The 144,179-nt window shown below is 38.8% G+C and overlaps 1 pseudogene; it reads left to right on the plus strand.

Moving 5' to 3' along the window:
- The first annotated feature begins 47,159 nt into the window (after window positions 1-47,159).
- LOC136123137 (hsp90 co-chaperone Cdc37-like) lies at window positions 47,160-108,619 on the plus strand (annotated as a pseudogene).
- Window positions 108,620-144,179: the final 35,560 nt, after the last annotated feature.

A 144,179-nucleotide genomic window follows, 5' to 3' on the forward strand; every position in this document is an offset into this window, starting at 1 on the left:
CAAAAGCACATTAGGAAAAAGTACACTGATGTATTTACTGAGTGACCAGAAGTTAATGGGTTTTGAGTAGGGATCTAGGGCAAAATAAACACATGTGGTAAAGGCAGCAATGCAATCAGCTATTCACTTCACCAATTTTGACTCAGTGGGTTCAACATACTTCAAATGTGTCACTAATTATTATGTGTGTGTGAAGCATGTATAATCTCTGATAGTAAAAACAATGAAGACCTCTAGGATTTGAAACAAAGTTGTGTTATCTTAGGCAAATAATTCTCCTTCTGAAAAACAGGTCTTGGCTTGTGATTTGGCGTAATAGAGACTGACCCGCATGAATTGGGTGTTACTTTATCACCACGTACAAGTCCAGCAGCACCACCATCAAGTGGAAATGGCATATCACAGTCTAAAGAACTTTGTGCTATACTGCCGTCCTTTGCTCTTTTGTATTATGGGGGATTCCTGAAGTCAGTTGGCTAAGGGGGAAAATTTTGGAAATAATGGAACTCACCAAAACCCAAATCTCTTTATACATCCTCTGTAAACTATACAGAACAACAAAAAGCAAATAAAACCCACACATGATCCACACCTTTTGCACAACTAGAGAACACTACAGTTTGCAAACTACCCGTAAGTAAAAATAAGTATGGATAACAAATTCCAGAAGTGTTTTATATTATTATTGAGATGTGTTTCACATATAACACTATATTAGTTTCAGGTATATAACATAATGATTCAATATTTGTATATATAAATAAATCTTAACATCCATCACCACACATACTTACAAGTTTGTCTTGTAATGAGAACTTTTAAGATCTATTCTTTTAGCAATTTTCAATGTACAATACAGTATTATTAACTATAGTCACCATGCTGTACATCTCATGACTTATTTTTTCCTTTTTTAAATTTTTTGTTTTTTACATCTTTAAAGGAGTATAATTGCTTTACAGTGTTGTGTTTCTGCTGTACAACAAAGTGAGTCAGCTATATGTATACATATATCCGTGTATCCCCTCCCTCTTGAGACTCCTTCCCACTCTCCCTACCGCTCTAGGTCATCACAAAGCTTTGAGCTGATCCCCCTGTGCTATGCAGCAGCTTCCCACTAGCCATCCATTTTACATTTGGTAGTGTATATATGTCAATGCTCCTCTCTCACTTCGTCTCAGCTTCCCCTTCCCCACGTGTGTCTTCAAGTCCGTTCTCTACGTCTGCGTCTTTATTCCTGTCCTGCCACTAGGTTCATCAGTACCATTGTTTTTAGATTCCACGTATATGTGTTAGCATATGGTATTTGTTTTTCTTTTTCTGACTTACTTCACTCTGTATGACAGACTCTAGGTCCATCCACCTCACTACATATAACTCAATTTTGTTCCTTTTTATGGCTGAATGATATTCCATTGTATATCTGTGGCACATCTTCTTTACCCATTCATCTGTCGATGGGCATTTAAGTTGCTTCCATGTCCTGGCGATTGTAAATAGTGCTGCAGTGAACATTGTGGTACATGTATCTTTTTGAATTATGGTTTTCTCAGGGTTTATGCCCAGCAGTGGCATTGCTGGGTCGTATGGTAGTTCTATTTTTAGTCTTTTACGGAACCTCCATATTGTTCTCCATAGTGGCTGTATCAATTTACATTCCCACCAACAGTGCAGGAGCGTTCCATTTTCTGCACACCCTCTTCAGCATTTATTGTTTCTAGATTAATTGATGATAACCATTCTGACTGGTGTGAGGTGATACCTCATTGTGGTATGATTTGCATTTCTCTAATGATTAGTGATGTTGAGCATCTTTTCATGTGTTGGTTGGAAAACTGTATGTCTTCTTTGGAGAAATGTCTATTGAGGTCTTCTGCCCATTTTTGGATTGAGTTGTTTGTTTTTTTGATATTGAGCTGAATGAACTGCTTGTAAATTTTGGAGATTAATGCTATGTCAGTTGCTTCATTTGCAGATATTTTATACCATTCTGAGGGTTGTCTTTTGGTCTTGTTTATGGTTTCCTTTGCTGTGCAAAAGCTTTGAAGTTTCATTAGGTCCCATTTGTTTATTTTTCTTTTTATTTCCATTTCTCTAGGAGGTGGGTCAAAAAAGGATCTTGCTGTGATATATGTAATAGAGTGTTCTGCCTGTGTTTTCCTCTAAGAGTTTGATAGTGTCTGGCCTTACATTTAGGTCTTTAATCCATTTTGAGTTTATTTTTGTGTATGGTGTTAGGGAGTGTTCCAATTTCATTCTTTTAAATGTAGCTGTCCAGTTTTCCCAGAACCACATATTGAAGAAGCTGTCTTTTCTCCACTGTATATTCTTGCCTCCTTTATCAAAGATAAGGTGACGATATGTGTGTGGGTTTATCTCTGCGCTTTCTATCCTGTTCCATTGATCTATATTTCTGTATTCATGCCAGTACCATACTGTCTTGATTACTGTAAATTTGTAGTACAGTCTGAAGTCACGGAGCCTGATTCCTCCAGCTCCATTTTTCTTTCACAAGATTGCTTTGGCTATTTGGGGTCATTTGTGTTTCCACACAAAGTGTGGATTTTTTGTTCTAGTTCTGTGAAAAATGCCAATGGTAGTTTTGAGAGGGATTGCGTTAAATCTGTAGATTGCTTTGGGTAGTAGAGTCATTTTCACAATGTTTTTTCTTCCAATCTAAGATCATGGTATATCTCTCCATCTACTTGTATCATCTTTAATTTCTTTCATCAGTGTCATAATTTTCTGCATACAGGTCTTTTGTCTCCTTAGGTAGGTTTATTCCTAGATATTTTATTCTTTTTGTTGCAGTGGTAAATGGGAGTGTTTTCTTAATTTCACTTTCAGATGTTTCATCATTAGTGTATAGGAATGCAATAGGTATCTGTGCATTAATTTTGTATCCCGCTACTTTACCAATTCCATTGATTAGCTCTAGTAGTTTTCTGGTAGCATCTTTAGGATTCTCTATGTATAGTATCATGTCATCTGCAAACAGCGACAGCTTTGCTTCCTCGTTTCTGATTTGGATTCCTTTTGTTTTTCTTCTCTGGTTGCTGTGGCTAAAACTTCCACAGCTATGTTGAATAATAGTGGTGAGAGTGGGCAACCTGGTCTTTTTCCTGATCTTAGTGGAAATGGTTTCAGTTTTTCACCATTGAGGATGATGTTGACTGTGGGTTTGTCATATATGGCCTTTATTATGTTGAGGAAAGTTCCCTCTATGCCTACTTTCTGGAGGGTTTTTATCATAACTGGGTGTTGAATTTTGTCAAAAGCTTTCTCTGCATCTATTGAGATGATCATATGGTTTTTTTCCTGCAGTTTGTTAGCATGGTGTATCACATTGATTGATTGGCATATATTGAAGATTCCTTGCATTCCTGGGGTAAACCCCACTTGATCATAGTGTATGATCCTTTTAATGTGCTGTTGGATTCTGTTTGCTAGTATTTTGTTTAGGATTTTTGCATCTGTGTTCATTGGTGATACTGGCCTGTAGTTTTCTTATTTTGGTGACATTTTTGTCTGGTTTTGGTATCAGGGTGATGGTGACCTCATAGAATGAGTTTGGGAATGTTCCTGCCTCTGCTATATTTTGGAAGAGTTTGAGAAGGAAAGGTGTTAGCTCTTCTCTAAATGTTTGATAGAATTCACTTGTGAAGCTATCTGGCTCTGGGCTTTTTTCTGTTGGAAGGTTTTTAATCACAGTTTCAATGTTAGGGCTTCTGATTGGTCTTGCACATTTTCTATTTCTTCCTGGTTCAGTCTTGGAAGGTTGTGCTTTCCTAAGAATTTGTCCATTTCTTCCAGGTTGTCCTTTTTATTGGCATATAGTTGCTTGTAGTAGTGTCTCATGATTCTTTTATTTCTGTGGTGTCAGTTTCTTCTCCTTTTTCATTTCTAATTCTATTGGTTTGAGTCTTCTCCCCATTTTTGCTGATGAGTCTGGCTAATGGTTGTCAATTTTATCTTCTCAAAGAACCAGATTTTATTTTTACTGGTCTTTGCTATTGTTTTCTTCACTTCTTTTTTCATTTGTTTCTAATCTGATCTTTATGGTTTCTTTCCTTCTGCTAACTTTGGGTTTTTGTTCTTGTTGTTGTTCCTCTTCTTCTTTCTCTAATTGCTTTAGGTGTCAGGTTAGGTTGGTTATTGGAGATTTTTCTTGTTTCTTAAGGTAGGATTGTATTGCTATAAACTTCCCTCTTAGAAGTGCTTTTGCTGCATCCCATAGGTTTTGGGTCGTTGTGTTTTCATTGTCATTCGTTTCTAGGTATTTTTTTACTTCCTCTTGGATTTATTCAGTGATCTTTTGGTTGTTTAGTGGTGTATTGTTTAGCCTCCATGTGTTTGTATTTTTTACAGTTTTTTTTTTCCTGTAATTGATATGTAGTCTCAGAGAGTTGTCATCGGAAAAGATGCTTGATGCTAGTTCAATTTTTAAAATTTACTGAGGCTTGATTTGTGACCGAAGAAAAGATCTATCCTGGAGAATGTTCTGTGTGCACTTGAGAAGAAAGTGTATTCTGTTGTTTTTGGATGGAATGTCTATAAATATCAATTAAGTCCATCTGGTCTAATGTGTCATTTAAAGCTTGTGTTTCCTTGTTTATTTTCTGGCTGGATGATCTGTCCATTGGTGTAAATGGGGTGTTAAAGTCCCCTACTATTATTGTGTTGCTGTCAATTTCCCCTTTTATGTCTGTTAGCATCTGCCTTATGTATTAACCTGCTCCTATGTTGGGTGCATAGATATTTACAATTGTTACATCTTGGATTTATCCCTTGATCATTATGTAGTGTCCTTTCTTGTCTCTTGTAATAGTCTTTATTTTAAAGTCTATTTTGTTTGATATGAGTATTGCTACTCCATCTTTCTTTTGATTTCCATTTGCATGGAATATCTTTTTCCATCCCCTCACTTTCAGTCTGTATGTGTCCCTATGTCCCTATGTCTGAAGTGGGTCTCTTGTAGACATCATATATACTGGTCTTGTTTTTGCATCCATTCAGCCAGTCTGTGTCTTTTGGTTGGAGCATTCAATCCATTTACATTTAAGGTAACTATTGATATGTATGTTCCTATTACCATTTTCTTAATTGTTTGGGGTTTGTTTTTGTAGGTCTTTTGTTTCCTGCCTAGAGAAGTTCCTTGAGCATTTGTTGTAAAGCTGGTTTGATGGTGCTGAATTCTCTTAACTTTCGCTTGTCTATAAAGCTTTTGATTTCTCCATCGAATCTGAATGAGATCCTTGCTGGGTAGAGTAATCATGGTTGTAGGTTTTTCCCTTTCATCACTTTAAGTATATCTTGCCTCTCCCTTGTGGCCTGTAGAGTTTCTGTTGAAAGGTCAGTTTATAACCTTGTGGGGATTCCCTTGTATATTATTTGTTGCTTTTCTCTTGCTGCTTTTAATATTTTTTCTTTGTGTTTAATTTTTGTTAGTTTGATTAATACGTGTCTCTGCATGTTTCTCCTTGGATTTATACTGTATGGGACTCTTTGAGCTTCCTGGACTTGACTGACTATTTTCTTTCCCATGTTAGGGGAAGTTTTCAACTATAATCTCTTCAAATATTTTCTCAGACACTTTCATTTTTTTTTATCCTTCTGGGATGCCTATAATTCAAGTATCAGTGTGCTTAATGTTGTCACAGATGTCTCTAATATTGTCCTCCATTCTTCTCATTCTATTTTCTTTATTCTGCTCTGAAGCAGTTATTTCCACCATTCTATCTTTCAGCTCTTTTATCCATTGTTCTGCCTCAGTTATTCTGCTATTGATTCCTTCTAGAGTATTTTTAATTTCAGTTATTGTGTTGTTCATTACTGTTTGTTTGCTCTTTAGTTCTTCTTGGTCCCTGTTAAACGTTTCTTGTATTTTCTCCATTCTATTTCTGAGATTTTGGATCATCTTTACTATCAATACTCTGAATTCTTTTTCAGGTGGTTTGCCTATTTCCTCTTCATTTATTTTGTCTTGTGTTTTTTATCTTGCTCCTTTGCCTGCAAGATATTTCTCTGTCTTCTCATTTTGTCTAATTTACAGTATTTGAGGTCTCCTTTCCCTAGGCTTTGGGGCCATAGTTCCTCTTGCTTCTGTTCTCTGCCCTCGGTGGTGAGGTTTGTCCAGTGGATTGCACAGGCTTCCTGATGGGAAAGACTGGTGCCTGCGTTCTGTTGGGTGGAGCTGAGTCTCCACTCTGCACTCCACTCCATCAGTCTCCACTCTGATGAGCAGGGCCATTTCAGGTGGTGTGTTTTGGGGTGTCTGTGAGCTTAGTATGACTTTATGTAGTCTGTGTGCTGATGGGTTGTTTTGTGTTCCTGTCTTGTCATTTGGTGTGAGGCGTCCAGCACTGGGAGTGGCTGGCAGTTGGGTGGAGTCAGGTCTTGGATTCAGAAAGAGGCCTTTGTGAGAGCTCTCAGTGATTAACCTTCCTTTGGGCTGGGAATTCTCTAGTGGTCTAGCATCTTGGACTCGGTGCTCCCACCCCAGAGCCTCAGGCTCGATTTCCTGTCAAGGAACCAAGACCCCGAGAGTTGCTCATTCCAGCAGTAAAGGGGATTAAAAAAAATGTCTAACAAAACCCCAGACAAATGGTAAAAAGTAAAATCAAACAAACAAAAACAGGAACAAGGAAACATGCACACACACAGAAGAAACAAAAACAGAACCAAATAAAACAAAAATCAAGAAAACAACCAGACAAAGTAAAGAACCCCAGAACAAAATCAAACAATTAAAAAGAAAACTGACAGAAACACAAAGCCGAAAAACAAAACCAAAGCAGAGTGCCAACTGAAGAATGAAGCAAAGAAACAAAACAAACCAACAAAAATGATTTAAAAAGAGAAAGAAAAAGAGAAAGGGGAAAGAAGACAGATCAACAGAAAAGCAATGTAGAAAGAGAAATATAAAAAAAATAAAATAGAAAATATATTAAAGAAAAATAAAAGACAAAACCCTAGAGAAATGGTAAAAACAAAATCAAACAAACAAAAACAGAAACAAGGAAACACACACACACATGCAAAAGAAACAAAAACAGAACAAAATAAAAAACGAGAACAACAAGACAAATTGAAGAACTCAAAAATGATATCACATAATTAGGATCAAAACTAACAAATATACAAAACCTAAAAACAAAACCAAAGCAGTGTGCCAACTGAAGAGTTAAGCAAGGAAACAGAGCAAACCAATAAAAATGATTTAAAAGAATAATAGTAAAATAAAATAAAAAGGGGAAAAACACAGGACAACAGAAGAGCAAAGTAGAAATGGAAATATATATTAAAAAAAGATATAGTAAAGAAAAAGAAAAACAATAAGGAAAAGAACACAGAACAACAGAAAAGCAAAGTAAAAATTGAAAGATATAAAAAAAAAAAAATTTGTTATAAAACACGAAGATCCCAAAAGACTAAAAAAAGACTAAAACAACTACAAACAAACGAAAGAAAGAAAGAAAAACAAAAGCCAGAACGAATGACAGAATGAATCAAAACATAATAAAATTAATAGTAATAATTATGTTTCCCTTGGGGTCTCAGTTGTAAGTGTCCTGGCACATGCTATGAGCCACAGCCCCCCTCCACCTCCCCAAGAGCCCCTCCTCTGCCTCTGGGCTGGTTTCTGGACCTATTGTGGGCATTGTGGGGACCACTCAGACTCTGATCTGGCCCAATTCCTGCATGTGTTTTCCCCCAAAGTCCACAGCTGCCAGAGCTAGACTGTTTTCATTTGTGGGAACACAAATGAGTACATTGTCTACTCAGATATTCCATAGATGCAGGGTATTGTGAGGATTAAATCTGCAGCTTGTACAGCTTATGGAAAGATTTTTGATCTCCTTCCTTAATCGCCCCATCCCTGGGGTTCTGCTTGGTTTTATCCCCACCTCTGCATGTGGTCCACCCACAGGAGTCTGGTCCTGAGGCTGCCTTGGAGCTCTTGGGTCTGCCTCAGTGAGGACTGGGTGCAGAGGTGGTATGACTGCTTGGATTGCAGCAGGCTTGCTGGCACCAAATGCGCAGGGAATCTGGCGGCCAGGGGTGCAAGAGATATGGCCTTAGTGAGGGCCTTTTCTGGTGCCTGACATATGGTGCATGAGGGCCGGCCCTGGGAGGGCATTTTTTTTAATTGCCCTGCAGCCAGCGTGTGAGTGCCAGCCCTGAGGGGGCTTTTTTTTATTGCTTGTCAGCCAGTACACAAGAGCCTGCCCTGAGATGGTTTCTTCTATTGTCTGTCAGCAGGCACCGGCATGTGGAGAAAGAGAGGCTACAATAGTGGTTCCTCCCCCTGCATGTGACTCGGCAATAGTGCCCTGCTTCCATGGCTGTCTGGTCTTCCTCCGTAGGCATTCCTTGCTGCAGGTTTCCTCCCTCTCATCCCCTCAGTCCATCTTCCCACAGCCAACAGCAATTCTTGCTCCGGGCCTGTTCTCCAATCTCCACACTCCAGCTCCCAGCCCCCTTGCACACCTGTGAACACACGTCCCAGTCTGGGGCATGTACAGCCACAGTATGGACCGTCTGTGTATTTCTCACTCTGTCCCGTCTTACATAGATCGGCCACTTAACCCTCTTCCGACAGCCTCAAATGCTTCCCTTCTGTCCCCAGAGAGGGTGTTTCCCCTTCAGAGAGGGGTTTTCCCCAAATTCGGGAATCTCTCCTCTGCTTCAGCTCCCCCACGCCAGGGTTCAGGTCCTGTCCTACTTCCTCTCCTCCTCCTTATCCCTTTTTTTTTTTTTTTGTCCTACCCAGTTATGCAGGGATGTTTATAGTCCTTTCTGGTGTGTAAGGTCTTCTGCTAGTTTTCAGCCAGTGTCCTGTAAGAATTGTTGCATCTATAGATGTACTTCTGATGCATCCGTGGAGAGAGATGACCTCCACGTCCTCCTACTCCTCCACCATCTTAACTCCTCTGACTTATTTATTTTATAGCTGGAATTTTGTATTCGTTTACCCCCTTTGCCCATTTTGCCAACTCCCAGCCCCTTGGATTTGCACTCTGTACCTATGAGTTCAGATTTTTTGTTTTTTGCTCTTAGGTTACACACATGAGATCATATGGTATTTGTCTTTCTCTGTTTAACTTACTTCACTTAGCATAATGCCCTCAATGTCCATCCATGTGGTCACAAATGGCAAAATTTCCTTTTTCATGGCTGAATAACTTTCCATTGTATATGTATACCACATTTCTTGTCCATTCATCTATCGTAGGACACTTAGGGTATTTTTCTGTCTTGGCTTTTTAAATAATGCTACAGTGAACATAGGGTGCAGATATCTTTTTCAGATAGTGATTTTATTTTCTTCAGATAAATACCCAGAAGTGGAATTGCTGGATCATATGGTAGTGCTATTTTTAATTTTTTGAGGAACCTCCATACTGTGTTGCATAGTGGCTGCATCAATCTACACTCCCACCAGCAATGCACAAGTGTTTCCTTTTCTCCACATCCTTACCAACACTTGTTATTTCTTGTCTTTTTGATAATAGCCATTTTAACAGTAATGAGGTGATACTTCATTGTGCTTTTCATTTGTGCTTCCCTGATGATTGGTTATATTAAGCATCGTTTCATGTGCTTGTTGAAAATATGCATGTGTTCCTTGGGAAAAATGGCTATTTTGCCCATTTTTAATTGGATTGTTTCTTTGCAGTTGAGTTTTGTGAGTTCTTTATATATTTTGGATATTAACCACTTATCAGATATATGATTTGCAAATATTTTCTCCCATTTTGTAGGTTGCTTTTTCAGTTTGTTGATGATTTCCTTTGCTGTGCAGATGCTTTTTAGTTTGATGTAATCCCACTGTTTATTTTGCTTTTGTTGCCTTTGCTTTTTAAACAGTTATCACCAAGACTGATATCAAGAAGCTTACTGCCTATAATTCCTTCTAGGGGTTTTAGAGTTTCAGGTCTTACATTCAAGTCTTTAATTCATTTTGATTTAATTTTTTTGTATGGTGTAAGATAGGGTCCAATTTTATTTTTTTGCATGTAGCTCTCCAGTTTTCCCAACAACACTTATTTTTTTTTTTTTTTGTGCGGTATGCGGGCCTCCCACTATTGTGGCCTCTCCTGCTGCGAAGCACTGGCTCCGGACGCGCAGGTCCAGCGGCCATGGCCCACAGGCCCAGCCGCTCTGCGGCACGTGGGATCCTTCCAGACCGGGGCACGAACCCGCATTCCCAGCATCGGCAGGTGGACTCTCAACCACTGTGCCACCAGGGAAGTCCCCCAACAACACTTATTGAAGACACTGTCCTTCCCACATTGTATATTCTTGGCTCTTCTGTTGTAAATTGATTGTCCATATATTTGTGAGTTTATTTCCAGGCTCTCTATTCTGTTCCGTTGGTCTACGTGTCTATTTTATGCCAGTGCCATATTGTTTTGATCATTATAGTTTTGTAATATAGTTTGAAATCAGGAAGCCTGATGCCTCCAGCTTTGTTCTTCCAGTAGAGTTATTTTTTTGAGTTCTTGATGCAAACCTTTGTGGAGGACAAGGGATGTGTTAAGGGGTCTAGAAAACTGTAGAAAAGGAAATGGGAGTAGAAAGCTTAATGTAAGCTAACAGTCCACCTCAACTGTGAAAATAGTGGGGAAAAAGTCCTGGTATATACAAGCAGTCTCTTCTTGGAGAAGAAGGTCAAAAGGTACTGGGACATGCCCTTTGGATTCTGGATAGTGAAGGGGAAAAAATGCAAAAGGTGAAATTCAGGATTCTTCAAGACAAATGAGAACCACAAGAGAAAAGGGAGCATACAACCCCTATCACCCACAAAAGAAATCCATTAAAAAAATTGTACTTTACTACACTGAGAGCAGAGGACATTTTTGAACATGGAACCTTATGAACCATTCCAAATTGCCAAGCCTATCTGGTGAAATGAGTAGACAAAATCAGTCTACTTCTTTACAAAGCCACTATAAAAAGAAGACAGTAATGAGAACACACCTCAACTGATGAAAATTTCCTGAAAAAAAAAAAAAACCCACTAAATAGCAGAAAACAATGACACAATATACTAAACCGAAATATCCTCAAACAAGAATTTGGCAATGTGAGAAAAAACAAAACCAAAAAGCACCTTAGGCACTCGTGAGATATCCCTCTGAGGCTTCTTGAGGAATCTACTAAAGAGCGATCTTTCAACAAAGATATGACTAGGGAAACTTTAGGAAAAGAAATGATGGTGAGCATTTCACTAATTGTAGATCTAAGAATAAAAGGTGGAGCTAAGGGTGGGAATATACATAAATGTTGTTATAACAAAGTAGAAATAATGCAACTAAAAATGGGAGAAGGGAAAGATGAAGGTGGAATAAGCTCTTTGTTTTGTAATTGGTCAGTAGCACTAGGAGGATTCCTTTAATGACTGACAAACCAGATTGTAAAATGTCAAATAAGAAAACAGGGACTAAAAAGCTTTATAAAAGATAGAAGTAAAAAGGTTACCACCAAGGGACTGGCCAAGATAGAAGCTCAACTCCCTGAGCTCAACTCCCCTCATAAGCACACCAAAATCACAACTATTTGCAGGACAACCATAGATGAAAAAGGCAAGAACCTAACAGAAAAGATCTTCTACAACTAAAGACATAAAGAAGGAACCACAATGAGACCAGTAGGCAGGGTGGACTCGTGATATAGTCAAGTCTCATAACCCTGGGTGGGTGACCCAAAAACTAGAGAACAATTATATTGTAGAGGCTCTCCCACAGGAGTGAGAGTTCTGGATCCCACGTCAGGCTTTCCAGACTGGGGATCCAGCACTGAGTAGATGAGCCCTCAGACATTTGGCTTTGAAGGCCAGTGGGGCTTAATTTCAAGAGTTCCACAGGACTGGAGGAAATAGAGACTTCACTCTTAAAGGTGCACACAAAATCTCACATGCTCTGGGACCCAGGTCAAAAGCAATAATTTGATAGGAGGCTGGGCCAGACCTACCTGCTGGTCTTGGAGAGTCTCCAAAAGAGGTGGGGGGTGACTGCAGCTTACTCCAAGGACACAGACATTGACAGCAGCCATTCACAGGAGTTCCTTCTACTGTGTGGATGATGGTGCAGGTGGGTGTCATTGCAGAATCCTCCCTCTAGCTCATTAACTCCATCCAATAGTCTGTAGGCACCAGTGCTGGGACACCTCAGGCCAAGCAACTAACTGGGTGAGGACACAGCCCCACCCATCAGCACACAGGCTGTCTTAAGACCACATGAGCCCACAGCTGCCTCTGGACGTGGCCCTACCAGCCAGAGAGCCCAGGACCTAGCTCCACCCATCAGAGGGCAGACACCAGATACAAGGAAACCAAAAGCTCACAGCAGGTGAGACCCTGCCCTGGGGCCAACTGGGCCCCAGCCCTGCCCACTAGCAGGCCAACACAAGCTTCAGGACACCCTGGACCCTTTACCCAATGGTGTCAGGAATGGTCCCCCAACCAACCAGTGATCTGACACCAGGTCTGGGATTCCTAGGCCCTGGAGCCAGACTCCATGATCCTGTTCTGCCTGCCAGTAGTCCAACACTAATCCTGGGGTCCCCTGGGGTTCTGCAGTCTGCTGCCTTGTGACCCAGCCCCACCAAAAAGCACCTGACAGCTTCTGCACAAAGCAGGGTCTGGCAGTCAACCAGACCAGGGACCAGTCAAGCCTACAAGACTGCCCACATAGTCAGCCTGCCACAGCAGAAAAACCCACTTAGCCCTCATAAGGGAAACTCCTAAAGCATATAGCTTCGGTGACAAGAGGGGAGTGTGCTGCTGGGATGCATAGGATGTCTCCTACAGAAAACCACTTTTCTGGAGTTGGGAAACATAACTAACCTACCAGATACATAAAACTACAAACACCAACTTAGGCAAAATGAGGCAACAGAGGAATATGTTCCAGGTGAAGGAACAAGATAAAACCTCAGAAGAACAACTAAGTGAAGTGGAAATAGGCAATCTACCTGAGTAGAGTTCAGGGTAGTGATCATAAAGATGATCAAAGGACTCATGAGAAGAGTGGATGCACAGAGCAAGAAGTTAGTAGTTTTTAACAAAGAATTAGAAAATATAAAGAACAACCAAACAGAGATGAAGAATACAATTAGTGAAATGAAAAATACTCAAGAAGGAATCAACAGTAGACTAAATGATTATAGAGGAATGGATCAGCAAACTGGAAGACTGAGTAGTGGAAATCACTGATGCTGGACAGAAAAAAAAAGGAAAAAGAATGAGAACAGTTTAAGAGACCTCTGGGACAACATCAAGCTCACTGATATATGCGTTATAGGGGTCCCAGGAGCAGAGAGAGAGAAAGGGCCTGATCAAAAGAAAGAAAGGGCCTGATCAAAATCAAAAGAAAACTGGAGTAGCAATACTTATATCAGACAAAACAGACTTTAAAATAAAGACTGTTACAAGAGACAAAGAAGGATACTACATAATGATCAAGGGGTCAATCCAAGAAGATATAACAATTGCAAATATATATGCACCTAACATAGGAGCACCAAAATACATAAATAAAATATTAACAGATATAAGGGGAGAAACCAACAGTAACACAATAATAGTAGGAGAATTTAACACCCCCACTTAAATCAATGGACAGATCATCCAGAGAGAAAATTAATAAGGAAACACTGACCTTCAATGACATATTAGACTAGATGGACTTGATATTTGTAGAGCATTCCATCTGAAAGCAGCAGAATAAGCATTCTTTTCAAGTGCACATGGAACATTCTCCAGGTGAGATCACATACTGGGCCACAAAACAAGCCTCAGTCAATTTAAGAAAACTGAAATCATATCAAGCATCTTTCTTGACCACAGTACCATGAGGCTAGAAATCAACTATTAAAAAAAAACAACCTGCAAAAAACACAAACATGTGGAGGCTAAACAATATGCTACTAAACAACCAATGGCTCATTGAAGAAATCAAAGAGCAAATCAAAAAATACCTAGAGACAAATGAAACCAAAAACACTATGATCTAAAACCTATGGGATTTATTCTCTATCCCCTTAACCCCTAATATTTCTTCATAGCAGTTATCGCCACCTGACATTTTATTTATTTGTTTGTTCAACTGCCTTTCTGTCCCCATGAAAATGTGAGCTTCATGATAGCATCATTTTTTTCTATTTTGTTCCCTATTTATCTGAAGTATCTAAAATAGTTCCTGGCATATGTTCACTCTCAACATATCTTTTAATGGATTTAATGATTAAATTCACAAAAGTAGGAAACACTGAAAGAAAAAACACAAAAGTGGTCTAAGAAAACCCACACTTGCTTCTATTTCTAACACTTTAGTTCAGATGCTCCTTTGTTATATATATAAATAAATATAAATATAAATTTATAATATATATAAATTTTATAATATATATAAATATGGCCTATATTTTATAATATATATATTTTATAATATATAAATATATACAAATTTTATAATATATATAATATATATAAATATATATAAATATATATAAACGTATTTTATAAATACATATATAAAAATATATTTTATAATATATAATATATAAAATATATATATTATATATTATATATAAATATAATATTATATAAATATAATATATAAAAATATATATAAATGAAGTATAACCTTTAAAAATTGTGAATCACTATATTATATACCTGTAACATATAATATTGTACATCAGCTGTACTTCAATAAAAAAATGTGACTGCCAGAGCACAAATGCAAGCCTTCTACAATATTAAAAGAATCAAAAAAGAAGGAAAAGCTACCTGTAGAGAAAAAAATATATATAACTTAATACACATAGTAATTATATCATAAAATAATAAGGTAGTTGTGAATGGGTCTGCTTCAGATTGCCTCACAAAACAGGTTTCAACTCTATGATCTATATAAGAGATAGACATAAAACAAAGCAATTACAAAGGCAGAATACAAAGGGATGGCAAGTGTATACCAGGCAAATGGAAATAAAAGTACATATGTACAACTCTATTCATTGCAGCACAATTTGTAATCGCAAAATGTGGCAACCAACTTAAATAGTCATAATGAGAAATTGGTTGAATACATTGACACTTCCACACCATGGAGTACTATGCAATTATAAAGAAAGAAAAAATTCTATGAACTGATATGGAGTGATTTCCAGGATCTACTGTAGGTGAAATAAACAAATTATAAGAGAATAACATGTGCTACATTTTGAGGATGATGAAAGAAATGACCCCTATGTGAACCAGTGATTCATATCCACACCTGAATTCACTTTCTGTAAGCATTTCAGCCCCAGCTTCTGCTTAGCCAAGACATGGTGTTACATAAGGTTGGAGAGAATTATACCAAGGTCAAAGCCAAGCCAAGTAATCACCAGCTGTGTCAAGTCCTTAGGCCAAAAAAGGCTGTTATAGATAAAACACAAATTTCAGTTGCTTCATTATTTCAGTAATATAGAGGTCTCATGACTAGCCGGAAAGAGGATCACCAGGGATAATAACCCAGAGATAATTATTTATATTCAATTAAACAAACATTTATGGAACACATCCTGTGTGCTGAATTCTAGAAAGATGCACATGAATATTGTCCCTGACCTGAAGGAAATCACAATATTGTAGGGGAGATAAACATATAAAGAAATAAAATATGACATGGTGTGGCCAGATAATTTTAAGAAGCATCTAGATAGATGTTACTGGAACTGAATTCTAGGGTCATGTAGTAAAAACACAAGGTTAGTCTGGTATCCAGAATCTTAGGAAACTTTATGGGTCTTCTGTTGTCCAATATGTCATAGGTGTAGGTGATAAGGTATTTCAGATCAACATAAAGTTTAAAAAATGTTTATATAGCTGAGTCTCTCCACATTTAAACATTTTTCACAATCACCTTTTATACAATGATACTGACATTCCAAACTAATAGAAGCCATTCTCAGGAAAGATTGGAGCAGTGGGCCTCAAGTCACCTTTCACCTCTAATTTGAGGATCTCATGTATTCAATATGTAGACCCTTTATATTCATTCATTCAGCAGCTATTTATTTTATGCCTACTTTTTCCTGTTGTAATTAGTGTTGGGTTTACAGTAATTACTTGTACATTGTTCCTCTTCTCTTGGAGCTGATATAATTAGGCAGTACTGATCAACCAAATATATAAAAGCCCCCTCTAGGTCAATGCTTCCAGATTACTTGATAACAGAGATATTACTAAGAACCACAAGTGTACACACCGATATTCAGTCCTCAATAAATAAAACAAACATCGGGATGTCATGAAATCCTGGAAAGCACAAATGTTAAGGTAAAACACCTCAGCTCTGATTATGTAACCATGGACAATACAAAAGGGCTCTTCAGAATGTTCTTCAACAATAGGTAATGCTTAAAAGGCAACATTCATAGGCTCCTCAAGGAAAGGGTGGCTTGCCTTTTGCCACTTCTCCAGGATTCAGACAGGGCTTGGCTCACAACAGGCAATAGATTGACAAAAAAATGACTTAAAGAAAACCAACGGTGAAAAAAATTAAAAGAACTATACTTGATGTAAGCAGACAGGGAGGCAGAGACTGCTGGATTTTTTTTAAGAACTCAAACATACTGAATGGCTTGTAACAATGTCCATTTACTATTTTGAAAAAAAAAAATTACAAAACTATATGTAAAGCTCTAAGGATGAGCATACTGTTTGGTCATGATCAGTTGTGAGATACGTTGCAAGTCATTTGTTATTACCAATAAAGTAATGAAGTAAATAGTTCATTTCTTCAAAAAAAAGGCAACATTCAGACAACTTTGGAGAGAGGAATGCAAACCAAATTGTCACCCACTGAAGGCTCTTTGACTTTTGAACTGGTATCTTATGCCAATTTCTCTTGAGTTGCTGCTCTCTGGCCTTTTAAATTCTCTAATACAATCATTGAAACAGTACATAATGATTAATGATCTTGGGTGCCACACAGATAATTCTGGATAATATGCTGTGTGAACTAAGGAAAATTGTTCTCTAAGCAGAGAAGAGGGCACAGTCTTCCAGGGAGAAAAATAATATACACAAAGATGCATTGTGAGGCAGCATTACGTATGTAGAGAATTTCCTGTATTAAATTCCTTTTCACTTGAAATATCTAGAATGGTTTCTATGTCCTGCACTGGCAGGATGGGGAGTATATCTCTTGCTGTCTTTAGTATGGAGCACCCATTTCTACGAAGTTGCTGGTTACCTTAATCACTTAGTATCTGAAATTTTAATTTTGGGGGAGGAGTAAGCTGTCAGATTGAAACCTGCATAGGTCAATGTAGATGAAATGTCAAATATATCTAGGAAAAATGCTTAAAAATTTGGAAAAGAAATATCATTAGATCCTACCTCACATTATTCATTAAAACAAAAAACTCAGTGGATGAACAAATAAAATGGTAAAAGTTGAATACATAAATAGGTTCACTCTGATATGGGAGAATAACCCCAGGCATAAAATGTTCCTCAAATCATCACGGCATCATATAAATCACTCATAAGCTACCTCACCTTTTCAGCCATCTCCTTGGATAGTCCTGCTCTGTAACAATCAGAGAATCCACGGCTATTCTAAGGGCAGAACAGAAGGGGGAAATGTTATACTCTGTGCTTCTTTTTGTTTGAGGTGTATGGGAAGGAGTAAACAAATGAGCACGTCCTCCTCACCCACATTTGTCAAAATTTATGCAAAAGATTGCGCTTCAGTAGCTATTTCCTCCAAACTGCCTTTTCTCAGTTGCTCTTTTCAGGTGGGGTCTACGTTTTCTCCCAACCAAAATAATGACTGTTCCAGATGTATCTTTCTGTAACAGTTTGTGAACTTACCTGAATTTTCCTGCAGGGGGAAACATCCTCCAGTTTATGAGGAAAAAAAATTAAAACCTGTAATAACAGCAAACTGGCTTTAGTAAAGATTGTAAGTTCTTTTTAAAAATAAAAGTTGAAAATGTGTCTGCTTGATTCCTGTTCTATTTTCCTTGGGTGAATGATAATTCTATTCTCATATTTTTTAATAAAAAAAGGACTTTAAAAGAATGTGTGCTATCTTAAATAAATCTTAGCTGACCATATTTATTGCATATACAGTTCTTAGATGGTCCACGTAATCTAAAAGCATACCTGTCCACCTATTCTATTTAGTTTGTTTATGTGCAAAGCTAGAAAAGGCTACCAGGTCACAGGTAAAAGCTAAAGGAACAAGTGAGATATTCAGGAATGAATAGAATGGGGACTGCCACTCCCTCAATTTACTGACAGCCTTTCTTGTGTGAGACACTGTGCTATGTGCTAGGGATACAAAAGTGAAAACAGTCATGTTTTTGAGTTTGAGTTCAACGAGAAAAAACATAACTTTTGGTGCTAACCTTTTGAAGAATTTTTTCAATCTGATTTTTAAGATGTTTGTTTTTCAGGGACATAAATAAGGCATGTTGTTGTCATCTTGCTTTATCTTTTGACCTAGAGAGAAGTTACTTTTACTATCTCCATTTTTCACCCTGTCCTCAACCAGCTAATGGCAGCACCCAGAGGCCTTTGCCAGATCCTCACTTTCTTTGACTTTCCTGCATCATTTGATGCCGTTTCTTAGAAAGCTTTACTTGTATATGATTTGGCAAGTACTTTCACACATATTATTTTCTTTAATCCTCCTTCAAACCCTGTAATGTTAGTGGTGCAATGAAGCTGAGCTACAGTAAAATTAAGTGAATTGATAAGGATCTTTCCTTTCTCCCCAAACCTAAGTGTATAACCAAAAACTTATGTTTATTATCATTATTATTATTTAGATATTCTTTTTCTTTATAATCTCCCTCTAGATATCCTGTGCATATCTAAAATTCAACATACCTATAATCCAATTAACCAGATCTCTTATTTCCTAAGCCAATTACAGTATTCTTTTTCCAGACTTCTTTATTACCGTGGAATTACTTTCATCCTTTAGGTCACTGAGGTTTAAAATACTGATCCCCTTACTCCCATTAGTTACAAAGTCTTCCCTTTGTATTTCCATATGTATCTTGCTTTATTTCTATCCTGCTCACCTGCCACCAACACTCCCTAGAGCCTGAATGAAGATTTTTTTTGTTTGTTTGGACTGTTGCAGTAGCCTTCAAGTCAAGCTCTGTATTAAAGACTTTCTCCTGCTGACAAAGTTTGTCACTATATATTATCAGCACTTGTATTTGTTTGTTGTTTATTTCCTTGAGAACAAGGACCCAATTATGTACAACACTTAGAATAATATATTGAAGTTTCTAAATAACTGTTAATTGAATGAATGTTGGATTGATGATGATGCTGTAATGATCATCCCAGAGCTCACTCTGATTATATCATCCTTGTTGCATGGCTTCCATGGTGCACCCAGGTCTAAACTCCACTGTAACTGTCTTGCTTATACCTGTTTTCCCAATTGTCTTTTACAGGGTTCCTTTGCTTACAAGACAATTAAATTTGTGAAAACAAGCTTGTATAAAAAAAGGATATTTATTTTGGAAGAATACAGGTGTATGCATCTCACAGAATGCAAGGGCATATAATACAATCTGGCCTCATGAGGGATTATAACCAGCAGTAAAGAGCCCATCCAAAATCAAGTACCATCTCTCATTCTCACAGTCCCTAATCTATGCTTTACTTTCATATCTAATTCATTCTTTACCTTCTCTGTGGACTGGCTTTCATTAGTTAATAAATTCAGTAAATTCTTATAGAGTGATACTATATGTGTGCTGGGTATTGTTCTACAGTGTTCTAGATATAGGTAAATGGCAAACATCTCTGCCTTCCTGCAGCTTATGTTCTAGCTGAGGAGAGAGATCATTAACAACAATACAAATGTAGTGCTTGGTAAGTGCTATGAAGGAAAAAGAGATAAGGGAAAGTGACTGATGGCCTTTTTTTGGGGGGGTGAGGAGCCATGGTGATGTGGGATCTTAGTTCCCCCACCAGGGATTGAACGTAGGCCCTGGGCAGTGAAAGTGCAGAGTCCTAACCACTGGACTGCCAGAAAATTCCCCAGATGGGCCATTTTATATAGGGAGGAGAGTGACATCCGAGAAGATAATTGACATTGCAGACACGTGCTGCCCTGACCCCACCCCTCTGCTTCCCCGGCTTGGCCCGGGCCCCCAGGCTCTAACCCTGTGCGCTTCCCACCTCGCCAGGAATCCCTCAACTCCTCCAGCTCATCTTTTGGTCTGTACAACCTCTGGGTCATTATGCCTGTTATCACTTTGGTTTTGTCAGCTAAAAATAGAGGCCCAATGCTCAGCTTTAACAACGGCCTCACGGGTACGGGGAACAGGTCTGCCGTTTCCACACCCCATCCACAATTCCTTAACACATGCTATTAAAAGGTTATCTAATTAATAAATGTTATCTAGAAAAATATAATATATTATATATTAAACACATGATATAAATGTATAATATAAATTCTATCTCTTAAGGCTCAAGTCAGATATCACTTTCTTCAGAAGCCCTTCCTGATTCCAAGTGGAATTGATTGCTCTCTTGTTTTCATTGTGTGCATGTCTGTTTCACTGCTGAACTCTTCCTATTGGTGGTGCAGAGCCTGCTGTGAACACGCCAGACTTCTCCACCGGATTGTAAACAGGAATCACCTTATAAAGCTGTGCGTCTTCCATTGCCGAGCCCAGCCCCTAATGCATAGAAAGTGCTCAAGAGGGATTTGTTAATTTAGCTGGAAAGTGACTCAAATCCCAGGCTGAAGAATGAGGGTAATTAACAGGTAGTCTGGAGAGCAGACTCGGGGTCCCTCTTAGTGCTTCGTGGAGCACTGGCTAACCCGACCATACACTTTGCAGGCCAGTTATTACTGTCTGCATGACTGCCTTTTCCTCCTGGCCTTGATTTTCTCTTTTTATTTTTATCTTATCAGATTGTAATAAATCTATTTTTGGTAAATTTTCTCAACCTTCGTGGGACAAGGTAAAATACAAATAAATTTTGAAAAAATATCTACTTACAATAAGTAATATGCACAACTTTTCTGTTAAATATGTAGCACTGTGAAAAGGCCCATTATGAATGAAAATGGTTGATACTAGATTCTCCACGTTATAGGAATAGGCTCTCAGTGTTTAGAATGGGCCTTGAGACATCTTCAGAAGAAAAGGAAGCCTTCTGTATACGTTTTGAAGTTTGGGAAACTGTGAGGATGGCACTAAGCAGCATTTGGCAGAACCCTTCTTTCGTGTTTATACTGCTTAAGTTTCAGAATATGTCATCCTGAGACCTTTCTTCTTAGATCTGTGGATGGGAAAGAAACCCATGAATCCAATACAGACAAGCGATGAAGGAATTAAACCCAACTGATTTCCATAACAAGTAAAACTAAAGTTAATCTAAGCAAAAGAATAGATATCTAAGGAGGTTCAAGTTCGCATATAAGTTTAGTGATTGTATCGGGCTTCCGTAGGCATAAAAATTTTCATTGAATTGACATTTGATTAACGTGTGTTTCTTTTATACATCTTCTTCAGTTGAATTTTTCTTCAAGAAAGCAGAAGAAATCCTGACAGTTGGTCTGAAATTGCAAACCAACAGCTGTTTTTCACAGATGTGAGTGAAGCTTTAGTTACCTAATGGTAATTAATAATGTCAATTCAAGCAGATGCTTGGCTTCAGAGAAAATCATGCTCTCTCCAGCCCATGTTTGTGCATATGCAATTTCAAAAATCGACTTTACGGTGAGGTTTTTCAGTAAAATCTGCTTTGGTGAACTTCTCACTCTTCAAAACATTTAACTTGTAAATATATAGCTGCACTGTTTCCTTTTACTGAAGGTGTGTATATAAGCAGGTCTCCAAAGCACAGTGTCAAAACTGTGACAATAAAGTCATGAGTGATTATTGTAAACAAATATTTTAAAAGTTTTATTCACATCTGAAAGGGACATACAAGAAAAATTAATCTCATTATTTTAGTCACTTCTTGTTTCAGCCTCAACATGCTATTCAAATTTGTTCAACATATCCATTCCATTGCTTCCAAATGACTTTTGGATTTTTAAAAAATTGCATCCCTTCTCAGTGGATTAATGCCATCACTGAGACTACCTTGAAGGCTGGCTCTGTTTCTGACTCGTCTTGTTGTACAATATATTGTCTGGCTTATGGTAGATGCTCAACAAGTGAATAACTGTGCATCTGAAGAAATTCCTCAGGAATTCCTAAACTTCTTCAGTGCAGGGAACTTATCTCCAATTTCTGAGATGTCACATATCTCAGTACTTATGCCCCACAACTGAATATTATACCCAAGAAACCATATTCCATTTTGAGCTGGAAAGGAAAACCCATTTATGGAAGTCTTCCTACCACATGTGGAAAATTTAGGTGGAAACGAGTCATAGTCAAAGCAGTAAAACACCAAAACTTTTTCAGTACTACAGTAATTTTTACTGTTCCAAGTTCTTTAAAAGGCATTATTTTATTTTGTGTAATTCATATTGCATTATCCTCATCACAATCATGTCAATCAAACAAAAAGTTCAAACGTAGAAGAATCCAGATTTTATGATGAAGACTGAAGTTAATAAATTTGTAGGATGCTTAATAAGAAAAAGAACATAAAATTATATAAGAAAGAATATTTATTTGGAATGAAGAAAGAAATCACAGTAAGTTACAAACTTAAAAAGATGATAAATACCCTAATCATCCACAAAATCCAGAAAAATAATTATATTTTTATAATATAAAATATAGTTTATTACTATCTGATAGTTTATTACTATCTGACACATATCTGTATGACATTTGCCCTATATTTCTGACAGTATAATCTTTGATTGCCTATCCATATGACAACAATTTAATGTAATTTTATAGAAGTATTGGAAAGATAATTCAATCTTTCTTTTAGCCTGTTTGATTATTGTCTTTTATGATGGTAGTTGGGATGTATAAAACATGTGACTTCACACACAGTTGCATTCATGACTTGCAGACTGCTATAGGACTGTGCCCTAAAAACCCAAGAATTCTGACAAATTCTATTTTGCATGATTCTTAACATGAAAAATATTTATGGCTCATTGATAATTATATACATTGGATTATAGAATAAATTCCTAAAATATTACTATATTTTATAGTAACTAAAGCCATTTAAATACAGTTATTCTGGAAATTACACATAAGTTAAACATTAAAGACTTCACATCACATAAAGATATAGAATTTGAGTGACTATTTAACTTTTATACATCTTTCTTCATTCTAAAGAAGTTAAGATAGCCCTTATTTATACAGACAGTCCACTCTTATGAAATACACTTTAAATAGATAAGAAAATGAGGCAAAGGGAAGATAAGGTTATGTGGAAGCCAAATGAGATCAAGCAGTGACTACAAAGAAGGATGATATACTAACAATCTAGGCCTAGGACACTTGAATACTGTATTAGCTGAGCAAGTTACTCAACCCCTCTGAGTCTTTGTTTTCTTATCTGTAAAATGAGGACATTAGTAATATCTACCCATAGAGGATTGAATCACTTATATGTGAGGTCCTTAACACATAATTAGTGCTTCATAGTCTTAGGCAATATTGTTTCTTAGATTATGAACTTCAAATGTTATTAAAGTTTATTATTAGTTACTCCTTAAAATAATGATCAGCAGACAACTGATTTTTTACAGTGTAATTTATTCTTCTCTAATATTTGAGTTTCTTCAGAATAGTAGAACCAGAACAAACTACCACAGTGATAATTTTTCTTTGTGCTGCAGCAATAACTATGTGATATCTTTTTGAAATCAGCTGGAGGATTTGATTTAGTTTGAGGCTGAGTTCTGTCCTATATCAGCAAATACTTTAAAATATACTCTTTAGTGGTTACCTGAATTCATAGCCAAATTTCAGAGACAAGGGAGAAAGTAGAGAGAGACATAGAGGGAAAAATGTGTGTCGGTGTCTGTCTTATTCATTATTGTTATGGAGTCACTGTCTGTCTTACTGGTTATTGTTTCCTAGGACCTCTTACAACGTCTAGTACAAGCAATAGTATAGGCCTGCAATAAATGTTTGTTAAGCTTGCATTTAGTGGTTGAGAATGTAAAACAAGAAAATGCTTGAACAGTTGGCAATCTATTTCCAGCGATCTTTTCCTAGACAGCTGAACACTTTATTACCTTCTAATGGAGATACTGAAATAGGAAATTTCACAATTAATTTTTAAACTCTTATTTTATTGACTGATAATAAAATGTCTTTTCCAAAAGGTGTTTATGCTGAGGGAGTAGATACGATATCACTTGTATGTGGAATCTAAAATATGACACAAATGAACTTATCTATGAAACAGAAACAGACTCACAGACATAGAGAACAGACTTGTGGTTGCAAAGGGGAAGGGGGGTGGGGGAGGGATGAAGTGAAAGTTTGGGGTGAGAAGATGCAAACTATTATATATAGGATGGATAAACAACAAGGTCCTACTGTATAGCACAGGGAGGGGAGCTATATTCAATATCTTGGGATAAACCATAATGGATATAAAAAAGAATGTATATATATGTATAACTGAATCACTTTGCTGTACAGCAGAAATTAACACAACACTGTAAATCAACTACATTTTGATTAAAAAAAAAAGAATAGGTCAAGTTTCTGCCAGTTGCCCTACCACTGTCAATCATCATCTTCATCTGCTGGTTCAAAACTGGATTGCTGGTGTATCTGCCTTCTAGTTTGCAGGAAAGAATAAAGAGCCAAGGTCCTGGAAAGGCAGCTTGTCCATAAAAAGGAGATACCTGGAAGTTCTCCGCCTTCCTTTCCCTCTCTTCCCACTGGCCTACTGAGTCACGTGGCCTCACCCAGCTGCAAAGGAGGTTCAGAACTGTCATCCTTAGCTGGGCAGACATGTAAGAGGGAACAAGGAAGAATAGACTTTGAAGGGATATTTAGTACAGTCTGTCACATTACTTATGGCCATTTTAAGCAGCGATTTTTGTGTTGGAATTCCTCAAAACACTATTACACTTCTTCTCTTCCTTAGGTAGTAAAGCTTTAGTGTGTTCAAAGGAATCTCAAGTGAATGATGACATAGAACAGAGCACCCATGTGAAAGTAGACAGACAGACTGCTATGTAAGAAAGAAAGGAACCATCTCATTTCAACTATGTGTCCAGGGATATCTCTGTTAGAATAGTTTAACAAATTCAGAAATAGGTACCTGGAGATGGTGTCCTGTCATAACAAAAAATGATGATGTGTTGCACACTATGTGTTGTGTAAGTGGCTTGTGATGAGAAAGATATTACAGGTTGGAATGCCCTTGAACATTTGTCATCACATAATAAAACATTTGGTAAAATGGTCTATTTATCTCTTAGCAAACTAGGAATAGAGACAAGGTAGAATTCTTATTTTCCAAAATAACTATAGCTAACATCCCACTTAATGGTGAGACGTTTAGTTCTTTCCCTTCATGATCAAGAAAAGGACAAGCGTGTTCACTATCACCACTTCCACCCAACACTATACTCAAGGTTTCAGTGAGCTCAGTAAGGTGAGAAAAAGAAATTAAAGGTACAAGGATTAGAAGGAAGAAACACAACTGTCATTATTTACAGAAAGTCTTGCAAGAGTTTGCAAAGACAACATACATAAATTAAATTGTACAAAGATACCATTCACAAAAGTGTTAAAAATAGGAAGCATTTTAGAATAAATCCAAAATATGTGGCAGGCTTCTAAGAGTATTTAAATAATTTAAAAATATTTTTTATTGAAAGGATGCTACGTAAATGGAGAGAGATGCACTACATTCACAAATTGGAAGACTAAGCACTATCTGTGCCAATTCATTTAGAGTCAATGGCATTGAAACCCCCAGAGTGCTTTGTGTGTGACTTAGCAAGCTGAGTCTAAAAGGTACACAGTATACAAAAGGCCAAGCTCACCCTGAAGAAGAGCAAGCTGGGAAGATTTGCTCACTCGCTATCAAAACTTATTTTGACAATATAGTAGCTAAGGCATCTTGTATTGGTGTGGAGAGAAACAAGCCAGTGGAATGGACTAGGGAGCCCAGAATCATATCCACACAAGTATGGGTACTTGATATTTGAAAGAGACAGCACTACAGGTCAGGGGAGAAGAAATGTATTATTATTTGTAATAGATCGTGCTGAGAAAATTGTATCCATGTGGAAAAATATGAAACTTGATCCTACTTCATCTCATACACAAAAAACAATTCCAAATGGATTAACTCTTTCCATATGATTCTAAAAGGCATATTTTAAGCATTCAAATATCTCTGAAATCAAAATGTTTTAACAATCAATGACATACCATAGTTTACATAGCAATAGTCTTTCTTTTCGTGTGTTGAAAAAATTGATGGTAGGTCTTATATTTGATGATGACTTAGGTTTGATGAAATATGGCGTAACAGTTTGGGTTTGCTTAGGAAAATAAAAGTCAAAATTCCAAGAATAAAACATTTTAATACAGGAAATTAGAAGCTTCCACAACTAATGGAACGACTAAGGGAGTGAAAAGCAGAGAAGTTGCCATTGCTGATCCTACCAGTCAGTGCTTGAGAGCTCACCTGTAGGCAGCTGTAAATCTCAGGAACCTCCAAGAAGCTACTGACAACTCCCTCAGCTCAGGAAGCCACTCCCAGTGATCTCAGAGACCTAGAGCACCCAAACTGCTTAATTTGAAGATTTGCTTTCCTATGACCCTTTGACACTGTTAGCAAAGTGTTATAAGGAAGTGATATGCTCAGGCTAGTATTTGGTCCTCATTGTGTGTTGTGTGTCTACTGGGAAGTATGTAGATACATATCTAACCTGCTTTCTAGGTTATACATTTTCTGGGCTTGAGGAGCCACACTGGCCAAGATGGAGAAGCTTCTCATCACTCAGGCATCCTGAATTTTGAGCTGGCTGCAGTAAACGGATGGAATTTTGAGTATTTTCCCTTGGGAGAAGGGTGGTGTTTTGTATTGCAGGTAGAATGGTGTGTAGGATACTTGGGTGGACAGAGGGGAAGACTATAGCCAACTGCAAGTTGCCTCTTTCTTCCTGGGTATGTGTCAATCTAGGTAGAGACAATATTTCCCATTCTTCCTTGCAATTAGGTGTGGCCATGTGACTAACCCTGGACCAAGTAGACATGAGGGGTAGTGATGTATTCAACTTACATCTGTTCTCCAACTTAAAGACTAGTCACTTTTCTCAGACTAAGTTCTTTTCCTCTTGCAGGAACTGGAATACAGATGTGCCAGAGGCCTGGCCATGACCATGAAGACAAGGATTATTTCCTTTGGGCATGGCCAAGAACAAGGTGGAGACACGTGTGTCTCAAAATGTCCATGTGGGGTAGAAAGGCCCTGCCAATATTTACTCTATTTCACTAAAGGATTTATTGCTGTTTTCCGCCTGCTGTGTCAGTGTTAATTTACTTTTTAAATCCTTCATAAGAGATGGTGTGGTATGGAGGAGTATATTAATTAGATTTAATCCACATTGGCAGTGGTGAGTTGCCTGAGGAGGGAATATACACCACAGGGGTGGTGCTGTGGCATTTAATCAAAAGGGCCCTGGAGAGAGTTCCTGTGAGCTCTTCAACTACTTTTAGCTCTAATCAACAGTAGTTGCTTTGTTGATTAGCAAAATGAAGGTTAGAAATTAGTTTTTGCTGGTGAAATTAATTGTGTTGAAGACATGTGGATTGGCCAGAAATATAGAGTATAAGAGTCGAGCAGACAAGTAGTCTGTACCCTGTAGTATGGTGCCTACTCTGAATTCTTTTTCAGGTAGACTGCCTATTTCCTCTTTATTTGTTTAGTCTGGTAGTTTTTTTCTTTGCTCCTTCATCTGCTGCATTTTCTCTGTCTTTTCATTTTGTTTAACTTACTGTGTTTGGGGTTTCCTTTTTGCAGGCTGCAGGTTTGTAGTTCCTGTTGTTTTTGGTGTCTGCCCACAGTGGCTAAGTTGGGTTCAGTGGGCTGTGTAAGCTTCTTGGTGGAGCGGACTGGTGCCTGTGTTCTGGTGGGTTGGGCTGGATCTTGTCTTTCTGGTGGGCAGGGCCGCATCTGGTGGTGTGCTTTGGGGTGTCTGTGAACTTAGTATGGTTTTAGGCAGCCTCTCTGCTAGTGGGTGGGGTTTTGTTCCTGTCTTACTAGTAGTTTGGCATGGGGCATCCAGCACTGCACCTGACCATTGGGTGGAGCTGGGTCTTAGTGTTGAGACGGAGATCTCTGGGGAATTTTCGCCAATTGATATTACGTGGGCCATTGTCTCTGGGGGTCCAATGTCCTGTACTCAGCTCTCCCACCTTGGAGGCTCAGGCCTGACACCCCGCTGGAGCACCAAGATCCTGTCAGCCACACAGCTCAAAAGAAAATGAAGAAAAAAAGGAAGAAAAAAAATTTTAATTGAAAAAACAATAAAATCAAAAAGGAAGAGAGCAACAAGACCAATAAACAAATCCACAAATGATAACAAGCACTAAAAACTAAACTAAGATAAACTTAAAAAATCAGAAACAAATCAGTTGCAGACAGCAAACCCCAAGTCTACAGTTGCTCCCAAAGTCCACTGCCTCAATTTTGGGAACATTCATTGTGTATTCAGGTATTCCACAGATGCAGGGTTCATCAAGTTGATTGTGGGGGGATTTAATCCACTATTCCTGAGGCTGCACTGAGATATTTCCCTTTCTCTTCTTTATTCGCATAGCTCCTGGGGTTCAGCTTTGGTTTTGGCCCCGCCTCTGCATGTAGGTCGCCCTCAGGTGTCTGTTCCCTGCCCAGAGAGGAGGAGCTTAAAGCAGTGTCTGATCAGGGCTCTCTTGCTCTCTCAGTCTGGGGAGAGGGAGGAGTACAGTAGTCATAATTGGAATGCGGGGTGAGCCTGCAGTGGCAGAGGCTGGCATGACATTTCAACAGCCTGAGGTGCACTGTGTGTTCTCCTGGGGAAGTTGTCCTTGGATCTTGGGACCCTGGCAGTGGCGTGCTGCACAGGCTCCCAGGGGGTGGGGTGGGTGTAGTGACCTGTGCTTGCGCACAGGATTCTTGGTAGTAGCGACAGCAGTGTTAGCTTTTCATGACCGTCTCTGGTGTCCGAGGTGATAGCCATGGCTTGTGCCTGTCTCTGGAGCTTGCTTAGGCAGTGCTCTGCTTTCTGTGGGCACACAGGGAAGGAATCCCCTCTCCTCATGCACCCTGAAATGATGGCCTCTTGCCTCTTAGGCAGGTCCAGACGTTTTCCCAGACTCCTTCTTGGCTAGCTGTGACACACTAGCCCCATTTAGGCTGTGTTCATGCAGCCAACCCCAGTCCTCTCCCTGGGATCCGACCTCTAAAGCCTGAGCCTCAGCTCCCAGTCCCCACCCACCCCAGCAAGTGAGCAGACAAGCCTCTGAGACTGGTGAGTGCTGGTCAGCACCAATCCTCTGTGCGGGAATCTCTCAGCTTTCCCCTCTGCACCACTGTTGCTGTGCTTTCCTCCATGGCTCTGAAGCTTCCCCCTCACCCCCACACCGTTTCCGCCATTGAAAGGGTTTCCTAGTGTGTGGAAATCTTTCCTCCTTCACAGCTCCCTCCCAGAAGTGCAGGTCCCATCCCTATTCTTTTGGCTCTGTTTTCTCCAAGTATGTGAGGATTTTCTTGTCTTGTGGGGAGTCTGAGGTCTTCTGCCAGCATTCAGTATGTGTTCTGTAGGAGTTGTTCCATACATAGATGTATTTTTGATGTATTTGTGGGGAGGAAGGTGATCTCCACATCTTACTCCTCCACCATCTTGAAGGTCCCCCTAATAATTCATTAATTTTTAACAACTCCAGGACAATATGTATCTGTTTGGCAGTACTATTTACAGACTTTTCTTTTCTGTAGTTATTTAGGTAGATAATCAGAAAACTGAAGTATAGCAATTCATAGGAAGGCTTTTCTGTGGAATTTGTCAGTCTGCATAGATGAAGACATTTCCATTTTTAGCAAGCTTTAGTTACTCAATATATTTCACAGTCTGAATAGCAAAAACAAACAAAAACTCTGTTTTCTGTTGCTTCCATATTTTCTCAGAGGAATTCTTACATCCTAACATATATAGCTATAATGTCAATGTAAATCATTCATTCACTTATCTTTCTATTCATTCTGGCCTGGGAATATAAAAGATGAGTAAGAGAGGGTCCTTGCTCTTAAAGCATTTTGGAATTAGTCTTTGCATTTCAAAACTAATTTGCCCAAGCCATTGGGCAAATACTACTCACAGCATAAATGGGATGGTTGATTTGGGTAAATCCAGAATAGAATTATCCCAATGAGGTACACATTTGAATTCCACTAGAAAGCAGTAAGAACCTACAGAATATTTCCTTAATTTCCAGGTTCATCATACGAGACACCCTGATTATCTGTCTCACTGTAAGCAACTGAAAATACTGGGTGATATATTTTAGAATCATCTTTTCTAGTGCATCAGTGAGCTGGTTACCAAAAGGAATTTGTAAAAGTAAAGACCAACTGAAGCAGGAGTACAGAAAGATATACATTGAAGCTACACAACCTTAAACTTTTGTTTTGATGGGTTTTTTCTTTTTATTAAGGTATAATTGACATGTAAAATTATGTTAGTTTCTGATGTACAACATAATGATTCAATATTTGTATACACTGCAAAATAATCACCACCATAAATGTAGCTACCATTCATCATCATAAAAGTTACATATTTTTTTTCTTGTGATGAGAACTTTTAAGACTTACTCTCTTGACAATGTTTAAACTTTAAAATACAATATTATTGACTATAGTCACCATGCTGTACATTCCATCCACATGACTTATTTATTTTATAACTGGAAGTTTGTACCTCTTGACCTATTGCTCACCTGTTTTGCTCACCCCCAACACCCACCCTTCTGGCAGTCATCATTCTGTTCTATGGGTTTTGTTTTGTTTTATTTGGGTTTTTCATTTGTTTTTTTTTAGAGTCCATGTATAAGAGAAATCATATGGTATTGGTCTTTCTCTGTCTGACTTATTTTACTTCTCACGATACCCTCAAGGTCCATCCGTGTCATCACAAAAGGCAAGATTTTATTCTGTTTTATGGCTGAGTAGTATTCCATTGTGTATATATACCACATCTTCTTTATCCATTGATGTACACTTAGGCTGTTTTCATATCTTCACTATTATAAGAAATGCTGCTGTGAACATAGGAGTGTATATATCATTTCAAGCTTTAGCATTTTCATTTTCTGGATAAATTCCCAGAAGTGGAATTCCTGGATCATTTGGTAGTTCTATTTTTTTGGGGGGTGGGGCACCTCTATGTAGTGGCTCACTAATTTACATTCCCACCAGCAAAGCATGAGGGTTCCTTTTTCTTCACACTTTTGCCAGCACTTGTTATTTGTTGCCTTTTTGAGGATAGCCATTCTGACAGGTGTGAGGTGATATCTTATTGTGGTTTTGATTTGCATTTCCCTGATGATTAGTGATGTTAGCATCTGTTCATGTGCCTGTTGGCCATATGTATGTCTTTGGAAAAATGTCTATTCAGATCCTCTGTACATTTTTTATTAGGATTGTCAGTTTGTTTACTATTGAGTGAATATTAATCCCTTATCAAATATATGATATGCAAATATTTTCTTCCATTCGGTAAGTTGCCTTTTCATTTTTCTGATGGTTTTCTCTGCTGCATAGAGCTTTTTAGTTTGATGTGGTCCCACATGTTTACTTTTGCTTTAGGAGTAAGATCCAAAAAATCATTGCCAAGACCAATGTCAAGGAGCTTGTTCCTTATGTTTTCTTCCAGAAGTTTTATTGTTTCAGGTCTTACACTCAAGTCTTTAATCCATTTTGAGTTAATTTTTGTGTATGGTGTAACATACTAGTCTAATTTCTTTCTTTTGTGTGTGGCTAATTTTCCCAACACCATTTTTTGAAGAGACTGTTTTTTCCCATTGTATATTTTTGGCTCCTTTGTTGTAAATTAATTGACTATGTATTTGTGGATTTATTTCTGGGCTTTCTATTCTGTTTTAATAATCTATGTGTCTGTTTTATGCCAATATCATACAGTTTTATTTATTAGAGCTTTGTAGTATAGTTTGAAATCAGGAAGCATGATGCCTCCAGCTTTGTTCTTCTTTCTCAAGATTGCTTTAGGTATTCAGGGTCTTCTGTGGTTCCATATAAATTTTAGGGTTGTTTGTTCTATTTCTGTGAAAAATGCCGTTGGAATTTCGGCAGGGATTGCATTGAATTATGTACATTGCTTTGGATAATATGGACATTGTAATGATAATAATTATTCCAATCCATGAGCATAGTATATTTTTCCATTTATTAATGTCTTCTTCAATTTCTTTCATCAACGTCTTATAGTTTTCAGTGTACAGATATTTTACCTTCTTGGTTAAACCTATTTGTAGTTATTTTATTCTTTCTAATGCAACTGTAAATGGGGTTGTTCTCTTAATTTCTTTTTCTGTTAGTTCATGGTTAGTGCATAAAAAAATAACAAAATTTTGAATATTGCTTTTATACCCTGCAACTTTACTGAATTCCTTTATTAGTTCTAACAGATTTTTGGTAGAGTCTTTAGGGTTTTCTACATATAAAATCATGTCATCCACAAATAGTGACAGTTTTACTTCTTTCCTCCCAATTTCAATGCTTTTTATTCCTTTTTCTTGTCTGATTGCTGTGGCTAGGATTTCCAGTACTATGTTGAGTAAAAGTGGCAAGAGTGGGCATTCTTGTTTTGTTTCTGTTCTTAGAAAAGCTTTCAGCTTTTCACTGTTGAGTATATTGTTAGCTATGGGCTGGCATACATGACCTTTATTATGTTGAGGTACATTGCCAGTATACCCACTTTGTTGAGAGTTTTTATCATACATGGATGTTGAATTTTGTTAAATGCTTTTCCTGCACCTATTGAGATGATCATATGATTTTCATCCTTCATTTTGTCAATTTAGTGTATCACATTGATTGATTTTTAGATGGTGAACTATCCTTGCATCTGTGAAATAAATCCCACTTGAACATGGTGTATGATCCTTTTAATGAATTGTTCAATTCAATTTGCTAATATTTTGTTTAAGATTTTTTTGCATCTATGTTCATCAGGGGTATCAGCTTGTAATTTTCTTTTTGTGATGACCTTGACTGGTTTTAATATCAGAGTAATGTTGGCCTGGTATAATGAGTTTGAAAGCAGTCCCTCCTCTTTAACTTTTTGGAAGAGTATGAGAGAGGTATTAAATCTTTGAATGTTTGGTAGAATTCACAAGTGAAGCCATCTGGTCTTGGACTCTTGTTTACTGAGAGGTTTTATTACTGATTTAATCTCTTTACTAGTAATCCATCTATTCATATTTTCTATTTCTTCATCAGTCAGTCTTGGAAGGTTGTATTTTTCTGGGAATTTATCCATTTCTTCCAGGTCATCCAATTTGTTGGCATAAATTGTTCATAGTAGTATCTTATGATACTTTGTGGTATTAGTTGTAACTTCTCTTTCATTTCTGATTTTATTTATTTGAATAGTCTTTCTATTTTTCTTGATAAATCTAGCCAAATGTTTGTCAATTTGGAGTATCTTTTCAAAGGAGCAGCTAGTAGTTTTTTCATTCTTTTATATTTTCTTGTTAGTCCCTCTTTTATTTATTTCTGCTCTGACATTTTTAATTTCCTTTTTTCTATTAGCTTTGAGCTTTATTTGTTCTTTATTTTCTAGTTCCTTTAGGTGTAAAGTTAAATTTATTTAATTTGGTATTTTTCTTGATTCTTGAGGTTGGCCTGTATTACTATGAACTTCCCTCTTAGAACTGCTTTTACTGTATCCTTTAATTTTTGGTATGTTGTATCTACATTTTCATTTGTCTCTAGGCATTTTGTGATTTCTCCTTTGATTTTTTTTTAACCCTTAGTTTTTCAGTAACATGTTGTTTAATGTTTACATATTTGTGATATTTCCAGTTTTCTTCTTGTAATTGATTTCTGGTTTTCTACCATTGTGGTTGGAAAAGATGCTTGATATGATTTCATTCTTCTTAAATTGACTGAGATTTGTTTTGTGGCCTAACACATGACCCATTTTGGAGACTTTTCCATGGACACTTGAGAAGAATGTGTATTCCACTACTTGGATGGATGTTCTCTATGTGTTAAGTTTATCTGGTATAACGTGTCATTTAAGGTCAAAGTTTCCTTATTGATATTCCATGTGGATGATCTATCCATTGATGTAAGTGGGGTATTTAAGTCCCATACTATTATTATATTGCTGTCAATTTCTCCCTTTAGGTCTATTAATTTTGCTTTATATATTTAGGTGCTGTTATGTTGGGTGCATAATGTTTACAATTGTTATATATTCTTGCTGGATTTATACCTTTATTATTATGTAATGCTCTTTTTTTCCTTTTGTTACAGTCTTTGTTTTAAAGTCTATTTTGTCTAAGTGGAGCTACCTAGCTTTCTTTTGGTTTCCATTTGCATGGAACATATTTTTCTACCCTTTTACTTTCAGTCTGTGTATTTCTTTATATCTAAATTGAGTCTTTTCTAGGCAGCATGTAGATGGGTCATTTTAATTTTTTTAAATTTACTCAGCCACTCTATTTCTTTTAATTGGAGAATTTAGTCCCTTTACATTTAAAGTCATTATTGATAGGTATGTACTTATTGACATTTTGTTAATTATTTTCTAGTGTTTTATAGTTCCTCTTGGTTCCTTTGTTCTTCTCTTGCTCTCTTCCCTTGTGATTTGATGACTTTCTTTAGTGTTATGCTTAGATTCTTTTCTCTTTTTCTGTTGTGTAATTATTACAAGTTTCTTCCTTGTTGTTACCATGAGGCTCACATGTAACAGGCTATATATAAAACAGTCCATTTTAAGAGGATAGCAACTTACATTTGAACACTTTCTAATACTCTACATTTTTACTCCTCCCCTCATGTTTTATGTTTTTGATGTCACATTTTATATATTTATATTTTGTGTGTACCTTGACAAATTATTGTAGTTATGGTATTTTTCACAACTTTTGCCTTTTAACCTTCAAACTAGCTTTATAAGTGATTAATCTACTACCTTTATGATATATGACTTTACTTAGTGAGGTCTATACTTTCATATTTTTTCTTGTTACTAATTAGTGCCTTTTCTTTTCAGCTTAAAGAAGTCCCTTTAACATTTCTCATAAAGCCGGTTTTAGCAGTGCTGAACTCCTTCAGCTTTGGCTTTGCAAGACATGCAGGAAAAGAAATGCCTTGAGAACAGACTTTAACCAATGGCCAAACAGGAGTTTGTTGATAAGAATTCTAGCTTCCCCACCCTCTGGTGAGACAACTCTGAGGTAGGTTTTATCCATTTTCCAGAGGTCTCCCACAACAGTAACCTGCTCCTGAATGCATCTTGTACTGGCTTCCTCCTTTATCAGTCTCACTTCCTAGTGCTTCTTGCATAGCCTCATGTAAAGTACTTCTTCCAGGTGTTCCTGTGGGGAATACTAAGACGTATTTAAATGGCTCCCTGCAGCTATTTTTCATAAAAGCCATATTTTTGCCATTCATTTGGTTGCCTTGACATCTGGATTTTAAATCTGAAAATATAAATTCAACCAGCCATACTGATTTTTAATTAAGTGTCAGTAAGGAAGTCATAAAATCAATGGACAAAGAAAAACTCCATATGGTCAAAATATCCCTTAAAAAGTCATTTTGGACTCTAGTTCAGTGTTTTTCAGTTAAAAAATTCTCTCTCTCCGATCTTGATGGTCTAGACTGAATGTGGCCATGTTCTGTGCCATGGTGTGGGGTGGTTGGGTGAGCAGATGGGGATGGTGTATAACTCTGCCAGAAAGCCACCTCTCTAGGCTCTGTCTATGTAACTAGAGATCAGCTCACCATTTCTGAGTGAGTCTTCTACCAACTTCCTGTTGGACCAGACTGCTGCTTCTTTGGGCAGACAACAGAGGTAGTAATTGTATATGTGTGTAGTGAAAACGAGGTATAAAAATACCTGTCTTTAAACAAACATTAGCTTCCCATTCAGTGAGGAGTATTGCTCATTCCACAAGAGGCCTGGAGGGGCCTGGGACTGAGGGAGGGCAGGGAACATGTCCTGTTTTCTGCTCAGCCTGGTGCACATCCTCACTGAGCATATTGGCAAGCTAATGGCCCACACTTTTGTACTTTCTCATTTGGCTGAATTGTACCTGTTGAACTTAGAACATTAAATATGTCCAAGCTGTAATTCCATCATACTTGAGTTCTCTGAGCTTCATTTTCCTTGCCTCTATAATGGAAATAACAGTCTCAATTTGTCTTGTGAAGTTTTGGGGGAGACTCAGATAATATGTGAAAGCCCTTTGTGAAGTACACTGTTCTATACAAAGGTAAGGATTTATTTTTATTAAGGCTGAGTAAATCATTATAGACTTAATATTCATTTGGTTGCTCATTTAAGGTTGCTGCCTATCTGTGGATGGTGACGGAATTCTCAAACTACATCCTCATACTATTTGGCAGCCTATGGAGGCTATATCAATCAAACACATGTTCCTATTTTATTTTTGCACCATTGTGTTCCAGGTCCTGTGTAGGAAGGAGCTTCATATGGGAACGCTGGCCTTAGAGTTAGGAGATCTCTGTTGATAATAACCGACTGATTTTGGCAGCACTGAAACATTTTGTGCTTCAGTTTTATCATTTGTAAAACAAGCCAAATAACTTTACAGGATGATCTCTAACATCCCTAAAACTTCAAGTTCACAAGTCAAAACAAATATTTCTCAAAGTGTGGTCTAAAGGCAAATCAGCTTCATTGGAACTTTCCAGAGAGTTTGTGAATCAGTCTCCCAGGTTGGGGGTCCCAGTATTTGCATTTTTATTAAGTATGGAAAAAGAATATTTCAAGCCCTATATTTTTAACTTCAGCTTTGACTATAAAATGTAATTGGAGCCAGCCTTAATGAGCCATTTAATCAGAAAACTTGTAAGGTATGTGCATATTCTTGACACTGGTTCTTTGGAAGGCAAAACCATGGCTAGCTATTATCTTGTTAGATGGATATGGAAAAGATCAGCGAATTTTTACATACCGGTTACTATAAAAGTATACTTCTTCTATATCATATCATAATAAAATGGATATTTTCTCTATAAACCTTTGTGAAAAAGGGCTAATAGTCTTTCTTTAATACGTTCATGGGCTATTGGCATGTCACCTTGGAAGTAAAAGTTCAAAAAAAAAAAATACAATGCATACAAACTAAAAATTTATCCCAAAGAACAAAATCCCTTCATTTGCCAAAAACCCACTGGCCCTGTCCTTACTGTCCCCTGCCTCCATCTCAGTGAATCATCGTCCTTTCTTCTCATCAATTGTTTTCCAGAGACAATTTCTGTTTTCTGCTCCCAGATCAACCTACACTTGAACTCATCTCTCACATTTGCCTCTCCTCATTGTAGTGATGATCAGGGAGAGAGGAAGATGCATTTTCAGTTGCTCTGTCAATTGGAACAACTGTAAACGAGTCCTGTTGGTCACCAGTGCTCCACTCTCTGGCACTGCTTTTTTCTGTGAAGTATTGAGCGGGTGAATTCTGATCACATTTGTCTAGAACAAGAAGCAAGGGCATCACAAAGGGCATCACAGGCCCAGATCTGATGTTCCAATCAACCTCTAATCATCTCCAAGCCTCACTTTCCATCCCTGATCTTTTAGTTAAGTTTGAATTCTCTATTTTCAACTACCTATTGAAAACCATTTTTGTGGGAGAAAATAGTATTTGTTCACTTAAGCTATAGACCATGTATGTGTAGGAAATATGGTTTTACCCAATGAACTTGACTTAACTAACTCACCATCTCTGGCCTTATTGACCTAGTTAGATAGCCTCTTTTGTATATATGTGGTTTGACTTCATATGTTAGTTGGAATGACTCAAGATCCTTGAGAAATTATTAAACTTGATGATGAAAATTAATTCTGAAATACATGTGAGTATAAATATATCATTGATTCATTGATTCAACCAACATTTATTTAATTTTCAGTATATTTTAAGTCCTATAGTAAGTACTGGTGATACAAGACTAATGCTATTTTGACCTTTAGTATGTAAATCATATTAAGATCCTCTTTCCTACTTTTCTGGAGAAAGAGAGAAGTGTTATAAAAAGCAAGAAGGAGTAAATTAAGGTAAATTAAAAGACTGAGTATTCACTGATACTAATGATCAGTGAAATTTCCTTTTCAGGAATCTAACAAAATTAACATTCTTCTTCTCAATGTTAGCCTGGGACATCTATGTGAGGAAGTAAGTATGAGGAAGAAATTAGTTGTTTGTTTATCTCTAAAGAAGTTCCACTAGTGGCTTTGGGCAGGATATTAACAAAAAATAATGAGGGTATTTGCCAAATATCTGTAAGAAGGTAGTACAAATTTTTGGAAAAGAACTACAAATCATATTATCTCCAGGGTGCCAGGATCATTTATCCACCTACTTACTCTATATCTCCACTTAGCTATTTAATAGCTCACTAAAACTTAGAATATTCAGAGTGGAATTCTTGATTTTCCTCATCCTCAAATTTGCTGCTTCTCAGTAAGTGACACCACCATTCAATCAGTTGTTAGGCCCAAACCCCCTACATGTATCCCACACACAGAATCATAAATATTCCAAATCTGATTACTCCTCAGCATGCCCATTATTTCTACCCAAATCCAAGCCAGCATCTGAGTATAGCTTCCTAATTGCTTCTATTCCTACTTTTCCCTCAATCTATTCTCTCTCCATACAACATTCAAAGTACTCTTTTAAAACAGTATGTAGATTACATATACTCTGTTTAAAATTTTTAGTGGTCCCTGGTTTAATTAGAATAAAACAGAAATTTATTACTTTGACCAACATGGGGCCATGCATAACCTTGTCTCTCCATGCTCCTCGAAATCTATCTCCTTAATTCTCTTTCTCGCCCTGTGCCAGCTACACTGACTCCCTTCCCAGTCCTTGAACCCTCCAGGTTTTACCTGACTGAAGACTTTTGCATTTGCTGTTCCCCCAATCTGGAATTGCTCTCCTCCCAGAGTGTTTCTTTGTTGATCTTCTTGTCTGACTTTAGACTGACTTTCTCCTTGACTTCCCTATTTATAATAACTATCAGCCAATCACTCTCCCTTCCATCACCCTTCTTAATTTTCTCCATAGTGTTGGTTATGATGAAACTGTTCTTTTTATTCATTTGCTTGCTTATTTTGTTTCCCTCAAGTAGAATGTGAGCTTCATAAGAACTGTGATTTTCTGTGTACTATTCTCTACCATACCCTGCTATCTAGAACAGAACAGGGCATATAATGGGGTTTTCAGTAAATATTTATTGGATAATCTCAGCATATTAAAAATAGGAAAAAATAGTATTGGTTCTGGGGTAATACATATAATGATGTAAATAGAGTATTTCACCATTACTGCATTGTATTCATTAACCAAATTATGTGCTTTAATTTTATTTTTATGTAGGCTTATCATACATGAGAAATATTTTTTAAAATATAATAGGAGAAAATATGGGAATAAGAAAGTATATTTTGAATGGCTTAATTTCCCTTTCTGTATTTTTTATAATTAAATATTTAAGCAATCTCTCTATGGATCATTCATCTATAAAGCAGGTGATTAGTGTGGAAAATATCTTATAGATTTTTTTCTGGCAAAGTAGTGTTTTACTGATCCACTGTTAGCCCTCTGTGTCTGCCAGTTCTGCATCCACTGATTCAAGTAACTGTAGATAGAAAATATTCAGCAAAAAATTCTAGAAAGTTCCAAAAAGTAAAACTTGAATTTGCTGTATGCCAGCAACTATTTACATAGCATTTATATTGTATTTATAATGATTTACATAGCATTTACATTGTGTTAGGTATTATAAGTAATCTGAGATGATTTAAAGTATACTGGAGGACGTGCTTAGGTTACATGCAAATCAACACCATTTTATACAAGGGACTTGAGCATCTGTAGTCTGTGATATCTGCAGGGGTTCTGGAACCAATCCCTCATGGATACCAAGGGAAGACTATATTCCTTTCTTTTCAGAAGGCTATAAATCATCAAATCAAATCTACACAAATTTAATGGTGTTGGAAACATTGGTTTAAAACATACATTTAATAGCCAAAGCAATCTTGAGAACAAAAAACAAAGCTGGAGGAATCAGGCTCCCTGACTTCAGACTATACTACAAAGCTACAGTAATCAAGACAGTATGGTACTGGCACAAAAAGAGAAACATAGATCAACGGAACAGGATAGAAAGCCCAGAGATAAACCCATACACCTATAGTCACCTCATCTTATGAAGGAGGCAGGAATGTACAGTGGAGAAAGGACAACCTCTTCAATAAGTGGTGCTGGGAAAACTGGACAGGTACATGTAAAAGTATGAGATTAGATCACTCCCTAACACCATACACAAAAATAAGCTCAAAATGGATTCAAGATCTAAATGTAAGGCCAGAAACTATCAAACTCTTAGAGGAAAATATAGGCAGGACACTCTATGACATAAATCACAGCAAGATCCTTTTCGAACCACCTCCTAGAGAAATGGAAATAAAAACAAAAATAAACAAATGGGACCTAATGAAACTTCAAAGCTTTTGCACAGGAAAGGAAACCATAAACAAGACCAAAAGACAGCCCTCAGAATGGGAGAAAATATTTGCAAATGAAGCAACTGACAAAGGATTAATCTCCTAAATTTATAAGCAGCTCATACAGCTTAATAACAAAAAAACAAACAACCCAATCCAAAAATGGGCAGAAGACCTAAATAGAAATTTCTCCAAGGAAGATATACAGACTGACAACAAACACATGAAAGAATGCTCAACATCACTAATCATTAGAGAAATGCAAATCAAAACTACAATGAGATATCATCTCACACCAGTCAGAATGGCCATCATCAAAAAATCTAGAAACAATAAATGCTGGAGAGGGTGTTGAGAAAAGGGAACCCTCTTGCACTGTTGGTGGGAATGTAAATTGATACAGCCACTGTGGAGAACAGTATAGAGTTTCCTTAAAAAACTACAAATAGAACTACTATATGACCCAGCAATCCCACTACTGGGCATATACCCTGATAAACCATAATTCAAAAAGAGTAATGTACCAAAATGTTCATTGCAGCTCTATTTACAATAGCCCGGAGCTGGAAACAACCTAAGTGTCCATTATCAGATGAATGGATAAAGAAGATGTGACACATATGTACAATAGAATATTACTCAGCCGTAAAGAGAAATTAAATTGAGCTATTTGTAATGAGGTGGATAGACCTAGAGTCTGTCCTACAGAGTTAAGTGAGTCAGAAAGAGAGAGACAAATACCATATGCTAACACATATATATGGAATTTAAGAAAAAAAAAATGTCGTGAAGAACCTAGGAGTAAGACAGCAATAAAGACACAGACCTACTAGAGAATGGAGTTGAGGATATGGGGAGGGGGAAGGGTAAGCTGTGACAAAGCAAGAGAGAGGCATGGACATATATACACTACCAAACGTAAGGTAGATAGCTAGTGGGAAGCAGCCGCATAGCACAGGGAGATCAGCTCGCTGCTTTGTGATCGCCTGGAGGGGTGGGATAGGGAGGGTGGGAGGGAGGGAGACGCAAGAGGGAAGAGATATGGGAACATATGTATATATATAACTGATTCATTTTGTTGTAAAGCAGAAACTAACACACCATTGTAAAGCAATTATACTCCAATAAAGATGTTAAAAAAACAAAAACATACTTTTAAGACTATTCTAGTTAATTTAAGGGAACAGAAGAAGATAACATAACATCTAATAAACCTTTGACATTCAGCTGTGCTGCAGGTTCTGTAGACCAGTGTTACATTTACCAAATAGGTCACCTTAACATCAATCAAATCAAATAAAATTCAGTGGTAAGACATCTATTTACAATTTTAAAAATGGACAAGTCCTTCCCAGTTTTAGCAAGTGATGTTTTGGTTGACACTTCATTTTATAAATGTACAATATTATTAAAAGTTAATCAAGGCTCTGATCAGTCATATGTTTGTGATGTTGAGTTCCTTTTTGGCAGTGTTTTTCCCATAGGGAAGTTGTAGGGCAGAGGAGGGGGAAAACAATAACAAAAATCAGCCTTCATCTTGACCTGAGGATAAAATATGACAGCAATAACAATAATCCAAGGGAACAAATGGTGCCCATCACAAAATGAGTATGGAAATGTTCCATGAGATTTCAGAGAAGGGGATTTCATTTTTAGCTGTGGGAAGGAGAAAGAATCTAAGAGACTAACAGGAAAGGCAATTTGTAATTTGTTCCTTCAGAGACAGAGGAGAGGGAAATTCTAGGTGAGAAGAGCTATAGCCTCAGGTGTTTGCAATGAAGGTGAGCTGTTTCAGGAGTGGGCTGTTTCAGGAGTGTACTGAGGCCAAACAGTGGAGGGACTTGACGATTGCAAAGGACTGTGAATGTTGATAGTTTGTAAGGGAGAGTGGAAGGTGAGTGGCATGATCGAAATTTTGCTTTGGGAAGATGAGTATGGCAGCAGGATGAAAGAAGAGAAGAACCGTGGGGGTGGACTATTAGAAAAGTGTGTGATAGTCCAGGTGATGCGCATGCAGTTAGAAATAATAGAGCATTGAGGGGCTGGAGAGGGGAGGAAAGGCTCAAGATATGTGCAAAGCTTGAAGTCGAAGATGGGAAAACTAATTTGATGTGGAGAAGGAAAGTAAGTTCCGTTTTTTTGTTGTTGTTTTTTAAATTTTTGGCTGTGTTGGGTCTTTGTTGCTGCGTGCAGGCTTTCTATAGTTGTGACGAGCAGGGGCCGTGCGGGCTTCTCATTGTGGTGGCTTCTCTTGTTGTGGAGTGTGGGCTTTAATTGTGGCACGTGGGCTCAATTGTTGTGGCACATGGGCTTAGTTGCTCCATGGCACGTGGGATCTTCGCGGACCAGGGATCAAACCCATGTCCCTTGCATTGGCAGGCCCATTCTTAACCACTGTGCCACCAGGGAAGTCCCAGTAAGTTCCGTTTTAGAAATGTTGAATTTGAGGGCTCTGAAGGATCCCTAAGTGAAGTCGTCGAATGGACAGTTGAAACTATAGAGTTCAGACTTGCCTGAAAATTCAGAGGTGGAAAGAGAGTCTTAGGGGGTGATTCAAGAGATCTGGGTTCTTGAGGCTTCAGATTCACCCACAACAATTCTTCACGTTGCTCCATTAAAATTTCAGCCACCTCCATAGAGGAAGCCCCATCCCAAGCCAAATAGCAGGATCCACCCTTGCTCCCTTTTTGCAAAGGCCAACTCTGAGGCCTTCATTCTGGAGAACACATAGGGCTCTAAGCTGCTAATAATAAAAGAAAGAGAAAGCTCTTCATATGAAAAGACATGCAGAGCTTACATTTGGATCTGCTACTTCTTGTAACTGCCTCAGAGCTGCTAACACACTCTGAAAGGGACAGGAAAACAAAGACACCAGTGCCTAGAAACAGCACAAAAACATGTCTCTCCTGCAGGACAAGGCCACATGGCTTGAACCAGTGCATTCATCCACCGAGACAAAATGCAGAACTAAAGTCATAGGATTGTGAATGTCAAAAGGACCTAGAGAGCATCTGGTTAATGTCCACTATTTTATGGTGAAAGAAACTGAGACCTACAAAGAGTAAGTGACTTGCTCAAGGTCACAGAGGTAGCTATTGACACACATGGGACTACAACACTCATTGGGTTTCTCTTAGAGCGCTGGGCTTTTATTGTTTTGCAATGAAAAAAATGGAGATATGCCCACAAAGCAAGAAATCACGTGACATGCTTGCTTTTTTTTTTCAGCATTAATTGCATTATTAAGACAAAGACCAGCGTACAAATATGGTAGAGGTGTGCAGTAGTGTAAGCCTTTCACACACTCCTCTCTATTAGAAAGAGAAATAAAGGCCATATGATTTTCGTGAAAACCTATAGATTTGGTTATTTCAGAGTAAACTGGGATTTTTCAAAGCACTAACAGTTAAAAGGAACTTAAAAGCATATATTTTCCTTCTACAGATGGCCTGGTACCACCTGTACCTGATCAGATAAAAATGCTACTTCTGCAGTCTCCATCACTGTTCTGGCCAGAATTGAGGATAATGGGCAGTTCTCGAAAAATTAGATATTTTAGTTCAAATGGAGGGTTGTTCCACAGTTCAATAGTTCTGAGAAACTGGACTGAAATTTTGGAAAGGACAAACTTTCTGATAAGGTGCCCAGTGCCATTTACTTCTTCCATGGAGCACAGTCACTGCCCCTGGGGTGATAGATAAGTTTTCCACTCATTCCAGCTTCCCAGGAGAAGTGGTTCAAGAGGTGTGGCACTCTCAGCTCTATGTGCAATGTTTACTATGGCAAACTGCTGTCTTTTTTCTTCTGAAATGAATTCATGTCAGTGTGACGCCCCCAAATCTTTGAGTATTGTTAGACTTTGAGTCTCCTTTAAGAATGAGAGTATTAAATAAAACAAATTCTATCCCCCATACTATTCCATTCATGTATTTATTAACAACCTCAGAAGTATTTTATTGGAATTTAGGCAGGAGATTCACATTCTGAATCTTTTTTCTCTCCCAAAATAATTTCTATATTTACAAGTTTTCAAATACATTCCATTTCTAAGGAAGGCAAGTGTGATAGATAATTTTTAAAAAAATAACAGGTTAATTGAGATAAAAGCCACTTTTTGGGGTGTGCAATTCAGGGATTTTAGTGTAACAAATTGTGCATACATCGTCACTATCTAAATTCTAGAACATCTCATCACACCAAAAAGAAATACTGTACCCATCACCACTCAGTCCCCTTTCCTCCCTCCAGCCCCTGGCAACCACTAATCCACTTTCTGTCTTTATATTTTTGCCTATTCTGGACATTTCATATAAATAATATAGCATATGTGACCTTCTGTGTCTGGCTTCTTTCACCTAGCATATTTTCAAGGTTTATCGATGTAGCGTTTGTAAAAACTTCATTTCTTTTTATAACAGAATAATATTCCATTGTGTGAATGTATTACATTTGGCTTATCCAGTAATCAGTTGATGAACATTTGAGTTTTCTTACCTTTTGGACGTTATAAATAATGCTGTTGTGAACATTCATGTACAAGTCTTTGGACGTACGCTTTCTATTCTTCACCTGGGAGTGGATTGCTTTTTAATGGTACTAGTCATTCTCTGGCACAGTTGATTTGCAGAGTAACCAAAAATTGGTTGCAGATACTTTATTTCTAAAAGGGACATATACTCTTTTACTTTCTTATAAATGAAATCCATTCCAATGGCATTTAGTTCTTCTGTATTGAAACAGGTAAATGTTTTATGGTGGACATGAATGTAAATCTTAATATGTGAAAGTGACTCAAGTGTGTTAGGTGTGTTAGTTTTTAAATGCTAAGGGGGTTGAGAAAAAAATTAATTAGGTCAATAAACCAAGGATAACTAAAATACTGATTACCAGCTATAATTTCTTTATCACAACTATGCCTGGTTGAATACCGTAATGGTTAGTTTTACATGTCAACCTGACTGGGCCACAGGTTGCCAGATATCTGGTCAAACATTATTCTGGGTGAGGGTGTCTCAGGTTGGGGTTAACATTTCCATTGGCAGACTAAGTAAAGAAAGTTGCCCTCTCTAATGTGGGTGGGCCTCATCCAATCAGCTGAAGGCCTGAACAGAACAAAATGCTGACCTGCACGCAAGTAAGGGTGAATTCCTTGTGCCTGACTGCCTTTGAACTGGAACATCAGGTTTTTCCGGCATTTAGACTCAAACTGAAACAATGGCTTTTCCTGGGTCTTGAGCCTGCCATCCCTCGGAATGGAACTATGCCATTGGCCCTTCTGATTCTCCAGCTGCCCACTTGCCCTGAAGACTTGTCAGCCACTGTAATCAAGTGAGCCAATTCCTTAAAATAAATCTCTCTCTTTATATACATATATCTATAGCAATATCAATATCTATCTATCTATTATATATATATATATATATATATATATATAAAAAACGGAATTTTGGGGTCTGTTTTCTGGAGAACTCTGAGGTATACAAATACCTGGATATCTTCCCCACCAACTTCCCTCTCATTGCCAGGCCAGCAGAGAGCGGACACGAGGAGCGAAGAGTGGGATATTATTGTACCTCTCTTTGGTCTCCTGTTGTTTCTCCCTACTTTGTGGCTCTTTGATGTTAACATGAGGTGGAGGCTGGTGTGAGGTGGAGATATATGTTGGCCAAAAGGTATTGGATAGAGAAATTTAGCAGGGGGAGATGTCTCAAGTTTATCGGTGCCTGTATAGAAAGTTGATTATCAGATTATCTTTGTGTTTCATTTGTTAATTTCTCAGGTTAAAAAGTTTAACTTGTAGGCTTTGTATAGTTGCTGTAAGATTGTTTAATTATTACTTACCATACTTTTTTTATACCAAAATTTAGATGATAGATAAAAATAAAGCCAACACTGTCTTCTGTCTGCTTTTAGGACTTATTTCTTATTAACACTTATTACCCCCCCCTTTTTTTTTTTTTTTGCAGTACGCGGGCCTCTCACTGTTGTGGCCTCTCCCGTTGCGGAGCACAGGCTCTGCACATACAGGCTCAGTGGCCATGGCTCATGGGCCCAGCCGCTCCGCGGCATGTGGGATCTTCCCGGACCGGGCCACGAACCCGTGTCCCCTGCATCGGCAGGCGGACTCTCAACCACTGCGCCACCAGGGAAGCCCCTTATTACTCCTTTTTACTGGGAGTGAAGTATTCCTGAGAGAATCCCAGGCAGAGGACAGCCAGCTCTAGCTCTGCTGACCCCGAAACTTGTCTTCTTTCTCCCTCCAAAAGCTGACTCAGTCACTCTGACTGGTCCTTGGTCTTCATCCTCTCAGTTTTGTTCAGCTAAATAAATATTTGTGGGGCATCTGCTATTCATTAGGCACAGAGCTAGCTTTTAGAAGTTCACCTCCTAGTGGGGGAGACAAACTCGTGAGCAAGAACAGTTGAGTAAATGTTGGTCAGCACTCTGATAGATGCGTGCACGGACAGGTCTACCCATGACACTTGTGGGGCCCAGGGCAAGAATGAGACCATGTTCCACATGTCTAAAGATTGGAAATTTGTAAATCTAACTACCAGAGCATTGCCAAATAAGGTATGTGCTATCCTCCTCCCTTGATAAATATACCTATATGACCAGATTTGAATCTAGAAATATGGCTTCTTGGAGTTCTACACAGAAACATGACATTGAAGGAAAGCCAGTCCCTGACCTATAACCCAACCCCTTCCCTTCCCAGTCCTGGTTACCACTCGCTGTGGGGGGCCTTGCAAACATGCATATGGACACCTTAGCCTAAATGTGCAGAGTGCATCCATGTGGACATTAACAGCTGGCCTTTGGCTACCTCTCAGCCTAAGGGTGCACACCCCAAGGCCTTGGAAATCGGCTCTGGACCATTTGTACAGAGAATTCTGTGCCCAGGGAACCTAAAGCAAAATCTGAAAGGGATGGGTGGGGCTCTGGGTAAGCATCTCCACTTGACCCTGAGGAGTCCTCAGAGGATCAGAGCCCTGGAAAGCTTGGACCTGTGGTAGGGGTTTCTTGGCATAGAACACAGGTGAGCACAGATACTGTCACAAGGTACAATAGGTGTGTCGAGGAGGACACTTAGCAGAAGAAAAAGAGTCAGGGAAGACTTCTGAGAGGAAATAATATCTGAGCTAAAATATTGAAGGGGAAGGTAGCCAGATAAACAAAGGTGGACAGGCCATGATAAGCTGAACAATCAGCAGGGGCGCGTTTGTAGAGACGTGACAGGGCACAATGTCTCCATGTGAGGAACTAGGAGGGCAGCACATTCGTCTTTGCCAGTGGGAGTCTGTAGGAGCAAACACCTAGCAATCGTGTGGTATTTGAATTTATAAATTTGAACTCTTTAGACATGGGCTTCATTCTTGCCCCCAAACTCACCTAGAGCTTGAGTTTAATCTGCAGGTTGTAGGGACCCTGACAAGTCTTCACTTCTGGACCTGCCTATGGTTTATACTGTGATCTTTTCAGCAACTTTGGGCCCCAAAGCATCATCCACTCAGGGTTTCTGCTCTAGGCCACTGTTCTGGCTCCAGAGCACTCGGGAGCTCTCTTGCAGTCAGAGCTCTCTTGCAGTCAGATCTCTGGCAGCAAACTTCTGTTGCCAGTCTTGGCAGTAGCCATAGTTTCACTCTTTGGTTCTACCTGAACCTTTTTGCAACATGATGTGCTATTGTTATATTTCCTCCTCTCTTCTTTCTTTCTAAGACATTTCTGGCACAATCTATCCATCCATCACCTATCCTATCAGGTGTTTAACAGCGATCATATGCTCACATTGCCTTTACCGAAACACAACCAGCATATAAATTCAAGAATTTTAGTCAGGGTTTCCCTGGTGGCACAGTGGTTAAGAAACCACCTGCTATTTCAGGGGACATGGGTTCGAGCTCTAGTCTGGGAAGATCCCATATGCTGTGGAGCAACTAAGCCCGTGCGCCACAACTACTGAGCCTGCACTCTAGAGCCTGCGTGCCACAATTACTGAGCCTGAGTGCCACAACTACTGAAGCCCACATGCCTACAACCTGTGCTCTTCAACAAGAGAAGCCACCGCAATGAGAAGCCCATGCGCACCGCAACGAAGAGTAGCCCCTGCTCGCCGCAACTAGAGAAAACCCTGCGCAGCAATGAAGACCCAATGCAGCCAAAAATAAACAAAACAAAACAAACAAACAAACAAAAGAAGTGTATGCATTTGGATCTTTATCAGTTTTGGTCACTGATATATTCCAAGCCATTAGAGCAAAGCTTTGCACTTGGATGAAGAACAAATGATGAAATGCCCTTTCTTCTTCTTTGCCTGACTTGACAGTTTTTAATTAGGCTTTAAAACCTGTGTGTGGACTTCACATCCAGAAGACTCCCATTCTGCTTTGGCCCAGAACTTTGTACACACCTCAGTCCTTAGCATTTGTCTGCAGGTTGACTTTTTGAATCTTCTGCTGTGTTTTAGGCCCCTAAGCTCTGAGTTTTTTTGCTTATCTCTGTACCTTTAGTTCTTATTATCACAGCTCTCAGAACATACTGAGTAAATAACAAATGTTTGTGAATGGATGTCTTACCATGATATCTCCTCTGAACTTCAAGCCAAATACCCAAGTAAAATCAACTATGGGTGTTTCAAAGACATCCCAGTGTCATGTTCTTTCCCTAAATTTTCATGTGGCTCACTCTACCCAATGTCATTTCCTATCACCCTGTCAAAATATAGCACCTCTTCTAATTACTTTCTCTGTTTTATTGCAGTTAGCCTGACATAAAAATTTATTGAATTCTGAGAGTCTAAAAATGACTCTGGCATATAATTGACATTCAGTAAGTATTGGTAAATCAATGAATACCAAATCACAGCTCTCTACAAACCTGGTTATTGCTTCCACTGTTTCCCATCAGAGTGAATGTCACCAACCTTCACCAAGTTACTCAAATCAGAAAGCCCGCAGTCATTCTTTCTTATGGTTTATTTTTAAAATTTAAGATATAACTAACATTTTATAGAATACACAGCCATTATATGTTCAGTTTTATGAGTTTTGGCAGTTATTTACCCATATAACAATTACCCAAAACAAGATAGAGGACATTTCCATCACTTAGAAATGTCTGTTGTGCTCTTTTCCAGTCAACCCATTCCCCAGAACCAATGAGTTTCTGACTTCTGCCACCATAGAGTCACTCTGTCTACGTTTTTTAACTTCATTTAAATGAAAGCATACAGTAGGCACTCTTTTGTGTCTGGATTCTTTTGCTTAACATATTTTTTTGTTTAACACATTGTAGTGAGTGTTACTGTATTCGTCAGCAATTTGTTCATTTTTATTGTTGAGCAGTATTCCATTCCATGAATATATCATAATTTGTTTATCCATTCCCTATGACTGGTACTGAGATTGTCTCCAGTTTGGGGTTATTATGAGTAAGACTTCTGTGAACATTCTTGTGCAGTCTTTTGGGAGGGACATGTTTTTATTTCTTTTGGGTAAATACCTAAGAATGTGCAGGGTTGGGGGTCCCCGAGACCACCCTCAGGTTCAATAATTCACTAGAAGGACACACAGAACTCAGCAAACTATTATGCACATGGTTATGGTTTATTGTGGTTTAAATATTAAAATTAGCAATGGGAAAAGACTGAGAGAGCAGAGTCCAGGAGAGACCAGGTGTGAGCGTCCAGTTGTTTTTTCCCAGTGGAATCAAATGACAGTGCTTAGGCATTGATGTGTGATAATATGTACAAGGTATTTCCAACCAGGGAAGCTCACCTGATCCTTGGTGTCAGGTTTTTTATTAGTGGTTGGCCATGTAGACACAGATGACTGTTCACATGGTGACTTTGGTTTCCAGCCCCTCCAGAAGGCAAGCTGTGTAACCCCCATAAATCACACTGCCCCACACATAAAACTATCTGGCATGGTTCAAGGCAAACAAAGACACTCCTACTAGACAGGATATTTCAAAGGCTAAAAGATTACCACCCAGAGTTGGGGGCAAAGAGCCAAACCTGTCTTTGGGCAAGATTAATCCCTTATTGCACAGAGTATAACTGCTAGGTCATAGTAGGTTTGTGTTCAACTTTATAAGAAACTAGAAAATAGTTCTCCAAGTGGCTGTACCTTTTTACATTCCCACCAGTAGTCCAGTTGTTTCACATCTGTACCAACATTCGGTATTGTCGGTCTTTTTTATTTTAGCCATTGTTAGTAGTTGTGAATAGACTTTCATTGTGGTTTTCATTTTCATTTTCCCTGATGATTAATAATGTGGGTACCTTTTAATGTTCTTTTAGTACAAATCATTGGACATTTTTGTATATCTTCTCAGAAGTCATTCTTGACACTTCTCTTGCCTTTACAGTCTATATCCAATCCTTTATCAAGCCTTCTTGATTTTATCTCCTAAATAGCTCTCAAAACTCTGCTTTTCTCCATCTCTACCATCACCACCCTAAACTGAGCCCCTTGGATCTCTGTCCTGGGTTCCTGTGGTGACTCTTTAGTGCTTTACCTACATCCATGGTGACCACCCTCTGATCCATTCTCTATTACAGCTGGAATGATCCACTGAAAAGTTAATTCCTATTTTATAATCCTTCCTATACACACCAAAATAAGCAAAAACAAACAAGCAATACAAACTTCATTGCCTACCCATTTCTCTTAGGACAAAGCATTTCCTAGCATGATGGATAAAACCTTGCAATCTCAAGCCCTCTTATACTCTCCAGCCTTCTTTTCCATCCTTCTCACCGTTGCTTTCTATACTGTAGTCATATTGGCCTTCTTTCTATCCCTTGTTTTAAGCTCTGGCTCTCCCTTACCATAGAGTTTATATTTTTACTGTTACTTAATGCCTGGAGATTCTCCTTCCCTCTCTTTTACAGTAAGTTAACTTCTTCTCATCTCATAGTTCAACTGAAGTCTCACTCACTTAGAGAAGCCTTCCACAACCTCCATGACTAGGTCGAATTCCTCACTGATAGGTACTCCTGGCTCTCTATGTAGCTCTTCTGAGGAAGATTTATCACAGCTACAATTTTAAATTTATTTGTATGATTTTTTATTAGTCTCTCTCTCTCTCTGAAGTAGAGAAGGACTCTCAGTGGTGTGCTGGAACCAACTCTAAGAACCTGTTATGGGCATATTTTCCCAACTCCACTATCAGAGGCGGCACATTGATAGCTTGAAGTTAACCAGCGTGCATGTATTTACACCATAGAAATTGGCAAGTGCTATAGACTAAGGTTTTCTTCCCCTTCCTGGAGAGTGGGTAGTTTAAATGTTTACCAGCACACTACTGGAAGAATCAAGTACTTTTTTTCTCCATCACTGTATCCTCAGGAGAAGAAAGTCTTTGGCCACAATGATTTATCAATCAATATTTGTTAAATAAGTGAATAATTCAGTACCCTGGGCTCTCCAACCCCCTTGGGATTGCTTTTTTGCTCTTTCTCATCTAACTCTCCTAAATATTTTGAAAGGTGAGGCATTGGACAGTGGTCTGTTTACTATTGAATATTTTTGACTGGGTTGCAGCAATAAAAATATTAATTTTGTATTTATAATTGTTAGTTTTTTTCTGGATGGCCTATGGAATAGGTTTTCTCTCTTCTCCCATGCCCCAAATTTGCTGGCTCTTCAAAGGCCACCTCGTTTATTCAGGCAGACTAAAAGACCCAGCATGAGACAAATGGGACCTAACAGGAGACAGAGCATATACACCAACAGAGAGAATACATAAAAATTTACATGGAGTGTACCATGTAATAGAAACCACTTAAAATTCCATTTCTGCTCTTCTGATTCAAGCCCTTCTGGAGTATTTTCTTTGGCATGTGTAGAGAACATGGAGAACATTTCAGGGAGAACAGTTCAGGGCTCAGTTTAAGCTGTTAACCAAGTTAATTGCTGCCTGTGGGGATGCAACATGATATCGCGCTAGTTTTTTCACGTTTTAGTCATTCCATTCTACTGTTTTAATTTTTGCCATGACATCATGTGGTAACAAGCCAATTGTATTATTGTTTGTAATATTTCATATTTTTCTTTAAATTGAGCAACTTTTAAACACATAAATTAATTAATTTATTTATTTATTTATTGCGATACGCGGGCCTCTCACTGTTGTGGCCTCTCCCATTGCGGAGCACAGGCTCCGGACCCTGCTCCGCGGAGCAGGCTCAGCGGCCATGGCTCACGGGCCTAGCCGCTCCGCAGCATGTGGGATCTTCCCGGACCGGGGCACGAACCCGTGTCCCCTGAATTGGCAGGTAGACTCTCAACCACTGTGCCACCAGGGAAGCCCCATAAATTTATTTTTAAAGGCATTTTGTATCATGCTTTTAAATGTTTTATTCCCCCAAGTTCACATTAAACTAACACATAGAAGATGTACACCAAAATGTCATCTTATGTACTGCCAGTAGTATCCCTAGCACACTTTGGGAAAAAAATAATAACATAGAACATGGATTTTGGAGTTATCTACATTTGTTTTGGTATCTTAGATCTCCCAGAAGGTCAAATTACCTCTCTGGGACTTAGATTATTTATCTGTAAATGCAGCCCCCTGACTTCCAGGGGAGGATAGTAAGTAAGATGATGTACAGAACCGGATGACCAAGGGGTGGAGCTCATAGGAGATGCTCCATAGATTAATTTATTTTTCCATTTACTACTCGACTTTATTACTGGTTCAATCATCTCTTTCTGGCTCTTACTAAAGCATACTTTTACTGGGATGCAATTTTTACATAATAAAATGCATAAATCTTAGGTGTATACATATCAGCACTTGTTCATTATTGGTTCTAGATTTACTGTTTGAACTGAATGTCTGAACATCTGACCTCTGGTATCAGATCTGGTATTTACGAAATGATTGATTTTAGAAGCATCATGACTTCTTTATTCATACAAAGAATGCTGTATGAATCTGACTTAAGAGTACTGAATATTTACAATTATGAAGTACAGCTCAAGCATTCTTGTTTAGTAACATTCTTTCCGTTATTCTTTTTTTAAAATTTTTAAATTAAATTCAATTTATTTTTTTTATACAGCAGGTCCTTATTAGTCATCAATTTTATATATGTCAGTGTATACATGTCAATCCCAATCGCCCAATTCATCACACCACCCCACCCATCCCCCACTGCTTTCCCCCCTTGGGGTCCATAAGTTTGTTCTCTACATCTGTGTCTCAATTTTGCCCTGCAAACCAGTTCATCTGTACCATTTTTCTAGGTTCCACATATATACGTTAATATACGATATTTATTCTTCTCTTTCTGACTTACTTCACTCTGTATGACAGTCTCTAGATCCATCCACATCTCTACAAATGACCCAATTTCATTCTTTTCTATGGCTGAATAATATTCCATTGTATATATGTACCACATCTTCTTTATTCATTCCTCTATCGATGGGCATTAAGGTTGCTTCCATAAGGTTGCTTCCACTATTGTAAATAGTGCTGCAATTAACATTGGGGTGCATGTGTCTTTTTGAATTATGGTTTTCTCAGGGTATATGTCCAGTAGTGGGATTGCTGGGTCATATGGTAATTCTATTTTTAGTTCTTTAAGGAACGTCTATACTGTTCTCCATAATGGCTGTATCAATTTACATTCCCACAAAGAGTGCAAGAGTGTTCCCTTTTCTCCACACCCTCTCCAGCATTTGTTGTTTGTAGATTTTCTAATGATGCCCATTCTAACTGGTGTGAGATGATACCTCATTGTAGTTTTGATTTGCATTCCTCTAACAATTAGTGATGTTGAGCAGGTTTTCATGTGCTTCTTGGCCATCTGTATGTCTTCATTGGAGAAATGTCTATTTAGGTCTTCTGCCCATTTTTAGATTAGGTTGTTTTTTTTTTTTTTTAATATTGAGCTACATGAGCTGTTTATATATTTTGGAGATTAATCCTTTTTCCATTGACTCATTTGCAAATATTTTCTCCCATACTGAGGGTTGTCTTTTCATCTTGTTTATGGTTTCCTTTGCTGTGCAAAAGCTTTGAAGTTTCATTAGGTCCCATTTGTTTATTTTTGTTTTTATTTCCATTACTCAAGGAGGTGGGTCAAAAAAGATCTTGCTGTGATTTATGTCAAAGAGTGTTATTCCTATATTTTCCTCTAGGAGTTTTATAGTGTCTGGTCTTACATTTAGGCCTCTAATCCATTTTCAATTTATTTTTGTGTGTGGTGTTAGGGAGTGTTCTAATTTCATTCTTTTACATGGAGCTGTCCAGGTTTCCCAGCACCACTTATTGAAGAGACTGTCTTTCTCCATCATATATCCTTGCCTCCTTTGTCATGGAATAGTTGACCATAGGTGTGTGAGTTTATCTCTGGGCTTTCTATTTTGTTCCATTAATCTATGTTTCTGTTTTTGTGCCAGTACCATATTGTCTTGATTACTGTAGCTTTGTAGTATAGTCTGAAGTCAAGGTGTCTGATTCCTCCAGCTCCGTTTTTATCCCTCAAGAATGCTTTGGCTATTCGGGGTCTTTTGTGTTTACATACAAATTTTAAGATTTTTTTGTGTTAGTTCTGTAAAAAATGCCATTGGTAATTTGATAGGGATTGCATTGAATCTGTAGATTGCTTTGGGTAGTATAGTCATTTTTACAATATTGATTCTTCCAATCCAAGAACATGGTATATCTCCCCACCTGTTGGTATCATCTTTAATTTCTTTCATCAGTGTCTTATAATTTTCTGCATACAGGTCTTTCTCTCCCTAGGTAGGTTTATTCCTAGGTATTTTATTCTCTTTGTTGCAATGGTAAATGGGAGTGTTTCCTTAATTTCTCTTTCAGATTATTCATCGTTAGTGTATAGGAATGCAAGAGACTTCTGTGCATTAATTTTGTATCCTGCAAATTTACCAAATTCATTCATTAGCTCTAGTAGTTTTCTGGTGACATCTTTAGGATTCTCTATGTATGGTATCATGTCATCTGCAAACAGTGACAGTTTTACTTCTTCTTTTCCAATTTGTATTCCTTTTATTTCTTTTTCTTCTCTGATTGCTGTGGCTAGGACTTCCAAAACTATGTGGAATAATAGTGGTGAGACTGGACATCCTTGTCTTGCTGCTGATCTTAGAGGAAATGGTTTCAGTTTTTCACTATTGAGAATGATGTTTGCTGTGGGTTTGTTGTATATGGCCTTTATTATGTTGAGGTAGTTTCCTTGTTTGCCCACCTTCTGGAGAGTTTTATCATGAATGGCTGTTGAATTTTGTCAAAACTTTTTCTGCATCTATTGAGATGATCATATGGTTTTTATTCTTCAACTTGTTAATATGGTTTATCGTATTGACTGATTTATGTATATTGAAGAATTCTTGCATCACTTGGATAAATCCCACTTGATCATGGTGTATGATGCTTTTAATGTGTTCTTGGATTCTGTTTGCTAGTATTTTGCTGAGGATTTTTGCATCTATGTTTATCAGTGATATTGGTCTGTAATTTTCTTTTTTTTTGTAGTATCTTTGTCTGGTTTAGGTATCAGGGTGATGGTGGCCTCGTAGAATGAGTTAGGGGGTGTTCTTTCCTCTGTTATTTTTTGGAAGAGTTTGGGAAGGATGGGTGTTAGCTCTTTTCTAAATGTTTGCTAGAATTCACCTGTGAGGCCATCTGGTCCTGGACTTTTGTTTCTTGGAAGATTTTTCATCACAGTTTCAATTTCATTACTTGTGATTGGTCTTTTCATATTTTCTGTTTCTTCATGGTTCAGTCTAGGAAGGTTATACCTTGCTAAGAATTTCTCCATTTCTTCCAGGTTGTCCATTTTATTGGCATAGAGTTGCTTGTAGTAGTCTCTTAGGATGCTTTGTATTTCTGAGGTGTCTGTTGTAACTTCTCTTTTTTCATTTCTAATTTTATTGACTTGAGTCCTCTCTATATTTTTCTTGATGAGTCTGACTAATGGTTTATCAATTTTGTTTATCTTCTCAAAGAACCAGCTTTTAGTTTTATTGATGTTTGCTATTGTTTTCTTTGTTTCTATTTCATTTATTTCTGCTCTGATATTTATGATCTTTCCTTCTACTAATTTTGGGTTTTGTTTCTTCTTTCTCTAGTTCCTTAGGTGTAAGGTTAGATTGTTTATTTGAGATTTTTCTTTTTTCTTGAGGTAGGCTTATATAGCTATAAACTTCCCTCTTAGAACTGCTTTTCTGCATCCCATAGGATTTGGATCATCATGTTTTCATTGTAATTTGTCTTTAGATATTTTATTTTTCCTCTTTGATTTCTTCAGTGATATCTTGGTTATTTAGTAATGTAGTGTTTAGCCTCCACGTGTTTGTGGTTTTTACGTTTTTTTCCCTGTAATTCATTTCTAATCTCATAGTGTTGTGGTTAGAAAAGATGCTTGATTTGATTTCAATTTTCTTAATTTTACTGAGGCTTGATTTGTGACCCAAGATGTGATCTATCCTGGAGAATGTTCCATGTGCACTTGAGAAGAAAGTGTAATCTGCTGTTTTTGGTAGGAATGTCCTATAAATACCAATTAAATCTATCTGGTCTATTGTGTCATTTAAAGCTTCTGTTTCCTTATTTATTTTCATTTTGGATGATCTGTCGTTTGGTGTAAGTGAGGTTTTAAAGTCCCACCCTATTATTGTGTTACTGTCAATTTCCTCTTTTATAGCTGTTAGCAGGTGCCTTATGTATTGGGGTGCTCTTATGTTGGGTGCATATATATTTATAATTGTTATATCTTCTTCTTGGATTGATCCCTTGATCATTATGTAGTGTCTTTCCTTGTCTCTTGTAACATTCTTTATTTTAAAGTCTGTTTTATCTGATATGAGTATTGCTACTCCAGCTTTTTTAAAATTTCCTTTTGCATGGAATATCTTTTTCCATTCCCTCACTTTCAATCTGTATGTGTCCTTAGGTCTGAAGTGGGTCTCTTGTAGACAGCATATAGATGGGTCTTGTTTTTGTATCCATTCAGTGAGCCTGTGTCTTTTGGTTGGAACATTTAATCCATTCACATTTAAGATAAATATCGATATGTATGTTATTACCATTTTCTTAATTGTTTTGGGTTTGGTTTTGTACGTCCTTTTCTCCTCTTGTGTTTCCCACTTAGAGTTCCTTTACCATTTGTTGTGCAGCTGGTTTGGTGGTGCTGAATCTTCCTAGCTTTTGATTGTCTGTAAAGCTTTTGATTTCTGCATCAAATCTGAATGAGATCATTGCAAGGTAGAGTAATCTTGGTTGTAGTTTCTTTCCTTTCATCACTTTAAGTATATCATGTCACCCCCTTCTGGCTTGTACAGTTTCTGCTGAGAAATCAGCTGTTAAGCTTATGGGAGTTCCCTTGTATGTTATTTGTCATTTTCCCCTTGCTGCTTTCAATAATTTTTCTTTGTCTTTAATTTTTGCCAGTTCGATTACTATGTGTCTCTGCATGTTTCTCCTTGGGTTTATCCTCTATGGGACTCTCTGCACTTCCTGGACTTGGGTGGCTATTTCCTTCTCCATGTTAGGGAAGTTTTTGAGTATAATCTCTTCAAATATTTTCTCGGGTCCTTTCTCTCTCTCTTCTCCTTCTGGAACCCCTATAATGCGGATGTTGTTGCATTTAATGTTCTCCCAGAGGTCTCTTAGGCTATCTTCATTTGTTTTCATTCATTTTTCTTTATTCTGTTCCACAGCAGTGAATTCCACCATTTTGTCTTCCCAGTCACTTATCCATTCTTCTGCCTCAGTTAGTCTGCTATTGATTCCTTCTAGTGTAGTTTTCATTTCAGTTATTGTATTGTTCATCTCTGTTTGTTTGTTCTTTAATTCTTCTAGGTCTTTGTTAAACATTTCTTGCATCTTCTCCATCTTTGCCTGCATTGTTTTTCCGACATCCTGGATCATCTTCAGTATCATTCTGAATTCTTTTTCTGAAAGATTGCCTATCTCCACTTCATTTAGTTGTTTTTCTGGGGTTTTATCTTGTTCCTTCATCTGGTATATAGCCCTCTGCCTTTTCATCTTGTCTGTCTTTCTGTGAATGTGGTTTTTGTTCCACAGTCTGCAGGATTGTAGTTCTTCTTGCTTCTGCTGTCTGCCCTCTGGTGGATGAAGCTATCTAAGAGGCTTGTGCAAGTTTCCTGATGGGAGGGACTGGTGGTGAGTAGAGCTGACTGTTGGTCTGGTGGGTAGAGCTCAGTAAAACTTTAATCCACTTGGCTGCTGATGGGTGGGGCTGTGTTCCCTCCCTGTTTGTTGTTTGGCTTGAGTCAACCTAACACTGGAGCCTACCTGGGCCCTTTGGTGGGGCTAATTTCTGTCTCTGGGAGGGCTCAAGCCAAGGAGTACTTCCCAGAACTTCTGCTGTCAGTGTCTTTGTCCCTGCGGTGAGCCACAGCCACCACCCGCTTCTGCAGGATACACTCCAAAACTAACAGGTAGGTCTGGTTCAGTTTCCCCTGGGGTCACTGCTCCTTCCCCTGGGTCCCAATACACAAACTACTTTGTGTGTGCCCTCCAAGAGTGTAGTCTCTGTTTCCCCCAGTCCTGTCTAAGTCCTACAATCAAATCCCACTCCCATTAGCCTTCAAAGTCTGATTCTCTAGGAATTCCTCCTCCCATTGCTGGACCCCCAGGTTGGGAACCTGATGTGGGGCTCAGAACCTTCACTCCAGTGGGTGGACTACTGGGGTATAAGTGGTCTCCAGTCTGTGAGTCACTCACCCAGCAATTATGGGATTTGATTTTACTGTGATTGCGCCCCTCCTACCATCTCACTGTGGCTTGTCCCTTGTCTTTGGATGTGGGGTATCTTTTTGGTGAGTTCCAGTGTCTTCCTTTCAATGATTGTCCAGCAGCTAGTTGTGATTCTGGTGTTCTCACAACAGGGAGTTAGAGCACGTCCTTCTACTCCACCATATTGGTTCCTAATCCTCTTTCTGTTATTCTTATCTTCAACGTGAAGGCTGGGGTTTTCTAATGTGGACAAATCTGTAAGTTGTTATCCATACTTTGCTCAGAATGCATAGCAGCCTTGCTCCATGTGAAACACTTAACCATCAGCAACTTGCAATTCGGAATCAGCAGCTCTCTGGAGGCAGATTCAGACTTGTAAAATAATCATGCAAGGGTTGTTGATTTGTGTTTCTGCCTCAAACTGCAAGAAATTAGCAATTAGCCACCTTTGGGATACTTCCACAGCTGCATCTTGATTCATGATCAGTCAAAAGCAGAAATCAAGAATTATGATAAAAGGAGCCATGCTTAGATACCAGGTTGCCTAAAACCAGCTCAATCCATCCATCAACAAAATGCATTGTTTGCCTACTGTGAACTTGGTCATTCTGGTACCGCCTCTGCCAAAACCCTCCCTGACCACACCAGTCCTCACAGACCTCTCTCCTCTTAGTCCTACATTCGTGGACTTGCTGGTCTGTTAACCCCACCACAATGAACTCTTCTCATGGGACCACGTCCTTCATGAGGGCAGTGTGTAACCTTGGGAAACACTGTATCTTTGGTACTATTTTGTGAGGGGGCATGTCTTGTTTTCATAAGTTCTACCCCTTAATGGCCACATAGAATCATGATCAATTCAGTGGAAGTTTGGGGGGAAAATATCCTGTTTAACAAAAGAAGAACTTTCTTACAGGCAGAAAAATCTACCAGTTAGATGGCTGCCCCTAAGAGGGTGAGTATCCTCCAAATGGGTATTGTTCAAGCAAATACTACACAATCATCTGACAGTGAGGATGTAGACAGATAATTGAAAAGTTTGGAAGGGCAGTTAGACTGGTTGAGCTCCAATTCCCTTTATATATAGATTCTATAATTCTATGCATTCCAAAGTACACTGAATGCTTACCAGCACAAGGGATAAACAGTAGAGCTGGAGAAACAAGATCTACAAACCTAAATAATTAATAAGTAGGTTCTTGTAAAAAAACAGCATTCTTCACTGACATACTAATAAAGCATAAAGTTAACTATTGTATTAGCTATTCACTTAAAAATACTTCAATATAGAGAGTGGGACATTATGGCTGTCATTATTAGTCAGGTTAAGCCACGACACAAGTCGTCCTGGTATATTCACTGGATCAGCTAGCATTTCCAATCAGGAAGCCCATATTCCAGAGGTAACATCTATAAATGCTTCTTTTATCCAGAGGGGCAGAGGATTTGTGGAGACTGTGAACCCTGGAATCAGACTGCCTCCATTGGAATCCTGGCTCTTTTATTTACTAGTTATAAAATCTCAGGAATTTAACTTACGTGCACTTCAGTTTCTGAATCTGTAAAATGGGAATAATACTAGTGGCTGCCTTATAGGCTGCTAAGAGGATTAAATGAATTAATATGGATATCATTTTTAGAGTAGTATATGCCACGCAGTAAATGCTGTATAAGTGTTAAACAAATAAAATCAGTTCACATCAGATATCTTGCTTAATAACATGCTAAATGTCAGAAACGGGTTCTCACTGGTGAAATTAAAGGTATTCAAATTGTGTAGATTGGTTAGCATAACCTAAAGACACGCTCTGTCCTTCTACCCTTTCATGAACAGGATATAAGAGCAAGGCTAGCAGGCATGACATTCAAGATTTAATCCTTAATTATTCTGGGTCCAGCAATTAAGTCAAAGGATTCTGGTTTCCTGATGCCAACTGTAAAGGAAACAGAATTCTGCCTTGAAATATTATCATTTTACCTTGATTAGACATTTAATGTATGAAGGTAATTAGAACAGTAAAAACATAAAGAACTGGAATTCATGGAGCTTCCAACAGATTATATGAACATTTGTTTGCCTACATGCTAATGAATATTTGTGTAATAATTATATTTATATGAGAGAATTTGTTCTGAGACTTGCTTTTTTTTTTTTTTTTTTTTTTTTTGCGGTACACGGGCCTCTCACTGTTGTGGCCTCTCCCGTTGCGGAGCACAGGCTCCGGACGTGCAGGCTCAGCGGCCACGGCTCACGGGCGCAGCCGCTCCGCGGCATGTGGGATCTTCCCGGACCGGGGCACGAACCCGTGTCCCCTGCATCGGCAGGCGGACTCTCAACCACTGTGCCACCAGGGAAGCCCCCTGAGACTTGCTTTTATTATAGCCCAGTAGAGAGGTTGTGGGGGAGAAGCTAACTCTCCATATCAAATAAAACTTTGTAGGATTACCTACAGACATGGTCTATCCTAAGAAGTGCATATGGCCAAACTAAATTAGGTTCACATCACAAGAAAAGGATAATAGACTAGGGTATATGAAGGTGCAGTGGTTCAGTATGATCCACTGAACCCAGTAATCCAGAAGGATCTGAGACACTAGCAGAGAGGGTGAAACTTGAGCCTCTGTAAATGGATGAAACATAGGTAACAGTAGTAATAAAGATAGGAAGGAAAGTGTGAGAGTGACTGAGATTCTGAGTTAATGAGGAGTAGGAATATACAGGTTGGATAAAAGGGGTAATGTCAAAATATGGAGAGATTACAGGTTAGGCAAGTGGTTTTTGGTTGGGTGGTCAATACATAGCTTCCTAATATGGCTTCTCTCAGTGCTTTACAGAAATGCTCTCCTGCACATCATCAATGATGTCCTAGATCCCAAAGTGTTATCTCAGTTCTTCCCTTTGTCCACCTTTCTGCAGTGTTTGACCTGTGACATACCTTCCCTTCTGGAAGATGACAAGCACAAAGTTGGAAATGCTGGCCTTGGGCCCTTGAGAGAGTTGGGGCTGGAGATCCAGATTTGCAAAAGTGGAAGTGTTGATGCTGTGGCAAGGGGTAAGGGGACGCTGTGCTGGGGTGCCCAGATGCCAAGAACTGTGATGGAACCTTGTAGGGTGATGGCATTGAGAGGGCAGGGAGAGAGATGGGCAGGGGAGCAGCGATCAGAAAACAGGAAGGGTATCAGGGAGCTCAGAGAGAGAAGCCAAAGGATGATGTGGGTGCTCAGTGATGCATTCCTGTTGTGGGTGGCTCTGGGAGTTGCTAGGGCTGAGGGTGTGTCTCCGTGTTTGCAGAGAGGATAGGGAGGACAGTGAATACATCAGAACTGCCTACCAGTTTATTAACTCCATGGATGCATCCACCTAGAAAATATCGATGATTCACTGAGATAATGATTTTCCTTTTTATCTCTTCCTGTAGTTCCTCTTCCCTGCTTCATTGGTAAATTAAATCACAAAATGAGGGAACCTGTGTGTCTCTTCTTGACAAAGCATAGGCCCTGTTGCCATGGGACTCCCTGCAGTTTTCCACTATGAGAATTATTATAAAGATATGTGCACAAGAAGAACAGGTGAAAGGACTCATCAAAATGAATGTGTAATTACATTTTTTACAACACTGTCTTCCAATCAATGGGGAATGTTTGCATTTAAAGCATTTGGAATTAAAAGTAATTGGTTTAATCTATGCTGTGTTTCTTTCTGCAGGCTCTGGACACCCCATATCAATAAACTTCCTTCAATTTTTTTAATAGAATATAAAGGACAATACTCTAGTGAACGGAGTCATTCATCCAACCAACAGATATTTACCGAAAGCCTCTCATGTGCTGGCGAGTGTCCCAGGCACTAGAGATACAGAAATGAACATAGTAAAAAATGCTCCTGCCCTCAGGGAGCTTGCATTCTGGATATTCTGAAAAGGTCACACAGACAACAAATTTTAACTTATTTTGTCAGCTGTTTTTTTTTTAAATTATTAATTAACTTATTTATTTTGGCTGCGTTGGGTCTTCGTTTCTGTGTGAGGGCTTTCTCTAGTTGCGGCGAGCAGGGGCCACTCTTCATCGCGGTGCGCGGGCCTCTCACTATCGCGGCCTCTCGTGTTGCAGAGCACAGGCTCCAGACGCGCAGGCTCAGTAGTTGTGGCTCACGGGCCTAGTTGCTCCGTGGCATGTGGGATTTTCCCAGACCAGGGCTTGAACCCGTGTCCCCTGCGTTAGCAGGAGGACTGTCAACCACTGTGCCACCAGGGAAGCCCTTGTCAGCTGTTTTGCTTAAATAAGTTTTTAAATCTGTCTGCTTCACTTTCCTTATCTACTAAAAAAAAACTTAGAACACAAATACTCAACAAATGTGTCAAATTCAGGGGATGATGTATGCAGAAAACTAGAAAGCAACATACCTAATTAATTCAGAAATCATCATGGCTTGGACCTCCTTGGAGGTCAATTGGCCTGTGACTTTTACAGTGCTGCTTGCTCTTGGAGGAGGGACAATCATGTTTGATGGACAAACTCCCCTCTGTTTCTGGTGCCACTGCTGGGTATTCATTGGCATTACAAATCCCACCTCCAGGAGCCTCACCCATTGGGAGCTTATTTGGTTTACTTGGTTTATACTGAGCATAAAGTGTCTGAGTGAACTTTTAAACTCTTGACTGTGCCCTATATAATGCTTATGAAAAGTTAAAATTCCTTTTTAACATTAGTGAAAAGCTTTTGTTATCATTATGTTTCGTTCTCTCTGATAGAACAAAATAAATGGACATTTTCTGCCACCTTGCTCTGCAAAGCTAACCAGGTCCTGGTTAACTTGCGACCACTGGAATGTGCATGCTTAGCTGAGGTCCTCAAGATCTATAGAACAATAAGAGGGAGGTCATCATTACATTGTTCTGTTATGAGCTTAGTAAGGGGTAGGAGAGGTAAATATCAAGCCTGCTTTTGGCAGAATGATCACTTAGGGGCAGCAAGGTCTGGGAAAACATTTACATGATTCTTTCCAGTCTCTGTGAATAACATTCACATAAGCTCTAATGAATATGTTGGTTTCCATAGCGAAATTTAGTCCAAACAAATGATACGGTGAAGCTTGAATAAGATGTGCAGAAGGTAGTGTAACATTGTGGTCACATGGCCAGTGGAAAACCAGCATCAACATTAGTATCATTGGCCCACATCTTCCTATGGGAAGAAAATATGGGAAGCATATATATCCAAAAGGTATATATTTGAAAAACATAAAAACACTAATTAGGAAAGATACATGTACCCCAATATTCATAGCAGTATTATTTACAATTGCCAAAATATGGTCGCAAACTAAGTGTCCATCAACAGATAAATGGATAAAAAAGATGTGGTACATATATACACAATGGAATATTACTCAGCCATAAAGAAAGAATGATATTTTGCCATTTGCAGCAACATGGATGGGCTTAGAGGGCATTATGCTAAATGAAATAAGTCAGAGAGAGAAAGACAAATACTGTATGATATCACTTATATGTGGAATTTTAAAAATACAACTAACTAGTAAATACAACAGAAAAGAAGCAGACGCACAGATATAGAGAACAAACTAGTGGTTACCAGTGGGGAGAGGGAAGAGGGGAGGGGCAATATAGGGGTGGGGGGTTAAGAAGTATAAACTGTTAGGTATAAAATGAGCTATAAATATATATTGTACAACACGGGGAATATAGCCAATATTTTATAATAACTGTAAATGAGTATAACCTTTAAAAATTATTAATTACTATAATGTACACCTATAACTTATATAATATTGTAAATCAACTATACTTCAATAAAAATAATAGAAAAATTAAATATGGAAAGCAGCCCAGTATTCAGGACTTTTTTTTTTATGAGTCTAGTGTGAGGAATCTGTGGCCTGGTGATTTACTATAAAATTACAAAAAAATTTTTTTGTAATATTAACAGATTTTTAATACTGTAAAGTTGAAAAAAATTCACAGTGTAAGGAAGAAAATGAAAGCCATGTAAATTAAAGTTCCACCACCCTGAGATAACTACCATTAACATTTTATACCTACACAACACATAGCTTAAATTTTTACTTAAATGATATATGAAACATGCTGCTTTTGAATGTGACATCTTAGATCTTTTATGTTTTATGTCCTCTCTCCACCTTGTCATTTTTAACTGCCAAGGGTGCATCTCCCCATACCTTTCCCAGGGCATATAATCATATATAAACACACATTATAGGGAAGTTTTTAAGTCATTGTTTTACAAAAGTAGAATTCATTATATATACATCTCTCCCTATTGCTTTTGTAAGTCAACAATAAGTTGTAGAAGTTCCTTCAGGTTCATTGGTATGGATTGAAATCATTCTTTAAAAAAGCTGCATATTTTTTCATGTCATAGATAAACCACAATATATTCATTCATTCTCCCACTGATGAATATTCCTTTTGTTTACAGGTTTTGCCCCTATAAAAAAGGCTGCAATCCATTTTTCTTGTTCATATATCTTTACATTTGGTGCTTTTCTGTCCAGGGAAAGATTCCCAGAGGTGTGATTGGCTGTGCCGATAAGAATTTGGATGGAGAGGTAACTCATCAAAATGGAATTTGCTTTCTGGAAGAGGGGTACGACGGATAAAACTAGAGACAAAAAAGGTCAAGCAAATATTAGATGGTCGCTATCATGCTCTGAACATCAGATGTGCTCTAAAAATGCATGTTGATTAAAGGAATGAATGAGTGAAGGAATAATTGCAGAATTCCTTCTGTCCCCTTATTGTTGTAAATCCTTCAGTGAAGTGATAAAAACAGATTGCTCTTGTTCTTCTGTTGTATAAACCCCATTCCATTTGCCTCTGGAATTTAGTGACCTGGGGATGACCAGCCCGTTAATTCATGGCTATTTCTTGTTACACTTTATGTACCTAAGGTTTATTCATGTTGTGATAACCTACCTGAATTCCTCAGGAGGCCATGATGTCCAAGTCCCCCCAGACACTGCATCCTCAAGGCATTAGCATTCTCTCAGTCACTTCTACTCAGGACACCTATCATACCGTGTTAGTGCTGTTTAGTGATACATTCTCCCAAAGGTTCTTTTCCTTTTGCTTCTCTCATGTTCTAGTCCAGTTTTGATTGTAAATTTTCCAGACAGCTATCAGATGTCAGCACATTGAAGGCTTTAGTTATCTGATGGCCACTTTCCACATTTTCACTTCAAATATTTGCATTTTTATATCAATACATAAATCTCTCCCTGGGTATTTATATACCAAATCCAGGTTTGGATTAATTAATTTGGATGTATTACTCATACAATGAAAGGACATTCTAGTTCTAGAATGAAACACTTACATTTAGATTATTACAGTTGAGAAAGTCAAGGCTCATTATTTCAGTCACTTGCTAATTTCTAATGGCCCCTTGGTGTGCAAACTAGAAAACTTGAACAACTTAATCACCCATGAATTAGTTGACACAAAAGCAGCAGAATTTCATTTCAAAAAATACATCAATATTAGGATACATTGTCCATAATATTTTAAAATATTCATGAATTACATTTTTTAACTGTGACCAAATTTGGTAAATTTGTCTATGCGTTCCGTGAGTGTATGAATAACAGTGTACCAAGATTACAGTGAAAACATTTTTAAGTTTTTCCTGAGGTATTTTTTAGGTTTTTTTTTTTTTTTTTTTTTTGTGCTTCAGGAAATGACGAGACCACTACCTCTGCATAACCCAAGAGGAGGCCCCTCTTTTGCTCTGTCTTCAGTTAACCCTCAAGCACCCCTCAGAGTCTGTAAGTCACGGATCTCCTGTCTAAAGCTGGAACTGAGAGCCCTTAGGGACATGAAGGAAATAAGGTTTAAACGGCAAAACAGGGGAGGCTTCCTTTTAAATGCTAGAGAGTGCAAAGGAGAAGATGAAAAAGAAAACAGGAGAGCAACTACAATAATGAGAACCACTAATATCTATTGAGTGCTTACTAATAATTGGTAGCAATTTACATGTCTATTGCATGTATCTGTGTAGGAAGTTTGCAAAATTGGTTTGCAAGTATTACCATTTCCAGGAGGAAACGGAGACTCTGATACATAAATTTCCCAGGTTACTCAATTGGTGAATTAAAGCCGTGGACTGGAACCCGGGTGTGTCTGCCCCAAAAGTCCTTTATACAGTCAGACCTCCACTTGCCGCGGTTCCGCCCCGTCTCGGTTCCGCCTCCCAGGTAGGAGGGCCGACTGTGTTACTCCATTTTATACAACAGACTCGAGAGGGCGCCTGCTCTGGTGTGGACCGGGATCTTGGAACCAGTCCTCAATGGATACTGTATCACCATTTCCCTCTGTGGAAGTACTCCTCAGGGCCTGTGACCTTTGGGAAACTTGAGTGGTGCAGCAGGTAGAAGCCCTCTGTTTCTGTGGCCCATCATCTGCCCTTACCTCTTGCCCGCCCCCCCCCCTCATTTCTAGTATCCAGATACCTAGCAGGGCTGCCTGCTGGAGCGGCCTCGGTTGGCTCTGGCCAATTCTTATGCTGTTTTTACCCTTGTCATGCCCTGCCTGGCCTCACTTTGCTCCAGTCCTCCCCACACCCTGCCCAGGAGTCATGCCCCTCACCATATACTCATCTCAAAGACTCATTTGATGGCGGGGTTCCTTAAAGCTTGTTGGCCAGCTTGTGGGATGGAGGAAGTCACAGGGGAAGTGTCAATCAGTGCAGGAGACCCAACCCCTGCAACACTTGGCCCGCCGGTCCAGGTACCTCGCGGCCTTGCTTCATGCACACCGGGAAGCACTTAACCTGCGGGTATAAGTCAGGACCACAGGCTGGCCTCCCAGCTCCAGAACTGAATATTTATCTTCCTAATCTAATTTAAATATGGGACATAAATACAAGGTTTGATGATTCCTGACTCCTGTATTGTCTGCTGCTTATTTGAAAGTATTGAGGACAAATATCACAGCCTGCCTACTGTTTCAATAAACAAAGGATACTGCCACTGTAAAGCCATCAGCCACTGCAGGCACCGCTGATGGTGCACCCGGAGGGGATTCAGGATGGAGAAAAACTGGATACTGGCCCTAGATAGTTAAGATGTATATGCAAGGAATGATTCAGTAAGCCCAGGCTCTTGCATCTTCCCATGCAGAGAAAAGCACTAAAATAGTTAACTTGAAATGACTGTTTTTTGTGATTAGCAGTAATCTCTTGATGGTCGACTACATTTTTTTCCCCCAGCAAATCTAAGTATCCCAGTTCCTCCCTTCGGTCTTCAGAACAGTCCCTCAGAGCTCTCTGGGGGGCTGCCATCCCGGGCTACAGCTGAGAGCTGTCAGTTAACTGCATTCTGAACTTTCTGCAAATGAGCAAGGAGGTAAGACCAGATTCTGGTGTTACTCTGACAGCATTTTATTTCCCTCCCAGAAGGCCTGTTTTGGAAGCACCAAACCTAAGGACAAATAAACACTACTTTTTTGGGACAATGACCTATAGCTCCTATTCCCTTTACAATTACAGTTTTCAAGTTAAGCTTTGTTCATTGAGTGGCTGTCCTGTTGCTGCCGTTTGCCTATGACTGTGCACTGGACCATCTGCTCCATGTCCTGGTGATGCTCCCTAGTGGCAAACACAGTGAAGGTGCTTCAAGGACTTGTGAATGAGAAACCTTGCCTGCCATATCAGTAAACAAAGGATGTTGCTCATCCCCGCTGGTGAGCCCTGAGGAAACTCAGGATAGAATCAGGATATCTGCCATCAAGCAGTTAAACACTGCGGCCATCCCCAATGGTGCATTCTGAGGAGACTCAGGATGAAAGAGCACAGGGTACTGGCCTTAGCTAGCTGAACTGCATATCAAAGGAATGATTTTAATGAGCCCAGACTTTTGCAACTTCCCATACATAGAAAAGCACTGAATTCATTAATTGAGATATCTGGTTTTCTTTAATTAACAATAATATTTTTGGCGTTCTGACTTTCCTGGTCTTTGTTGCAAAAACTACATATCCTGGCTCCTCCCCTCCCTCTTGGGAACCATCCCTCAGAATGATCCCCGAGCCTGCCTCCCGGGCTTGAAGTCCTCAGAAAGTCTGCTAAATAAAACGTAATTCTCAACTTTTACATTGTGCTAGATTGAGTTTCTAAATTCAGTCCTAGATTGATTTTCTAAATTATGTGAAATATATTTTATAACTGAAAATAATAAATTTATTTTTTAAATTGAAAAACATGGGTAGGATTTTTTAATGTTTATTCTAATATTTACTACTTGATGAAAATTATTTTACAGAGGTTTGTCTAAACATGGGAAAATTCACTCACTATAATTTCTAATTATGACCAAACTTGAAAGGCAATGGCCTTTCAACATCCACATCTTCTTATTGTTCAATATTCTTGAACATAGAAGGCCCCACTAGTCCTTGTGGGCACAGCGCTACCAGCTAACCCACCTCTTAATGGCGCAGGGAACAAAACGCTTCACAATTACAAAACTCAAAGGATACAAACCAGAGTTGGTTCAAAACGTCTCTTCACTGTTCCAGCTCTATCCCAACTTGGAGGGTGGGAAATCACAATTTGTGAACCCAGGTTAGTGAAGGACACATTTCCCCATGGACCAAATGTTTGATATTTTGCTTAGGAAGGGTAATGAATACACAAGGGAAAATGGAGAGTTTCATTGTAAAATGCCATACAACTGCTTTCGTTTAGATAATTACTTTTACCTTGTCTTTTCTTAGTAAATGGCTTTCAGAGTTGGTTGTTTCAGAACATCACATCAGAACAAAGTGTTTTTTCTGTTTCTGTTTTATTTTTATTGAACTTAAAATATCTTTGTTGTCAACCATTAGGCTGTCAATTTTTGTTCATCTGTTTTTAAAAATTGTCCAGAGTTCAGTGGGCAGGACCCCCTTTCCAGGAATGGGTGTGCCCTAAGCAAGGACTTGTGACACTCAGATCCATGTGGCTGGCTTCCTCTCCACCAGGGGCCTCATCTGATGGGTCATTCTTGGTTCTTACATATTTGGAACAGCTCCTGAAGGGCTATGTTCTACTTTGGTAGAAATAGGACTGAATTGATGCCCTGCCATTAGGCCGTAGTGCTGCTAGGATTGCATCGATCTTCCTGTTTGTACTGTTTGTAACTATGGCCCCATCTTAAGTATTCCTAATTGAAAAACAAAGCCTCAGGAAACCGAAACTTAACCAGCCGCTCTTGCTTCTGTAACTATGCTTGCTGAACCCCCTTTTGCAACCATCCAACCAATCAGACGGTGACTAGTGTCTTTGTTTAAAAGTTAACCAATCAGTGACTAATGTCTTTGTTTAAAAGTTAGCCAATCAGTACCCCCCACCCCTGAAGGTCGCGAGCTTGTTTGTACCTGTCTATAAAAGAGCTGTACTAAACTCCATCGGGACCTCTTAGCGTCACCGGCAACGAGTGCGCGGAGGTCCAGGTTCGAACCTGCAATAAATGACCCTTGCCGTTTGGCTTTGACTCTTGTCTCTGGTGGTCTTGTGGAGGGGTCTCGTGACCGTGGGCATTTCACTCCCCTTCCCTAAATCAGCCCTCAACCTCTCTGGTCCCTGAGGCAGACTTCTCCTTGTTATGGAGATGATGTATCAATTTCTCACAGACAGATGTGCTTAAATATATTTATTAATAATATATTTTGCTATTTTAAGTGTCTGCATTTGGTTCTGACACCTAAGCTTGCATTTTCTCAGAGTTGACAGAAGAAAACAAAGATGACGTTTTCTTAGCTTTCGGGTGTTAAAAGTTGCAGCCTCAGCATAGGACCAACATAATTAGAAAAAAAATTTACTGACTGAGCATAATCCTCCTTCCAGGCATGAATCAAGAAGAGCCTCTGATGGGAAAGGCAGAATTGGAGAGGGAACAAGAGTCAGACCTTTGTAAGGGCTGCTAGACTCGGGCTTGACTGGGTGGGTAGGCGAGGGAGTGGAGGCAGTGTTTGATAGAACTCTCTAGGTTAACTTTGGGAAACCCAGGAGTAGAATAACTTGTGTACTGCTTTCTGCCTGGAGATCTGAGAGATGGTCAGTCCCACCCTGAGCTCCTGTGCCACTAGGACCCCAGAAAGAGAGTGGAGGTGTGTATACGGGGCTGCCAGGAGTAGCAGACCAGGCTGAGGCATCCTCAGAGAGAACCCTGCCCCACAGCAAGCACCCTCCCGTGTGGCTGAGAGAGGGCCCACCGGCCTCCCCTGACAGAGGCCCGCAAGCATGAGCGGGCCTTGCCTGTGTCAGAGAGAGGGATGGATTCAGGGATTTCAGGTTCAGAACAAGAAAGAGTTCTGTGACAGACACCCATGGAGATGTGGTCAACCAGCATGCACCAAGGAAGAGAAGTGACACCGTCCAGGAACTGAAAGGGACCACGTCTCAGCAGATGTCAAGAACCAACCATTTGCCCTGGAGTTAAGTCCACCCTGTGTAATCGAGAGAGGGAAAATACTGAATTTCACTGAGACTATTCCTAAAAACAAGTTTGTACTTAAGACTGGCAATTCCAAATCAACTTAGCTATTTTAGGACTCATACTGGGAAAATACGGTACCAAACAGAGGTTCAGAGGAGCTGTAGGAGTGTAAAGTTATATTTTGCACACCCAAGGTTGTGACCTGAGTACGTCTACTAGTCATTGGATTATAAATTGACTTCCGGGGATGTTTCCCTAAATGTGCCGGCCTGTTGAAGTGTCTGCTTTCTTTGACAGCCATATTTATTGGCATAGCTAAATCCATGGCTGTTTTAGCTTGTCTGACTTTTAATGAGCTTTATTTGTCTAAGTCCAAGCTGGAGAGATGCACCCACTCTCAGGGTACTGGCAACCATGAAAGGCAGAATCTGCAGAGCTGAGGACAGAATCTGACATGGTAACATGTCTCAGATGAGGCTCTCCTGGGGTCACATTAATGTGAGCACTTGGATGGAAGCCCTGAAACCGAGAGCATAGAGGCTCCGTCTTACTTACATTTTTATCAAGTATCCAGATTGGTTCATGAGGACATAAGTTCTCAATAAATGTTGAAAAAAGGGAGCCAAACTCAATGTATTTTCCCTCTTTTTGATTCCTAATGTCTTTCCCAACCTTGCTAACTTAGCCCTTTCCTCCCAGACAGCACTTTCCTCTCTGCAGAGGGTGGCGCCTCTACGAGGGCTTGCTGTGCTGCTGCTTTGAGAAGCACAGCATCAGGCACCCAAGTTCTCAAGTCCACTCCCACCCAGGCCAGAGACTGAGGACACAGGAGGCGAACAATGGAGGAGGGGAGAGGCAGGAAAGACCAAATGGGACCACACAGCCCAACTGCAGAGCAAGTCATTTGGCAGGGGCTTATTTTAAACTTCACGTCTCAGTGACTCTCTGTGAAAGAGAAGAAATTCATCTATCTTGCATATAGTTCTCCACAAAGAGGAGTCTGTGTCTCAGTGGCAGAATGCAGGAGGACGTTCTCATTGGATCATCTCAAACCCATCTGCTGTCCCTGAGCATGTGGGCCTCAGAGGCTGACTCAGTGGTTCTTAACAGTGGACAAGTTGGCCCTAGGGGACATCTGGCCATGTCTGGAGATATTTTGGCTGTCACAGCTGTGGGGAAAAATGCTACTGGCCTCTAGTGTGTAGAGACAGAGGATACTGCTAAACATGTTTGACCCCAGCAAAGGATAACCTGGTCCAACATGTCAATAGTGTTGCTGTTAAGAAACCCTGGGTTAACATTTTAATTCAAATTGTATTAAAAATGTAAATATTCAAAAAACAATTTACTGGTATGTGTTAGTTACACCTCAGGCACGACAGCCCTAGCAAGATTACCACACTGAATGGACAATATTTAAAACATCACTTGATAAGTAATTGACAAAATATGACCCTTGCCTTTGTCAGAAGTTTGTGGAAGTGGTGATAGAGAGGATAAGCAGTGATCTTGGCACCCACCAAAGTGTAAACGCCCTGCATATTGCGACTGGCTGCTTTGCTGGTGAAGCCTGTAGATTCTGTCGCACTGCAAGGGATGCCTTGGTGCATGGGCCACACCTCCCCCTTGGGGAGTGAAACACTCTGAGAGGCTGCGCTGAACACTCAGCTGAGTCCCTCCCTAAACACTGCCCTCACCTGGGGTGAGCAGCCTTGCCCAAAGTCACCTCAGGCACCTCCTCAGTCAGCTTGAGGCCAATGACTTGTCTGAGAAGGAATGTAATGGATTCGAGGCTCTGCCGAGGGGCCCTCCTAGCCCCTGAGCTCCCAGTGGGATCACCTGAGGCTTTTGTGTGTGCAGTGCGGTCGCTCCTCCCTCGGCCCAGTCCTCAGCCCTCCCTCCCCCTCACCACCCCTTGGTGCTGAGGGTCCTCCCCAGTGAACCATCTCAGAGTTTGTTTCCCAGGGAACCCACATTGGGACATGCACAGATATAATAATTTTGGGCAAATTTAACGGTGCCATGTAAAGATCTCTTTAGGACACATTAAGGTTGCAGAACAGTACAGAACAAACCAGGTGATAATTCATATGAGAACATTTTGTGTTCCTGTAGCTCAAGAGGGTTGGAGGGATAGTGAAAGAGAAAGTACTTTCAATGGATACAAAGCTACTCCTTGAAATGATGTATGATGACTGACTGGAAGTAGAATGTGGGTAAACAATGTGATGTCACTGGACTAGTCCCTTTCTTATTTAAAAGTTTCAGTTTCTAGGTTTTTTTGCTTGTTTGTTTGTTTGTTTTCCGACAAATATCCACATGCCATTTATCGAAACTGACTAGGTGGGCTATGACATGGGAAGGACTCTGTAGTAAGTACAGCCTGCCCACTCACCTTACAATTCTGTGTTCGAAGAAGCCCGTCGCTTCCCCTTCATTTGATTTATCATCTTTAGTAGCGATATATGCTTCGGGAAAAATAGAGAACTTTTTTTTCTGTTTCAATATGTATTTCTAATGGGGGGAAAGAGTTTAGCAAAGGCCTTTCAGCTTTTCCACATAGGAATCTGCATTTTTATGTAAATTATATTTATATAATGGGATTTGTTCTCCAAATTCTCTTATGGTCTCTTATGATTCATCTCATTTGCAGACACTACAGAAGATGTGAAAAGTGTTGCTATGCAAGACTAAGGGCACTGATTTTTTTCCGTTATTGATTATAATAATGATGTAGATGCATATCAATAACATACGCAGAGCAGACAATAGGTGTGTGGGTTGAAAGGGGAATTGGAAATAAAAGTGGAGATTGAATTATATCCCAGTGAGGCTGCTCATCTTTGTGGTGCTTATTCTTTAAGCATTTTAAACCCTTAGGGACTTATTTCATGTTGGCATTCGGTCAGAAGGCATTGCATTGCACACCTGTCTGTATTTCAATCTAATTGAAGGTTATTTTATTCCTGATGAGTGCCCATATTGTTATAATGTATGAAATATGATTTATATTGGAATAACAGAGGACTAATTTTTTTTTTGCTACCAGTTATCACACTCTTTTATTTATGTCACACTCCTTCCTCCTTTGACAAGGCAAAGTGCTTTCATAAAATCTCATTTATTTTCATAAAATTTCTGAGGGATAGATTGGGCAGGTTTAAATTTCTTTTTCACTATGCATTAGGAAGTTGGGACTTAGAAAGTGTTGCCCTTATACCACATATTGGTTTGGGGCACAGTAAGTTGCCATCATACTTGGTGGCAACCAGAAGATTAGGAGAAAAAACCCAAAAGTTTAATTTCTATGAAGGTCGGAATATACAGCAGAACTCCATCAAAGCCAGCTTTATCAATTGTCTATTTGTCATTATTTGACTTGAGGCTGATTTGAAACTTTTATTTTCATTCTTTGTGGATATTGTTCTTTGGGGTTGTTTTTTTGGCCACGCTGAGTGGCTTGTGGGATCTTAGTTCCCGAAACAGGGATCGAACCCACACCCACAGCAATGAAAGCACAGAGTCTTAACCACTGGACCAGCAGGGAAGTCCCTGGATTGTTACATAAACCCTTTCTTGGGGAATGCATTGAACTTGCCAGAGAAGAACAATTGAAATGAATCTTGATAATTGCAAATGAACCTGATCTGTTGCTTAAAAAGGGTCCAACACAAACTCTACTTGAAACTGAATATGAGCAGTGAGTCCTACTATCTGGAGGTTTAGAATACACATGAGCAGGGCTTTAATATTTGTAGCACAAAACATGGTTTTAGCTAAAGGAAAATAAAATGAACAAAAACCAAATTTATCTCTGGGGTCTGTGAATATTTTTAACTCCAATTTCATCTTCCTGTTCTGAGTGGGAGGGAAGGAGTAAGTGTCCAGAGTAATAAAGAACTTCTGGAAAAGTATCAAGAGTTTTGAGACCCTGAAAAGACTATTGTGGAAGGACCAAAGACTCAAATTTTAAATGAAGGCTCCATCCTTTGTTACTGATGGCATGTACGCAGCAGGCAGATAATAAGGTCAACTTACTGGTCTTGGTGGTGAACCACTCAGTTCACTATGCTTAGGTTCTTCAATTGATGAATGTTCTTTTATGCTTTTATGTGGAACTAGCTTAGTCAGTTGAGCAAGCAGACCAGGCCCTTTTAAAGAAAACTGCTTTACTCTGTATTCAAGGCTCTTCTTTCTTTCTCTTTCTTTTCTTTTTTCCTTTTGTTGCACAAATTGTTCTTTTCCTTTCTCAGTCAACAGGCAGCCTTGGCTATGGCCATCCTCTGTTGAGGGCACTGAGGTGGCTTTGACACAGGAGCAGTGAGTGGGGTCTCCATCACTCACACGCTAGGACTCAAAGGATGGGGATGATTTCGGTTTGTGGAGGTGCAGCACGGTTATCTGAAAAAGTGTTCTTGTATCTGAAATGAGTATTCCAATGACTCATTAATATTCTCACTTTACTCATATTAAACCCATCCTGACTAAAGGAATTTTTCTTACAACTTTATTCTCTGTTGCATGTAATAAATAATGAAATCTATCAGCAAGACATTTCCAGTTATAATTAGCATATGTGATGCCTATGTGAAGAGGGAATTCAAAGTTTCTCTACCCTGATACCCCTTTTATAACCCTCTAGAGAGAAGTTAGGGCGAAAGCAATCACTCTCAAAAGCAAATGTGTTGTGCAAATGCTAGAACATCCTGGAAGGTTTTTTATTTTCCTAGAGCTGGTGTCCCCTAGGTGGGTTGCATGGATGTGTTTTCTTCTGTGTGTCTGGACTTAAGAATCTGGGCTCAATCAGCCCTAGCCAGCTCTCACTTTCACTTTGCCCACATGCAGCCAAGTTTACTACTCCCATATCAGCCTGAAAAACCTAGGGCAGGTGGCCTGGTCCACTTTAATATAAGATGAGTATTGAGTAATCTGCTCCCTCTTTCCCCTTGTCTCCATCTCCAATATCCCTGGCCCTAGGGGATGTGGATTTTCTTTTTCTTTGAGTTTTAAGATTCAAGTTCGGAGTCTGGGTTTGAGGGGAAGAAGGATCCCCAAGTCTCTAACCAAGGCAAAAAACGGAATTTTCCTGTGGTCCAGCCCAATATCCTAGTTCCTACAATGGATTTTGGACCCAAAGCTTAAGCTAAATAATAAAGTATTTTGCATCTCTTTGCATTCTTTATATATAAGTATAGCGTTCTCGGGAAGAAGGCTGTATTTTACTGTGATCTGGTGGAGAGAGAATTAGACAAACTTGGCTCTGCCACTGTAGTAAATGATTCAAACAAGTTATTTCACTTAAGCCTGAGTCTCCCAACTGTAAACTGGTTGTTAAACACTCTTTGGTTGTGAGGATTTATTACAATTTATTAAGATTTAAAAATTATCTAGTACAGTGCCAGACACAGAGCATGTGTCTATAATATGGAAACAAAGATGAAATGAGCACATTCTAGGCTAGGAAAAATGTTTGGCTACTATTAGATTTATTATATAGAAATGTGCTTTCTGCATGTTTGTAAGTGTCTAGCATTCCACTAACAAAGCCCAGGGGTGAGTACTCCTCAGGGCTGCAGGAGCCTGGAGGAATGAGGAATAAAGCAGAGGTCACAGGACAGTGAAGCTTTCTTAAGGCCGAGCAGGCAGCAGTGACTGGCTTGGATGAGCGCGATAGCTTTGTGAAGCCTCTGAAGATGAAGTGAGGAAGTGAGGGTATTTATCATGTCCAAATGGTGAGGCAAAGTGGAAATGAGAGAGTGAACAGCTTGTGGGGAAACTACCATACTAAGTCATGTTTGCCACCTGCTGGGGATAGATTTATGGCTTACACCACACAGGACTTGACAGAGTGGGATTCCTGGGGCAGGGTCTGCATGTCTATCTGTTCATAGGATTTGTTTCCAAGGCTGCATCCTGCTTTCTTCCTGAGCATATTCCGCCTCTGTATCTCAGGTATCTGTTTTTCCCCTCTCTGTCTTAAAATCTTCTGACCACCATCACTCTCATCCTCTTTGACTTTCCAAGAGCTGCTGAAACTTAAAAGTCTCTAGTAGGCAGTCCCCACAGAGCGTGCTGTTGGGCTGCTGGCCCCGCAGATGAGGCCTCACTCTTGTTGTGGATGCTGTGAGTCTCCTCAACATCCATTAACATCCTCCCCCATTAGCGGTGACCCTGTCTCCAGCCTGGCTTGGTGTAAACCCAGAGGGCAATCGCCTCCTCCTGGTTACAGTTCTGGTCATTTACAACAAAGCCAGTCAGTGTCTGGCATGCTCCCAGCTACAAGGGTGAGTTTGGGGTGGTTCAGTCACTGAAAATGTGAGGAATTCTGTTCAAAGGTTGTAGAACTCAAGCTCTGTGTCCTACTGGTAAAGTGAGGAAACATCAGTAGCATTCCTAGGGCTTAGGTGAGGCCACTTTGGGATGGCCCTGACTGCGAAGGAAGGGCGCTGTGTCCTTATGACATCTCTGTATAAACCAACTTCAAGGCTCATCCAGCCTCTTGACTTCCCAATAAGACGGACTAGTAAGTTCTTTTTGGACATTTATTCTTAATTGCTATTGTGAGCATCTTAATGGATGTAATTATGGGTATGTGCCTCTGTGTACACCAGATCTCAGGAACTCCTCGTTGTGGATGAGAGTGCCAGTTTGAACTCAGGTACCATAGGTAAGTCTGCCAGAAAGAGAAAGGAAGATGCGCAAAAATGTGTGCTGCACAGGGTTGAAGAAGCTGCACGGAGACAAAATCCTCACTCTTGCAAAGATGACAGGTAGTTCAAAGGCTCAGAAAGGAACTTGTTTTTGGTTAATGCACTAAAGCAAAAATCTACCAAAATATAACTTTTGGGGAGAAAAAGAATTATTTTAAGATCTGACTTTACAGTTTCAATTGTAAACCTCCCTGTCTCACCAAAGCTTTCAGTCGATGCTTTTAACACTAAACCTTATGCAAGTGGATTCTGGTGGCAAACAGGAAAGAGTTTTCAGTTTTACATCTGGGTTGACATGGTACAGAATAAGAGTAAAACAATTCATAAGCTAAAACAGGAGCTCAGAGTCAGAGGTTAATCTGAATCCATGACTTCATCCCTCTCAATGTTTGGAGTAGCTAGAGGAATGATCTCCTCTCGTGGGGTGTGATTCAAGCTTATTTTATTTGACCGGCCAGAAAGGATTCTTTTTTTTTTTTTTTTTTTTTTGGTAAAACCATTTGAGTTACATATAGGAGGGAAAAATTACAATATACATACTTTTGAATTTGTACAGATGCCAAACAAAATAATCTCAATCTAGCATGAGATAGATTAAGGGTGGTGCTATTTCCAATTCCAAATTGAAGTCAGCAGGAAATAAATTATTACAATTGAACAATTTTGAGTTTAAATATTTTCATCAGTCGTGTTGTTGTTTTAAGCCACCTCTCGTGTCACTTTAGGGATGGACACCATTGGTTGTGTTTTCCTGGTTCAAATTCTAGAGGATGCACATTTGTCTATGCTCTCACATTGGCTGCAGCCCATTCCTTGCGTTTCATATTTAGGAAAGTGGATATCTCTTTGTGAACCTAACACTTTGAGCCTGGGTTTACTATGTACCAGAAGTAACTGAATTTATTCTGTAAGTATAAAAGACTAAGTCTTAACTAGAACAAAAACTTCAGAAAATGTCAGAGTTGTAAGGTGTAGCTTTTCAAGTTTATTTTCAGATTTGATACAGAAAAGAGAAACAGCTATAGTATGTCTGCATTACTGGCATCATACGATTTACTTTTCATAGGAAAATAAAAATGAAATGGACCTTGAAATGAAAGTTGTTTGTTAACCAAATTTAAACTTAGACCTTATGGCAAGAAATATGGAGAAAAGGAAGAGCTGTCTCCAGCCATACTTAGCCACGTGCTGGCTGAGCCCCCCCCACCCCGCCCCGCACCACTTCCCTCAGGCTTCTCTGGAAAACACTCCCTTTACACATCTCTTTCATAAAAATCCCCACCCCAATCTCCCACCAGGCACAGTAATATGTACAAATAATATATTAAAAATACATATACACACAACTATTCTTATTCCCAAGTGGAGATTTGGGGGTGTATATTTCAGATATGTAAAAACAGTGCTTTTCTGTTACTCTTGTTTTTGTCTAACTTGAATATTTGCAGCTGAGAATTCAGCCCAAGTATTATTTGTGCTGAGAGGGTACTCAACTATGGAATCATAGTTTATCCGCTGTCTGTGAATCTATCCCATAGAGGTGGATTTCAATTACATTGAGAAGTACTGAGAGATGAGTTTTTTCATTCTGGAAAGGGTTGATTTTGGCACTGCTCGCTGGAGTTTCAGTCTCCTCTCGCATGGTAGCTGTATGTCTCTAACCTACTCGAATAGTTTCTTGATCAATACTTTGTCTTTCAGGCATTCTCTACTGGGGGTCTTGGGAACTGACGAAGCAGCTTCTGGCGAAGACAACAGGAACCCACACCCAGAAGCCAGAGTCTTCTCTCTGCCCCTGTGGATTATTAGGCTACATTTTGCTGATTTTCTTTACTGCTCCCTATACGTGGAAAAACCTCTCTCTTCATTATAAGATATTTCACCTCCTTCCCTCCTTCCTTTTTCCACTTGCGGAGAAGCAGGGAAGAATGCCAGCTCTGAGGTCTGACTACCTGGGCTGAATGCTTCTTCCAACACTCTGGCCCTTAGAGCAAGTCCCTGGATCACTCTGAATTGGTTTCCTTATCCGTAAAAACATTTGCTGCTGTGAGGATTCAATGAGTTCATATGTGTAAGGCATTTAGAATAGTGTCTGGCACTTTGCAATTGCTCATAAATGTTAGTCAGTAGTTATTAATAGCTAGTAGTTATTCTGACTCTACACAAGGCATTCTGAGGGCCACAGAGATGGGAAAGGGACAACTCTTGGTTCCAGACGGGAGAAAAGATAGCTCCTCAGGAACCCAGAGGCCCCACATTTGGAGGGGACCTCACCTTCCCATCCTTCTTCTTTGCCCCCATGTTTCATGCTGTCCTATCCCTGCCTTTGTCTGAGGAAGAGTCTTCCAAAGCTCATGCCTTGACTCCCTGGTGCTGTGACTGACATGTTCTATGAGGTGTGTCCTTCACAACCCCCCACCCCACCCCTCAAGCCCTTGACACTTTGGCTCTCCCTAAATGGCTGCAGAGACCCCTTAGCTCTGGACAAATCTTCCTTCCTTGTCTACACCAACTAAGTCAAATAACTAGTGATACTTACTAAACTCTTACCAAATTATTTTCATGTTGAATGTTTCCCTTCTATCCTTAATTTCAGTCTAAATTTAAGCACGATTTACCTCGATTTTTCTTAAAACTGAGAAAATTGTTTTAAGAAATAGAAAATATCATAAAATGGGAAAGAACTGAAACACTTATGCAGATAAGCATTTCAATTAATATATTCTATATAAAAAAGAATGCTTCATAGTTGATATACAAAATAAGTTATTTTCCCTTCCCCTTTCTTTATAAACAAACTCATTTTCTTTTTCTGATAATAGAAGCTACACATGGACATTGAAGGTAATTTAGAAAACAGAATAAAGAAAAAGTATGAATTACCCACAATCCCATATGAAGTGGGGCACTTTTAATATTTTCATAACCTCCGTGAATTAGAAAAAAATGCTATTACTGCATTTCTTTTTTGAACATCTATTGCATATAATTTAATTCCCATTATTTTTATTGCTGTAAATATATCTCTTCCACTTAAATCGTAAGTGTGCAAAAAACTTAAAGTTTAAAATTTTTGCATAGATGAGGGCAATTATTAAATACAAACTTAAATGCTTTCAAGGATTTTAAAAATCAATGTTGTGGAAAGAAGAAAAAAAGGAAGGGACAATGGACAATTCCTCTTGTAATCCTTCTGGTCAAAATTATAATTAATTTTGGAGACAGATTCACTCATTCCAATCGTCTTATTATTTCAATAATGAGGAAACAGAGGCCCAGGGAGCTTATAGGCCTTGTTCAAGTTCACATGCTTTCTTAGTTCTCTCTTTTGCTGAATTTTCCTGTCAATGATCCCTGCATTGGCTCCTCCATTTTTCTGGGTAAGTTACACAGATTCTGCTTTTCTGACAGTGTATGTGAGTCAGTTTTCCTGGAAATGTGATGTGAATCTTCTATCTTCTGTATTTATAATAGTTTTTTTTTTTAGGTTAACTTATTCAATATCCATTCTATCTTGATGATTTCATTTTCTGAGAATTTGGCATTGCCTAGTATGATCTAAAGCTGGTGGGTGCATTTAGAACCATAATTTCAAGAACTATCCTGGGACATTTATATTCAAGCAGTTTCTTTGTGAAATGCTTTCCCATCATTCCTGGCTCCCAGCCAGGAATAGATGGCTTACTATGCCTCAGAATTTAACAAATTCCCAGTTGAAGAGTCAGCATCTAATTGAATTAATGAAACAGTATAGATGGATGAGAAATATATTGGGCACACCAAAAAATGTCAGCATAATCTCTGAACAGAATTCAGGGAAGCTCAAAATACTCCACAATTTCCAAAATCATTCAGAGAAAGCCCATTAGTCTTGGGTTCACCACTGTGCTGCAGAAGTCAATTATTATTATTAAAACATTTTAATCTGTGTAATTCCTGCATTTCAGCTCTCATATTACTGTTGTCTTGTCTTTTTATTGCTAAAACCAATCTTGAAAGAAAAGAAGTTGTTACCTATACTATAGTTGCGTTTACCATAGCCTGTTGGTCATTGTTTTCTGGCTCTTTTATGATTCCTTTGTTTTTCTTTTTGATGTGGACTATTTTTAAAGTCTTTACTGAATTTGTTACAGTATTGCTTCTGTTTTATGTTTTGGTATTTTTGCCGCGAGGCATGGAGGATCTTAGTTCCCCGACCAGGGATGGAACCCCCACCCCCTGCACTGGAAGGAGAAGTCTTAACCACTGGACCTCCAGAGAAGTCCCTGTCTTCTGGCCCTTTAGAAATAGATATTTTTCTTTTTCTTTTTTTTATTGAAGTATAATTTACATACAATGTTATGTCAGTTTCAGGTGTACAAAATAGTGATTCAACATTTATATATATTATGAATTGATCACCATGATAAGTCTAGTAATCTGTCACTGTGTCAAGTTATTACAATATTATTGACTATATTCCCTATGCTGTACATGACATTCCCATGAATTATTTATCTTATAACTGGAAGTGTGTATCTCTTAATTCCCTTCACCTATTTTGCCCAGCCCTGTACCCCCTGTCCTCCAGTGACCACCAGTTTATTCTCTGTATTTACGAGTCTGCTTCTGTTTGTTTTATTTGTCCATTGTTGGTAATTTCTTTCCAGTGTAATATTGCTATTTCTGTGCATCTGTACAGAATGGATTATTTCTAGGACCTTTGAGTTAAAGAGACACATCTAGATTTCAGAAGAAACAGATTATCCCTGAAAATTCACATCAAAGGTAAGTCAATAGGCCTTGAAGCAAAAGTCAAAAATAGTTTGGAGGAATGTGAAAAGAGGTGGCTGAGTGAAAGTTGCTGGTGATTTCCTAGAGGTACCCAGGCATAAGTAGGACCTGAAGATCAGAAGAAAGTAGCTTTGGTGGGTATCTAGGAAATTCATTTGGGGGAGCTAAGCCTGGGGTGCGAGCAGGGTAGCTTTAAAATGGGAATACAAATTTCTTGGGAGCAGAGGGAGAGAAGGATTTGGTTGGAAAGAGGCTGAAGTTTTGAAAGGCCTGAGTGAAATTCTTCCTGCTGGCCAAGGAATTTTGTTTTTGTTTTTCCCTACGATTGTAATGCAAAAACAAAACAGAAACAAACCACACTTAACAATACAGAAAATTAACAATTATATCATTTTTTTTCTTCTGGGGTTTTTACCTTTAAATACACTAAAATATAATGATTTTTCTGAGCAAATTATAGATGACCCATTTCAAAAATGATGAAATGACAAAAATTGCAAAGCACACTAAAATTTCAAGTTTTATATTTTAATTTTTTTCTCAGAAAAACCCTAAGGTTTTTCCTAAAGTATGAAAATATCTAGCAACTTTATATCTCTCTATGAGGTAGACATTCTTAGAACCCAAGAATTTCTCTATTTTCTTTATTCAAATATCTAGTGTGTTGGGTGGCAAGCACTAAATGGGGTGTACCTCTAGATAAGACCTTGTAGAACAAAGCTGGTCAGGGTAGTCCGTGGAACTAGGCACCAATTAATTTAGTGGAAACTTTGGAAACCATTGTCAAGTAGACATCTGATAGTGCCCTATTTTTCCATTGTTCTATTCCCCACCAGTTCTCCTCCTCAGATTAATAATGTTCTCCTTGGGCACCAGATGATCTGTCTCTTCACTACTTCCACACCACCTCACCCCAATCTAATTTGTGCTCACTCCCTATAATTTAAGAGACAACCATGATGGAGAAGGATCTAAAAACCATGTCATAAAAGGAAACCGTAACCTTATTTTATGATGAGGAGGTTTAGGAGAAACAGGGGAATGGGCTTCAAATGACTGAGGGGATGATATATAGCTTAGGGAGCAGATTCATTTTCCTTTTGACAGAAGACAGAACCAAAATCATTTGATAGAAAACTTAGTGAGGTGGACTTTTATCAGTTCTTATACATTGTGTAAAACTTTAGGGAACTTATTCAGGGAAAATTATTGACCTATTGCTAAGTGAGTTTAGTCATAAATTGGATTTCTAAGGGATATTGTAGAGGGCAATTCTGTCTTAAATGGGAACGTTGAACTGAGTATCACCTCAAGTTTTTCCAACCCTAAGATTATCTGAGAACTGAATATCAGTAAGGACTCAGGTAAGATTAAGTTGCAATTTCCGTCATCCCAGTAAACAGTGTGGTAGCCCTAGGAGTGGAACTAGAGACAACTGATGGTGAGAGTGGCTTTGGGTGAAAATTGTCATGGCTGAGGAGGAAGGGCATGACTTTACGTGACACTATAGGGAGCAGTGGTTAAAGACTGAGTTTGGAGTTAAGGCCTGATGGGAGGTGAGTGAAGCCAGGAGAAGACTGATGGACTAGAAGAGTATTTTGACGATTTCTTCCTCTCAGTTTCAGTAACCTTGAGCTTCTTGGAAAAATGATGTTACTTGCTTAATCAGTAACTGGTATAAGATTGGTATTGGCAGCACTGTGTTATGTTTCAAGAGCATTTTATTACTATAATGGATATAGTTGCATAGGGGTGTTCAGTGGGGATTTCTGTAGCCAGAGTGGTCTTGATGTGCGTATTGATTACTCCTCCCCATGGTCTGGCCAAGGCAGGGTGACGCAGCAAATGATGTCTGTCTATACCAGTGGTTTTCAATCCCACCTCTTTGGGTGCAGGCATCTTCTCAAAGTGGTAAAACTCTTTAGGGGAAACCTGCTGAGGTTGCTCCCCAGAATAACCTCTGTGCTTTTCTCTCTAAGGATTGTGGGAACTTTCTGGCTCCCCTCTTGTGCCCTTTCAGAGCCATAGTACAGCCACATATTCTCTGTGTATTAGGTATGTTGTACCATAATCCTTAAATTTCCACAGCTCTGGCACTTAACATGAATCTCAAGCTGTTTAGTACCTCAGTGGAGAAGGAGGACATCCCCATAGTTATGAGAATTGACCTAAAATAATTTGGCCGCTTACCATAACTAGGTTCTTGTTGATATGTAATATAGCTGCCAAAGAAAAAGTGGTGAGGGCTGGCTATGATCTCTCTATTATATTATAACAAAAGAAAATTTATGCCTCATATACAGAGATGTATTAAGCTAAAGTTTATTAGCATATGATGTCTTCGATATTTCCTACAACTTATCCTATAGGCTCAATAAAGTCCCAACTCTTCATTCACTTAGGTGACCATACCTTGAATGAAAGGTTCACTTGAAACAGACACAACAGCATTACAGAAGTGGGATTATTTTATTCTTATATCAGACATTCAGAAATCCTCTCATTATCAATGACTAGGCAAAGGACAGATTAGGGATTCAAGACTTAAGTTTTATCTCTAAAGGTGAAAGATAGGTAGATTTTTATAACTTCTTCATCCAAGGATGGGGAGCATATCTCAAGTATTTTAGTCAGCCCACATGTCATAAATGCTTGCCTGTTTCACCAATAAGAGCCAGTTTCTAAGATTTATATTCTAAATACTAAAGCCATAAGTTTCAGTTGTAAAGATCCATGTCTGATACTCAGTATGATAATTGCCAAAGTGTCAATAGTTGATCTGTACAGGATAAAAGAAGTATTTATAATAGCAATTTCTAGAGTATGAACCTTTTTGATATAATGTTAGTTGACCACTCTGGACTGTGCATTCTTGATTAGGGCAACTGCCTCTAGACTTAGAGTTTTAACCAGCTGCTGGAAATAAATTATCACATGGTCCATGCTGAAGTATTTAGAAGTCCATTATAGTCTGCTATCAACTTCAAACCTTACAAGTGGTTCTCTGGAGACTATCTTCTGAGGTTGAGGATATAGTTCAAGGTGCTCTTTCTGTCTTTTTCCCATCAGTGTAAGAGGAAGGGACCAACTCCAATTTCTAAACTGAAGAGACTCTGTTCTCACCCAGAAGAAGACCCTGCTGTATTCCCCCATCTAACCATTTACCTATAGTTGTTGGGGAGTGTAGGAGTGAGAATTATTGCCATACAGGTTTTGCTGGAATATAATCAGCAAATAAATCACAGAGGGTAGTTGAAACCCACAGGTGGAGTGGAACTTACATAGTAAAGCAATCAGTAAAATTTTGTCTGTAGTTGCAGCCATGCTTTCCTAGGGCAACTGTTTTCTGGCTCAGAATCTGGGTTTACTCTCAGAATTTTGGCTCCCCATGCAGTTGCGCTGTTTGTGCAGTGGCGACTACCCTTAGGATAAAGAAAGAAGAGGAAAATAAAAAAAGAAAGAAATCCTCCCCTCCTCCCAACACTGTGAGAAACACAAGAGTCCAGTTCTCCATTCCTCTTGCTAGAGGGAAGGGTTTTCCATTAAGATTTTGGGTGCCCACTACATGGCTGCCAGTACTACTGCTGCCACAGCATTGCCATTTTGAGACTGGGGCTGGCCTCAGGGAAGGCCAGGAGATGGAAAAAGAAAAAGAGAAAGAAAGGAGGGAATCTCTGCATACCCATCAGCGTGCAGAGGACCTCTTTTCTGGTTCTCTGGCTAGAGAGAGGGTGTTTTTCCTGGAGTTTCCAACTGTTCATACCAGTTGCACAGTTCTGGGACTTGGCCCACTTTTGGGTGAAAACCTAGAGATAAATGAGAATATATGCTTCTGGCCATTATTCATGTTTTGATTTTTCTTCCTGGTTGTTCTTCTACCTTTTAATTTTCAGAGTTTTCAGGTAGTTGCTTTTGTATTTTCTCAGAGTGTATGGTTGTAATCTGTTAGGAGAGATAGTCCATACTAGGCTTATTCCATCTTGGTTGGTACTGGAAATCAGCAATTTCTTCTAAAATGTTGTTACGGTAGAACCAGTAGTGTAAACCTGACAGTTGTTGTTTTTTCCCCCTTTTTTGTAATGCAAATGACTGGCTGAGGCTTTGATTGCTAGGCATCCATTTCAAAGCTGGCTATCACTCCCATCTATCCCAGGAATGCAGTAAACGCTGGTCACAGGACCTTGCCTCACTGAGGTTTCTTTGTTTTAGAGATTTTGACTGATTTGGATAATTGACATTTGGGCAACTTTTTTTTTTAATCTTCCAGAGCTTTAAATTCCCACTTTTATGTTTTAAATTCACCAATAAAGAATGAGTCCTTGAATTCCTTGGCCCCACCCTTGACCCCAATAAAAACAGAACCCCAGGCTCTTATGCTCTCTCTCACTCTACCCATGCCCTCCTCACTGTGTTACCCCAGATGTGCTGTGTAATTTCCTGATCCTATTAGAAATAAGCCTTTATTTTTTTTCAAGTTTTTCTGATGATTGTTTCTAAAGGGCGTCTTACAATTGTAATAAGAAACACAAGATCTGGTCCAGCCACAACATTGCTTATTGATAGGCTGAGACAATACCATTCTATATTGCTATTGCACTTGTTAGTAATTATTCCTATTTCAGTGAATGTGGATCAAGAGTATAACTTATCAGAAGCAAAGTGTCACCTTTGGCATTGCAGTTCATATACAACCAGTCACTAAATCTTACTGACTTCCACAGGGAGCCAGTAGGGTGATGGTTAAGAACACTGGTGATTATACTCAACTGTTTTGACTTGAATCCTGCTTCTTCCATTTGCTAGTTCTTTATCCTGGGAAATTTATTTAACTCTTCTGTGCATCAGTTTCTACAACTCCAAAATGCAAATGATGTTATCAGCGGTAATAAATCTTAAATTTGTTTTGGAATTGAATTAATGCATCTAAAGCAGTAAAAATAATGCCTGACATATTGTAAGCTTTGGCTATTACCTCCCTCATCCTAGATATCTCTTGAAAGCATTTCTTTTCCACCATTATTATCCTAGTTTAAGCAGAAATTTGGAACACTTAAAAACAATATTATCCAAGGCTCTGAGAATTAGAAAGCAAACTTTAAAAACTGTTCAGAGTAAAATGTAGGAAGACTTAAGTGATTTTTGCAGCATTTCAAACTTCTGTTCAGTGACTCAGAAAAGAATTACAGCAGTTAAGGCAGAATTTAGAGGTAAGCAAGAGGTAAGAGCTTTCTTTCAATGGTTCTCAGACTTTATGGTGCTGCACAGAATCAACTAATTCAGAGATCCTGATTCTGTAGGCCTAGGAATCTACAGTTTTAACAAACGTATCCTCATTATTCTGATACAGATAATTCTAGAAGCAAACTGAAATCCATACTGTTTCTCTGGCAGTGTGATAAAAGTTGACAATATGCTGAATTCTCTTTGAAATTGAATTATTTTTTTGTTTTAGAAAACATGACCTGTAACAGCATCCCATCATGTCTCAGGGTACAAGAAATGACCCAAATGGCCCCTGCATTAGTGTTAACCTTTCCCATTAACTCCTGTACTTTGTTTAGTGGGAACTATATCTCCATAAGCAATGATAACCTTTTAGAGCTCACTCTCTTTGATTTGGGGGCAATATACCTTTTTCTCCTAATGGCACATCTGGTGCTGTTATTAGCAATCTCTCAGCTCTTGTTGCTTCCCCCTGTCACCAGCTTCACTCCACTGTTGCAAGTGTTTCAGATTCTGATGTGACTTGTCATCTCCTTCTATAAATTCACTGTTCAGCTTTTGTTCTGGTTTAAAGGACAGAGCATAGACCAGGAGTCAGGAGACCTGTCTGATATCTCAGTCACTGTTAGGGTGATTTTGTTCTCTAAGTCAACTGATATGAACTGCCATTCTACAAAATGATGTTATTAATGATTTCTATTATTTTAGTCTAGTCTACTAAATTATTTTCTTTTAGTCTGGTCTACCCTACTTTTCCTCTTTTTTTATCTCTAGCCCTAAAGTGAACAAAAAGGTCATAATTATGGTAATAAACTGAAAGTACTTCCAGGATGTCACTGTTTTGAGCACACTTGCTATTGGATGGTAAATATAGCCTAATTTCTAGATCTAGGAATTTGTCATTATGTTAGGATTCTTTTAAGGTCCAACAGTCAGATGGCAAGACTGTTAGAAATTTGCCAAGTAAAATTCTATTTGGGGGTCTATTATATTTAGTTTAAATGTTTTTAGGTTAATTAACCCCCTCTGAAGCTCTTTGCTAATACCTCCATAGCCTCCTGGCACCATAAATACAGCTGCTAAGACAGACTACCTAAGCATAGCATATAATAAACTGCTGGAAGGAGGCACTAACCCCCTTACCCTGTCAACCTTAGCAAACAGTGTGTTCTCTGTGGTACTCACCAAACACTTGTAGGAAGGTTGAATCAATAAGCAAAATCCTTGTACCCTGTAAACCTTCATAGATAACTTGCCCCTATGGTGCTCAGCAAGCACTTGGAAGACTGAGTCATCTCTCTTTTGTTGCAGGAACTCATTTTGAGAGAAAGGGATATAAGTATTCCATCCCCATCTCATAAAGCAAGGATTCAGGATAGGGGAATGGAAACTTCATAAGGCAGACAGAAAACAAGTTAACTACTTTTTTCCCCCTTCTTAAATGGTGCATATGAATTTGAAGCAGCTAACATTACAAAAGCAGTTAAGAAAATAGCTTGTAGGAAATCAGGGGAATTGTAATAATTAGGGGGAAAAAATATCAGTTTTGGTTCATAAATCTCACAAACATTGTGAGATTTCCTTTTCATTTCACTCATTGGATTTTTTAATAGTGACTGTTTTTCTTGAAAAAAATTTTATATTTATCAGGATTCAGCTAAGAATTCATTGGTACTATGCTTAGGCAGTCCAATTTTGGATTATTAAGTTTAGTTTTATAACATTGAATTTCAGTTCTCTCTTGTGGGTGGTGATTCTTTGGTTTGGGTGGTTATTGTTTAATTGCACAAGAAGATAAAAGTTCTAAATTTGAGGAAGCTTCAATGCATTTTAAGAATGATGGATGATTCATTGATTCCAGATAGAGATATTCAGATAGAATTGTTTTACCGGTCAATTAAACTGCCTGCAGTTAACTTGTTTTGCAAAATGAAGGAAAATTTAATAAGTTAGGTGTGAACTAATATTTTAATGAAAAAATATTGCCCAAGATTTCTACATATCCAATGTACTGAAATTAGGATAGCTCAGTCTGTTATTAAACAATAATTACCATACATTTCCATGGCACATGGTACCCTTCAAATGTTGAGTTTTACTATTGACATTTCATGAGTGAAGAGCAACATATTATGTTTAAAAGGTAGCACAGGGCTTCTGGTTTCTAGTCCAATGTGTAAGGAGCTTAGAAATCACCACTCTGTCTTAAATTGTTCAGTTTGTCCTCAGCAGAACAAACTGAAAAATCAATAATTCTTCTTAGATCCAGAAGAAAAGTGAGGCCACAGGGCAAACTGCTGTCCCTGGAGAGACAGACAGATAATCACAACTTATTGGAGCATAAACACATGAGCAAAAACCTCTGCAGAAACTAGTGCTGGAGTAGGAAAAATTGAACTATAATTGCCAAGCTGTTGCAGGCTCAGTTTGGACAAGTCTGAGAGTTAAAAACTCCAGGAGAACACAGTCATAACGTTCCCACACTTTTGTGACTTCTACGACCAAGAGTCCAACCTGGTTCTCACAGTAAATTTGGAAGAAAAATCTCCTGGTGTTTCTGGAAGGGAGAGTGGAAAGGAACCATTCAGGAAAATACCAGAACATTTTGCTTTTCTTTACAAGGCCTGCTTTCTGGTGAAACTATTTTATCAGAGCTAAAGCTGGTAGGGTTTTAGCAGAGACCAACTTACCTGGGGAAAAGAAATACCCAAATCCAGCTCCCTCTAGCCATCCAGTTCCACCTTAGGGGGGAAAAGCAGACAAGCAATGGTGAAAGTCACAATTCAGGGCCACAGATTCACCAAAGGTCTGAGACATAATTATAAGACCATATGACGCTTTCCCTCCCACTTTACCATTATGTTACTAAAGGCCTTTTACCCATTATGTCATGTCTACATTTCAACAGAAAATTATAAGGCATACTAAAGGGAAAACAAAATAAAACAAAACACAGTTTAGAGAGGCTGAACAAGCATCAGAAACAAGAGTTTAAGAGGGCTTCCTGGACAAGATGGTGGAGTAGAAAGACCTTAAACTCACCTTCTCTCATGAGCCCACCAAAATCACAACTAACTGCTGAATAACCATTGATAAAAAAGATTGGAACATACCAAAAAAGATATTCTATATTCAAAGACATAAAGAAGAAACCAAAACAAGATGGCAGGAGCGGCACACTTGTGATATAATCAAATCCCATACCCTCTGGTTGGGCAAGCCACAAACTGGAGAATAATTATATCACAGAAGTTCTTCTGCAGGAGCGAGAATTCTGAGCCCCTTGTCAGGCTTCCCAGCCTGGGAGTCTGCACTGGGAAGAGGAGCCCCCAGAGCATTTGGCTCTGAAAGCCAGCAGGTCTTGATCAAAGGAGCTCCACAGGACTGAGGGAAACAGAGACTCCACTCTTGGAAGACACACACAAGGACTCAGGCATACCAGGACCCAGACCAAAAACAGTGACTTCATAGGAGACTGGGCCATACCTACCTATTGGCCTTGGAAGGTATCAGGGGGAGGGGCCAGCTGTGGCTCACTCTGGGGACAAGGACACGGGTGGCAGAAGTATCAGGGAGTATTCATTAGCATGAGCTCTCCTGGAGGCTGACATTTTGACACCAAGACCTGGCCACATCCAACAGCCTGTAGGCTCCAGGACTCAGGCCAAACAACCAACAGGGTGGAACACAGCCCTACCCATCAGCAGACAGGCTGGACAGACCGCCTTTCCTGAGCCCACAGCCACCTATAGACATGACTCTCAACACAGCTCTACCCACCAGAAGGTCAAGACACAGCTCCACCCACCATTGGGCAGGCACCAGCCCCTCCCACCAGGAAGCCTGTATGAGTCTCTAGACCAGCCTTACCCACCAGGGGACAGACAACAGATGCAAGAAAATGATAATCCTGCAACCTGTGGAACTGAGTCCACAAACACTAGAATTTAGACAAAATGAGACAGCAGAGGAATATGTTCCAGGTAAAGGAACAAGATAAAACCCCAGAAGAACAACTAAGGGAAGTGGAGATAGGCAACCTACCTGAGAAAGAATTCAAAGTAATGATCGTGAAGATGATACAAGAACTCGGGAAAAGAATGAATTCACAGAGTGAGAAGTTACAAGAAGTTTTTTTTTTTTGTTTTTTTTTTGTTTTTGTTTTTGTTTTTTTGGTGGTACGCGGGCCTCTCACTGTTGTGGCCTCTCCCGTTGCAGACCACAGGCTCCGGACGCGACGGCTCAGTGGCCACAGCTCACGGGCCCAGCCGCTCCAAGGCATATGGGATCTTCCCGGACCGGGGCACGAACCCGTGTCCCCTGCATCAGCAGGTGGACTCTCAACCACTGCGCCACCAGAGAAGCCCGTTACAAGAAGTTTTTAACAAAGAGTTAGAAAATATAAAGAAACCAGAGTTAAAGAATACAGTAACTGAAATGAAAAAATATACTAGGAAGAATCAATAATAGAATAAATGAGGCAGAAGAACAGAAAAGTCAGCTGGAAGAGAATGGTGGAAATCACTGTCACAGAAGAGAATAAAGAAAAAAGAATGAAAAGAAATGAGGGCAGTTTAGAGACCTCCGGGACAACCTCAAACACACCAACATTCACATTATAGGGTTCCTGGAAGAGAAGAGAGAGACAAAGGGCCTGAGAAAATACTTGAAGAGATAACATTAGCTGAGTAACAATAGCTGAAAACTTTCCTAACATGGGAAAGGAAACAGTCAACCAAGTCCAGGAAGCACAGAGAGTCCCACACAGGATTAACCCCAGGAGGAGCACACTGAGACACATAGTAATCAAACTGACAACAATTAAAGATAAAGAGAAAATATTAAAAGCAACAAGGGAAAAGCAACAAATAACATACATGGGAATCCCCCTAAGCTTATCAGCTGACATTTTAGCAGAAACTTTGCAGGCCAGAAGGAGGGGCACAAAGGATGAATCCAAGAAGAAGATAGAACAATTGTAAATATATATGTACCCAGCATAGGAGCACTGCAAAATATAAGGCAAATGTTAAAAGACATAAAAGGAGAAACTGACAGTAGCACAATAATAATGGGGGACTTTAATACCCCACTTACATCAATGAACAGATCATCCAGACAGAAAATCAATAATGAAACACAGGTTTTAAATGACACATTAAACCCAGTGGACTTAATCAATATTTATAGAGTATTCCATCTGAAAGCAGCTGAATGCATCAAGTGCACATGGAACATTCTCCAGGATAGATCACATTCTGGGCCACAAAGCAAGCCTTGGCAAACTAAAAAAAAAAAACCAAAAAACAAAAACTGCAATCCTATCAAGCATCTTTTCAGACCACAATGCTAAAAATCAGCTACAAGAAAAAAAGACTGCAAAAAATCACAAACACTAGGATACTAAACAATATGCTACTAAACAACAAATGGGTCACTGAAGAAATCAAAGAGGAAATTAAAAAATACCTAGAGACAAATGAAAATGAAAACACAATGATCCAAAACCTATGGGATGCAGCAAAAGCAATTCAAAGAAGAAAGTTTATAGCAATACAAGCTTACATCAGAAAAGAGGAAAAGTCTCAAATAAACAATGTAACATTACACCTAAAGCAACTAGAGAAAGAAGAACAAACAGAATCCAAAGTTAGTAAAAGGAAAGGTATCATAAAAATGAGAGCAGAAATAAATGAAATAGAGACTAAGAAAACAACAGAAAAGATCAATGAAACTAAAAGCTGATTCTTTGAAAAGATAAACAAAATTGATAAACTTTTAGCCAGACTCAACAAGAAAAAAGAGATAGGTCCCAAATCAATAAAATTAGAAATGAAAAAGAAGTTACAAAGAATACCACAGAAATACAAGGGACCATAAGAGATTGCTACAAGCAACTATATGCCAATAAAATGGACAATCTAGAAGAAACAAACAAATTCTTAGAAAGGTACAGTCTTCCAAGACTGAATCAGGAAGTAATAGAAAATTTGAATAGACCAATTACCAGTACTGAAATTGAATCTGTGATTTAAAAACTCCCAAGAAACAAAAGTGCAGGACCAGATGGCTTCACAGGAAAAATCTACCAAACAGAGAAGAAAAAATTGCAGAGAAAGGAGCACTTTCAAACTGGTTCTATTAGGCCACCATCACCCTGATACCAAAACCAGACAAAGATCCACAAAATAGAAAATTACAGCCAAATATCACTAATGAACATAGACACAAAAATCCTCAGCAAAACAGTCACAAATCAAATCCAGTGATACATTAAAATGACCATACACCATGCTTAAGTGGGATTTATCCCAGGGATGCAAGGATTTTTTAGTATCCACAAATCAATCAATGTGGTACACCATATTAACAAGTTGAGGAGTAAAACCCATATGATCATCTCAATAGATGCAGGAAAAGCTTTTGATAAAATTCAACATCCATTTATGATGAAAACACTCCAGAAAGTGGACATATAGGGAACCTATCTCAACATAATAAAGGCCATATATGACAAACCCACAGCTAACATCATATTCAAAGGTGAAAGCATTTCCTCTAAGATCAGAAACAAGAGAAGGATGTCCTTCTCGCTGCTTTTATTCAACATAGGTTTGGAAGTCCTTGCCATAGCAATCAGAGAAGAAAAAGAAATAAAAGGAATCTAAAGTGAAAAAGAAGAAGTAATGCTGTCACTATTTAGATGACAAAAATGATACATAGAAAATCTGAAAGATGCTACCAGAAAACTACTAGAACTCATCAACGAATTCAGTAAATTTGCAGAATACAAAATTAATACTGAGAAATCTGTTGCATTCCTATACACTAACAATGAAGTATCAAAGAGAGAAATTAAGGAAACAATCTCATTTACCATCATAACAAAAATAATAAAATAACTAGGAATAAACTACTTAAGGAGGCAAAAAACCTGTACTCTGAAAACTGTAAGACACTGATGAAAGAAATCAAAGATGACACAAACAGATAGAAGTGTTCTTGGATTGGAAAAATCAATATTGCCAAAATGACTATACTACCCAAGGCAATTTACAGATTTAATGCAATCCTAATCAAATTACTAATGGCATTTTTCACAGAACCAGAACAAAAACTTTTAAAGTTTGTATTGAAACACAAAAGAATAGCCAAAACATTCTTGACAAAGATGAACAGAGCTGGAGGAATCAGGCTTCCTGACTTCAGATGATATTACAAAGCTATAGTAATCAAAACAGTATGGTACTAACACAAAAACATACATATAGATCAGTGGAACAGGATAGAGAGCCCAGAGATAAACCCATGCACCCATGGTCAATTAATCTATGGCAAAGGAGGCAAGAATATACAATAGAAAAGACAGCCTCTTCAATAAGTGCTGGGAAAACTGCACAGTTACATGTAAAAGAATGAAATTAGAACATTCTCTAACACCATACACAAAAATAAACTAAAAATGGATTAAAGACCTAAACATAAGACTGGAAACTATAAAACTCCTAGAGGACAACATAGGCGGAACACTCTTTGACATAAATTTCAGCAATATCTTTTTGGATCCATCTCCTAGAGTAATGGAAATAAAACCAAAAATAAACAAGTGGGACCTAGCTAAACTTAAAAGCTTTTGTATAGCAAAGAAAACCATCAACAAAATGAAAATGTCACCTACCAAATGGGAGAAAATATTTGCAACTCATATGTTTGATAAGGGGTTAATATCCAAAATATATAAAGAACTCACACAATTCAGTAGTATAAACAAAACAAAACAAAACAAAACAGGCTGATTAAAAAATGGGCAGAGCATCTGAATAGACATTTTTCCAAAGAAGACATACAAATGGCCAACAGGTGCATGAAAATGTATTTAACATCACTAATGATCAGGGAAATGAAAATCAAAACCATAATAAGGTGTCACCTCTCACCTGTTAGAATGGGTATCATGAAAAGACAAGAGGTAAAAAGTGTTGGTGAGGATGTGGAGAAAAGGTAACCATTGTGAACTATTGGTGGGAATGTAAATTGGTGCAGCCACTATGGAAAACAGCATGGAGGCTCCTCAAAAAATTAAAAATAGAACTACTATATGATCCAGCCATTCCACTGCTGGATATTTATCTGAAGGAAGTAAAATCACTATCTTGAAAAAATGTCTGCATACCCATGTTCATTGCAGCATTATTTAAAAAGCCAAGTCATGGAAATAACTTGTGTCCAATGAAGGATGAATGGATGAATAAAATATGTAAAATATGTACAATTGAATATTATTTAGCATTAAAAAAGGAGGAAATCTTGCCATTTATGATAACATGGATGGACCTTGCGGGCATTATGCTAAGTGAAATAAGTCAAATGAGAAAGACAAGTACTGTATGATTTTGCTTATATGTGAAATCTAAACTAAAAAACAATGCAAAAACCAAACCAAACTAATCAAAAAAGAACAGATGATTAGTTGTTGCTGGAGGTGGGGATTGGGGTTGGGTAGGTGGGTGAAAATGGTCAAATGGTACGAACTTCCAGTTATAAGAAAAATAAGTCTTAGAGATGTAATGTACAGCATGGTGACTATAGTTCATAACACTGTACTGATTATTTTAAAGTTGCTAGGAGATAGATCTTAAAAGTTTTCATCACAGGGAAAAAAATTTGTAACTATGAGTGTTGATGGATGTTAGGTAAAATTACTATGGAAAACATTTCACAAAATATATGTAAATTAAATCATTTTGTTGTACATCTAAAACTAATACAATATTATATGTCAATTTAAAAAATTAAAGTTGCCTCTGTGTAGTTGCACATATATAACTTTTGTGATGAAAAAGGTGGATATAAGAACCAAAGGCATGCATATCAGTATATATTGATGATAATTATTTGCATTTCCCTGATAACATATTATGTGGAGCATCATTTCATATGCTTATTTGTTATCTGTATATCTTCTTTGGTGAGGTGTCTATTAAGGTCTTTTAGCCATTTTTAATTGAAATTTTTGTTTTCTTATTGTTGAGTTTTAAGAGTTCTTTGTATAGTTTGGATAAGTTCTTTTACAGATGTTTATTTTGCAAATATTTTTGCCCAGCCTGTAACTTGTCTTCTAAGTCTCTTGCAGAGCAATAGTTTTACATTTTAATAAAGTCTAGCTTATTAATTATTTTTTTCATGAAGTTTGCTTTTGGTGTCATTATTGTATTTTAAAAGACTATATATTTGCACTATGCTTTATTATGTTTTTTTGCATATCTTCAACTATAAATTAAAAAAAAACACAGAATAAAGATTTTCTAATATTCCATTTACCCTTAAGAAAAAGGATATTGATTTTTGACTGTTTTTTTCTGAAAAAAAAAGTATTCTTGTGGTTTGACAACATGGTCATTTTATTTCATGCATCATTCTAATAAAAACAGAAAAAAATTTGAAAGGGTGCTGAAATTGTTATGCATTATTTAACTATATTAAAAAATATAGTACAAAAATTATGCTAAAAGTATACAAGTAACTGGTAATATTCTAGGTTTGTGATAATCACCTATAGAGTCTTTTAAAAAAAATATAAGTAACCATAAAGATAAAGATATTTTTCATATGTCATATAATCATATAAATCGTATAGCTTGGTTTCTAGTGTGTTTTCTTGAAATAGGCAAAAACCTTAATTGAATTGCTTCACACATTTTTAAAATTTGTCATTCTGACAAGTCTTTCTGAAAAATTATCTTGTAGTTTAAATATTTATTTCTCTTCTCATTCTCTTGGTTGAGATAATACTTTTTGGTAATAAATTAGGAGACAATAGGAAAATAAAATTTGACTGTGCTTTGTAAATTTTTAGCATCTTGTGAGAAGAATTATTACAGAATTCTGGCAACTTGAAACTGGTTACTGGCTGTGATCAAGGCTTGTCTTGTGGAATTTAAATATTATTTGAAGGCTTTGCCTCCTAAATAAACATTAAAATATATAGTTTAGAATATATCATACTAAACATTACAATTCTCTATAGAGTTTTGGAATTGCAACCAAACCAAAGATGAGAGTAATACTTGGGACAAAAACACATATTCTGTACCACTCCAGTGAACTGCTCTTGTTAAGATAACTGATGACCTTCACACTGGTAGACCCAGCAGTTAGTCTACAGTCTTCACCTCTCTAGAGAGCTTCACAGTGTTTATATCCTTTATTCTTGAAACACTCTCTTCATGTGAAGCATACTATTCTCCTGGTTTATCTCTGTCACAATCTCCAGATCTTTTCAGTATTTTCATTTTTTTTTCTCATTTACTCTACATCTATCACCTGTCTACCTATCATCTATCTATCTATCATCTGCTTTATTCAAAACCTACTGATTTAAATTTAACCTCATCTGAAAAATACCTTAACAGTGACATTTAGACTGATGTTTGACAAAATCTGGGTTATTTGGTCTAGCCAAGTTGACATATAACATATGTCACTCTATACCCATGTACCTACCTCAGAATCTCTATCTCTGTCCCTGATAAGGCTTTCATTTCATAAATATTGAAGTCTTTCTTGAATCCTCTATTTCTCTCACACTCAACATCCAGATAGTACTTTGACTCTACTTTTACAATATATCCTGCACAAAATGTTATATATGTTGCCATGAGTAGCATCTGGACCACCATCGTCTCTTGCCTGGAGACTGTTAATAGCCTCTTAATTAGTCTCCTTGTTGCCTCTAAAACCTGTTTTGCAAACTGCAGCCACTGTGATTCTAAAGAAATGAAAAGTTTCATCTTCCTTTCAATCCTCTAAAATAAAATTGAAAATTTTGCTATAAGCATATCCTTACTAGTCTGATCTCTAATAGCCGCTCTAACCTTTCAAATTCTCCATCCCTGCGGGCCCCGTCAATATTCTCTGTAAACACAAAGATATTTCTTGAAGGTGCAAAGGTGCACCCACCAGGGCCTTTGTACCTGCTGTTGCCAGAGACTTGAATTCTTATCCCCAGATTCTCACATGATCTGCCCCCTCACCCCACTCAGGTCTTTGATGAACTGACCACACCAACTATTTATTTATTTTCTTTTTTAGGGGGTCTGCCTTGGGTCTTATCTGTGGCATGCGGGGGCTCTGTTGAGGCGTGTGGGGTCTTTCATTGTGGCAGGGGCTCTTTGTTGTGGCGCATGGGCTCCAGAGCATGTGGGCTCTGTAGTTTGCAGCACGTGGGCTCTCTTGGTTGTGGTGTGCAAGCTCAGTAGTTGTGGCGCACAGGCTTAGTTGCTCCGCAGCATGTGGGATCCCAGTTCCCAGACCAGGGATCAAACCCATGTGCTCTGCATTGGAAGACGGATTCTTTACCGCTGGACCACCAGGAAACTCCCTGACCAGCCCATTTAAAGCAGTTCTCCCTGATGGTCACTATCTCTTGACCTTCCTCACCTTTTTTATTTTTGCATCCCGTCCTTTCATGCCTTTTCCTTAGAGGAATTCTCCTGCTATCACAGACCTGACTGATCTCTCCAGCCTCTGAAATGCCTTTTAAAGTGAATGTTATACATAATGGAGCAGTGTTAACCCTAAAACCATATAAGATTTTACTTTTTTACCCCCCCGACTCTTATTTCTATCTGATGTTATTTGATGTAATTCTGTATTTATTTATCGTTGTCTTTCTTCCTCATTAGAATGCAAGCTCAGTGAAGTCAGACTTAATCTGCATTTACTTCCCAGAGCCTAGAATAGTGTCTGCGCATAGTAGGTGTTCAATAGTGAATCAGAGCCATGTCCCAAGTCATGTCTTGTGGCAGTAAATATACATTGATCAGCTGCTGATCAGTCCACAGAGTAATAACATCCCTCAAAAAATCAAAACCAGGCTTCCCTGGTGGCGCAGCGATTGAGAGTCCACCTGCCGATGCAGGGGACACGGGTTCGTGCCCCGGTCCAGGAAGATCCCACATGCCGCGGAGCAGCTTGGCCTGTGAGCCATGGCCACTGAGCCTGTGTGTGCAGAGCCTGTGCTCTGCAACGGGAGAGGCCACAACAGTGAGAGGCCCACGTATAGCAAAAAAAAAAAAAAAAAAAAAAAAAATATATATAAAATCAAAACCAAATTTCCCAAGGGAAAGAGACACTCCAAGGGGAAAAAAAATCTGTAAATAGTCCTGCTTATTCATTTGTGGAGCACATCTGTTCTGTACACTCCTTATCTGCAAAGCCCTATTGTGGATGTTGCATAAAGAAGGGAGAACAGAGTTAAATAAGGAATTTATTGTGAATAAAATGTCTATGTATATAATTTTGGATAATGGCAAAATTTATAATCCAAAATAGTCTTAAGACTTTTATTTTTGTCTTTACTAAGGCTTTAAACCAAGGATGTTTTCTTTTCTAGCCAAATATACTCTTTCCACAAACTCCAGTTAATATGGTGTCCATCAGCTTGTAATTATGGTGGAGGCTCTATTTCATACAGTTTGCTGTCATGGGGAGCTGAGAAAAAGTGTCAGTAGATAGAGGAAGATATAGGGTCAAGGCATTAAAAAAATTAGTTTTAGCATATTTAATGCTGGTGGGAACGATAGAGAGGAAGTCTACCTTCCGAGCACCCCAAGCTGTCATTTCCTGTTTTGGGGATGTGTCCTGGACTATAAGATAGCCTTCTCCAATCACAGCATCTCCTTTTGTGTCTGCTCTTAAGCTGAAAGGGTCCTTAGGGATTGTTCTGTCCCACTCCCTGTGTTTTACAGATAAGAAAGGCAAGATGCAACGATGCCCATACCGTCATCTCTTTCCTTAGACTGACACTGTCGCTTCCTAGCTGGGCTCCACATCTCTGACCCTCCCAGTCATCCTCCACACTGAAGCCAGCAATCTTCACAAACCACAGATCTTGTACTATTCTGCTCCTACCACCATCTAGGGGCCCAGGATTTTAGACTCCAAGTTCCAATGACCATATATTCCACTACACTTAATTAACATGTGATTTGTGGGATTTTTGTTTATGAAAATAAAGTTGTAGATTAAGTTGATACATGCTAACTTGGTTGAAAAGAAAAAAAGTATGGTCTAATATGGTATGGCTCTCACTGGTTCTAGAAATGTGCTGTGCATTAGAATAACCCAGGAAGCTCTTAAAAGTCCCAATGCCTGGGCTTCCCTGGTGGCGCAGTGATTGAGAATCTGCCTGCTAATGCAGGGGACACGGGTTTGAGTCCTGGTCTGGGAAGATCCCACGTACCGCAGAGCAACTAGGCCCGTGAGCCACAACTACTGAGCCTGCGCGTCTGGAGCCTGTGCTCCACAACAAGAGAGGCCACGACAGTGAGAGGCCCATGCACCGCGATGAAGAGTGGCCCCCGCTTGCCACAACTAGAGAAAGCCCTTGCACAGAAACGAAGACCCAACAGAGCCAAAAATAAAAATAAATTAATTAAAAGAAGGCTCAACATTAAAAAAAAAAAAAAAAGGTCCCAATGCCTGATCAAAGTTCCCATCTGATCTGGCCTCTGCCTAATCTCTTCCTGGCTCCCTGCTCTGGAACACACCAGGTTTCCTCCTGCCTCAGGGCCTTTGCATTGGCTGCTTACCTCTGCCAGGATATTTTCCCTCCTGGATTGTATATTTAGACCTGAGTTTCTCTTCAAAGAGATCTCATCACTCTTTAGTTATCTTTCTTTGACCCAAGAGATTACCTGAGGATGATTTGTTATATGCTGTCCTAGGACTGTCTTACCGACTTTCACTGCAGTTACATCAGTGTATAATTATGTGCTTACTCTTTTGGGTGATTAATGTTCCTCCTCCCTACCAGACTGAGAGGTGCATGAGTGTCATTGTTTGCACTTGTAACCTCAGTGCTTACTTAACAGAATTGCTTTTTAGGCACTCCATAAATTTTTGTCAGGTGAATGAATGAATAATGAATTGCCATGAAGAGGTCTGAGTAGTTTCTGTGAGACAGATTAGACATAAGGGAAATAATGCATTTACCTGATGATTATTTCCCAGTGTACCCTTTATTTTTCTGTATCCTCCTATAAGTTTCACCAGTTCCCTGCAAGATTCACAAGGAATTGACTATTTATTATTAGGCAGAAGTGTTTAATGATGTTGGTAGTTACTTAAAATGAGATTCAGCATGAAAAGTATATCTATTTTTTACTTTGCTTTGTTAAAAACCTTTTATACTCAGATCTTAGACCAAATATTTTGGTTTGTGTTTCCTTTGAGAAAAATGATCTATCCAATATGTATAATGAAAATATTATAACTGTTTATTATGATGCTCAGATAATTCCCATGGTCTTCTATTTTCTAGTCATCTTTCTAATATATTTTTCTCTTATATTAATTAAATATAATTAATTAATTATAATTAATTAGGTTCTCTTATATTAATTAAATTTCTCTAAGAAAATTTTTTCTCTTATATTAATTAGTTTTATATCAGTATTTCAGAAAATATAAAATTACGAAATTTTCATTGAAGATAAGTTTTGCACATTAGTGGATCTCACTAGCTTTTTATCTTAGGCATCTTTCAGGATTGTTATCTCTTCTTATTTCTTTTGACCTGGATTTTGTTATTAATTTGTTTGGTGGCTTTTCTTGCTGAGTCACATTGTGCAATTGGGTCTCATGCATTTTTTAAGCCCTTGGGTATAAGGAGAGGTTAAATCCCGTTAAGAAGAAGAATTTTTTTGGTAGTGTTTAACACTTGGTAGTGTTTAACACTTACCCTTCTTGAAAAACAATAAAATGTGCCACTGCTTTCTATCCTTTACCCCAGTATGATACATTCCTTGAGCAACTGGTAGTGTTGATCATATTTGTAGCTGATAGTTTTACAGAATTTTAAGGCTCTTGGGGCCTCTTGAGAGCATCAAGATGTTGGTGGGATGAATCTGACTGTCCCACCTGGGGGCAGCAAAGCCAGGTTTCAAGCCCTCATTTTCACACTTAGTAGTTATATGAGCTGGAATATTCTGAGTCTGTCTTCTCATCTGTAATAAACAGTAAACAGCCACAAAACTGAGTGTAGTTTAAATGAGACAATACTTCACAGTGCTAGGAGAACAAATCTGTTGGTCGCGAATCTTCTTTTCATATTATAGTTGATGAAGCCCAGATCCAGACAAATCTGGGAGATTTAAGCCTGTGTAAATACACTGGCAGAGCTGCGGGCCCAGGTCTTCTACACTGCAAGTTCCCATTCCACTATATTTAATTGATAAGTGATTGTAATTTTTGCTTTTAATGAAAATATAATTATAGAATGGGTTGGTAAATGCTATGTTGGTTGAATAGAAACAAAACCCTGTATGGTCTAATATAATGATTTCCACTGGTGCTTGAACCTTAGTGCACATTAGAATCATTTGGGAAACTTTTAAAAAATCCTAATGTCCAGGCTATACCCCATTCCAATTACATCACAGTATCTGAGGGTGGAACCCAAGAATGATTTTTTTAAATGACTTCCTATGCAATTTTGTACACATAATTTGCCAAAACGCAGCTGAGAATACTCCAAACCATCTCTAGAACAGTTTTTAAAGGTCTGTTCTTCTGTTAACAGATCATATATCTTGGGGACTGTGTTAAGTGCCTCTTTATGGGTTTGTTTTCTGATATATTTTCCCTTCTTCCTATTGAAATACACCACAGACCTCACATCTTTTGGTCACTTCATCCATGTCACTAACCTGAATGCTGCTGCATCCCAAAGAGGTCAATGCCTTATTTGCGAGCATCTCTAGATGTCTCTTAACAATGCATCCTGCAAAGATAACAGAGAAGGCTCTTCTTTCAATAGCACCTGGTGTCCACATTTAATTCAGCAGGCATTAATGACTTTTATTTTAATCCTTTAATTAAATTTTTCCCTCTGGTATAAATCTAGGCTTTCTGGAACGAGGGGTGGGAGTCTTCGAGGAGACGGTACTGCCCCTTGCAGATTTAGCCAGAGATTTGTGTGGGGACACGCCTGGGTAGTTTATATATGATAGGGTGATGATATGGAAGAGTCTACTTCAGCCTTCTTCGTTATTTAAAATATGAACTAGACCATTGATTTTTCAGTTGTTTTCTTTCCATACCTCAGAATTTCCTATAAGGGACTGAAAGATGCCAGGGTTGCTTATGTGTTACTGTTTCATCTCTGACAGTTTCTACTTCTCACAGAGGATCAGAGCAGGGCTGGAAACAGCTAACTTTATTTTTATTATCTACTGTAAAATGAGAATGTGATGTAAATGTGCAGACAGTGTTTACCAGTTGAGGTCCTGAGGGAACGATCCATATATTTTCTTTTTTTTTTTTAACACCTTTATTGGAGTATAACACCTTTATTGGAGTACAATTGCTTTACAATAATGGTGTGTTAGTTTCTGCTTTATAACAAAGTGAATCAGTTATACATATGTCCCCATATCTCTTCCCTCTTGCATCTCCCTCCCTCCCACCCTCCCTATCCCACCCCTCTAGGTGGTCACAAAGCACCGAGCTGATCTACCTGTGCTATGCGGCCGCTTTCCACTAGCCATTTTACATTTGGTAGTGTATGTATGTCAATGGCACTCTCTCACTTCGTCCCAGCTTACCCTTCCCCCTTCCCCGTGTTCTCAAGTCCACTCTCTATGTCTACGTCTTTATTCCTGCCCTGCCACTAGGTTCACCAATACCATTTTTCTAATATTCCATATATATGTGTTAGCATGCGGTATTTGTTTTTCTCTTTCTGACTTACTTCACTTTGTATGACAGACTCTAGGTCCATCCACCTCACTAAATAACTATTTTGTTTGTTTTTTATGGCTGAGTAATATTCCATTGTATATATGTGCCACATCTTCTTTATCCATTCATCTGTCGATGGACACTTAGGTTGCTTCCATGTCCTGTCTATTGTAAATAGTGCTGCAATGAACATTGTGGTACATGACTTTTTTTGAATTATGGTTTTCTCAGGGTATATGCCCAGTAGTGGGATTGCTGGGTAGTTCTATTTTTAGTTTTTTAAGGAACCTCCATACTGTTCTCCATATTGATTGTATCAATTTACATTCCCACAATTTATTTTTAATGAATGGAAAAGCTTTCCGTATAGAAAAGCAAAGTAGGTACATGTGATTTTATGTAAGTTTTGTATCATCTGACTCTGGGAAAATCTATTGCCTGACTGATGGCTCCAGGTGGTACTGGGTGACCATGACTATAATCCTCGTGGCAGACAAGAGAGAGCAACAAGGAGAAAGGAGGTCAGGGAATGAGGAGAGGAAGCCTTGCGAGGCAGAAACTATGAGAGTGAGAGTGCAAGCTCCCACCTGCACCTAAACAGGCAGTGTGCCTAGGGCCAAGGGCAGAATTCTATTTTTTTTTTTTTTTGCGGTACACGGACCTCTCACTGTTGTGGCCTTTCCCGTTGCGGAGCACAGGCTCCGGACGCGCAGGCTCAGCGGCCATGCCTCATAGGCCCAGCCGCTCCGCGGCATGTGGGATCTTCCCAGACCGGGGCACAAACCCGTGTCCCCTGCATCGGCAGGCGGGCTCTCAACCACTGCGTCACCAGGGAAGCCCCAGAGGCAGAATTCTTTAACAGCAGAAACTCTCCCACTCACCCTACAAACATAATAACATTCTGTGTGTTACTTCTTCCCTTCCTTGAAATCCCTTCAATGGAATGTCTGTTTGCATTCTCATGCCGGGGGTCATAGATGGACGGACAAGCAGGCCATGGAGAGTAAGCACATAAAAGAGGAGCCACCTTTGATTATCTTTTTTACCAGTTTCTTGGTTTCATTTTAAAACTGCTTTCTCTGGTAAAATAAACAAAAAAACTTACATGCTATCTAATATATATGTATATATATATTCAGATCAACCAAATCACCCCTGGCCATTAAAGGAGAGACAGCTGCTGTGGTCAGATCGTCCTCACATCCTCAGTGCCTGTTTTCTGTAGGAACCTTCCATGAATTCTCTGCTCTTCATTTATGACCATGTTTTCCAAATGTATAGTGTCTACAAAAGGTATGAAAAGTTTAGGACTTATGATAATAATATTCAGTATTGACAGTACCCACACTGAGCCCTTCATTGCTCATTGCTTTTCTCACTGACCGTGGAGTTTGAGGGTGACAGGGGAGGACCTTCAAGAGACAGAGGAGGGCTTCCTTGGTGGCACAGTGGTTGAGAGTCCGCCTGCTGATGCAGGGGACACGGGTTCATGCCCTGGTCCGGGAGGATCCCACGTGCCGCAAAGTGGCTAGGCCCGTGAGCCAAGGCCACTGAGCCTGCGCGTTTGGAGCCTGTGCTCCGCAATGGGAGAGGCCACAACAGTGAGAGGCCCGCGTACCACAAAAAAAAAAAAAAAAAGATGACAGAGGAGTGAGACATGGAGATCACCTTTCTCCCCAAAAATACATCAAAGATACATCTACATGTGGAACAACTCCTACAGAACACCGACTTAACACTGGTAGAAGACCTCAGACTTCCCAAAATGCAAGAAACTCCCTACGTCCATGGCCACGTGGCTGACAGGGTCTTGGTGCTCTGGCCGGGTGTCAGGCCTGAACTTCTGAGGTGGGAGAGCCAAATTCAGGACATTAAGCCACCAGAGCCAACTTGGCCCTATGTAATTTCAATTGGCGAGAGGTCTCCCAGAGATCTCCGTCTCAATGCTAAGACCCAGCTCCACTCAATGACCAGCAAGCTCCCATGCTGGACACCCCATGCCAAACAACCAGCAAGACAGGAACACATTCTCACCCATTAGCAGAGTGGCTGCCTAAAATCATAAGGTCACAGACATCCCAAAATACACCACCGGACATGGTCCTGCCCACCAGAAAGACAAGATCCAGCCTCATCCACCAGAACACAGGCACCAGTCCCCTCCACCAGGAAGCCTACACAACCCATTGAACCAACCTTACCCACTGGGGGGCAGACACCAAAAACAATGGGAACTACGAACCTGCAGCCGGCAAAAAGGAGACCCCAAACACAGTAAGTTAAGCAAAATGAGAAGACAGGTGTCCGAGTGCCAGTGGAAGCTGAAGGGGCTGGAGGTGGCCAAGGGTGAGGGCAGCTGTAACGGTTACAAGCTAAGGCACAGCAGCTGCGCAAGGAGGAGTGAAGCTGGGAGCAGAAGCTAGAGGAGATGCGCAAGAAAGAGAAGAGCATGCCCTGGAACATGGACACGCTCAGCAAGGACGGCTTCAGCAAGAGCATGGTCAATACCAAGCCTGAGCAGGCGGAGGTGGAGTTGGAGGAGGTGAGGGAGCAGAAACACAAAATCTTCATGGAAAAGTATGAGAAACAGATCAAGCACTTCAGCATGCTCCGCTGCTGGGATGACAGCCAGAAGTACCTGTTGGACAACGTCCACCTGGTGTGCCAACTACCTGGTTATTTGGTGCTTTGATCTAAAGGCGGAGGAGAAATGTGCACTGATGGAGCAGGTGGCCCACCAGACCATTGTCATGCAGTTCATCCTGGAACTGGCCAAGAGCCTGAAGGTGGACCCTCGTGCCTGCTTCTGGCAGTTCTTCACCAAGATCAAGACTCAAGACTGCCAACCGTCAGTACATGGAGGGCTTCAATGACGAGCTGGAAGCCTTCAAAGACTGCGTGCGGGGCCAGGCCAAGCTGCACATCAAGAAGGTCATGAAGGAGTACGAGGAAGAGGAGTGCAAGCAGCAGCTTGGTCGAGCAGCCTGGACCCCATTGAGGTATACGAGTCCCTCCCTGAGGAACTCCAGAAATGCTTTGAGGTGAATGATGTGCAGATTCTGCAAGATGCTGTCAGCAAGATGGATCCCACCGACATCAAGTACCACATGCATCATTGCATCAACTCCAGTCTCTGGGTCCCCAACTCCAAGTCCAACGAGGCCAAGGAGGAGGAGGAGACGAGTCCCAGGGACCCTTTGCTGGAAGCCTCCAAGCCAGGTGATGAGAAAGATGTCAGCGCATGACCCACCTCAGCTGCTGCCTGACTGCCTGCAGGTCCCTGTGTGCCCCTTTTCAGAAAACAAAAATAGACAACATCTCCCTAGCTCCTGGCTTCCTCCACTTCTGCTGCTCCCCCACCTAGCCTGTAGGGGCCTGCCCAACCTCTCCACCGCCGCCATACCCCCAGTGCTCACCCAAGTCTTTACTTTGAGTCAAGGGACTTCACTGCCTGCAGCTTGCCCCACTTCAGCATTATGCAAAAGGCTCGGGGATCCAGGGACGGGTAGAGGTTGCCAGCCTGGTCCACAGGGTAGGGATGGGGTCCCCAGCAGAGGAGCTTGCTCCAGTCACTGTGGGCTATGTTTTCACTGTTCATCCACACTGACTATTCTATATAGTAAACAGTAATTATCTTCGAATATACAACAGATGAAGGAGCAAAGTAAAAACTCACCAGACCAAACAAATTAAGAGGAAATAGGCAGTCTACCTGAAAAAGAACTCAGAGTACTGTTATTAAAGATATGCAAAATCATGGAAATGGAATGGAGAAAATACAGTAAACATTTAACAAGGAACTAGAAGAACTAAAGAGCAAACAATAAAGAACAACAGAAAAATGAAATTAAAAATACTCTAGAAGGAATCAATAGAAGAATAACTGAAGCAGAAGAATGGATAAGTGACCTGGAAGATAAAATAGTGGAAATAATTGCCACAGAGCAGAATAAAGAAAAAAGAATGAAAAGAATTGAGGACAGTCTCAGAGACATCTGGGACAACATTAAACACACCAACATTCGAATTATAGGGACCCCAGAATAAGAAGAGAAAAAGAAAGGGACTGAAAAAATATTTGAAGAGATTATAGTTGAAATTTTCTCTAATATGGGAAAGGAAATAGTCAATCAAGTCCAGGAAGTGCAGAGAGTCCCATACAGGATAAATCCAAGGAGAAACACACCAAGACACATATTAATCAAACTAACAAAAATTAAATTCAAAGAAAAAAATTAAAATCAGCAAGGGAAAAACAACAAATAACACACAAGGGAATCCCAATGAGGTTAACAGTTGATCTTTCAGCAGAAACTCTGCAAGCCAGAAGGGAGCGGCAAGACATATTTAAAGTGATGAAAGGGAAATACCTACAACTAAAGTTACTCTACTCAGCAAGGATCTCATTCAGATTCAAGGGAGAAATTAAAACCTTTACAGACAAGCAAAAGCTAAGAGAATTCAGCACCACCAAACCAGCTTTACAACAAATGTAAAGGAACTTCTCTGGGTAGGAAACACAAGAGAAGGAAAAAACCTACAATAAAAAACCCAAAACAATTAAGAAAATGGTAATGGGAACATACATATGGATAATTACCTTAAATGTAAATGGGTTAAATGCTCCAACCAAAAGATGTAGACTGGCTGAATAGATACAAAAACAAGACCCATATATATGCTGCATATGAGAGATTCACTTCAGACCCAGGGACACATACAGACTGAAAGTGAGGGAATCGAAAAAGATAGTCCATGCAACTGGAAATCAAAAGAAAGCTAGAGTAGCAATTCTCATATCAGACAAAATAGACTTAAAAATAAAGACTCTTACAAGAGGCAAAGAAGGACTCTACATAATGATCAAGGAATCAGTCCAAGAAGAAGATATAACAATTGTAAATATTTATGCACCCAACATAGGAGCACCTCAATACATAAGGCAAATGCTAACAGGCATAAAAGGGGAAATTGACAGTAACATAATCATAGGGGACTTTAACAACCCACTTACACAAATGGACAGATCATCCAAAATGAATATAAATAAGGAAACAAAGGCTTTAAATGATACATTAAACAAGATGGATTTAATTGATATTTATAGGACATTCCATCCAAAAACAACAGAATACATATTTTTCTCGAGTGCTCATGGAACATTCTCCAGGATAGATCATATCTTGGGTCACAAATCAAGCCTTGGTAAATTTAAGAAAAATAAAATCATATCAAGTATCTTTTCCAACCACAGCACTATGAGACTAGATATCAATTACAGGAAAAAATCTGTAAAACATATAAACACATGGAGGTTAAACAATACACTACATAATAACTAAGGGAACATGGAAGAAATCAAAGAGGAAATCAAAAAATACCTAGAAACAAATGACAATGAAAACATGATGAACTAAAACTTATGGGATGCAGCAAAAGCAGTTTTAAGAGGGAAATTTATAGCAATACAATCCTACGTCATGAAGCAAGAAACATCTCAAATAAACAATCTAAGCTTACACCTAAAGCAATTAGATAAAGAAAAACAAAAAGTACCCCAAAGTTAGCAGAAGGAAAGAAATCATAAAGCTCAGATCAGAAATAAATGAAAAAGAAATGAAGGGAACAATAGCAAAGATCAATAAAACTAAAAGCTAGTTCTTTGAGAAGATAAACAAAATTGATAAACCATTAGCCAGACTCATCAAGAAAAAAAGACAGAAGATTCAAATCAATAGAATTGGAAATGAAAAACGAGAAGCAACAACTGACACCGCAGAATTACAAAGGATCATGAGAAATTACTACAAGCAACAACATGCCAATAAAATGGACAATCTGGAAGAAATGGACAAATACTTAGAAAAGCACAACCTTCCACAACTGAACCAGGAAGAAACAGAAAGTATAAACATACCAATCACAAGCACTGAACCTGAGACTGTGATTAAAAATCTTCCAACAAATGAAAGCCCAGGACCAAATGGCTTCACAGGTGAATTCTATCAAACATTTAGAGAAGAGCTAAGACCTATCCTTCTCAAACTCCTCCAAAATATAGCAGAGGGAGGAACATTTCCAAACGTATTCTATGAGGCCAGCATCACCCTGATACCAAAACCAGAAAAAGATGTCACAAAGAAAGAAAACTACAGGCCAATATCACTGATGAACATAGATGCAAAAGTCCTCAGCAAAATACTAGCAAGCAGAATCCAACAGCACATTAAAAGGATCATACACCATGATCAAGTGGGGTTTTCCCCAGGAATGCAAGGATTCTTCAATACATGCAAATCAATCAATGTGATACACCATATTAACAAACTGAAGGATAAAAACCATATGATCATCTCAGTAGATGCAGAGAAAGCTTTCGACAAAATTCAACACCTATTTATGATAAAAACACTCCAGAAAGTAGGCTTAGAGGGAACTTACCTCAACATAATAAAGGCCATATATGACAAACTCACAGCCAACCTCATGCTTAATTGTGAAAAATTGAAAGCCTTTCCACTAAGATCAGGAACAAGACAAGGTTGTCTACTCTCACCACTATTATTCAACATAGCCTTGGAGGTTTTAGCCACAGCTAAATCAGAGAAGAAAAAGAAATAAAAGGAATCCAAATCAGAAAAGAAGAAGTAAAGGTGTCACTGTTTGCAGATGACATGATACTATACATAGGGAAGCCTAAAGACTGTATGAGAAACTAGAGCTAATCAATGAATTTGGTAAAGTTGCAGGATACAAAGTTAATGCACAGAAATCTCTTGAATTCTTATACACTAATGATGAAAAATCTGACAGAGAAATTAAGGAAACACTCCCATTTACCATTGCAACAAAAAGAATAAAATACCTAGGAATAAACCTACCTAAGGAGACAAAAGACCTGTATGCAGCAAACTATAATATACTTATGAAAGAAATTAAAGATGATACAAACAGAAGGAGAGATATACCATGTTCTTGGATTGGAAGAATCAACATTGTGAAAATGACTGTACTACCCAAAGCCATCTACAGATTCAATGCAATCCCTCTCAAACTTCCACTGGCATTTTTCACAGAGCTAGAACAAAAAATTTCACAATTTGTATGGAAACACAAAAGACCCTGAATAGCAAAAGCAATGTTGAGAAAGAAAAATGGAGTCAGAGGAATCAAGCTCCCAGACTTCAGACTCTACTATAAAGCAACAGTAATCAAGACAGTATGGTACTGGCACAAAAACAGAAATATAGATCAATGGAATAGGATAGAAAGCCCAGAGATAAACCCACACACATATGGTCACCTTATTTTTCATAAAGGATGCAAGAATATACAATGGAGAAAAGACAGCCTCTTCAATAAGTGGTGCTAGGAAAACTGTACATTTACAAGTAAAAGAATGACGTTAGAACACTCCCTAACACCATAAACAAAAATAAACTCAAAATGGATTAAAGACCTAAATGGAAGGCCAGATACTATCTTAAAGGAAAACATAGAACACTCTATGACATAATCACAGAAGGATCCTTTTTGACACACCTCCTAGAGAAATGGAAATAAAAACAAAAATAAACAAATGGAACCTAATGAAGCTTAAAAGCTTTTGCACTGCAAAGGAAACCATAAACAAGATGAAAAGACAACCATCAGAATGGGAGAATATATTTGCAAATGAAGCAACTGACAAAGTATTAATCTCCAAAATATACAAGCAGCTCATGCAGCTCAATAACAAAAATCAAACAACCCAATCCAAAAATGAGCCACAGATCTAAATAGAGATTTCTCCAAAGAAGATATACAGATTGCCAACAAACACATGAAAGGTTGCTCAACATCATTAATCATTAGAGAAATGCAAATCAAGACTACAATGAGGTATCACCTCACACTGGTCAGAATGACCATGATCAAAAAATCTACAAACTATAAATGTGGGAGAGGGTGTGGAGAAAAGGGAACCTTCTTGCACTGTTGGTGGGAATGTTAGTTGATACAGCCACTGTAGAGAACAGTATGGAGGTTCCTTAAAAATCTAAAAATAGAACTACTGCACAACCCAGCAATCCCACTGCTGAGCATATACCCTGAGAAAACCATAATTTAAAAAGAGTCATATACCACAATGTTCATTGCAGCTGTATTTACAATAGCCAGGACATGGAAACAACCTAAGTGTTCATCAACAGATGAATTGATAAAGAAGATGTGGCACATATATACAATAAAATATTACTCAGCCATGAAAAGAAATGAAAGTTAGTTTTTTGTAGTGAAGTGAATGCACCTAGCGTTTGTCATACAGAGTGAAGTAAGTCAGAAAGAGAAAAACAAACACTGTATGCTAACACACATATATGGAATCTAAAAAAAAAAAGGTTCTGAAGAACCTAGGGGCAGGAGAGGAGTAAAGAAACAGACGTAGAGAATGGACTTGAGGACACGGGGAAGGGGAAGCGGAAGCTGGGACAAAGTGAGCGAGGGGCATGGACATATGTACACTACCAAATATAAAACAGATAGCTAGTGGGAAGCAGCCGCGTAGCACAGGGTGATCAGCTCGGTGCTTTGTGTCCACCTAGAGCTGTGGGATAGGGAGGGTGGGAGGGAGACCCAAGAGGGAGGGGATATGGGGATATATGTGTATATATATATATATATCTGAATCACTTTGTTATACAGCAATGTAAAGCAATTATGCTCCACTAAAGATGTTTTTAAAAAAATACTCAGTATTTATTGATCGGTGTAATCAACCCAAGTCCTGACAGGAAACAGATGGCACGCTTAGCTAGGATTTTTGAAGGCATTTTTTATGAAGGAACTATTTACAGACGGGCAGGCAGGATAAAGGGAACCAAGAAGGATGAATCTTGTGGGTTCATCCTGGGACTAGCACCGTAGAAAGTCATCAGCCCCTGACATAAAGGGACACAGAAGGCACAGTATTCCTGGGTGACCCAGAGCCAGAGGAGGGTTGTTCAGCCTGAGTTGTAGTCAGGGAAGTTCCCTGCAAAGTCAGGGAGCAGGAGGGAGACTTCCCCTGAATTCTCACTCCTCCTTCCTTCCCATCTCCTGACAGTGCTTCCCCTTGTCCAGAATACAGGCTTGGGAGCCAAGCTGATGTGGTCTTTACAGGTCAGCAGAGAAATGGGACACAGAAGTACAGAGAAAGAGTTGAGGCCAATGGAAAGTATGTCAGACATTATGTGAAGTAGGTATTATCACAGATTTACAGAGGAGGAAAGTGAGACACAGAGAAGTGAGACACATACAGATGGTAGGTCACTGACATGGATCTATAGGCCCCTGAAGGAAAAGCTCTTCCAGCTCAGTCAGCTGCTTCATGTGGCACATAGCCCCTGCTCTTAACCAGACTGTGTTTTCCTGAGGGTGGCACTTACTGACAAACATGACAAATACAGATTTTATGATTTGATTTTATGTCATAATTCCAAAGAACAGTCTTCTTATTTTTAGTGCTTAAGTTATTATCTTAAAAAATTTATTGAGGTATAATTGACATAAAACATTATATTAATTTCAGATATACAACACAATGATATAATATCTGTATATATTTTGAAATGATTGCCATAATAAGTCTAGTCAATATCTGTCACCACACAGTTACAATTTTTTTCTTGAGATGAGAAATATTAAGGTGTACTCTCTTAGCAGCCTTCAAATATGTTACACAGGATTATTATTATTTTTCTATATTGTAGGGATCTGTGGTCTTTTATAACATTATGGTTTATTTAATTTTGTTTTTTTAATTGAAGTATATTTGATTTACAATGTTGTGTTAGTTTCAGATGTACAGCACAGTAATTCAGTCATATATATATATACTCTTTTTCAGATTATTTTCGATTATATGTTGTTACAAGATATTGAATATCATTCCCTGTACTATATAGTAGGTCCTTGTTGTTTATTTCATATATAGTAGTGTGTATATGCTATCCCAAATCCTAATTTGTCTCCCCACCCATCCCACCACTAACTGCTTTGGTAACCTTAAGTCTGTTTTCTATGTCTGTGAGTCTATTTCTGTTTTTTAATTTGTATCATTGGTCAGTAATCAAGACAGTTTTTTGTTTGTTTGTTTTTTTATTAAAGATGGTAGACTGGACACATATATTTATAGGCATTTTCTACTGAAAGCTCATTAAAATATCAAAAAGCAGTACTTTTATTTTGTTTTGGTAAATATATAAGGACAAGGAGAGCAGGAGAGAAGATTATAGAAAGAACATTTTGGAATCTGGAAAGTGAAAAGAAGCATGTGTGGTATAACTTTCTGGATTAGATTTAGCTCAAAAGGCAGAACACCCAACTCAATAATGATTTAAACACATGAGGTCCATTTCTTCCACATAAGTATGGAATTTGGGGAGTAAAGAGTAAACATGAGAGTTCCATAAAGTTGGCAGGGACCTAGCCTCTTTGTAGCTTTCTTTTCACTTCCCTGAGCATGACCCTCGTCTCATGGTCCAATGAGGCTGCTTGAGCTCCATGCGTCACGTCATTTTTCCAGCTGGCAGTAAGGAGGAAAGGTGGGTGGAACAGTTATGTGTCTCAATTTAAAGATACTTCTTTTAGGTTGTTATCATGTCTTTCACCCACAATACCAATCTCTGTTAGAGATAGATTTTATCTAGGTTTAGAAAACTATTTTAATATCTATCTTTATGATTAACCAAAGTCTAATGAACTGACATTTATTAAACAAATACTGTACTTGAGTACAACTTTGGAGTATGAAACACCCTGTGCTGAGGAGTTGTTAGGAATGAGGGAACCAGGAGTAGCTGTGGGCAGGACCAAGTGATTTTATTTCCTTAGTCTTGGTCACTAATTTTATGCTCCTTAATCAGCACAATAGAGGAGGGAGAGCCTTCGCTTCTCAGTGGCTCCTGGTCGTCAATCTCTTTTCATTCTATCACCCTCTGAAGGGATCCCTAGGAGTACAGCATGTTGGTCTGTGTCATTTGTATCATTTTTTAAGATTCCATGTATAAGTATTATCAGGTGACATTTGTCTTTCCATCTGACTTACTTCACTTAATATGACAGTCTCTAGGTCCATTTATGGTGCTGCACACGGCACTATATCATTCTTTTTGATAGCTGAGTAATATTCCTATATATATATATATATATATATATATATCACATCTTATTTATCCATTCATCTTTCTATGAGCATTTAAGTTGCTTCCATGTCTTGGCCATTGTAAGTACTGCGGCTATGAACATTGGAGTGCATCTATCTTTTCAAGTTAGAGTTTTCTCCGGATATATGCCCAGGAGTAGGATTGCTGGATCATAGAGCAATGTTAAAAAAAAATACTCAGTATTTATTGATCAGTGTAATCAATCCAAGTCCTGACAGGAAACAGCACGCTTAGCTAGGATTTTTGAAGACATTTTTTATGAAGGAAATATTTACAGAGGGGCGGGCAGGATAAAAGAAACCAAGAAGGATGAATCTTGTGGAACCTCCATACTGTTCTCCATAGTGGCTGTACCAATTTACATTCCCATCAACAGTGTAGGAGGGTACCTTTTCCTCCACATCCTCTCTAATATTTATTATTTGTAGACTTTTTGATGATGACCATTCTGATTGGAGTGAGGTTTTGATTTGCATTTCTCTAAAAGTTAGCAATATTGAACAATTTTTCATGTGCCTGTTGGCCATCTGCATGCTTTTTTGGTATACAGGATTATTATTTTTTTAATAAATTTATTTATTCATTTATTTATTTATTTTTGGCTGTGTTGGGTCTTTGTTGCTGCTTGCAGGCTTTCTCTAGTTGTGGCAAATGAGGGCTACTCTTCATTGTGATGTGCGGGTTTCTCATTGTGGCTCGCAGGCTCCAGAGCACAGGCCCAGCAGCCGTGGCACACAGTCTTAGTTGCTCCGTGGCACATGGGATCTTCCCAGACCAGGGCTCGAACCCATGTTCCCTACATTGACAGGCGGATTCCAAACCACTGCACCACCAGGGAAGTCCCAGGATTATTAACCATAGTCACTATGCTGTACATTACATCCCCAGGACTTATTTATTTTATAAGTGGAAATTTGTAACTTTTGACCTCCTTCACCCAAAGAAGAGTCTTTAATCCAAATCTTTCTAAAACTAAAAAAAAAAGTTTAATTTTCAGTTTCAACATTTTCTGTCACATTTTGTTGCTGTATTCCTATAATCATTTGCTGTTGGATTTTGGAACAAGATAGAACAAAGCCTTCCTTTAAAGGAGAGCACAGAGTTATTTTCTGCAGGTATATACAAGTGTAATGTTTAAGGAAAATAATAATGACTATTTACAATGACGATGAATACCTAACCACTTAATGGGATAAAGCTCTAGCTTTCTAGAAAATTCATTTAGCTAAATAACAAATTCCTTAGTAAGCGTCAGTTAGTGGAGTGACAGCATGATATTTTAGAAGAAGCACTGAGCTGTGATTTGGAGGTCAGGTCCCACTTTTTAACTCTGAGATCTAGAAAAGTATGTAAAAGTCTCTGGGCTCAGTCTCAACCATCAGTTGAGACTCAGACTCAGCATCAACTCAACACTTGGATAAATACTTCATAGAATTGCTGTGAGAATCAGAGGAAATTATGGGATTGTTTTAGTAATTTTAAGATTCCCTTCTAGCTCTCAGAGTACATAACATGGATCTAAAGGTGCTTTATAATCTGTAAAGAACTATTCAAATGTAAAGGTTTATGGGATAAAATGAGACGCTGCAGTATTTAAACCATTACAATGTTCTGTGTGGGATTTTAATGAACAAAACTTTATTTTAATTTTAAGATAGGGAGATTAATTGTATGAGAACAAGTATTTAGATGGGTGTTAGAATTTATTCAACAAGAATTTTTGTCATAGCATGTTTTCCATCTCTCCTATATTAACTTAATATGAAGTTATTCTTTCGATTTTGTGCACTTGACACATTGAAGAATCTGAGAAAGGCAGGAAGGATGCCTTGTACCTTTCAGGCAGGCGATGACAAACTAGCACACGATGTCCTTGGGAAGACACTCGTAATGCTGCAGTCAGTCTACACTCCACTCAGGGGGTGGAAAAGTGGTTCTTCAGTTGCCAGAGGAAGCAAAAATGATGCTGATACTGCTGTATTAGGTAGTAAAATAAAGGAAGAAGAGGGATTTCAAAAGACTGATTTCTAATGTTATAGTCTTATTTTAAAAAATGGTTTATTTTTGGCCATAGCTTTACCTAGAGTATGAGACACTGAAGAGTCTGGAAGATGACAAGGGAGAGGACCCAGTCTCCTGCTCTGTGTTTCTGGTGATTTTGTCATCAGGGAGAAAGCTGGAGATGGAAGACAAACAATGGTAATGTGGGACCTTTCAGAAATCTCCCAAGTAAAGAGGATCCTAAAGACTAAACTCTTATAGATTGGAGGCTTGACCTATGAATGTGTTCACTATTTGACTTCATTCAATATGTCAAGTGTACTTAGTTCAAAATCCTTTACAGTGGGAATCCGTTTCAGCAGACATGGACAGTTTGTCAGGTATGGAGGAGACAATAAGATTAAAGGAACCACAGTGTGTGCAAAGAAATGGGAAGTAGTGGGAACTGTGAAGGGAAGAGGTTATAGATCAATTGGGGAAGAGAAAATCACAATTTCAACTATTTGTGAGGCTTTAATCAGGAAGAAGAGACCCACCCTAGAGAGAGGAGCAGGGGCACCAGTGTTGGACTCGGACTTACAGTAGTTTATATCCAGCACCAAGTGGCTGTGCAGTCCTGGTAAAGTTAACCTCCTTTCTGACGTTCAACATCCCTGTGTGTAAATGGGAATCATTATAAGATAAGGTGATTTAGTGAAACAACATATGTAAAGCTTTCATAGATCACCCTCAATAAAAGGTAAAATAGTTGCACTTATTGCTTTTTTTCACAATGGAGGGCATAATTAGGTCAACAGAATTTACAAGGAGTTTTGGTTCAATATAAAAACCACTGTAATGATTATTAGCTCTATATAAATAAGAATTTCTAACTGCATCTGCAACTTTCTCAAATGAAATAAAAAAGCAAAAAACATGTGCATATTTGCTTCTCTCTATATTTGCAAATGTCAGTCAAAATATTTATCAATGTCCTACTATGTCAAAGAACTATAGAGTATATAATACTAAACATTAAAATTTATGGTTCATCCTCTCAAAATTTTGCTAGTCTCAAAACATCCTGAAAATATTAGTTGGTAAAACAGTATTTCAGTAGGATCATAGTAGCATCTATCCAAAGATTCAGCAAGTTAAAATGCTATTATGAACATGTATTATCTAGGAGACTGAGGCTGGGGTTGAGCCACCAGGATCAATAATATTTTAATTTATACAAGAAAAATCACAAGAGTTCAAATTTCAACCACAAAATCCTAAAACCACCTTTCTGTATTTTGTATATTCCAGGGTTCTCACCAGCTGGGATTCTAAAGCTTAATTCTCTATTCCATCTGATCAATCATTAAAAAATAAAAAGAAATCTATAAAAAAAATTTTTGCAATCAAAATTATTTTGAATAACGTATACCAGAGTTTATTTATTTTCTCTTTTCTTAGATATATTACATTTAGGATAGACTTAAATGTCAATAACACTCTCAAAAGAGAAATTTGTACTTTTTCTAAATTATATATCCATTAGTCTCTGGCTATCACATCAAAACTCTATAACATCTCTTTTTTTTTTTTTTCATCTTTTTCAAGTGTTTTCTCAAATGTTTACATATCAATGAGGATTACTTTGGCCAGGCTATTTAAAGTTCCTGGCTCTCCTGATCACTCTTACTTAGCTTTCCTTTTTCTTTCCATTGCTATTAATTTCCAACATGTGGTATATTTTTCTTATTTATTATATTTATTGATTCTTGTTCATCTCCCTCTGGAGAATTTAAACATCTTGGCATTGGTCAGGGAAATGATTTTTTTGAATACGACAACAAAAGCACAGGCAACAAAAGCAAAAATAAACAAATGGGATTGCATCAAACTAATAAGCTTCTTCACTGCAAAGGGAACAATCAACAAGCAACAGAATGAAAAGGCAACCTATGGAATGGAAGAAAATATTTGCAAACCATATATCTGAAAAGAAGTTAATATCCAAAAAATATAAGGAGTTCATACAACTCAATAGAAAACAACAAACAAAACCAAAACGAAAAAAACCCCAAAACCACCCTAAATAAACTGATTGAAAAATGGACAAAGAACCTGAAAATACATTTTCAAAAGGAGATATACAAATGGCCAACAGGTATATGAAAAAGTGTTCAACATCACTAATTACCAGGGAAACATAAATTAAAACCACAATATCACCTCATATCTGTTAGACTGGCTACTGTCAAAAAGACAAGAGATTACAAGTATTTGTGAGAATATGGAAAATAGGAAATCCTGTGTACTGTTGGTGAGAATGTAAATTGGTAAAACTATTATGGAAAACAGTATGGAGATCTTCAAAAAATAAAAAACTAAAACTCCCACCTGATCTAGCAATCTCACTTCCAGTTATATATCAAAAGGAAATGAAATCAGGAACTTGGAGAGATATCTGTACCCCCATGTTTATTGCAGCATTATTCACAATAGCCAAGATATGAAAACAATCTAACTGTCCATGAATGAATGGAAACATACATATACAGAATGGAATATTATTCAGCCTTAAAAACAATGAAATCCTGACATTTGAGACAACTTGGATGAACCTGGAAAACATTATGCTAAGTGAAATAAGCCAGACCCAGAAAGATAAATGCTGCATGACCTCACTTATGTGTGGAATCTAAAATAGCCAAACTCATAAAAGCAGAGACTAGAATGGAGGTTGCCAGGGGCTGGAGGGAAGGGGAAGTGGGGAGATGTTGATCAAAGGTACCAAGTTTCAGTTATGCAAGATGAATAAGTTCTGGAGCTCTAATATATCAATATGACTGTGATTAACAGTACTATATTATATATAGTCATCCCTTGGTATTCATGGGGAATTGGTTTCGGGATCCCCAGCAGATACCAAAATCTGTGGATGCTCAAGTCCCTTTTATAAAATGGCATAGTACAGCTGACCTCTGGACAACATGGGTCTGAACTATGCAGACCCACATATGTGTGGATTTTTTTCAACAAATATGTACAATGATACTATGTAATCTGCAGTTGGTTGAGTCTGTGGATTGGAATCATGGATATGGAGAACCAATTATAAAGTTATACACAGATTTTTGACTGTATATGTGTGGGGGTATTCAGTATCCCCTAACCCCCTCATCGTTCAAGGATCAACTGTATTTGTGTATAACCTAGGCACCTCCTCTTGGATACTTTAAATCATCTCTAGAGTACTTATAATAACTAATACAATGTAAATGCTATGTAAATAGTTGTAAATAAAATGTAAATACTGTGTGAATAGTTGCTGGTGCACAGCAAATTGAGGTTTCGCATTTTGGAAATTTCTAGTTTCTTTTTATTTTTTAGTATTTTTGATCTGTAGTTGGTTGAGTCATAGATACGAAACCCTCAGATTTGGAGGGCTGATTGTACTTGAAATTTCTTAAGAGGGTAGATCTTAAGTGTTCTCATCACAGAAAAAGCAAAGAAGAAAGAAAATAGTAACCATGTGAGGAGATAGATCTGTTAATTCGTTTGTGATAATTATTTCACAATGTATAAATATATCAAAATATCAAGTTTATACCTAAATATATATATACAACTTTTACTTGTCAAAAAATAGAATTAAAAACCTGGTTGAAAATCTAGTTAGTCCAGCTGAGTTTCCACTGTGTAGCCTGACATGATGCTAATCACATAGAATGTTGGCTGAATACATTTCTCCAGAGGTATCCTCTTGGCTAAAATTCTGACCCTTTAGAGATCAGAATTTTCTAAAGGTTTAGGGCAATGAAAAACCCATTCCTGGGAGACAGAGTTAGGAATACTTTCTTTGTGCTCTCATGCTTTCTGATTTTATGTCCTAATGTACTGAATTAACATTTCTGCTTTACTTGTTTTCTCTACTGCTTTTTAGAGTCCTTGAAGAAAAGAACTGTTTTTCTTTCTTGTATCTGCAGTGGTTAGCACAAATAAGTATTGATAACTATTTCTGCATATGTTAATATTTTATAGACCGTTCTGATGAAGGTATTAAAATTTTATATTGAGTAATGATTTTTCTTTAAAGCTACCAACAAATACTTGCTAGCAAATAACTATTTGAGCAGTACTGGCTTAAATCAGCAGCTTTTAAATTTTTCTAACTGTAACCCACAGTAAGAATTACTTTGTATGTTGTGATCCAGTTCACACAATCATACACAGACGTATAAAAATAAAAAATTTCTATAAAAGGCTATAGTTACTAACAATGTATTGTATATGTGAAAGTAGCTAAAAGAGCAGATATTAAAAATTCTCATCATGAGAAATAAAAATTTTTATCTGTATGTGGTGATGGATATTAACTAGATTTATAGTGATCATTTTGAAATATATACAGATATGGAATCATTATGTTGTACACCTGAAACTATGTCAATAAAAAAAAGTTCCATGAAATAATTTATGTACTTACTACTTGTTTTGCACTCTGGTATTTCCTATTTTATTTAATTAAAAAAAAAATCTTGGCTGGATCCACTATATCAGTATCATTCTTCACAATGGGCACCATGACCAGCAGTTTGAAAAATACCACACCCTGGTGGTGTATGTACATTACTATCCTGCAGAACCTGATGACTAGAAAACAAAGCATGTAATCAGAAAGCAGGAACATATAAAGTCACAGGCCAATGAAATTCAGAGCAAAAGAGTGCAAGGAGAGGTCTGTGAAAACACTTGAGAAAGTGAGTTTTAGATTGAGTTTTGAGAAAGCAGAGGATACTGAATTGGCAGAAATAGAAGAGAACTGGGCCTGGGCAAAAATTTAGGACCCTGTTATTTCCTAGTCTTCAACTGCATTCAAATAGATATCACTGAAAAAAAACCTGCAATACGTTTAGGAGAAAAAATATATTCTGTCCTCAGATTGTTTCATCTCCATCTTTAAGTTTTCACTACTATTTTTTTTTTTTTAATGAAGCTTGACATGGTAGACTATGTGCTACTGGTGTGAAAACAATAAGCTTGGCCTAATGTCAAAAGACTGGTGAGTGTATATTTATATGTATACAGTGATTTTTATAAAGAATTTCCACTTTAACAGACTTACTGTTTTGAATGAAAGGCTATCTCTCTAATGGTCAAGAGTCCCAAGAGAGATGAAATAAAGAGCACCTTTAAATATGAACTTTAATGAAAACCTCATGGGCAGATTTTTGGATTGCGGACATGTTTTTTGCAACTGAGTTTCTTTTCACACAGGCAATTCTGTGTAGTAGGGTCCTGGTTGTGTACCATGGAAGATGGATTCATTGATGTAAAGATAGTTAATGATTCTCTCAAGGTCTATTGGGGATGGTGGAGAGTGAGAACACCCTCAAGGATGCCTCTGAACTGGGGAATGGAGGAAAGACAGTATAAGGGGTCCTCAGTCTGAGTATATTAAGAAATAGAAGCAGACAAAAGGAGCTTTGCTAAGGCAGTATTTTGTAGAGTGTTTCTTGCCTTCATTTACTCTGGAGAACACACCTTTACAATTGTCAATTTGTTTCATCAATGCCCAGAAAGACTCCTGATTTGTATTTTATAAAGAAAGCCTGAAGATTAATTTGAAAATATAAATCCTCATTTTTGAGTCATAATTTTGAACAGTTAATGAGATGGCTAAATGGACTATGATGATTACATCAATCTTTTATGATTCGATAGTCATTTATACTTTCATTTTACTGGGAAATTGATAAGTCTTTACCAGGTGAAATTGATAAGGATCTCTCTTTCCTGGTCGGTTCTCTATTCTATTCTGCTTTTGTTTTCTATTTCTCTGATGATTTTCTTCTTTGTGCTGCACGGTCCTTGTTCCACTCCTGTTTACACTGGGAATGGTTACTGCCTGGCATTAGGGCTTGTAATACCTATTTCAGAGAATTTGAGTTCTCAGTATCTATCCACAACAGTTTAAAGCATAGGGTTTGGAGTAGAGTTCTTGTAGCTAATTGTTCTTATTGAGCAGTTTTGGAGGTGGTTTCAGGGCTGTTTTATCCATTTGGTTAAATTATTTGAAACCTTAAAAAATATTTGACTTAGAAAGAAAATCAGTTAAAAATATGAAACAAAAATTGCAATATTAAAATAGATAGTACTTTTAAAAACAAAATTATAAAAATCTCTTCCCATTTTAAGGCACACAGTACCATTTTATGTGGGATATGGGTATATTATAACATGTTTGATGTAATCAAATTAGTCAAGATTCCTGTTTCTTCGCCTCAGAGCTTTCTCCAAACTAAGGGAGGCAGGTTAGCTCTTGCCTGCAAGTGGGACTTCGAATAGTAGGGAAGTCAGGGCAACTCTGGGCCAATGGGGAGTGAGCACCAATGGACAGATGCTTGGCCTCCTGTCCTCAGGTAGAGAATGTGGGAAGCATTCTGTGTGCTTCTCTGAGGTCTTGTGGAAGTAAGCCCTTTGCCATAGCACACCTTGATCACACACCTTTATATTGGCTTTTCCTCCTTCTCTGTCACTCTCCCGACTCCCTCAGCACTACTTCCTCAGGCCACTCCCCAAGTAAATGCTTGAGGCTAAGTTCTTGTCTCAAACTCCACTTCTAGAGAAACTCAAATGATGATACCTAGGACTCCATCTTTCTATTTATTCAAAGAGTTATTGCCCTTTTCTTCTTCTCTTCCTGAAGTTTCAAATATCTGTGCAGGTAGAGGTTTTGGAATCTGTTTTGACTTCCTCTTTCCTGTAAAGAGAGATCAGTTTTCATGTTGATATCCAAATGGAGACCTAAATGTGCATCTGGGCTGAGGTCCTTGGATTCCAAGATCTTTCCTGGGTGTCATTCCCTTGCATTCCCTTGTGCTGTCTGCATCTTCCTGAGGTTTTATTGAATGACCAATCACCTCCACTGTAGGGGAATTTCAAATAACTTGGGAATATAAGGCATGAAAAGATACCAGAGTGGTAATACTACTGACTAATGGACTTTGACGAAATAGGAAAATAGGTAGTGTATATTCTTTAGTTACATTTAAAATAATTCAAAGCCCGGGGAAGCCTGGTTTGCTGCATGAAGACTGGAGGTAAAAGGAGCTGTTCAGACATTGCTTTCAGAATCCATGTCATAAGTGAGGGAGGCTCATCCCAGAGTGCTGATGGCGGGCGAGCACTGAGTCTGGGAGGCATAGCAGGTCAAAATACTTCAGTATTTAATATATGATGAAATATGTAATGCAAGCAAGAAAGAAAGCATGCGAAGTAACTTAAGGAAAATGGTGATTATACTAATGGCAGTGGAGAAGCTGGTGGCAGGGATGGTAATTTTCACTTCTAATGTGATGATTTTTCATGGCTTTGAGACAGTCTAATGTGCTGTTAAGAGCATAGGTTTGTGTTTTATTTCCAGTTCGATTCTACTGTTAAGTGATGATTTTCAATTAAGTCATTAACCTCTCTGACCCTCAGTTAAAAGAGTGAGTAACAATTACTCCAGAACAGCTTTAAGGATTAAAGGAGCTAATTCTTGCTAGATAAAAGCTCCAAAATTATAGCCATTGCTAGCATCCAGATGGAAACATTGGGAGGCAGTTGGGGGATGAGGCATTGGTAAGGGAGAGATGCCATATCTGGATAGGTAGATTTTATATTTTCCTGCTTGTAGGTGCAGGAGAGAAGCATTAACTGAAACTCAGGAGAAAACTATGGCACAGTTTTGACACACTTTAAGTAAATAAAAAAATGGGAGATTAAGTGAGATGGGTGGTGGGTGGAAGAAGAACAAGAGCCATAAAAGTGAGAGAAAAACTTTCTTTAGAGAGAACTAGGAAAGATCTTTCTCTGAAAGTTAAATATTTGGTGTAAAATAATAATAGTGGCTAAGGCTTACTGCACACCAGACTTCACAAATGTTAACTTATCTATACCTTATGACATAAGTATTACCTTACACAGGAGGAAACTGAAGTACAGAAAATTTACACAGGTGGTAAGTTTGCTCTTAACCGCCATACTGTCTAGTCTAGCTAGCAAATATAATTGATAAATATTTAGATGATTTCCCTGCTATTTTATATCCTTTAGGACAAAAACAGTATCTGTCCATTTGAGACAGAAAACAGAACATTAATATTATTAATATTTTTCCATATAGTGATTATTCTATCATCATTCATTTTATCTTAAGTGACTGTTGAAATAATGTGAGGGAGAAGAGCATGCAGTGTCTGTTTCAAAATCAAATTTGACTATTGACTTGATTCTCAATGCAACACCACTGTTTGTTAAACGCTGTTAGGCATACTATACAGACCAGCCACTCATAAGCACAAGGCTTTGTGTCTGCTTTTGTAAAAGACACTTCAACTAATTTGGATGGAGGTACAACTTACACACACATGGACCAAGAAGCTACAATATTAGGTTGTACGATTAAGATGTAGATTCTGGATAGACCTAGAGTCTGTCATACAGAGTGAAGTAAGTCAGAAAGAGAAAGACAAATACTGTATGCTAACACATATATATGGAATTTAAGAAAAAAAATGTCACGAGGAACCTAGGGGTAAGACAGGAATAAAGACACAGACCTACTAGAGAATGGACTTGAGGATATGGGGAGGGGGAAGGGTAAGCTGTAACAAAGCAAGAGAGAGGCATGGACATATATACACTACCAAGCATAAGATAGATAGCTAGTGGGAAGCAGCCGCATAGCACAGGGAGATCAGCTCAGTGCTTTGTGACCACCTAGAGGGGTGGGATAGAGAGGGTGGGAGGGAGGGAGACGCAAGAGGGAAGAAATATGGGAACGTATGTATATGTATAACTGATTCACTTTGTTATAAAGAAGAAACTAACACACCATTGTAAAGCAATTATACTCCAATAAAGATGTAAAAAAACAACAGCAAAATGTAGATTCTGATCCAGGAGGGGTCTGGGGTGGGACCCAGATTCTGCCTTTCTAACAAGTACCAGGTGACACCAATGTTCCTGGTCAATGGACCACATTTTGAAGCTCCAGGTCATGAGGCAACATTTACAGTGTGAACTGGTTTTTGCTAGGGTGCAAATTGTAAAAGGTCTTTGAAACTTTTATTGTAGTTTCCGTGAAAGGTATAAGAATGGATTGGCAGAACCATAAATCATCATTGTGTTAGACAAAGTTGTGCTCAATCAATTAAGACAAAGCATTTTCCTTTTTTTCCCCCCTTACAGATTATTCGTTGTGCATTCATTTGTTACATTCACTAGATAAATTTATAGAACCTGGGCAAAATTTGGGTGGTAGGTGTCACTAATGCTGACAGATAATACGGTTTTGGAAAAAAGCAATGATAAGTAGAAGAGCATACATTTTTTAATTGAATTATATTCTGACTTTGGAAAGTATTAATATTAATGTGGAACTCATGATGGTGATTTTTGTTTAGGAGGAGATGTTTTTCAAAATTTAAATATGTAAATTACTCTTTATATGGAGGTAGGCAGAATTTTTACGGAGTTAGAGAAAGTGAGGATTATAGTATGATAAGAGAATGGAAACTCTATGGAAATAGTACAAAACCATTTTGTTTCTGAGTAACTTGAAGGAATATGGGACTAACATCTAAGCAAGACTATTCAGAAAGTAATTTTCTTGATTTCAGTTTAATATTTTATTCTTAGACTATTTAAATTTTAGCTTGACCTGTTGAAAGTAGGGAATTTATTGTTTTTCCCTCTCATAGATTTAGGTAGTGAATTCAATTCAATTTGACTAAAGAATTTTCAGAGTTACTATGAGTAAGATGTGAGGGTACAATTAAGTATAAGACATAAGAGAACATGTCACTTATTGTGACAAGTGTATGCATGTGTGGCAAAAATCTAAAACATACAAGAGAAGGAGACATTGACTTCAGACCTGTCCTTATTCTTAGAAAGAGGAGGGAAACGAAATGAGGAAAGTGGACTAACTATAACCATATTTGTAATATTAAGTATTTTAAAAAGATCTGAAATAAAGGTTGTAGTTATATATAATTAAATGTTAATATCATTAATGTAATATTTTAAAAACATAAGTTGTGGGTACACAGGTGATTATTATTGTCTGTATGTTTGAAATATTTCATATTGAAAGAAAAATGATCCCTACTTTTCAAGGAATTTACCATTATGGAGTAATAATCCACAAAAAGTGATTACAGTCAAGTAGCTCTTTGCTTTCTGAAGTGGAGGCAAATCCAGAGTTAAGATCCCTGTGTTTCAGGTCTGGGGATTCACTTTTTAAGCAGATATAACTACTTTTGATAAGGCCTAATACTTTCTATATGAGACAAGTTAGGTTTGGTGTTGGGAGATAAAGCATAGATAGTTTGTTATGGATTTTAGATTATTCTAAGCTTATGACAAAGTCATGGATCCAAGAAAACACTATTAAGTAGACATTTTCTCATGTCACGTTGTTACCAAGTTTAGAACATCTATTCATTTGTGTTGCAGGTTGCCCTGGACTGAAGGATTAATCAGAACAAGGACATTTCAGTGCTAAAATTGGGATAGTTACAGGCAAACTGGGAAGGTTGGTCACGCTACTAATAAGTACCATTTTAGAGTGGTGAAAGGAAACCTGATATTTTGCTTTTGAGAACTATTTATTGATGTTAATTAACCCCATTTGTGTCTCCCAGGCTTGGGTAAGTGTAGTTTGTCCAGTTATGCAACTACATAAGAAAGAGAGCATAGGTGAGGAAATGGTGTGCCATGATTCATTTAAAAAAAGTCAGGAAAGCATCAAAGATGAGTCAGATTTTGAGATATGTCTACATAACCTCCCAGTAGGCAAGGTGTGATGAACTGGCTAGCCTTTACCAGCAAAGTTGTTGTAATTAGCCTTTGGTGCATCTTCTACTAACAATTAAATTCTTGGTGTGAACCAAGAAAAGTAACAGCCTGAAGAAAAGCAGAAAAACTGATGAGAAAGTGGAATAAAAAGTATTTTTTGTTGAGAAATATACCTAAGAGGATTGAAATCAGTAGGGAGGACTGTCAAGTACTAAAAAACCAGATACTTTTTTGTCTTAAGAGCAAATAAAGGTCAAGCAATTTAATTAGACTTGTTTGAACGTATACTCATGAGTATTTTGCCAGGGTGGAGAAGAAATCAGGAAAAGGCTTCATGATATAAAGTGTGCTAAAGTAGGGCTTAAATTTAGTTTGCTTTGTTTTATAAGCTTGCAAAATAAGGAAATGTAAGCACTAAGTTTTTAATATTATGTTTTGACTTATTAGAATACATTCTTGTGTATTCTACACAAGGTGCCAAGAACAAAATAAACTTTGATACATGCATTCAAAATGCTGTCAGTTTTCCCAGCCAGTGATTTTGGTAAAACTAAACTGGGGACCTGCTAAATTCTTGTGATTAATTGCACTCAAGCTTATTTTTCCTCAAGGATAGAGAAACAAAGAGAGAGGGAGTACATTTTAAAGAGAACGACTATTTTCCCAGGAAATGATATAGTATAAACCTTTGGAAATATAGAAATTTGAGGAACAACTGCTCCACATTCTTATTATTAGTATAGTATTTTGTTTAAATAAATAATTTGGTTTATTATAGAGAATATTTTTGGCTAAAATAATGAACCATTGCTCATCATAAAAAGAAATGACATCTGGATTCCTGTTGGAACTAGTTATTAACTTGGATCTATTTAGGTAAAACAAAGATTCTAGGGTCTAACCTTTGAAGTTTGAAGACAGCTTCCTTCCCCCAACACACCCTCCATCTCAGCAGCCAATCATTACCCGGAGGTGGTGTCAGGAAGCCCTAAGTCATTTAGTTATGCCTATCTTGTGGTAATGAGCTTAAACCGAAGAATACACGGGCTGCCAGCCAGCAGCTGGAGGTTAGGAATTTGCCCCTTGAGCTGGAATGAAACTTGGGCCATGATTCTTCAGCTCATCCTCATTTTTGGGAGGCTCAGGGGGGAGAGCCACGACAGGGGAAAGCCTCAGCAAGCAGTCAAGGAGACCCCATCTTCCATGGGCTTCTGTCAATCGTGTGCAGCTCAACCTTAAACAGCTAAGTTGTCCTAAAGAGGGTGGCATTTCTGACCTCATCATGCCTATTGGAAAGGGCAGAGGTTATTACTGAAAGAGCAGAGGGAGTGGGAGATTCCTGGTCCTGTCAACATAGAATAACGGCTGGACCCAAACCCCGGCAAGCTGAGTGGTGACCTGATCTGCAGAGGGTGGTGCAGCAGACATTTTGGTTGTGAGGGACTTGGGTCCAGAAGAAAATTCCTCATCAAGGGACATTTGGTAATCCTTGAACAATTGAAGGGCTGTGACACCTTGTGAGACTATAGGTTGCTGCTACTTTACTCTGTTGTGTGGCAGGATAAGGTACTCTGTTCCCTTTCAACTTTTTGTTTCTTCTCTTCCTCATTTTTGATGGAAAGGGGGTACTTTTAGCATAATTATGTATTGGAGTTATAAAAGATATCGGTAAGAAAAGCTTTTTACTTGTTAATTGAGACTGTGGAGCATGATTCTCCGTGGACTGGACTGTGACACTGTAAAAATGGCAAAAATAGTATTTTGCATCAGGTGTATTGATGATTAACTACCATTTTCATCTGGTAATGTGGTGCACCTGTCTGCCTCTCAGATATTGCAGTTCATTAGGGAAAGTTACAGAAAGTTTTCCCCTTTCCATCCCCTCTCATGAAGCTCTCCTCTGCTACTCTGTGCTTTGCGTTCCAAGGAAAGGGTATCTGTGTCCTGCGATGTTTAATAAGGAATTTTCCTGTGTTTTGGAATGGAAGTGGTAATAAAAAGAATCATGATGTCCATGAATAACCCTGGCCTTTTGTGAGATAAGTATTTCTGGCACAAGGGCTACAGAAATTCTAGTCAAGATTTGTTTTAACACTATTGTTTGAACATAGAAGGAAAGGAGTTACAGCACATAAAAGGCAGCACAAATATAGTGCATTTCAATTTAATAAACCATCACATCTTCAATGTCATATTTTCACAAGTCCTTTGGTCAGTTGAATTTTTACCCAATCCCTAATTGGGACTGGTCTGACACACATTTTTCAAATAGAATCACTTTATCTTCCTAGATAAATCCATTCCCTCCTACCGAGCCTAAAGAATCACTTGAGTGTCTTCCTCAGGTATCTGCTTGTAATGAATTATTATGTTGCTTACTGTCCATTCAGTGGTAAGAGGGCTCGACAGAAGCAGCAGAGCGCTCTCCACAGGCACACAGTGTCTTCAGAGAGAAGGCTCTGAAATCACATCTGCTGAGGGTTGGCTGGTATTTATTGCTACTCAGGTCCATCCACTTGCAGTGATTCCCTGGAAACAGAGACACTGGAAGCGTCCTGTTGTACATTAGTCTAATGGCACCAGAGGTCATTCCATATTCTAAGGGTTTTTAAAAAATGTCCTTGACAAATGGCAGCAGATCTGCACTGCCACTTGCCAGACTGAGATTTGGAAGAGGGGCTCATCAGGGGGTCTGATACTCCCTCCCGCATCTTGTTTCCGCGATTTTTGAAGATGCCCCAGCCCCAGTCCTTCTGCTTCTGCATGCTTCATGGGAAACATGGTGACTCTCTTTGTTCCTCCAGCTCACATCAAACACAAAATGTCCTGTTTTGTGGAGCTAGAGCTTTGTGGTTAAGCATGTGAATTCAGACTGCCTGGGTCTGTTTTCTAGTTTTACAACTCAAATAGCTGTTTAACTCTGTGATGTATTGAATATCTCTTGCCCCAGAGTTTAATCAGGTGGATGATAATAGGTGACCTCTTTATTGTTGTGAGGATTAAATAGAATATATTTGCAAAGTACCTGATCCACATGATAAAAAATATTTCTATTTTTCTGTTTGTTTGTTGTTTTTTTTCGGTACGTGGGCCTCTCACTGTTGTGGCCTCTCCCGTTGTGGAGCACAGGCTCCGGACACGCAGGCTCAGCGGCCATGGCTCATGGGCCCAGCCACTCTGTGGCACGTGGGATCCTCCCGGACTGGGGCAAGAACCTGTGTCCCCTGCATCGGCAGGCAGACTCTCAACCACTGCGCCACCAGGGAAGCCCTTCTGTTTGTTTTTGATACTCCTTGTGGATGTATGTTCTGTTGTTCCTGCATCCTCCTTCCTATAATCTGTTCAGGCAGTTGTGGGATCATTATAATAAAGTCTCAGGCAGCCCTAAGCAAAGCGGACGTAGGCAGGATGAAGAAGAAAGGGTACAGTATGTGTTGAGAGTAGAAGTTCTATCTAAATGAGATCTGGAACCTCTTGATGGTCCTCCATTATACTTGTGTGGACACCTGGAAGGTGCTCCTGGAGGGAAAGTTGCCACAGTGTATGACATGTGGTTCCCAAATCTGTGTGAGGTTCAGAATCACCTGGGAAAATTTAAAAACTATTCCCTGAGACTGATTCAGTAGTAAAACTGAGAGGACCAGCAGAGTCTTCCCAGGGACAGACACCCTCCCCCCGCACCAAGCCATATCCCTCGCCTCTTCTTTGCAGAAAACCTTTAGCCTCCTAGGCCTTCCCCAAGTTCCAAAGAGCAAATTTAATCAGAGAAGTGAGAAAATGCAGAAACAAAGGAAAGCAGTCAAACAAGACAAACTAATAATAGTTCAGCCATAAAACAAAGTCAAGGACTTTTATTTCCTCCTAAAGGGCCATAGATAATATCCTGAGCCATGTCCTTGAGCTGTTTTGCAGATACTAAAACCCCCACCAGGTGGAGGAAGTTAACTGCATCCTGACCACCAGTAAGTAGACCTCAGGCTGGTTGGAACCATAAGGTTGATGATTGAGATTCCTGTAACATCACCCTTTTACCTCACCATCAACAAATCAGAGAATTGTGCACAAGCTGATCATGTACCCTGTAACTCTCTCCCTCACACTTTCTTTAAAAATCCTTCCCTGGAAGCCATGGGAGATTTCAGTGTTTTGAGCACAAGCTGCCCATTCTCCTTGCTTGGTACCTGTAATAAATGCTGTACTTTTTTTCACCACAACCAGGTGTCAGTAGTTTGGCTTTGCTGTGCATCAGGTGAGGGGACCCAAGTTCAGTTTGGTAACAGATAGGGGATGGTTATGGGAATTTCTATTTCTAAAATATTTCCCACTTGATCTTGTATAGAAATCTTTGCCTGGCAGTATTAATAGCAGAAATGGGGAATGGATATAAGAGTGAAGGTGAAAACTGCATGGTATTTATGCACAAAAAGATGCTGAATGATGTTTCCTATTACCATTCTTTTACAGAGAACAGTCTAATTACGGTCTTAAATAAACTTGACTTTGGTATCAGTTTGTAGAACCATGTCTAAGAATAGTCTCTTATACTGGGGACCAAAGAGTGGGAGGTGAAGACAGGGATTAGATATATAGCATTATCTATTTTATTTCTGAAACTTGAGTGTCGAATTTACATTACTTGATTGGCATGATGCACTTTGGGGAGGAAGTACAAATCAGAATGAACACTGAAAGGTTTGTGTTCTTGAAACATGCTCAAATACAATTGAGGCCATCATTATCCACCAGCAGCTTACTGCCCTGCAAATATTGTTTCCACCTGCCTGCCTTCTGGGTAAAAGAGTGGAAGCAGAGGCTTTGAACACCAGCTAACACAGAATTATAGTTGTTTTCATTGATAAGGTTCCCAAATAATTGCTCCAGTCTTTATCAATTCTGCCAACCCAGATAATAATGAAAGCAGCAGTATATGACCTAAATAATTCTTGACTACCTTGAAGGCTATTTCTGCCTGTCCACTCATCACCAAATCATCAGTTTGGTTAGTTTAGTGACAGTGGGACCTCTTGCCACTCCTTTCCCTGGAGGAGTGGCACAGCAGAGAGTGTGGCTCAGCCTCCTCCAAGTTCTCTTAGACATTTGTCTCCACAAAGCCCCAGGGTAATTGTTAGAATCTCTCTTCTCTTCCTCTGCAAGTCTTTCATTGCCACATTGCTCTTTGCTCACCTCTCCTTTCTCTTTCTTCCAAACTCTGGATCCCCTACACGTGAGAGTTGCTGTTGCACAGCCCCCAGTAAAGGGTCTTTGATCTCCAACTTTACTTTTTTCCTTTATCTCAGCAAATGAATAAAAGTGTCTATCCCATCTTTAATAAACTACTATAACTATTATTACCATTGCCACTTGTTTACTATTACTTCTGCTATTATCATTCTCACCATTGATGTCGAGGATAGGAAAATAATTCTAACTAGCTTTTGTTGAGCACTTACTACTAGAAAAGCACTTTCCATGCAGGTAGAAAAACAAACTCAGCGATTCACTGACAGTAGCCTGTTACTAAGCGGAGGCAAGTTTTAGTGCATGTGACTTTGTAGCTTATACAGTAAGTTGCCTACATAGGAACCTTCAAGTTGCAAACTTTCAAAGATGTGAATGTGTGTTCTATCAACATCAGGTGTGAGTAAAATTGCAGCTTGCCCTCCGTCTCCTATTGCTGATAATCCTTCAGCTCTACCATCTCCCACCTCTCCCTCCTCCAGCCAGTAACTCTTCTTGGCTGTTCACTCGATGCCATCCCCTGTATGCCAGCTAGTGTACTGAACTACTGTACTTTTCAAGGTACTGTACTGTAAAGTTAAAACGTTTTCTTTATTTTTTGTGTTTGTGTTTTATGTATATTTGTGTGAAAAGTATTATAAACTTATTACAGTACAGTACTATATAGCCAATTGTGTTAGTTGGGTACCTAGACTAACTTTGTTGGCCTTACGAAAAACTCGGACTTACAAATGTGCTCTCAGTACGGAACTCATTTGTATGTAGCGGGCTTACTGTACTTTTTATATTATAATGTCATTTAAATTCATCAGTGCATTTGTTTGAGTTTTATGAAAATGCCAGCTTTCTTTTAATGTACTAATTAGAGTAAAATTGTAGTCAATTATATTGACTTTTTCTGGGTGACTTTGACATAAGGGGGTACACAGCATACCTCCTTTCATTGTCTCTGGCAGAAAGAAATGAAATGAAATGAAAGCAAGTAAAAAATTAGAGGGGAATTGGAAAAAATGCATCTGTATCCATGGCCAACAGCATAGTGAAACCAGGCTTGTACCAGCTCAGGATGACCAACTGTGTGCATCCCTTCCCAACTTTGATCAGTGACTACATGTTGGTAGCTGAAAATCAGACACAATGGGATTATTTATGCCACACAAATTAGCAAATGTTACTGTGTTAGTTTTCTGTAGTTGCTGTGACAGGGTTCGATAATCGAGGTGTTAGCAGGGCTGTGCTCCCTCTGAAGGCTCTAGGTGAGAATCCATTCCTTGCCTCATCCAGCTTCTAGTGGCTTCTGGTATTCCTTGTCCTGTGTCCACATGACTCCAGTCTCTCTGCCTCTGTGGTCACATTATGTTCATGTCTTCTCTCTCAAAACTCCTACTGTCTCTCTTATAAGGATACATGTAATTACATTTAGGACCCATCTGGCTAATCCAGGATAAGCCTCTCCAGATCCTTAATTTATTCACATCACTTGCCATATAAAGTAGCATTCATTCTTTTGCAAGATAAGGTAAAATTCACAGGTTCTGGGGATGAGGACATGGACTTTGGGGGGTCATCATTTAACCCACTACAGATATAAAGCAATTTTTGTTTTATTTTGTGGAGTGCTGTTTTTCCTGCATAACGTTGATCCCATGTTGAATAAAAATGTTTGACTGATGTGACACAGAAAAAAATCCTTCAGAGTCAATGCCACCAGATTACTGGTGCCATAAGTGCAATATGTACTAGTTGAATGTCAGTCTTGTCTAGAAAATAACTTTATCATTTCATAAGGTAAGTACAATTGATTAAATTATTAATACATTAAACTAGAAGTTTTTCTTACTGTTCATTATGATGGATGACCCTGATACTTTTAAAATTGTAAGATGATGTAACTGGATATCATAAGAGGGGCTTCACTTAACAATGTCCCTGATTCATGACTGGATTGCTTTTGTAGCCTCCTTAGACTTTTTTTATTTCCAAGTTTCCCTTTACATCACACATCTGGTCTTTTGTCTTTTAAAAGTATCCCAAGGATGAGTTTACATGACAGTAATTTTATTCTTAGATGTAAAATTCATTTTTAGAATGGGGATCAAAAATGTTTATTGACACTTGGGGTAGGTAATTAAAGAAATGAAATTCAGGGGATGACACCCAGTCACTTAGTTAGATACATTAAAAAGATAGCAGAGGATATGTGACAACTGATCTTGGGCTGCCAAGAGAGTCTGGAACTGAAATTTGTTTTTGTTCATTATTTTTGTACTTTTTAGTGAATTTAAAAAAAGTATGACTGCATTTATCCATGTTATTATCATCTGTAATTTCCAGTAGAACTGGAATGCCACCAAGTTCCATCAATTTTGTGGCTGTTTTCAATTAGATAGTTATTTGGAGAACACAAGTTGTTGCCTTGAAGATGGATTGACTGTTGAAAGCAGATTTCCTCGGCATGGAGTCTATACTGATTCAGGAAAGTGACCGAGCTCTAAATTGCTTTTCAGACATAGCTGGTCATAAGGCATGCCATTAAACATCTGTTTCCTCTAGGAGAGTGGTTCTCAATCTTGGCTGTACATTAGGATCACCTGAGAGCTGATAAAAATACTTACGTGAGGGCAAAGTACAAAAGAATCTCTAAAGATGGTGCTTAGTCTTCAGTACTTTTAAAACTGTCCAAGAGATTGCATTAGATCCCTAGAACTTAGTAATCTTATAACTAAATGTTTGGATGCTTTGACAAACATCACCCATTTTCCTAATCCCCCAGCCCGTGAACCACCGTTCTGTCTGCTTCTATGAATTTGACATTTTAGATTCCATGTATAAGTGAGATCATGCAGTATCTGTTTTTCTGTGTCTGGCTTATTTCACGTAGCAAAATGTTCTCCAGATTTAATCATGTTGTCACAAATGACAGGCTTTCCTTTTTTTTTTTTTACGGCTGAATAATGTTTCATTATGCATTATGTCTTCTTTATCTGTTCATTGGTGGATGGGAGTCCTGTTACCAGCTGCTCAGGTGTGTGTGGATTCTGCCTCTAGGACCCTTGTTGGTAGGGCTGGTGCTGGGACAGGGGACTGCTTCAAGGTCCATGGTTGGATCCGTACATGGCAGACCTGTTACCGGGTAAGCAGACAGGTGTGACTCCAGCCAGGTTCCTGGGAGGGTACCCACCAGGCCACTGGGTGGGATCCTGTGTAAGCAAGTCTGACCTTAGATGACAGCTGAGAGGGGCTGGAACTGAGTCACGGGACTGTTTTAGGGTCCACGGTCAGGACTGAGGTCTGCAGTCCTGCGTCTGGGAGCATGGACAGGCATGTCTGTTACCAGGCCTCTTGCTGGGCAGGACGGCTCCTGAAGTCAAGCTACAGGGATGTTTCAAGATCTGCAGTTGGACTGAGGTTGGTGGGCCTGTTACCCGAGGCATGGGTGGGTGTAACTCCTCCTGGGCCACTGGGCAGATGGTGCTGGTGGTGGGATGAAGGTCAAACAGGGCCATAGCCAAGTTCACAGGAAGGTGGGACTATGGGATGGTCTGCTGTTGGGACTATGGGATGGTCTGTTGTTGGGACCATGGTTGGCAAGCCTGCCACCTGAGCAGGGACCTGCCTTCTCAAATTGGCTCTCCCTAGTCTTGGGCTCCACTGGGACTTTGCAGCTGCCTACTTGGATCCCCAGACTCCCATGAGTTCACTTTTGTCTGTGGATGGCTGCTGAGTGATGGTTGCTGCTGGGCAATATGAGCCAGGGGCCTCCTATTCTATCGTCTTGTTGACATTAGTCTCAGGTATACAATCATTAAGTACAGTCAGCCCTCCATATCTGCAGGTTCCACATCTGTGGATTCAACCAACCATGGATCAAAAATATTTTTTAAAATTCCATAAAGTTCCAAAAAGCAAAACTTGAATATATTGCACACTGACAACTATATACATAGCATTTACATTGTGTTTACAACTATTTACATAGCATTTACATTGTGTTTACAACTATTTACATAGCATTTACATTGTGTTTACAACTATTTACATAGCATTTACATTGTGTTTACAACTATTTACATAGCATTTACATTGTGTTTACAACTATTTACATAGCATTTACATTGTGTTAGGTATTATAAGTTATCTAGAGATGATTTAAAGTATACAGGAGGATGTGTGTAGGTTATATACAAATACTAGCCATAGTATTAGGACTTGAGCATCCACATATTTTGTTACCTGTGGGGAGTTCTGGAATCAGTCCCCTGTAGATACCAAGGGACGACTGTATAACTTTTCAGAACTTTGTTCATATATGTTTGTGTGTGTGTGTGTGTGTGTGTGTGTGTGTGTATATATCCTGATGTATGTGTGTATGTACATATATACTGTGTGAAAGTGTGTGTGTGTGTATATACATATAAACAAAAGCATAAATATGCTCATCCTCTGTGTACTATTCAACTAAGTTTAGAATGGAGTCTCATGGAAAAGGGAGAGTCTCAGACCTTGTTTTAGCTTAAACGGGTCATGGAGAAGGTAGTGTGTTAATGGAATTGGCGGCTGTAGCATGGCTTCCCAGTCAGAGCTTCTTGCTCATTGAAGGGGCAGCAGCGCATTGGCAGTCTGGCTCTACAGTGTGGCTTCCTGGGCATCCCCTAGCATTCTTTCATCAGCCCTAATGATGATTCTATAAACTTATTGTCCTGTAACTACTCTTTCTCGTTAAACTAACTAGATTGTTTTCTATTTTTCTGCTGCTGAACTTAGACTTACACACTCCACTTCTTGCAGACCTCCCCAATGTGAGTGATGTTCTTGGACCCACCATTGCTTTACTTTGGAGCGTGGGGGAAAAGGAGTCCTCTTCTCTTCTCTGGTAGAGAGAAGAGGGACAAGCCATGCTGCTTCCCTAGAGGTTCACCATCTATTGAATGATTCTCTTCTCTCCTGCTTCCCTAGTCTTTTCCTTAAAAGGATGAAGGCAATGTTTATGTGTAACAGAATCAGTTTAGTTACCACTTAATAACTGGAGGGGTTCTCTGGCCTTCAATTATTTGTTACTGTTTCTACCATAAGGAGTACTTTACATGTTGAAGTCCTCATGTTTGGGGCCCAGCTGCCAATGACAAAACCACGAAGAAGTTCCACGCAGCATCTGTTCCACAATATGTTGAAAAAATACTGATCAGGCGATATCAGTAGCTTGGACTCCATTTTTAGCAGTAGAGATGGAGAGAGTGAACTGATTGGAGCTATATTCAGAAGGTAGAATGCACAACACTGGGTGAGTGTCTGAAGGTGGAAGGGTGAAAAGAGAAGGCTGCCTCAAAAAGACTTTTCAGGCTTCTGACTTGAATAAATAGGTGGCATCATTTTCTGAGATAGTGAACATGGGAGGGATGATAGTGGAACAAAGATTACAAGTTCAATTTTGAACAAGCTTGAGATATTTTGTGGGACGTGCAAGCAGACATGACAATAGGATAGTCAAGGTGGGAAGAGAGGCTGGGCTGGAGCTATAATCTTGTAAGTTGTAGGTATTTCAACTGGGTGGATGAGACTGTCTTGAGAAAGCATGAAGAGAGTGAAAGGGGAAGGAGGCTGCTTTTATTGTTGTTTTTATTTTAAGTAGAGCAAATTTATTATGTCAGTATATTGATGGGGAGCAATTGGTACACGGAAGAGGTTGAAGATACAGCGGCCAAAGTGAGATCTCTGGGAAGGGAGAAGAAATAACTTTTGGAATATGTGAGGAAGGACTGGCTTTTGGTTGGCTGACAGCTTTTCTTTTTTTTAATTATAAGAGGAAGGAAAGAGGAAAGTTTGGCTATAGATACAGATATACTTGTAGCCACAGTTGTAGGAAGTTGAAGGAGTTCCCATCTTATGGCTGAAAGTCAGTAAGGACTCAAGAGCCAAATGTCTCTTTGGTGCCTGTGAATCATCTGTGTCACGGTTTTCTGAAGCTGTGAAACAAGTGTGGTTTATATTTATGGGACTTTTTTGAGCAGAAACGTTATCAATAGTTCTCCTTTCTAAATTATCTCTTAGAAATTTGTGTTTCTTGCAGTGGGTGGTAGGGCTAATATAAACATTTACATATACCAAGAATCAAAGGGAAAAAAAAATCAAAGGTTGAAAAGCTTCATAGTATACAACACTTTGAAACTAAACTTTAAGGATCAAAAAGCTTCCATTAAAAAAAAAATCCATTTTCTGAAGACAAAATGATATACCTAATAATAATTACCAGCAGATCTTATTTTAAATCAGAGCTAATATTCACTGAGAAAAGGCTCAACCTTTCATACCCCCTTATTAATTTTTTTTTCAGAAGCCACCCACTCTGAGAATACTGACAAATAACTAATGAACTTCTCATGCTTAAGATTGAGATATGAAAGACACACTACTATGAAATTGTTAGAAACACACAGCAAAAGAATTGGGACATTGACCAAAGAAGATGAGTCAGCTGAAGGGAAGCATTTTTCTCAGTGATGCAGGGTCCAGAGGTAGAAAGCACACAGGCAAGACCGGTGATGCACTTGGAAAATAACAGCATGAAAGCCTCGGCCACTGTCCTCATTCCCAGCACGTTCAGAGCCACCCAGCGGAGCAGCATTTCACTACTGATAAGGGATTTGCTACCATTTGGGCCACTTAGCATTAGCATTAAAAGGATAAGGCATTTACTATTAACAGTAAAGAGAAGGGGAGGGGTGGGGGAGGAAAGAAGGACGATTACTTCACATTTCAGCACTTGTTTCCAAAAGGCATTTCCTCTGAAAAGATTCTTGATCATTTTCTTATCTAGTTCACAGCCAAGTGCTGGGCCTGCTGGGCCTGATCAAAACACTTGAAATTGTCTGGCTGTCGGGATCTAACCCTGTTGAGTTTATGATGCTTTGGGGAAAAGACTTATATAAATGAAAGAACTAAAGGAAAGTTGAAGGCCATAGCTGAGTAAGTATTAAGTTGTGAGGAACTGAATAAATGCTTTAAGAATTCAGTAAAAAGACTAAGCAGGGTGGCTTTGGATACAAAGGAGATTTTGTGGAAAGAATAAGTCGAAGAAAGGGGCAGGGGTGAGATGATTACAAAGGAGGAGAGAAGCATCCCAAACAGGAGGAATGTTGTGAGTAGGGTTCCCTAGAATAGGCATAAGGAAGCACCTGGAGATCAGCTCCCTGCTGGGAGGTGGGGAAAGACAAGAAGATTAGAAGGAACTCACTATCACTTGACCTCCAGCCCAGGCAAGCCCAATTCCTGCTTCTCTCCTGCCCTTTATGATGGATTTATTCAGAAATTAACAAGTCTAGAATCAGTTTCTTCTTACTGATTCATTGTTCATTCATTCCCTTTATTAATAAAAAATAACGGGATTCTCGAATACTGTTTGCTCAATTTGCCTGAGTTTTAAGGCAGGCCGTTGATCAGAGCCTCTCTCTAAAAGATCAAGCAGAGAGGAAAACAGGTGAACCAATAAACCAAAAGGTGGGCACTATGACCACACTGGGTGGCCACTCATGGCCTGGGCTGACTGTGCTGGGAAGTGATAGTCATGTCAGGCCCTGGGAATGCCTGGGTTTATTTATTAGTTCTTAGATCAAACAGGACAACTGTGTCTAGGCATCTTGATAAGTCATGTTCTTTTGGAGCACTGTAGTTCTGAGTATTTAATCCATGACAGGTGGGCAGTGAGGAATTGCTCTCAAGAGTACTGCAGACCGTTTGCCAAAGTCGACTAGTTTCTCAGGCACACTCCACTCCAATGAACTTACCACCACAAACTGACCAGCTACAGCTGTTGGCACAATCTACTCTCCTAACAGAACAAAGGCCAACCTGTCTAGTTCCTTACTTTTTTATTGTTTTAACTTTATCTTACAATGCTGCTTGACTCTTCCTTTTGCCATAGTTCCTTTGTATTCTTATAGTTTTCTTATAAGCCACTGCAGAAGGAAGTAAAATATAAATACTTTTTATTTTGTTTTAAAAAAGGAATTATGAGGGAAAAAAACCTAGCAGAAACCATCTAGGATATTTATCTGCTAAAGGTAAAATTAAACTAACCCCTGTAGTCTGTTTTAAAGACTTTACAAGACCAGTAATTTGCATCTTTGTGAGGCACTTTAGTGTTTGTGCTGTGTCAGGAATTTCTTTATGTTTAGCCTAAGTTCACAGGTTACCTTTACACAGGAGTTCCTCTTTCACTCTGTCTCAGGGGTGTTCTCTTCCCCTTGTTTCCAGCTCTCAGTGTCTTAGTCCAACTTCAAAGATACATATGGGAGATGCTCCCACCCCATCTGGTAAGTCCCTCCCATCGCCCTGGGGTGTGGTGGGCATGAGACCTCAAGGGGAGGCTAAATTCTTGCTGTGTGAGGACTCAAATCTGAGGACCACCATTCCCACTCACCTGATGGTTAGCAGCTTGCCAGGAGGGATCCTGAGTTTTGGGCAAGTAGTCAGTTCAGGAATGTGGGGCTCTGCTGAACTGTCACCATGCCACCACAGTGCTAGACTTAGTTGTGTGGGGATTCTGGACCTTTCCAGGGTGTCCGTTTCAGTCCTGGGATCTGCTGTGAGATTGGTTGGGGATGGTATCAGGTACGCTCCCATCTCTTAATCTCTCCTCCAGCCCCTTCATGTTTTCACACTCTTCTGCTTCAGATTTCTATCCTCAAGGGTGCAAAGCACACAAACCACAGTCACCCTCTCTCTGTAGTAAAGCAGGATTACTTAGAAACACAGGACCAATTTCTTAGAAACTCTCCAGTAGGTGAGATGAGAAGCTTTCATTACATCTTGGTGAGTCACTCTTTTCCAAGGAAGGAGAGAATAGTTTTCCTGAGGAAGCAAATCAACAACAGACCTACACTACAAGTGATGCTGTTATGAAGTTCTGACTCCCAAGGAAAAGAAGCAGGATTGAATATCATTCTCATTTTATTATAATTGCACATCATAAACTTAGAGATGATTGTTAAAATCATACCATGTCCTTCCTCTTTTCTCGAGGCACAATAGACACAACTCTTTTACCCTTTAAAAAAATTAGATATTCTATAAACCTGGTCATCTTTATTGTTTTTCCTGTATCTGCTTCCAAATCCTTATATCTTTCTTTAAGATTAGGCCCACTGCTTGGTGCTCCGTGAAGGCTCTGTTTGATGCAAGGTCATATCAGGGTTTTAAACACCATTTTGGTAAACACTTATCCTTTGCAGAAATTTAGTTTCATAATTTTATAATGGTACTGCTTTGCTAAGTCATGATCGGCTTTACTCCGTGGCATCTAGATAGCCAGCCCTTCTTCAAGTCACCAGCATTTCAGACTGTTTTATTCCTTTCCTATAATAAGTACTCCCCGGGGTACACTTGCCTGAGCATATGTTTGGGGACAAGTTGTTGAAAGGATACATCACAAGCTGATCCTATCACTTATCCTTAATCCACTCTTCCCTTCCAGATCAGCCTGGAGTGACTGCCAAGGCATTTTGCAAGCTCTCTCTGTCTCTTAGCTCTTTACAGGTCACACACAGTGCTTTCAGTGACTGCA

Source organism: Phocoena phocoena, chromosome 5, assembly GCF_963924675.1.
Source record: "Phocoena phocoena chromosome 5, mPhoPho1.1, whole genome shotgun sequence".
Classification (NCBI taxonomy): Eukaryota; Metazoa; Chordata; class Mammalia; order Artiodactyla; family Phocoenidae; genus Phocoena; species Phocoena phocoena.